Source organism: Sphaeramia orbicularis, chromosome 1 (genome assembly GCF_902148855.1).
Source record: "Sphaeramia orbicularis chromosome 1, fSphaOr1.1, whole genome shotgun sequence".
NCBI classification, from domain to species: domain Eukaryota; kingdom Metazoa; phylum Chordata; class Actinopteri; order Kurtiformes; family Apogonidae; genus Sphaeramia; species Sphaeramia orbicularis.
The window spans coordinates 15,159,110-15,279,687 of NC_043957.1; the positions used below are offsets into that span (position 1 = coordinate 15,159,110).

The following is a 120,578-nucleotide window of genomic DNA, read 5'->3' on the forward strand; positions in this document are numbered from 1 at the left end:
AACCCTCGGCATGTAAATGGTTTTGGATTTTTGGAGGTTAAATTAAATACAACTAATGGTGATATGATTAAATAAATCATCCTGACCACATATTAAACCCTTATATTAAACCTCCAACACAATGGTGCTAAATGTCCAAATGTCTGTAGGTTGATGATGGATTCAGATTTAATGGAATAAATGTCAAAGAAGAAACATCCACGGAGAAAAGTACAAAGTATAAAACCATTTATTGAGGTTTGATGTGATATTTTAGAAATAAACTTTGTGCTGATAGTTTTCATTCCTGACATTAAGTGAAGAACACATTGAAGATTACATCAGTGGTTTTCTTTCAAGCTCCTCCCCCAAAGTGGTGAGTTTCTAAACAGTGCATACGTGATAATAGTATTAATAAGTACCACTTTAACATGGAGGTGCTCTTCATGCACAGAAAGGCAGATCGACGTTTCAGAGATGACGAGGCCTCGGGCGTTTTATGTAATGAGTCTGCTAGAAAACCACTGTTGTCGTGCAGGGCAACCGACGATCAAAGTGCATCAGTGTCCATGGGGCTCATGGGATGGCGCCATCGACACCAGCAAAAATGGCAATAATTGCATATTAAGACGATAGATTATAGAACACAACACAGAAAACAGGACATTTCAAAGACAAACACACACCTCACATCATCAGTTTCAGTCAAGTATATTTCACTGGAATCTGTGTCTTGACGCCAAAGTTTGACACTGAACAGATCCAGTTTCTTCAGTTCTGGGTAACCATGTTTGCAGATGATACTCAACTTAAAATTGCAGAATTTGACTTATATTAAGACTTTAAAAGTGTTGCGGCCAAGTTCTGAACTGATCTGAGAGCTGTTTTAATTTTTAGGAAGACGAGTCCGACAGGATATATTGGTCTGATCCGGCGATAAACAGAAGGTTAATGCAAAGCTCTGGCATTTTACTCATGTTTGAAGATGACTCTCAAACTACAGAAATTTATTTGTATAAAAAAAACTTATAAGAGAACAGTTTATGAATCACTGAGCCTGTTTAAAGGACTCTGAAGGTGTTTAAAATATTAAATAGGAGATCAGAGGATAAAAATCGGATTAGTTATGAGGTCACCTACATGGTTTTTAGGGAATACAACACTCAGCAGTAGTATGTAGTATATATTTATAGTAAATACTTATATTTGTTTTTGAACAGATTCAGTGTTTTTTGGATGCTGCTTAGAGTCATTCTATTTGCAGATGATACTCGACTTAAAACTACAGAATTTAACTTTTTTTAACACAAGAACCTTAAAGTCAGAACTGATGTTTCATAGAAATGACTTTAGATTTTAAGGGGCCAAAGTTTTATTTGTACAAAGACATTATTATATTCAGTTATGATGGACTTTAATCTGCAAACCAGTCATAGAAAGCATATGATATGGAGTCTTTACTTTGCTTCTTCCTGTTTTGACCAGGATGTTCTGGTGAAAGATGAATTTCAATTAGTTGATCCTTGTTAAATAAATAATCAAAAAAATTAATAAACCAATAGCAGTTGAATGTTTTCTCATTAGTTGAGGACGGGGATGATGAATCAGAAAATGATACGGGATTCTCGATCTGTCCACACCTGTTCATACATTTATGCCACAAAAAGACCTTGTGTCTCTTTTTTATGGCATTTCTTTAACTATAACCTTTGGAGTTGCTCTCATTTATCTACACTGTACATCATATATCTTCTAAAATAACATAAAAATGTCAAGTCACATCACCATCATCATCATTCCTCTTCTTCTTATTGCAAATCTTCAGGGAAGTTTTCAGATAGAAGATAAAACAGTACAAGTCTTAGTTTAAGGTTTTACATTAACCGGCAGAAGCCGATCTCATTCATTCCTCTTAAATCATTTATGATTTGTCATGTTACACAAATAGTTTTTCCACAGTTTTATGGACGTTGAAGACACTGAAGTAAAGGTGTTCATCAGATCATTGGCTACAGTGCTGTTCTTCATTTGGAGATTGGAACGTGCTGTTACAACTCAATAAATTTAATTTAACAATTAACGCTAAATTAAAGGTCCATTCTGTCCATTCTTTTCTGTTGCTGGAGAAATGTGGATTTTACAGCTTCTTCTGTTTTGGGCACATCAATGTGAAAAGTTCAACCATGAGTCTGGATCAGAAACAGTTTCTGATGTTAAGTTAAAATGATGTAAAGCAGAAAATTAAGAATTAAAATCTTTGTATCTACATCAGTGAAAAGCTGATGAAATAAAGTGATGTCAGTGTAAATATTAGGTGTTAATGTGATGGAAAAGACAAGTAAAACTGATTTTATTTCGAAGACAACTGCTTGCATAGACGAGATTTAAGGTTTACTAAACTAAAATGGAGGCACAGATGAAGAATAAACCAATCACAGTTATTTCACCCACATTGTTCTCCATTAAACTTCACTAAAACATATTCCACCACTGTGAACCCAGGGAATTCTGGGCTGTTCTAGTCCTGGTTCTGAGGTGGTACAACCTCCAGACCTTCTAAAAACCACTTTGACCTGAGCCTCATTATTCCATCACTATACATCTGCTTTCCCGACGCTACAAGACTATCAGACACAGCACTACGTCTGGCTTTTAAAATATGGCAGTTTAGTTGGTCTTCATTAGCCCCGCCCACAGAACCTGACGTAAGCAGGTCTTGACTCTGAACAAAACCAGGCTAAGAGGCTGGATCTGAACCATGGAAACAACCGACAGCAAGGGTTGGACTTATGGTAGATATCACTGGTTCTGATGTGACCCAGTTTCACTCCAGAACAAAGTGAAGACCATTCTGAATCTGGAATGAAAAGGAGGAAACTCAGATATCGAATGACGTTGCTGCTGTTTGACCTTATTCTGTTTGTCCACAGGTGTCATCAGGTCTGAGAAAACACAGGAACCAATTAAAGAAAATAACGCAATATAAGACACAACATGTGTCCCAGAGGAGGGGGCGTTTTCATCCTTCTGCCCCCCAGTGGCCGTATATCTGGTGATGGAGCTCTACATCTTAAATCATTCTAAAGTCCAACAAAATCCACAGCCTTTGGGATTTTGCAGTGACTGTGGTGTGAGAAAAAATTTGCTTTTCAAAGTGATAAAAAATAAATCATGTCGATCCTCATAATTGGCTATAGGGCTCCCTCGTGGATGGGAATCTGTTCTCAGGTCAGATTAAATGAATAAAAAAAAAAATGTGTCAAACAGGCTCAGTTTCATCCAAAATGTGAACAACATGAATAAAGGTCACCTGACTCCCCCTCCTCCTGCCCTAAGAAGCCAATAAAAAAAATCACAGCAGTGACCCATGTGACCTTAACATGTCTTAAAAAGATGAAGCCAAAACGTGACCATCGCCTTTTCAGGTGAAACCACTAATTCTCCTTTTATTTTTCATCCTATTCAGTAGCCGTGATTCCCAATCTTTGATTCGGGAACCAAAAGGAGCCACAGGCCTTTTATTTTTTTGGGTCCACTGAGTAAAATACATAAAGATATGCAATAAAATGAATCATTATCAGCACTGGGATGTTTAGTTTTGAGCAGATAATTCAGATGTGTTTGTTTGGGATTAGATGTATTTGTCTCAATAGTGAGTTGTTCACTAACGTCATCAGTTTTAGAGGTGATTACTTGTGTTCAATAATCTATACCAGATTTATGAGTTTGGGGATCAGAATTTTGGCATTTATTTAACATAATGTAATAGTATTTAAATCAAATCAATTTTATTTATAGAGTGCCAAATCATAACAAAAGTTATCTCATGACACTTTACATATAGAGCCGGTAGAAACCAGACTCTCAAGCCAATATACGAAACCCAACAGAATCCTCCAGGAGAAAATACTTGTGACTGGTGACAGTGGTGAGGAAAAACTTCCTTTTAACAGGCAGAAACCTCGAGTAGACCCTGACTCCTGGAGGATGGTCGTCTGCCTTGACCAGTTGGGGTAAAAGAGAGAGGGTAAAGGAGGGAAAAAATTTAACAGGTCTCCAGATGAAAAACTCTGTCCTTTAGTTTTGTAAAACCTGTAAAAACCGGTACAAGTGTTTGCTCTGTTTTAGGGACTATGTGATTGTTGAATAATTCGACCATGAGAACATGCAATGATAAACATAACATCCTGAAAGGTGAATCCAAACCATCAGCTCTAACACCACATCAGGAGAGTAAATCTGGGAACGCCACTGGTCAGATCGGACAAGTGCTGATAAAGAATTTAGCAGGTTTTTTCTGCAGCTGAAGATGGAAGTAGATGTTGCTTCCTTCTCTGTTGGACGTTAACTGCAGATTAAACATGACACTTAATGTTAGTCTTTATTATTTGATAAGTGCTGATAAATAAAACAGTCAGCAGTGCAAATGGGAAACCCACTCATCTAATCGAGTGAAAAATAACAAATTTGAACTGTATGTTTTAATCAGTTTCACAGGATGTTGAACTTTTGTGGCTGTAAATTTATGTTTAATGTATTTTCATCTGTGTAAAGATGAAGAGAATGTACAGCAGTGACTTAAAATCTGCTTGGTTGTTTTTTATTTGTTGTGTGATATGAGTTTGATTTATCAATTTTCTATTCAGAGGTTTATCAGTTATAGAGAAAATCTAAGTAAATGACTGGTGTTTTGTTCTAAACATTAAGGACATTGTTTAAGGAATGAAAACTGGAATGAAATACTTTGATGGAGCATTTTTAGAAAGAAACGAAAGACAAAGATGGGATGTGTTTTGGCTTCACTTGTTTTCCGTCATGTCGCAGGTCAACAGACTGGTTTATACTGGTTCCTTAACCATCATCAGGTCATGTGACATATGTCTGTCTTCAGTATCAGGTGGGGGTTTGGTCTAAATGTGACCGTCCCTTATTTAATTCCTAAATTAAAGAGTCATAATGTGAATTTTAAGATACATTTCTTCAAATCGACTCATACCTACCAACCCAAAACCATTGGATCATTGTTCTGTTCACATTCAGATTCATTAAATCCCATTGGGGCTGAAGACGAAACATTGGAAACATGCAGTTTTATAAAATCTAAGATTCAGCTCCTTCATTCCAGTGCATCTAATAAAGCATTCGTCCAGGACCTGAAACATCAGCCTGTGCACAGTGTTTCTTTTCCATTGAGACGTTCTGTCAGAATCCCCCAAGCTTCAGCACAAAGTCTGGTCCTGATATTCAAAGGCCTCCTGCTTTAACAGTAAGAGGTCAGTGAACAACAGCCCCAACAACCAGTCACAGAGCAGCGATTTGTAGCATTAAACCCGCCTCTTCCAGTTGACCACAACGGTCCACAAACCTGAAAAAATATGGAAAAGATGAGATGGGCATCGGTTTGGGATCCTGGATTAGTCACAACATCAATTACACATGTGAACAATGGCGGTCCATGAGGAGGGGCCAGACTCCACCCTCCCTCACCATGGAGGCATGTTTAATGTCTGCATTTGCCTGGTTCCCTTGACACAAAGCCATAGAGGATGTGGATCAAGTTTGCATCGTTGGAGATAAGAAAGGCAGCGTTTTGTTCAACAAGATAAAGTACACAAGTGAAAACCACAAGTAGAAATAAAATGAAAACACAAGTTCACCATTAATGTGAAGCCTCCATCTGCTGACATCAGACGTCACCTCAAACCTGATCTACAGTCAACACAGTGAAGATCATCTAAACATCCTCCTTCATGTAGAAGCTGCAAACTGAGGTTTTTACTTGTGTATTTTATGTTGTAGAATAAAAACCCTCAGTTTGTGTTGAATCACAGACCTTATTTCCCCCATTTACCCATAAATCCACTGACTGTGAGACCAGGGAACTGGAAGAACAAACCATGAACTCATTAGTTCCATCTCCATCACCAGCATGTTGTCTTCTACACTTAAACTATTATATTTGACCATTAACCGATGAGTGCAGACATTCTAGTCTCAGGCTTTGAGGACCAGACCCAACAAAACCTCTGTATCTTCTGCATCACAGTGGAAATCTCCGGTTAAAGCCAACGTTAAAGCCATCTGCTGTTATTGCCTTAATCTGTGAAGGTCTTCCAGAGGACCAAAGGTGCTATCGATCTTTATTCTGTTCGTTACTGGTTTCCAGTTGTCTTTCAGTTATTGCCTAGAGACACCAACGAACAACCGAAGTGCAGTTTAAGTTCTGATATTGGCCTTGTCACGGCATCAGGAACAGTCCACCTCCATCCGCCGATCCACTTTAAGAGAAGCTGTCTTTGTCCGAGTCAGGTGACGGCGGCCGCGAGATCTCGAAGAAGGAGCCCGATGACTTCCTGGATTTGAGGAGGCGGAGCATCTCTGCTAGCTGAGTCTCCAGCGCTGCCATGCGACTGTTCAGAGATCCGATGTCTCCTCGTAGCTCCTGCTTCAGCTCCAGGAACGAGGCCTGGAGGCTCTGTTCGGGGATCGGACAGAACACTCTCTTCTCCTCTGATTGGATGGGGCTCCTCTCCTGCGGCGTCCGGACATCGCCCACGTTGTCCAAGCGGAGGTCGCTCTTCGTGATGCCACTGTCACAGGAATCCGTTTTCTTCAGAGACACCTCATCGTGACACTTAGTTCTATCAGGCAGCGTCTCCATGGACTCAGCCTTGGAGACGCTGCTCCATGACTCCGCCTTCACCACCGACTCCTTGAATCGACCCCAGCCTTTAGCTTTGGGCGGTTCCACTGACTTACAGCCGCTCATGTTGCTGTTTTGTGTGGCAGCGGCGTGCAGCATGCTTCGTCCTGAGGTCCGTACGGACGAACATGTGGATGAGGTGGTAGGTGTGGCGGGGCTCTCTGTTACCATGATGATACTGGTGGAAGCCAGGATTTCCGGCCTGGATGGCTCCGGGTGAGACGCGCCTTTCTCCACGTCACTGCTGCCCTGAATTCCTCGCTCAGCTGCCAGACGAGCCTCTTTCTGCTGACGGAACCGCTGGAAGAGGCGTCGCACTGGGTGGTCGGGGGGGAGGTTCAGAGGAGCCTCGTTCTTCCTCTTCAGCATCTCCTCCTCCTCACGTTTGACATCGCTGATCTTCCGGAAGATAATCTGGTGAAAGACAGAAAATCAGGGAACCAGTCAGACGAGTTTAAGTGAACTATGAACGTCTCAGTGGTTTAAATGGAGATTCATGTTCCTGCTGCATCACATCTATGTTCATTTTGCTGTTGGACACTTTTAAGGTGAATGCATCTGTCCTGTACAAACCACATATCTGTACGTCAAACAGGCTGCCCTACCTGTCTCATATGAAGCAGAGGATGACAGGAATCACAAAAATAATTTTCCAAATACATTAATATTTAAATAAACGCACTACACATGATACAGCAAGTGAGTACTGGGTATAATCTGCATTCAAATGTAGTTTGAAAATATTTTCTGTTGTTTCATGAGCAGTCAAGTCACATGTTTCCTGTTTGGGGCGCTGCCCAAGAACACCACAGTCCCTCATTATAATGGCGCATGCACAGTAGACCGCCTCAACTACAAGAGATAGGAGACCCTAGGGTGTAAAAAATTGAGCCTAAGCACCACCTGCAGGAGTAAATGTTACATCCAAAAAAGAATCAAGACCTTCCTCAGAAATGGAATCAGAATAGGTCAATAAGTAATACTACTGGGCTATGGGTGAACAGCTGGATAGCTCAGTAGTGATTATAACAGGCTTTGGTGCAGCAGGACACAGGATGGATCCCTGGTACGAGTGGTAACAGTCATATGTTTTAATCCTTATGCTGATTTTCAATTTTTTTATGGCCATGCGATCCATCTGCACCACCTTCACCCCTGGTCTAAATGCATTGTCCATATTTTCAGTGGAAAAGACACTTGTCAGGGACATGATTAAACAATAAAGTCATAGAAAAATGTAAATGTTTGAAGGACAGACAGGTGAAATTTACATATAAAAATACATGATTGAAAACAAATATTATGTATTTTTATTTTAATTTAAATTAATATTTTAAAATAATGGTGAATGTACTTTGGTGTACCCTAGTGGTGATATGAGGTTATAGTGCAGCTGAAAACTGACTTGGATACTGTGCCCCACTAAAAAATTATTTATTGAGCTGCCACTGCCTGTTTCAGCTTCACGACGATGCGTTTCACAGAAAATTTAAAGAGTCTGTTTAGATCAAGACAGAGGATTGCAGACTCAGTTCAACACTAATATCAGGGTTTTCAGTCAATGATGAAGAACAAAGTTAGAAGATAAATGTAATTGTAAGAAAAAAAATCTCTCAATGGCCCCGTAGCTTACCGGCCAAATTAAAAGTTTCCTATCTCTTATAATGGGGAAATTTTTCAAAGTCGCACCAAATCCAGAATCAGATCCGGATCCAAATAATTTCACTAACTTTTGTTGACATCATCATAAAGAAGCTGTATACCAAGTTTGAAGTCAATTGGAATTGTAGTTTCGGAGAAGAAGACGATTGAAAGTTTTGTAACGGATGACAGACGACGACAGACGTTAAGTCAAACTAATCAATCAATAAATCGATCAGTAAATTATACAAACTTTGAAATGTTGGACCATTAATATAAGGACGTGGTGACTGATACATGTATCATAAAACTATACAACAGTACATCATCAGTCAGCTTTCACATCTGAGGGACACGTTATTGGACAGAAGAAGAAACACATGTATAACGTAATGTCTGACCTGCAGATCATCATCGTGGGTCACATGATCCACTGGCAGCCAAAAGGCTCACGTCTCTGACATCACCTGGTCCTACTGTTTACATCACTTGTCCACTGACAGTATCAATACAACTCTATTCACAGGGTGTGGCTTCATCTCAGTGGGTGTGGTTTGGTAGCATATGTATCCTCCTTCAGCGTCGTCATAGTAATCCATCATAAACTATTTTGTGACGGTAGTTAAAGTGATACAACAATGAAGGAGGATGAATGTTTACTTCATAATTTCCAGATTAAAATGTTATATTAACGTTTTTTCCAGTGATAATACTGTTTAGACTCAACCCTGAGCATTTTCAGAGACTTCCGTAGCGTCTGATGTCATAACATGATGACACGTACATGATGTAATATTGACCTACTGATTCTGATCTACTAGTCTGTGATCTGCATGATTTTATGTCACATTTAGATTCACTTGGTTTCTTCTGTGATGATGACACAGATCGTATGTGAGTTCAGTTCTTGTCGATGCCCTCAGTCCACAGCGGCCATTGGTAAAAACGCTGTGGTTGCTGATCGATGGCTCTGTCTCTGTTGCTGTCGATGAAAATGCCTCATGTTGTCGACTTCAGATGTGATGAGCCGGAGTCATGACGCATCAGACATGATGGCGTGGCTCATGTGCTGATGGCAGTGTCGACATCCCCCCCAGGGGACTGTACATCAGCGCCGTGGTTCATTTCCTGCTGCCGTGTCAGGTGTGCGGTGTCCAGGTGATGAACATTCTGCTTCTTCTGCAGGTGAACTCAAGGCCGTGTTTCACTGACGTTTGTGGAACGTGGATGCGACCTCTGCCGAAGCCATGTGACCCTGAGCAATGTGCAGCGTGAGGCTTTCCCACCGCCGTGTCATCATTATGTGAAGCCTCGAGCCAATCAGAGAGTAGTGTGAACTGCAGCAGGGAGGACGTGAGGGAACTGCTGATGTGGACCAAAGTGGACCGATGCGGGCTAGGAAACACCACAGACCTGGACAATGGACCGACTACATACATGTTACATATGTCATACGTTTAGTGTTTGATGCTTTTCTTCTTCTCTGGTCATTTTTACGATTAATTTAAGTCCTAATAATCAACTCTTAATAATATGAAAAAATAAATACAGATGAGAAATAAATAAGAATTCAGTATATTTTCTGTATATATCAATAATATATTCTGTAAAAATATTTTCTGTGTTTTCATGATGGTATTCTGATGTATTCTGTGTATTTATATAATGCTATCAGTGTGTTTTCAGCCTGTTTATTTAATTGGTGTATTTTCATGTTATTTTAATCAGTGTGCTCTGACTTACTCTCAGCCTTTTTTTTTAAATTATTGTATCATAAGTGTATTTTGTGGTGTATTTTGAGTCTATTTTCTTTCATATATCAGTGTGTTCAGCATGTTTTAAGTGTATTTTTCTGTGTATTTTAAGTGTATCTTCAGTTTGCTCTGGAGTATATAAGCTGTGTATTTTCATCTGTCCTCAGTGTATTTTGTGTAGTATTTTCATTTATTTTCAGTGTATATTCAGTGCATTCCGAGTCTGTTTTCTGTGTATTTTTCCATGTATTTCCAATGTATCTTCAGTACATTTTTGCATGTATTCTCAGTGTGTTTTTCATTTGTATATTTTCCATGCATGCATTTCCTCAGTGTATCTCGATCTGCGTTCTCCCGCCTCCCCTCGGTCCGTTTCCTTGCCGTGGCTGCAGCCTGTCGACACGGCGGCGGTGGGAGGTGACAGATCCTGGCAGGTCATTTCTCTTGGCATTGTCGTTATTGCACAGCGAAGCAGAACAGGACACGGTGGCTCAACATCGATTTACAGCAGAGGCAGTAAAAGCGGCAGAGAAGAGCTGGTCCTCCATCTGCTCTGAGCATCTCCCTGCTTTTTACCACTTTTATGAACAAAACGTCATTTGGAGTCACGTATAAATATCAGGACTCAGAATACACCGGTGTTGGTTTGGTTTCAGGTCAGTTCTGTAGGTTCTTCGGTTTCACTTCTCGTCCTTTGACATTAACAGGTGCATAAAACCACACATATGTGACATGTTTCCACTTGACGGTAAAAGCAGAAGTATGTTTCTTATTTTTATGTCATCACAGCTGTTTATTTCACCTCAGCTCTTTTTATTCCCACGAGATGGAACAGATTAAGCGGATGAAGCCATCAAGTGGCTGATCTGAGGTGTGTTTACAAATGTCGCTGTCACCTCAGATGTCAATGATCCAGTGAAGCTGTTGATGTATTGATCAGGTTTGGTTCAGTAATTGGTCAGTTTAAACTGACCTCTCAGGGAGCAAGGACTCGTTACCAGCTGACGACAACAGAGGAGCTTCTTCATTACACCTTCATCTTAAACTGAAGCGTCTGTTTTCAGCAACATCAGGCAGGTTTAGACCATTAGTCACCATTAAAACCAGGTCTGGAGAGGATCCAACCACAGTGCACAGACACAGAAACATCCATGACTGGGTCATAAAAATGTTCTCATCACATATGTATGAGGACAAATGTCAAACCATTATTATAATATTATAATATTTATTATTTAAAGGCTGATTTTTGGCAAAACTTAAAGAAACCATGTGTTCATTTGTATTTTTAAGCCACATTTCATGACATCACATTTAAATAAAGGGGGATTCAAGTGTTATTGGTTCAATATTTTTAGACCTGGTTCTGTTCCAGTTTGGACTGAACTGAAACAGGTAAAATATGGAATATTTCTAGTTTGTGTTTAGACTCTGCCTCCTCTGGACTCAGCCAATAAGACAGAGAGACTGATGGTCGAGCAAGCAACAGACTGAATACGAGAAAGAGAGCGGCGATGGTGAGAAAAAATTTTGAAAAATAAAAATAAAATGTAGTTTCAGATTTTTTCAGTGGTTATGTTCTAAAACACATGGATCAACCACATCATTGCCAGCAGCGGTGACAGATTCATCAACTTCACCAACTGTACAGATTGTTTTCTCATTTTGTAAATAACACATAAACATCTGTAACTGTAATGGTTAAACTTTGGTAAAACTTTAACCGTTTTAGTCTCTGACAGAACTGTATGTGAACCACAGCACCGCCCTCAGACCACCACACGATGTATTTAGATGGAGATAGAGTCTTACGGCTTAAAGGTTGACCTCCAAAAATGAACAGAAGAAAAACAGAATGAAAGTAGAAATAAATCCACCGCCACAAACTAAAACTACAGATGATAAAACAGTCACCGTCTTCACCAATAATAAACCCCAGCGGTCTCACCCTCTTCCGGAGGTTGTAGGTCAGAAGCAGGTTCCGGGCAAAGTGGTTGGCGAAGTTGGCGTAGAACTCGAGGACCTTCTGCAGAGCGTCTCGTTTGATGATGTGGAGGTCACAGTAGGTCAACGCTCGGACGTTAGCGCACGACTGAGCCAAGGTCATCTCCTTCCAGAAGACGTCACCGAACACGTCACCTTTACCTGCAGCACACCCACAATACGGACAACCAATCAGAGAATAGAACCACTGAGGTCTGGAATGGTTCAGATCTGGATCAGATATTTGTCCTGAACCTCGAATCCTCAACAACATTCACTCGTTTTCATTCATTTACACTTAAATTCTACAGGGTTTGAGGTTTTAGGTTTAATTTAGATTTACTACAGTATGGAAGTGTTTTACTAATTTTATATGTTAATATGTATTTTAAGCTTCAAAGTCAATAAAATGTAGCAAACTTCATAAAACTGAAATTAACAGGAAAACACTTATTAAAAACAAAACAAAACCCAATAAACAAAAAATATTAATTACAAAAAAACACCCAATAAACACTTATATTGAACATTTTTTCATGTCTTTGTTTTAAAGCAACACTTTTTAAGTTACTTGCCCTCCCCCACACACACTTTTCTCAAGTTTTGTTATGTTATTTCACTTGTGATGTTAAGAAATAAATATTCAGAATTAGGAAGTTTTTACTATTTTTTTTATAGACAAAATGACTCACTACACATACGCACAAAAAGTACCAAAAACAGGTACCATTGTATACCAGTACTGGTTCCCAGGAACTGAGTATCAGTATATCAGTTTAAATGTGAAAGGTACCAATCCCTACTTATAACCTAGACTTTTATTTGGTGCTAGATTTAAAGAATAAAATAAAATGGATTAAAATAGTTTTGGTTTAGTTTGGTTGAATAAAGGTTTCAGTTTTGAACTCTACTGTGTTTGCTCTTCTAAGTTTAAGGATCTGGACCTGGATCTGGATTTGTCCCTAGTCTCAGATATCCCTTTATGGACACTCGTATTCACTCCTGAGGAGACATTGTATGAATCTTTCAGGTCTTGAGCTGAGGAAGTTTGGATTGTGTGTTTCATCCACATGGTTGATAAAATAAAGCCTCTGTCCTGATTATGTCCCAGTTCTACAGGTCGATGGTTCCACAGCAGCTGCAGAGACTCAAAAGGAAAAAAAAAGGTCTGGAACCAGGACGTATGAGACCAGTTTCCATCTGAAAAATGAGTCTGTGTTTGATGAAAACCGTCTCCTCACATCTGAGTTTCATCTCCTCCAGTTCCTCATCAAACGGTGGATGGATTAATGGCAGATCCTCATCCATCACTGTGAACGCAGACGACGCCAAAACAGGAGCTTTTTACAGCGAAATAAGGATGAGAGGCAGAGGCAGGACTTTAAATAGAACTGAGTGTGATGTAAATATTTACCCTGAGAGGAACCGATCCAGTCTGAGGTAAAACCACGACAAAAACCACATGGTCTCAGTTCAGCCCTCGTCCTTTTACGGCTGTTTCAAAGAAGTGGTTTTATCAACACCGGAGCTGGAGTCGATGGGTGCCATTGATCCCAGCATTGATCCCTCATCAGATTTCTGAGCAATGGAACTGGATCTGAATGGGTTTTCATCTGCAACTGGTTTCTGATCTGTGTGAAGTGACGTTATGGTTGATGCTGGATCTGGTCATGAGTCTGAAGGTTTTAGACCAGGGGTGTCAAACTCATTTTAGTTCAGGGGCCACATGAAGCCGAATTTGATCTGAAGTGGGCTGGACCAGAAAAATAAAAACATAATAATATATAAATAATGTCAACTCCAAACTTTCCTCTATGTTTTAGAGCAAAAAAAGTAAAATTATGTGATGAAAATGTTTACATCTACCAACTATCCATTAAAACAATGTGAATAACATGAACAAACTGAAATTTCTTAAGAAAAATAAGTGCAATTTTAACAATATTCAGTCTCAGTTTACCATTTACACATGCAAATTACAACTTACAGATCACAGTGGATCAATACACAAAACAATTAATAACAGGCAGAATATTGGTAAACTTGCACTTCAGACATTTCAAAATGTTCAGGTTATTCGCGTTTTTGTAAAATGATAGTTTATTTTAGTGTAAACACAGTAAAATGACATGAAAATGTTTACATTTACAAAGAGAAAAATTTGGAGTTGTGAGTAGGTTATTATGATAGTATTTTACTGATCGTATTTTACTGATCCGACCCACTTGAGACCCACTGATCCGACCCACTTGAGATCCTCCTCCTGGGCATGTGCAATAACAATAGCAGTTTTAATTGTGTAATAATAGTTTTTATATATTTATTCTTCTTATTCTTCTTTTAACTGTATTTATTGTCTTTTATGCCTTTGAAATTCTTATATGTTTACACTTTATTTTTGCACTGTGGGTGGGAAGTACCACTCCAATTTCATTGTTTGCTTTTTGCACAATGACAATAAAGGCTATTCTATTCTATTCTATTCTATTCTATTCTATTCTATTCTATTCTATTCTATTCTAAATTAGTCTGTGTGTGGAACCTGAACTAAAATGATTAATATCTTCAGTATAATTTTTGCATTTCATATATTCATCCCACAAGCCAGACTGGACCCACTAGCGAACCAGATTTGACCCCATTTGGCCACATGTTTGAGACCTCTGTTTCAGACAAAAGTCTCTTTTCCACCAACATTCACAGGAACTTTCATTACCAGGAATTTATTTCCCTGGTAAATAAATTCCTGGTAGTCTGTGTGGTTTGTGTTTCCACCTTCAAGTTCTAGAAAATGGATTCAGATCAGACATAAACTCAAAGTCCAGCTGAATTTCTTTTGATCATATTCTGTAAATAGTCCAGGTCCAGCCTTGTTATCCAGAGTGTGTTCAGATGGACAGACAGATTATTACAATGACCTTGGAGGAGATGAAAATGGGTCAAATGAACATCGCCGTCATTGTCCACTTCTCGTACTTTCTCTTCTTTTGCGCCGTTTTCCAAATGATCCAAACACAAACCAAGTGAATGTTGTAGAAATAGAATAAACAAGTTCACAGACGCCACTGGGTTAAACATGGAGGGTGAATGGAAGTGTGGAACACTGACAGTGTGTTCTACCAATCAGCGTTCTTCAGCACACAACTCCGCCCCCAATAATTCAAGAATCTGAAAAGTCCCTCCCCCTACTAGGAACTTTCAAAAAGGTCCACTTTGAAAATCCAGAGCAAAGTTAAAGTTCTTTCACTAGAAAAGGGGATAAAGTCGATTCTGGATTGTGTTTTAAACCTGGTCTAAACCACAATTCAACTTTCTGTCTTCATTCTTGTCAAAATATGTTCCAAACATTTAATTAAGGTGGAAAATATTTAGACAGGTTTTAACTCAATTTAAATCACACTGAAAAGTGAGATAAAATCGCAAATCTACTGTTAGTTTATTCTACTTAAGGTTCATTTAATCTTCGTTAGATCCTTGTACATATACCCACGGCACCATCCTTCCATCCTGTGTTCATTTAGTCTGTCTTATGGATTTGGACCAAATAGACAATACGTTGCACCCCCACCAGAACTGTGGGATAGGAGATTTGAAAACAATTTTCAGAGATTGTGAGAAACTACTGACATATTTACGACAACTCACCTTTCAATATCAATATTAGTGAAACCACCTCTGTCCTCATCATGTTTGGTATTATTGACTTCTCTCAAAAAACCTCCACTCTTCTTCATGGTATTTGTCCAGTATGTTAATTCAGAGCGACACCCCCTGGTGAATTGATTGACAAATGCCCATTCGAACAGAACAGACACATAGAAGACCAAGAAAAGCACTCGGAGAGCGCAGACCTCTGCGAAGACAGATCTGTCGTGCCCCCCCCCCCCCCGATCACCACCAAAATATAATCATTTCTTCCTTGTGCCAGTATCAACATTTCTTGATAATTTCATGAAAATCTGTCCATAACTTTAACATAACAGCACACAAACACACAAAGCAAAACAATCACAATACCTCCTGGCAGAGGTAAAAAAATACAGCAATATTTACACTGACTGAAACACACACATCTGTTTTTGTACATAAAAATAAATGAACCCTTAAAGACGGCTGTCACCTCAGTGTCATTTCCCATAATACCCTTGTATATGCTCTGGTCTTGGTTTAGGGTCAGGTGGTCTAGACCAAACCCTGTGGACCACTAGGCCTGAGGAGGTTCATGACATGAAGCTGAACCTGAAAGCAATCTCTACAGTTCATGTCAGTCAAAGTGTTTTATGCAAACAGGAAGTGGCGGTGTGCGCGTTGAAGAGGTTGTTAGTGAACGACATAATGAGCGTGACAGCTGTTCATTCAGCCAAGCACCCCCCACCCCCCCCGTCGCCAAAATCGTGTTGACAAAAAGAAAAACCTCTTCATGCATAAAAACACTGCTTCGCTAATGAGGCCTTGCAGCACTATTCCTCCGATACCACGGAAATAGACCAGTGTGGTCTGTGGTAGTGGAGTCTTTCAGCTCAGGTCGAGGTTGTGTTCCATGTTGTTCCGTGTCGTTCCGTGCTGCAGGTGACGGTGCTGCAGGAGGCGGAGCTCCTCCAGAGCTCAGGTGTGACTCATCTGATGCACAAACACTCTTTCACTTCCTCATTCAGTAAAAACACAGTTTCATTTCAGCTGAAAACATACATTAAGGAGGTGTTGAACCTGCAGATTTCTCTCCACATCTGACTGAAACAGACTCAAAGCAATAACCCTAAAGATTCACTTTAATTTATCCCCTCATTCAGGACTAAAACATCCACTTACTAAAAATGCTATAAAAACTTTATGGATTAATATTTTTTTCTGCCTTTTTTGCATAAATCTCTTAAACAGCTTCAATCCTGCTCAAAACTAACAAACATTCAATCAGTCAAAGGAGTTGAAGCCTTTAAATGTCAGTTTGAAACACCTGTAGTCTCTGTTGTTATTTATGAAAAAAAGAATGAATTATTTTCTATATAACAAATGTTGGGGCTGGAGGAATTTTTTAAAAATCAGTCTTGGATTTGTCAAACAGTAAAAAATATTGACTTTGGTGCATTATTAGTTTTTGTGTAATATCAGATTTAACATTCACTCCCCTCATGAGTCATTAAGGACAAAAATGTCCCACTCAAACCACATTAATTGCAAAGCCATAACAAAATATAATCATGCATTTTGTAATATTCTGGTTTCATTTTTGAGAAAATCATGTTTACCATTCACCACTAAAATCATCCATTTCCTCATTAAAGGTCTGTGCATAAAATACCTGTCATTTCATTAGTTTTTGTGCTTGTGTTTTTGTTCTTAGGATCAATAGGCTGGTAGACGGACTTGTAGTATCTATGGAAACAATCAAACGCTAATGAACACAGTAGATCCAGAATGAGATCAGGCTTTAAAGGAGTTTATCTGTGATGGAGATGAAATCTATATCAGACAGAATCTAAAAATATCTACATGATGTCGACTCCGTTCTGTTTCTGAACTGATGTTTATCGTCCAACTCCAGCGTCTACGTAATGAAGGTCTAAAGGTCCAGGACGTCCACTTCAGTGACATCAGGACAGAATTAGACACAGTCAACCGTATGAGGAACTGAGAGTCAGTTTGAGTTTTTGTTCTGGTTTCACCACCTGAGAAAGACCTAAACTCAGTCACTCTTTATATTTAGAACATTTCTTCCTCTTTCTGTTATTGTCAAACAGACGCCTGAAGCTTCAGGGAGTCCAGTTGGTTCTGGATAGAACCATGAACATAGATCAGAACCTGAAGAACCGATGAACTGAACTCAGACTCATCATCAAAGAGAAGAGTTTAAACAGGAAGTGGAGAGTTGAGTCATTTTCACCATTAAAACACAGATTTATACATATTTAGTTTTTAGTTTCTACAATAACACGTGATTTAATTAAATTATATTTACTGACTACTTATTCAGTTGTTTATATTGTCAATAGAAGCTGATGAAAGAAATTAATTTCATCCTCTGTATTTTGTAAATAACACATGAAATAACAATAAAGAAATCTTAAAATTAATTGTTTTATGTAAATGTTTACTGACTTATACATATTTATTAATTTGTATTTATTTACTGATTTGTGTGCAGATTGACTCATTTGTGTCCATATTTGTGGATTTGTTGGCTTATTTATTGATTCGTGTGTATATTTACTGATTTGTGTCTATTTATTGATTTATGTGTATTTATTGATGTGTGTATAATTATCATCAGTACTAATGTGTTGTATGATTTTATTTACAGCTCAATAAACACGTTTTACAGTGATATTTCCATTTCTCACCTAAAATGGCAACCACCTCATCGTCCTGGATGACCTCCAGTGACCCTGACACCACAAAGCAGAGACTGTCCACACTCTCTCCGGCGTGGAAGATGAGGTCACCTGGGGCGCTGTGGACTGTCTGGAACTCCATGGCCAGAGCTCGCAGGCAGCCATCGCTGGCCAGGCGGAACGCCGGATGTTCCTTAAACACCTTCCTGTTGAGGTGGACACAGATGTCGGCGCGCATGTCCTTTGGACAGATCTGCAGGACCTGAGGAAACAGCAAAGGTGACCTCAGAGAAACCACCAACCAACACAATGAAGAACTGATCCGAGGGCCACAGTCGGTACCTTGTCAGTGTCGATGCCTCGGGACATGGACCATGTGGACACGATGTAGTCCATGACCCGTTCGCTCAGGCCTTTGGGAACCTGGTACAGTTTGAGGAAATCTCTGACACTGTTGAGCATTTCATGGTAGCGGTTGGTGTTGGCGTACATCTGCTGGAAGATGGTGGTGACGTTACCAAAGATGGTGGCGTAGAGCAGAGCTGTGGACATGACCAGACAGATACGATATGATACAACTGAACCTAAGCCTCACATGAAACCCTTCATTCCACATGGGATTATCCTTAATGTCTTTAGAACATGGGCGTAGCTCCACCTCAGTTTTTTATGTGTTTTGTGTGGTTTTTAATATTGTTTTTCATTTCATTTTCACACCACTATTGTGACTTATTGTGACTGTGAAAAGACAAAAGAATTTAATATGACAGCCTTAGAACCTTTTTTAATATTAATAAAATACAGAACATTCAGGTAGAAGGAAGAAAAGTAGATTCAACCCAAATAAAAGGTGAATATGGATGAAAAATCCAAACCAATGATATAATAATCTTTAAAATAGTTTGAGTGTGAACGTGTGCGTAAACACTGGTATGAGAAGATGTGACTTTTTTTCTGTGTTTGTGTGTTTTATAAGTTTCTGGTTCTGCAACTGAACTTCATGGAGAAGCTGATGAAACGACTCAGTTCTTGGATAAAATAAAACTTCTGACAACTTGAGTTTGCCATTGAGGACCTGGTGGGAGTCGGAGCACTGTGATTGGTCGGCTGAACCCGTGTTACTCAGCTCATCAATACAGACTGACTCAGCCTTTCAGGATGTGGATCGATACGAGCCCCGTCTCCACCTGCAATCTGGGCATGCCAACATGCTGCGACCTCCACAGAGATCAGAGTTCAGCCTCTGGACTGGAGCCAGACCAGAACGGACTGGTCCTGGTGGATTCTACGGTCCTGGTGGGTTCTAAGTTTGTTAAATAAAGTCACCGGTTACGGGCTGGTGTCACTGATCCAGATGATGACGGCGTTTTTCCAGGAGTGAACTCTGTGTCTCTGGATACAACCAGACTATGAGACTTTAACGTTGGCTGAACTGAGCCGAAGCTGAAAATGCCCACGTGCTACTATGACGATGTGATTAATGAGCTGAGTCCGGTCTGGCCTCTGAAACCCAGATGGATGTTTCTGCACAGAAAATGGACCAGTTATTTCTGTCCTTCCTCTCGCATCCTCATCCTCACACTCCACTTTATAAACTCTCTCTATGCTAATGACCCGGACTCATCCTGATCCAGAACGCTGGCTGTCATGGCAACCGCATCCGTCTGCAGCCTCCAGCGGCTCCCAGCTGACAGAGGGGGGTTAATCCAGTGCTCAGCCTCGTTCACAGCTCCTCGGCGATCTAAATACCCAGCCTGCACTGCAGTTTCAGTACCGGAGCCCAGAGGGACAAATGGGAAGTGGAACTGGGTCAGAAGTTTACTTTATAGGGATGTTCTGCGACCTTTTGATCTGATTTGAAGGATCCTGTTGCCGCCGATGTTCTGAGACTCAAAGTGTTTTGCGTTAAATCCATGAGGAAGCAGAAATGTACGATGCTGATATGTGAATAAATCCAGTCTTTGTGAAGGTGACGCCAAACAGGCAGAAGATCCTGATATGACACCGAACGACAGCAGCTTCCAATTGACGAGACAAATTGTCAACACTGAAGCTCTTCATCCTTGGGTTCAGAGATGAAAGCTTTTAGCTGCTCTGGAGAAGCTCTGCTGACTGTCACAAACACACTTCACTGTTACAAACTGTCCTGGTCTACTGTGAGTCTGCTGATTGGCTTCAGATACGAACCAGGACCAGGACCATGGGGTCGTCATCCACAGATTGAAGAGTTCAACATCAAGGAAACTGATATTTGAGGTTTCTGATAAAGTTAAGAACTGTGTTAGATTTACACATCTGAAGACGGACTTCAACACCAGACATCTACTTACAGATCTTCAACACCTCTTCTACAAAGGGAAGTCTGTAGGTACAAGTCAGAACTAGAACATTCTTAGAAATGAGGGCTGAGTAATAAAGTCAGACACATTGATATGTATCAGAATAAATGTCACATCATTGTTTCTGAACCGGACCTTTGTCACCAGTTCTGTTCATAATTTTTATGGACAGAATTTCCAAGCGCAGCCAGGGGCCGGAGGGGGTCCGGTTTGGTGACTACAGGATTTCGTCTCTGCTTTTTGCAGATGACGTTGTCCTGTTGGCCTCATCGAACCTGGACCTTCAGCGTGCCCTGGGGCGGTTTGCCGCTGAGTGTGAAGCGAGTGGGATGAGGATCAGCACCTCCAAATCCGAGGCCATGGTTCTCGACCGGAAAAAGGTGGTTTGCCCTCTCCGGGTCGGCGGAGAGTCTTTGTCCCAAGTGGAGGAGTTTAAGTATCTTGGGGTCTTGTTCACGAGTGAGGGAAGGATGGAGTGTGAGATTGACAGACAGGTGCAGCGGCTGCAGTGATGCAGTCGCTGTATCAGTTGGTTGTGGTGAAGAAGGAGATGAGCCGAGAGGCAAAGCTCGCGATTTACCAGTCAATCTACGTTCCTACCCTCACCTATGGTCATGAGCTTTGGGTCATGACCAAAAGGACAAGATCCCGGATACAAGCGGTCAAAATGAGCTTCCTCCGTAGAGTGGCTGGGCGCACCCTTAAGGATAGGGTGAGGAGCTCAGTCACCATGGAGGAGCTCAGAGTAGAGCCGCTGCTCCTCCACATCGAGAGGGGCCAGCTGAGGTGGCTCGGGCATCTGTTTCGGTTGCCTCCTGGACGCCTCCCTGGGGAGGTGTTCCGGGCGTGTCCCACTGGGAGGAGGCCTCAGGGAAGACCCAGGACACGTTGGAGAGACTATATCTCTTGGCTGGCCTGGGAACGCCTTGGGGTCCCCCCGGAAGAGCTGGAGGAGGTGTCTGGGGAGAGGGAAGTCTGGGCATCCCTGCTTAGACTGTTGCCCCCACGACCCGGCCCCAGATAAGCGGCAGATAATGGATGGATGGATCATTGTTTCTTTAAGTTTAAAGGCTGAGTTTTGGTCCTGAGTGAAGGTTGGTCCTTCTGGTCTGAGTCTTAGATGTTCATTGACATGAAAAACTGAGGCCGTGATGGTTCAGAAGAGTTGGAGCCATGATGTCCACCTGCAGATGCTTGATTGGTTTTTGGACAAGTGTTGGCTCGGTTCTTGACTGTGACTTTGACTGTTAATCACCTATTTTTAGTTCATTAGAAAGATCACGACGATGTTTATTATTTGTCTTTTCTCTGAACCTTTTATAAAGTTTGTCTCGTGTCTAAACTGAACCAAACCTTTGACTTGATGCCATCAAAGTCTAAACCAGGGGTGTCAAACATACGGCCCATGGGCAAAAACCAGCCCGCCAAATGGTCCAATCCGTCAGACAGGATGAATATGTGCAATGTAAAAATTACATTGAAAATATAAACAGTCAATGGTGTCAAACTCATTTTAGTTTAGGGGCTACATACAGTAAAACAATAGAATAATAATCTGTAAATAATGACAACTCCAAATTCAAACTCCAAAATTTTAACAAGATTCTACCTGTTACTAAATGTTTAGTGTATTTGTAGATCCACTATGATCTGTAATGCCGTAACGCACATGTATCCAGTCCAACTTTATTCATGAAGCGCTTTAAAAATAACGCAGTTGGCCAAAGTCCTACATACAAATAAAACACATAAATGAGTTGTAAACAATAAAAGCAAACTCAAAACTAAAGCAAACCAGTAAAAAAAAACAAAAACCAAAAACATAAAAACAATAAAAGCCAACATCTCAACCTGAGTTAAAAGCCAAAGAGAAGAAACACATTTTAAGTGGAAAAATTGTACTTATTTTTCTGTAGAAATTTGAGGTTGTTCCGGTTATTCACATTTTTTTGTGAAAGAATAATTTCTAATTTGTAAACAATTTAATTTAAATTGTGCTTATTTTTTCACAAAACAAAGAGAAAAGTTTGGAGTTGTCATGATTCATGAGTTTAAACACTACTGGTCTAAACACTACAGTCCTGTAGGATTCACTGTTGATGGTTTAATATTTTCATATATGTCGTTTTGAGAATGAGTAGAAATTGATCCATTGAGTCCTTCATGTGATGGACCAGAAACACCAATAGAAAACCTAACTTTAACCTGGTGTGAATATGTTTGAACAGTTAATAAAATACAGAACATGGCTGAGAATATCAGTACATAAAATACAATGAGGAAGAGAATGGATGGATGGAAAATACAATGAGCAGCGCCTGAACACCTCACGATTGTAAACTTGACTGATGTTTCTGTTACTGTTCAGACATTTATGTTTGACTGACAGTGATTTAGAGCCTAACACTCTCCTCTTTCTCTTCACTCGAAGAATCGATGGAGGTCGATTCCAACACCAGCGTTTAAATGGAAACAGAAGATTCCTTCAGATGAACCGATGACACACAGACGGACAGACACCTCCACAGTGTGAACCTGAGTCACACGGTGTGAGACCATTGATCAATTATTGACAGACTGTCAGACTGTGGGCGGGGCCTCTCCTTGTTTGTGCACACAGGGATTGTGAGAAATCACATCTAGTCTGAAGGACAAAGACATTCGACATCAGACAGCAAACTCCACTTTCTTCTCTTATTGTCAGATTATTCATGTTCTTACCAAATTCTGTTCAAGTTCAATGATTTGCAAATCTCATTAACCTGTATTTTACTCACAACAGGACACACATCAAATACTTAAACTAAGAAAATTAACCACCTGAGCAAAAAATAAATAAATAAATAAAAATCAGGTAATGTTGAATCTGATGGGAGTTACACATTGGACAAAAGGTTGAAGAACCAGATGAAGGAACACTAACATCTAATAAGGTTAAATATCAACAGGACTGGATATAAAAAGATCATCTTAGAGACAGAGGTTCAACAACATGAGAAAAAAAATGAGTCGAACTGTGGAACAAAGGAAGAATAATGTTCATTCAGACTTCTCATCTCATCTACAGAACATAATATAATCCACAGATTCAGAAAATCTGTATAAATCTCTGACACAAGGGATGAGGCTGAACATCAGTCCTGGATGTGGCTGATCTTCAGGTCCTCAGGCTGCACCGCATTAAAACTACACATGATTCTGTGATTAAATCAGTGCATGGGCTGAGGAACATTTCCACAAACCACTGTCTGAACACAGTTCACCATCACATCCACAAATGCAGGTTAAAGCTCCGTCATGTAAAGAAGCCGTAGGTGAACATGATCCAGAAATGGCACCATCTTCTGTGGACCAAAGCTCATTAAAATGGACTGAGGCAAAGTGTAAAACTGATCTGAGGTCAGACCAATCAGATTGTGAGATTGTGTTGGTAACCATGGACACTGTCCTCTGGATTAAAGACCACGACTTTTACAGAGAACACCTGGAATATTTCCTCCAGAGCATGTTCAACCACAGATGCTTCTTTTCCAACAGCATGGCTTCATAGTAGAAGAGTCCTGGTCCTGAACTGGCCTGATGACGTCCAGACCTTTCACCAAAGAGCAGGACTGTGGATCCTCTAGAATCTACATCAGACCAGAACAGGACAACATTCCTTTAAGGTCCAGTCTGACCCCTTTTTTTTTCTTAAAATGAATGATTTTCTCAATTTAAACATTTAATGTATTCCAACTGTTCTGGAGTTCAGGTTGGAAATGCAGGTTTTGTTTCTTGTCCGTCCTTCAGCTTTGGTTCAGTTTGGGGCTGTTCTTTGACTTGGTTTACCAGTTTACCAGCTGTACTCGTTACTGATGTTAGTTAATTTTCTTTGAGACAATTGATGAGTTCAATAGTTTGATTAGTTAATATGTATTGTTGTTATCTTTCCTGTTCTGAAACTTTTGGTTCCTTGTTTGGAGAACCTCATCTGGATCCAGCTGTCACCTATCATTTTAACTGTGATACAATGTGAGGACGGAAAAGAGTCTAAACATCACGATACATTCATCATATCGATGATGCCTGTTTCATTAGTTTGAATACTGTGAATGAATGATAAAGACTTACATCCGATCATCATCATGGCCACAGCAAAGATCTTCTCGCCATCGGTGTTGGGGGCGATGTTCCCAAAGCCGATGCTGGTCAGGCTGGTCATGGTGAAGTACAGCGAGGTGATGTAGACCGAGTCTTTGCTGGGTCCACCCTCCCAGCGGCCCGAGCCCGAGGTGTTGAAGCGATACGGCGTCCCCACCGTCTCACCCAGCAGGTACAGCCAGCTGTCCATTCTCACGCTGTTGGTGTCCTCATCAATCACCTCGTAGTCCCCAATGCTGTACCAGATGCAGGCCAGCCAATGGGCTGCCAGCCCGAACACGCACACCAGCAGAACTAGAACCGCAGCACCGTACTCTATGTAGTGGTCCAACTTCCTGGCAACACGACCCAGACGCAGCAGACGGACGACCTTCAGGGAACTGAAGAGGCTGCTGATGCCCTGGAGATGAGGAGGAAGAGGAGGAAGAGGAGGAGAAGGAGGAGGAGGAGGAGAAGGAGGTGGAGGAAGAGTTTGACAAATGAAAACATAAAGTGACTTCATAATAAAAATGCCGATGAATTAGTTTTCATCAACGTGGCATGGATAGCTGTCAATGGAACCGAGGATAAACTGGATTTTCCAGATGGGTTTGACCAGTTTCAGATTCAGTGATTGATTGATTGAATGATTGTGGGTTTTTATTACTTTGTCTTCAGTTTTCAGCCAGATCTGTTCTTAAATCATCTCTGTGATCAGACAAAATCCACAGCGTTGAAGGTTAAATCTAAAGTGAACTTCACATCAGTATTGGTGTGAACTGGATGCTTTTATTGATCTTTATTTTATAAAAGGATTTATTGATTAAATGGCATCACACAAACAGACCCTGTTGTCTTCATTGTCCACTGTCCATCCAACCGGTTTGACAGTTTTATCTGCAAACTGTTTCTACGTCCACAAGTGTCCTCTTCATGTACGAACATAATGAAAATGAGAAACTGTTAAAGACTCAAGTAAAGTATGAAGACAAATGAACCGATATTAACTTGAACGTCCAGCGGTTAATGTCATCACATCAACAGGATCGAAACAAAGACAGGATCAAAAACAGTGTCAAGTCCACACTGTAGTGGAATTGACTAAATATTAAACTCCTCAATGGAATAAAATCAAATGAACAAATTGTTTTATCATGTTTTATAAAAAGTCCAACTCTAGAAACAAGGTCTGCAGTAGGAGTTTAACTGCATGTGGATTTATTTTGATCAGTGTTTGTTAAATATGACATTAACGAGATAAAAGTGAAGATGAACAAAAAGAACCGAAAACCTGGACTCTGCGGGTTTAACTCCTGATGTGTGAGATGTGTCTGTTCTGTGACTGAAACATGTATGAAACATGTATGACTGACTCTGCCTCTCACTGTCGCGTTGGACTCGTCTCATCGACCACTCACAGACTGTCCTCAGCGGTGAAACTCCCAGCATGCACTTGTGTCCATTAGCGGCGCGTGCAGCCCGTGAGCTGAGGCCGATGGACTGAATCCATGACACCTCAGTGAACAAACACTGTGGACAGACTCAGACTCAGACTCTTATCTTTGTTTACGGTCACGAAGCCGTTATCTAACGACCGACAAAAAACATCCTTATGTAACGATGATAATGACAAAACATCCTGAGAGGATCTGATGAATGTGAGACAGAATCTTCGGGAAAGATGAAGAGCTGAAATAAAATCAGATCAGAGCAGATTTTCGATAAATGATCCCTTTCTACAGATCATCTTCTACCTGAGATGTTCTGTAGAGAAACAGGATTTAGTTCAATTAGAAGTGGATTATTCTGTCATATTTACACGTAATCCAGGTCAAACTCATGAACAGTTTTATCACTTAACAATAAGTGGAGATAAGAAGTACGGCTTCTGAGAATTTAACACAAATATCTGGACTTTCTACTTCTTACATTTTCTAAACAGACTTAAGTTTTGTTTCATCTGAGATGAATTAAAGATGGTTTATTATTGATGATTAAAGTCCAGGTAGTTACAGTAGATTTATTCCATTTGTTCCAAGGATCTGAACTGAACTTTAAATCTGTTTAAGATCTTTTAGAAAATAACCTGAAATTTAAGGATCACGTCTTATCGACTCTTTAAAGGGCATTTGGATGTTTTACCTGATTTATTTACATATTTTAACAACGTCCTTCCATTTGTCATGTTCTATTTGTCCTGTATTACATATAATGTCTGAAGGGTTATTACTGAATGCTGGTTCACTGTTCTGTTCCTCAGAGTTTTAATCCCAGTCAGATGTTTCCAGTTAAAGGTTAAATAAAGTAAAAATACATTCTAAAAGTCCGAACCAGACCAATCAGACAGTAAATGATTGAATATCATAGAAAAGGCATCTGATTTACATATTGGAGTTAATATTGATTATTTTCACTCTGTTGTTTCTGAATTGAAATGTGAAGGTGATGTAGAATAAACGAGTTTAGACTAAATAAACCCTGTTTGATCGTGGTCCGGAGCCTCGGATGTTTGTGGACTCTGCATTCAGACGCTGTGGATGTTGAACTGTGCTGTGGTCTCCATCTTTAATTTGACACCTCAGCTGGACACATTGCAGCTGCAGGAAGTCAGCTCGGCGGGGTTTGGCTCATCAATAGGAGAATGAGACTCAACTATTTACAGACATTTAATTGGAGGATGTTAACACAGAACCCAGACATAAATGGAGAACTGACCTCGTCAACGTTCTCGAAGGCATTGATGACGTCATATGGCAGACAGGACAGCAGGTCGATGACGAACCAGGTCTTGACGTAGTTCATGCGGATGAGTTTGGGGTCAGAGATGACCTCGCCAGCCGGACCCACGAAGGTGGTGTGGAAGTTGAGGACGATGTCGACCAGGAAGATGACGTCCACGATGCTGTCCACCACCAGCCAGGTCACGTTATTCTGCTTGGTCTTGAAGGACACGTTGTAGGGCACCATGATGGCGGTGTAGAAGGTGAGGATGAGGATGACCCAGTCCCACGTGGTCTTGAACAGGCAGTAATGCAGGATGATGTGTGGTGGTGTTTTGGGTGTTTCCTGTTTGTACTGAGGCAGGATATCGGAGCCGAGCTGCAGAACCTGAAACGAACACAAACATAGGACAGCGCATTATCGTCCAGTGTTTTCTATTTTAGTTGAATTTTAACTATTTTACTAAGATCTGAAAGCTGGTGTTGAACTCAGGCTCATATATACAGTTGTTTAATGTGTCTGTTGAATGAAGCAAAGACAGACATTAAGTGATACCTGTAGTGAATTTTCATTGCTAGCTATCTGAAAAGATCATGTATAATACTAGCAGTTCCATCCAGTAACTTAAGTTATAGCGCATTGTCTAGTATGTGCGAGTCCTAAGTCACTGCTCCATCAGACATGGTCAGACACATGCTGCCTCCTTCATGGGCTGTTCCCGCATCAGTAGTTATGCAGACTTATTGTATTGTACGATTACCTGGGCTATGATGGACTGGTCACTGACCCCGTGAAGCAGAAACTAAGCAAAGATGACACATTATCGGCCGGTGCTGGGTCGCATCCCTCGGACAATGGGGGAGTGCAATGCTTACGGCTACACAAACAATAAGCGTGAATGCGTACTTTCCACTCAATCTCACTCACTGACTCCTGCCTGTTTACTCATACTCCATCACCCAGAATCAACCCAGGTACGTCACCTCTATAGGCTCTACCCCCACTCATAATTCACGTAATAAATAGGACCAGTGTGGTGCATTTATGATGATTTTCTTACTGAATTTGCACCTCTCTTGCTTATAAGTAATACACAAAGCACAATTAACGTCGTAAGCATGACCACTACAGGTACACTTTAAATTAAATGACCACAGGTTTGTTTTAGTCTAAGTAATATTTTATGTCTACAAACAACCATCTGTTTTCCTCAACTTTCACTGAGACCACAAACAACGAACGAATGATTTGACTTTTATCGACCTTGACCTTTGACATTTATCTGATGGACAGATCACATTCTGGAAGGATGACACAAAACTGCTGTAAAAGAGGAAAGAGCCATGAATTATTTTGAAAAAGAAGAATTCAACACCAAAACAGGGCTCTGAAGCTTTTAGATCTGGGTCTTTCCATGAAACTGGGTTAATTTTGGTATCTGGCACTTTGGCAGCTTTTTTAGATCCGATAATAAAATAGAAATTTAGGCATATTTCCCCCCAGGATGTACCTAATGAGGACCTCAAATAAATGCAAAAACAAAAAAAATTATACTCTTGCTGTAATCCATCCAAAAATTAATGAATTTTTAATAAAATATCGAGGCCAAAAATAGGACCAAAATTGGGACAGGAAAAGATACCTAGGTGTCAGTGCATTTGATCTGGCAAACATGGCTTGAAATGGTCTTATAAGCCGCGATAAATAAAGATACTGTGTTAAATTTGATGATCCTAGTGGTTTTTCTAATACAGATGTGGGTTTTTCATGAATCTCAGTCTCATTCCAGGTTATGTGTGTAACCCATCGTGTCCACTCACATTACATGAGAAACCTGCCCATTTAAACACAAATAAATTGTTAGTGATTTTGCAACAGCAGTCTTTTTTTCAATGAAACACTCTGCCTTGCATATTTATGTCGATTCCCTAAATGTACCTGTGAGAATAAAAAGACATTCGAAAAAATAGTGGCATGTCATTTTTGTGTCCTTTTTACCATGTTACATGCAGATTTTTGTATGCACGCATCAAATAAAATTGTGTTATATCTGAAAAATAGCTTCTCTTATCTAAATATTTACCTCCGCCAAGGAGGTTATGTTTTTGCCAGGGTTTGTTTGTTTGTTTGTTTGTCTGTCTGTCTGTTTGTTTGTCTGTCCGTTACTGTGCAACATAACTCAAAAAGTTCTGGACAGATTTGGATGAAATTTTCAGGGTTTGTTGGAAATGGGATAAGGAAGAAATGATTAAATTTTGGTGGTGATCGGGGGTGGGGGGCCCACGAGGGGGGGGGGGGGGGCACTGATCGTTAGTGTGCAACATAACTCAAAAAGTTATGGACAGATTTGGATGAAATTTTCAGGGTTTGTTGGAAATGGGATAAGGAAGAAATGATTAAATTTTGGTGGTTATCGGGGGGGGGGGGGGGGCACTGATCATTACTGTGCAACATAACTCAAAAAGTTCTGGACAGATTTGGATGAAATTTTCAGGGTTTGTTGGAAATGGGATAAGGAAGAAATGATTAAATTTTGGTGGTGATCGGGGGTGGGGGGGGCCCACGGGGGGGGCCACTGATCAGCCTTGGCGGAGGTCTGCGCTCTCCGAGTGCTTCTAGTTATTTTTAAAATAGATTTAAAGTGCTTCCAAACTTGCTTTGAATTTTTGGCCCCTCTTTCCTGTTTTTAGGGACCAGTTTCATAGAAGCACCCAACTTTAGAACATCATCTTGGGCTTTTAACTACTTTCTGATATTTTACAGATGAAACAATGACTTAATTGAGAAAATACAATAACCATCAGATTAAGAGACAGTTTAAAAAGAAATTCCTGAGAATCTTAATATCATCAATCCGATGAAGCCAGACTCTGCTGGTTCTGATCTGAAACATCTCAGCACTGACTAATCTATAATAATAATAATTCACCATTCTAATGGATTATTTGAATATTTGGATGTTGAATATTATCAGGTCTTGGCTAAACCAGTAAAGACTAAAAAACAACAAAGAAATAGAACCAAAGGAAATGCATGATAAAGTCATACATTGAATTAAATATACAGTGAAGATAATCTGGTCTGAAGTCACTAAATAAACCTGTTTCCTTGGGTTCAGAATTAGCTTCAACTAGCAGCTGCAGCCCTTTGATAATGGATTAATTAATTAATGTCCTTGTCATTATCTCCTGCAGTAAATGCAAATATTAGTCTAAGCTAATTACGACAAAGGACTGATCAGTAACACAACGCCTACAAGAGGTTTCCAACAGATCACTAATGGAGACCATGATGAGGTGTTGTAGATTCATTTAACTGGAAGTTTCATGAGCATCTGCTTGTTGTTTTTCACAGTATTCGACTAAATGCAACCCTGTTTGAAGAACTGTCATATTTCAGCCCTAATCGTGGTCTTTTCTAAACCTGAACCATGTTACTGCAGCTCTTTTACTTTTCTCCAAACCTTCCTTTGGTGAAAAAAACATTGAATAGTTTCAGTCCAATTGATGGACAGGCACGATGATCAATATATCAGCCAGATAATGGACCACAGGGTAAAACATTTGTTACATTTATTTATTATTTATCATCTAGAAATATAGAGGAAATCCCAAGTTAAAGAACCAACTAATCACTAATTACCACTATTAATGCTCATTTGTAGATATTAGTAAGGTTAATATAATAGTTTTTTAGATTTTACCTGTTAAACCCTGGTCCATTTGTTTCAGTCTGACAAACCAATGGATTAGCCAACAGCAGAAGCTTCATTCATATTAAAACCAAATTATGATCAGAAAACAGTATAGGTAAATGAAATCAAATTTTATTTATATAGCGCCAAATTATAACAAAGTTATCTCATGACACCTTACATATAGAGAAGGTCTAAACCAGACTCTTAGGTAAGGTTAGTAAGGTTAGAAGGTAAGACAACATTCATTATCACCTCTTCATAATGTGACCTTTACTTTTGTTATTGTTTGTCTCATTCAGTGAGTTTTATTGGTAGAGAAATAATACTTATACTGTTGGATCTGTTTAATCTTAGCTTAGCATTGCTAAGTTGGTGTCACTGGTCTATTGTTTTATTAAATTATTCATGACATATGCGGGTCTCAGTGTTAGGTTTACAGATTTGACCATGAGGAAACGAGGATCTTCACTGTTCCATGTTCCACTTTGTTCAGCAGCTGCTTTCAGACCAACACAAAGTGCATCATTTATAATCCATGAGCCTCAGCATCAGGCTTAGATCATAAAACTAATGCGAAGCTTCCCTGAAGGACCTGAGGTACCGGGGGACTCAGGTGGATCCACCTGGATCCCCAATCTGCTGATGCACTTCACAAAACTCAACCAGCATAATTTCAGCACAAAAAACACTAACTTTGATGAAGTAGGTCTTTAAGAAAAGCTCCTGAACATCCACTGGGTCACAGTTCCAACCTAGAAAAGCACTTGGATCAGTCCCCCCCCACCCCGATCACCACTAAAATTTAATCATTTGTTCCTTGAGCCGGTATCAATATTTCCTGAAAATTTCATCCAAATCCATCCATAAATTTTTGAGTTATCTTGCTAACAGACAGACAGACAAACAAACCCCGATGAAAACATAACCTCCGTCGTTCCTTGGCGGAGCTAAAAAACACTTTAAGTCACTCTAAGTCTTTACAGTCAAACTATGAGCAGACAGGTTGATGAGAACTTGAAGGAAACCAACACTTTAGATGACAAAGTCAAGGGACTCCAGTACACAGACCATGACAACCAAGTGAGTCCGAATCAACAGGAGGAACAGAAATTGTTACACATTATGACTCATCAACTCATTATATGAATAAAATAAATAAATAAATAAACTCATGTAGATCTTGCAGATCTTGTGGACCATGAGCACATGGTGGATCTTACCTCTGCAAGCCTCGAATGCTTGTGGACATTCTCTCCTTTGTGAACGGTCGGAGCAAGCTGTTGAAGAACTCCACGACTGCTAGTCAACGCACGAGTCAGACGCGAAATTTACCCCAACCTGAAGAAAACACAACACACAGCGTCACTACATGGAAAAAAAACAGACAAAACGAATAAGAGACGATTGCACAGATCTGGATTCAGGGTCCGAGGTCTGGGGTTCAGGGTATGAGGATAAGGTTGAAGTTTGGGGCTCTGGATTCAAGGTTTGGGATTTGGGCTTCAGATGTTCACTCTGGGTTAGCCATATATAGGACAAATACAATGTTAGACTATTTCTGAATGTGCTGTGTGTTTGAGGGTTTGTGTCATGGTGACACCTCACTCTTAGATATGAAGTTCATCTGGATCCACTGTGTCTTCCTTTTTGGCGATATCAGCAGTGCTTACATCCTTGGAGATGTCGGCATTGTCTCCTGACCCTGGAGATATCTGCAGGGTCCCCTCAATCTGTAAACATTCTGGCTCTGGAGATGGGGAGGGCATTGTAAAGCAAGTGGACACTAACTGCACAACAACTGGGCGCCAACAAAAGATATCTCCAGTCGAGAGGGGCCATAAAAATTATCATCAAACCACACTCACACCCCATAATGTTTGACATGCAACAATGTCGGACAGTCAATGGTGTGACATTCTCTACTTGTATAAGAACCTAGAATCTTTAATGTTAGTCAGTCGATTTCTGCAACTTCTGTTATATGTACTTGATTCCTTTTAAGTAAACTCACAGGGGTAGGCTTGCAGGAGGTGCTGGAGCCTATCTCAGCTACCTATGGGCGAAGACGGGGTACACCCTGGATGAGTCATCAGTTCATCGCAGAGCCGACATATAGAGACAAACAACCAATCACTCTCACATTCACACCGATGAGCAATTTTAGGTTGACCAATTAACCTATCAGTGCATGTCTTTGGATGGTGGGAGAAAGCTGGAGTAGCTGGAAGAGAACCCGCGCAGACATGGGGAGAGCAAGCAAACTCCACACAGAAAGGTCTCTGGTTGGAATTAAACCAGGACCTTTTTGCTGTGCTATCCATGCATCACCATGTCACCATCAACTCTATCTCTTGTCTCAAAATTTTTTCTATTAGGATCTCAGGGCATCTGGGTTCAGGGTTCAGATGCTGGGGTTTGTGGTCCAGAATTCATGGTTTATGGATCAGGAATTAGGTTTCAGACATCAAGGATCTGGCTCTGGGGGGTTCAGGGTTCAGGTATTGGGTTTAGGATTCAGGTTTCAGTATTCAGGGTTTGTGGTTCAGGTTCAGCTCATACCTTTTGAGGAGTCATCTTCTATTGGCTGTTTGAAGGCTGTGATGTCACTGAAGGTGCAGAGGAACAGAACCACCTTGTCCGCTCGTTCCGATTGGAGCAATTTTCACAAAAAACCAGACGGGCATCCCTGCAACAGAGACCAGAACCCAGGTTCAGTAAATACATCGACCTGCAGTAAGACTCAGGTTTAATAACGCCATCATATCAATGGTTTTTATTTTTATTCCTTCTGGTCCTGAAGGGGGTCCGACCCCCTTCGGTGGTTTTCATGAAGTCTACATTTAATCCAAGTGTGTCCTGTTGGGAGTCAGATCCCTTTAATAAGTTATTATTTAATGGTAGAAATCAGACTGACATTTACACACAAAAGAGTTACGTTAACGTTAAGTCTCACATTTAGGGCTTTTATTTGTGAAAGGTATAACAGAAGTGGAGAATCTGATCATGATTTTGACACCAAGCAGCAGAAAATACATCCTAGGTTTTAAATGTTCAGACATCTCTTGTAGATTAGAAGGAAAATGAGAACGTTGTTGAGTTTTTCGGTCCAACTAATTTGCTGTTTGCATCCTGTGATGACTGTGAACATGTGGATTGCTTTAATAATGATCCAACAAAAAACTTTCTAAAGGTCCAGATGTTACTGAATGTCAACACTGTGGTTAAAACAGCTTCAGTCTGGATCTGAACCGGTCTGGAGGTCTGTGAATCTGGTTCATGCTGAGTTTCTGGGTTTTCGAGGGCTCAGGTCCTCAGATAAACATTTAAAATAAACATCAACCCCTGCTCAGATCTACTCACGGTTTTTCTTGTACATTAGAATCTCGAAGGAGTTCATCTCATAGCTCTCGAAGGTCTGTCGGACCTTCTCGCTCGTCTCTTTGTCCGTCAGTTCTCCATACATGAAACTGTAGGAGATCACAGAAATATAGTCTCTGATTTAACTCTTATTTGCTCATTTATTCTTATTCAACATGATGAAAAACACTGAAACATTATTTGACAAAGTAAAAATAAACCAATATAATTAAAATGATAAATGCTGACAGATGTTTTGAATGTTTTTAATGGTCCATCCTAGTACCGGTGTGGTCGTACCTGCAGGTGCTGCTCTTCTGCATGACCTCGGCCCGATGGTATCCAGACAGTTTACAGAATCCATCGTTACTGTAGACAATGGGCCAGTCCACAATCTGAGCATTTCCCAGCACGAAGTTGGTATCTGACGAGAGGAAGCAGATACAGTATTAGGATGAACGGAGACACATGGACAGAACCAGGTGGATTCATCACATCCATCCACCACTAACCATCCAATCAGAAGGAGTTTCTGACCAATTACTGCTGCTCTTTAAACGTTTAAAACCATTTAACTTTCCCTGCGCGAACCTTTCAGTCTGTTACAGCTAATGATACCAGAACTGAATCCAGTAATCAATCAGACATCGACTCTTACATTAAAGTGATTGAAGCCTCTTTAATGTCAGGATTTTCTGGCATCTATTCTCCTCTCTCTTCTGGCAGTAATGAACATCTCAACCAAACCAAACGGACAAGGTCATCACTGAAAGCATCACCAAACAGATAATGACAACGACAAAGGCAAAAATGAAAGACGAAAACCACATGAAACACGAAAACAACCAAAATCAAATAAGGATGACACATGAAACTGACTTAAAGATAAAAGCTTGTTAACTGCGTTAGAATGTTTATTTTATCCATGACCGTGATCTTTTCCTAATGTGAACCTTGTTGGTTTTGTGTCTAAACAAACTTTTATAGTAATATGATATATACTTGCGCTTTTACCCATGGGGAACTACGGGTTCTAGATTCTCTGATACAGTTCATTCCTTTACTTTCTTGGTAAATCCCACTGGCATTTTAATTTGAATAACCTCTCAGCTGGCATGTCTGTTCTGCACATGAAATTTGACACCATAGCAACATGGGCCTATTGTTTATCTGTTGCTAGGTAACCCGCTTCAATGATGATTCTATGATTCGAGGCATAGCAATGTGATTGTAAGGATGTTGTATTCCAACATTACTAACATCCAGGCCGGTGCACAGATAAACCCCTAGTGGTGGTCAAACACCTGCACTTTTGCCCTGGACGAGAAAAGTACCCTTTCTGCTGGAGCCCAATTGTTTCTTCATTCATCAAGAGTTAAGAATAAAAAATACTCTCTCTGTCATCAATTCCCCCAAATGTGTTTTGATATCTGACGCAGCTGGCATTTATTTGAAATCTTGTGAGAATTCTGCCCCAACCTGCTCTGTGCCCCTCACAAGTCCCCGCCCCACCCTTCCCTTTTCCTCCTCCACATAGTGCTCATGCAGTGCTGAACCAGACCAGGCCAAACTGCTGCAGCCTACTTCTCCTCTGATCCATAGCATCAGACAGACAGGTAATGACAGTGTTTGTGCAACCCCCTGACATTGTTTGGTGTTAAATTAACCATAACATTAGTACCGCTGAAAACATTATCTCGCTACTGGCTCGACGTTTCCTAAAGAACAAAAAAAAAATTGGACCAATGGCCCTGTAGCTTACCCGCCAAATTAAAAGCTTTGGGAAATGTATCCAGATGCCATTTATTATCACCCAGTTCTGTGTATTTATTATATTACAGAAATAGCCCATGTTTTGGTCATATTCCAATCAGATTTGTAAAAAATTCAAATTCCAACTTGATATCATTGATTCTTACTGATTTATTGGATCAATCCACTTCCTATGTCTTATAATAGGAAAATTTTTCAAAGTCGCACCAAATCCAGAATCAGATCGGGATCGAAATAATTGCAATACCTTGTGTTGACGTCATCGTAAAGAAGCTGTATACTAAGTTTGAAGTCAATCAGAACTGTAGTTTCGGAGAAAAAGACGATTGAAATTTTTTCCCCAGAAGAGCCCATGTTAAATTTTCCGTAAGTTCCCGGATCCAGAAGAAGATCCTGATCAGCATGTGGACATTATGTTTTGGTCATCTCCCCATCAGGGGTGGACTGGAGAAATTTCAACTTCATATCATTTATATTTCAGATCCGGATCCAAATAATTTCACTAACTTTTGTTGACATCATCATAAAGAAGCTGTATACCAAGTTTGAAGCCAATCGGAATTGTAGTTTCGGAGAAGAAGACGATTGAAATTTTTTTAACGGATGACAGACAACGACAGACGCCGCCGCTGACAATAGGTTACGGCCTGTCGGCCGGTAAGCTAACAAACAAAAACTCATTAAATCTATGATTTCACAGCCTTGTTCAGCTATTTACTGGTGTTTATCATGTTTAGTGAAGAGATAGGGAAAGAGATACAAGCAAGCAGGCAGGAAGACCAACAGGCAGATAGGCCGAGAATTTAAAGACAGTTTTACTGTTCTACAACTTAGACAAGTTCACTAGCTTTGTTTCATTTAAAATCATAATTATTGAAATGAAGGTAGGTCTTAAGTTGAGCTAAATGACAGTCTGGTGAGGGTTATTGTCGTATATTACTATTGTAATGTTTATGCTTCAACTCTGTCAGAAAACAGTAAAAAAAAAAATGTGTGCACTGTGTTGTCAGCTTTATAGAGATTCTGTAAGTCACTCTTGATTATTATGCCCTTTTTTTTGGCTTAAGCACCTGCCCCCCAAAATGTCTCTGCCTGTGCCTGCTAATATCTCCCAAAATATTGGTCCTATCAACTTGCCGTTTTTGATAGTCTCTTCCTTGACCAAAAATACACAAATATGCCAAACTGCAGCAGTCAACTCTTTCCAGATTTTATGTGATGCCCGAGACACACACACAGAGTCCACTTCCATTTTATAATATAGATAGATGCTATTTTGTTCACACGAACATAAATTTCTCATTCGGTCTGATCGTCCTCCTTTTAAGGTTTGTCCATATTTAACGACCTCACATATTCTTTATTTCTTCACCAAACAACGTGACATCTCTAAACATGGGTTGTTCTTAATCTGTTCTCTGGTCTGAGGATGTGGTTTATGGTTTATTACATTGCCTGAATGAATAAACTAAACACTGAGTCTGTGTGACATTTACAGACACAGGATTCTGATAGATTATTATTTTAGTGACTCACCCAGTGGCGCCCCCATCAGGACCAACACTGCACTGAGCTGTAATGAGCAGTGCAGTCTTTAGGGGGCGCCAGCAGTTCCAACTTCTCTAGTTACATTTAATTAATGGGTGATGTTTGTTCCACTGCTCATAGTCATGTTATCATCAGCCATCTCCTGAAGCGCTTTATCCTCACTAGGGTCATGGGGGTGCTGGAGCCTATCCCATCTACTTAAGGGTGAAGGCGGGGTACACCCTGGACATGCCGCCAGTTCATCAAAGGGCTGACAGATAGAGACAAACAACCAGTCATTCTGACATTCACACCACTCATACTCGTGTTAATTAAACGTTCAGATGGAGGTTTTCAGCCGCTAGCATCACTGACCCAACAACACTGACTGGTAGCGCTGCTAAAACAGAACAACCTGGGTCTACTAGTGATTAAACACCACAAAAAACACAACTACAGGTTCTATTCCATTTCTGTGATTCAGTCCTCTACATCTGATGCTGTAGTGTTTAATTTATGTACATTTACAGACGCTGGCACTTCACATGTACTGAAATACCAGGTCACATGACACCACTGGCTGTAGCTTTAACAATAAATACAATTAAACCAGGGTTTGTTTTTTCTGTAAAATCTGAGATTTGTCTCTGGACATGCTCTAAAATTACAGAGGATGTATTTCACTTTTTGGTTCATTTCTAAAAATTTACAGAATTTCTATTGACAAATCATCTTGATATTATTTTAAGAAAAAATCCTTGTCGTGGACAATGTGTAGAAACATCTAAAACAGGGTTTTTCAATTATCGTATTTCTGAAGTGCATTTAAATGCATCAGACCTGATTATTACAATTATCTGATAACTAATAGTTATCAGATTTTTAAGGTCATGTAAACAGACTCTTTAAAGCTGCGTATGACTTTTGTCACCAATTTTTCATCAATTCTGTGAAACCCAAGTCATAGCCTAAGTATCACTAATCCGTAAGTCTTTCCATGATTACGCACGTGAATCTCTTCCCTCACAGTGAACAATTTCAAAGAGTACTCCACCAAACTACAGCTGAAAGATAAGACACCAAACCACAGCTGAACGATAAAACACCCAACTACAGCTGAAAGAAAAAACACCAAACTACAGCTGAACGATAAAACATGAAACTACAGCTGAACAAGAAAACACCAAACTACAGCTGAAAGAAAAAACACCAAACTACTGCTGAAAGATAAGACACCAAACTACAGCTGAACGATAAAACACCAAACTACAGCTGAAAGAAAAAACACCAAACTACAGCTGAACGATAAAACACCAAACTACAGCTGAACGATAAAACACCAAACTACAGCTGAAAGAAAAACACCAAACTACAGCTGAAAGAAAAAACACCAAACTACAGCTGAAAGATAAGGTTGGCCAGTTTCTGTTCTGCATTTTTTAGGAAAGAAATAACTACATTGCAACAGCATTAATATTATTATATAATTATAACAACATTTAATAAGGAAAATAGAATTAATTATTGAGTCATGATACACTCAATGACATAGTCATCTGTGGCGCAGAATGACTCTGAATGTCTCTGGCAACGCATTTCAGGCATTTTGTCCAAGTAGAATTACCGTTGCGCATGCGCAAATGGGCAGTTGATCCGGTAGACAGGCAGTAGAACCAACCAATAAAGATGGAAGACGCTATCACTGCAACCAGTGTTCCGTGTTGTAAAACCTTTACATTTTAAAGTCAAGACTTTAATATGCATAGCCTAATGTGTAGACCTATTATTATTTTGTATCAAATGTATGGTGCGGTAGGAAGGATTTTCCTGTGGGCGCGCCGGCACAGCAAAACCTTACCAACAGAAACACTGGAACTAGAGGATGATGTTAGGAGACTGGAAAAGCACAATGAACATGCCCTCTCTTCATCCTCTTACTCAGAAACAGATTCTGTATGACAACATTTCCACCGGTGAAGCAGAGGCAGTTATGGTGAGGACAAAATACCGCTTTTATGGTATCAGCAATAAAACCAGTAAATTACTGGTATGGCAACTGAAAAAGGAAGGCAACTCAGAAAGGAAGACACAGAAAAAAATATACATTTTATTAGAACTGAGGAGGGTAGATGGTTAGAAGATCCAACAGATATTAGTTCAAAAATACTATCAAGCATTGTATAAAACCGATCATGGCACTGAAAGTGATGAAATAAAGCAATTTTTGGATAAGTTTCCCCTCCCAAAGATTGAGGCAACAGACATTCATCTTCTTAATGTTGGTTTTTGTTTGGACACAAAAGATGTCCTTCAACATTAAGTCAAAAGATCAAAACAAAAACTGTTGACCCATTTTGTCCAATGTTAAGTACACTGTTGTCCATAAAGCCGCTTTCAGACACATTCCTCTTCTTATTAATATTTCTATCTTACAATGAGACACTGAGTCCCAGTTACACTTCATTCATTCTTCTGGCTGCTTTATCTTCGAGAGGGTCAAAGGGGTGCTGGGTCCCAGACTCTCAGCTACCACTGGGCAAAGGCAAGGTTCACCCTAGACGTGTCATCACAGGGCTGACATATAGAGAACCAACGACACATCACTCACACATTCACACCTATGGGCAGTTTAGATTAACTAATTAATCTATATGTGCATGTCTTTGGATGGTGGGAGGAAGACAGATTACCTGGACAGAACCTACACAAACATGGGGAGAACATGCAAACACAGAAAGGTCCGCCCCTGTTGGCTGGTGTTTGAATCAAATCCAGAACCTTCTTGCTATGAGGCAACAGCGCTAACCACTGCACCACCATGTTGCCCCTGTTACACTTCATCGACAGTGAGTTAGTCACAATCATTTCATTAGAAGAGGTAAGAATATTTTATCCCAAATTTATGGAGAACAGTGTATAGAAATAAAGTCAGTATTAACAGTTAAGTTGTTTTTTAATTATTTTGGGCTGTTCATCCTCTATAAGTGGATCATCCTCTAAGCTATTGGACTTATTTTCACATTTTTGTAACATAATTTAGATGGTTCCAGTGTTTTCTTTAAGTCTGTATATTTGTAGGTTCCATAGCCAGCAAAAAAAAGCAATTTTTTCATATAAATTAAACAGTATCACGATTTTGGACTTATTACCATATTTATTTAGTGGAGATAATAAATTTTAAAAAACACCATTTACTAATTTAAACTATTTACTTAGTAATGTCATTGCCTACAATAATTTTAAATTGTGTTTAAGTCTCATAATAATGTTTTTACTGTTCACACGGTAAATGTCAAATTATTATTATTATAATGCAAGCTTTTATATATGTTTTTATATTATTAGTATATCAGTCAAACAGATTATTTTTAGTTCTAAGTGAAAGTTGAACAAACCTGATGTTGTGTTTTTCAATTATACACAAAACCACTAAAACTTGTATTTTATGATTGTGTACTTATTTTCTGTTTTCACTATTTGCTGCCTTTCATTGAATTAAATCTAAAGTCAACTAGCGCCATTTGATGAACAGGATAGCATTAATGGTTTTGTTTTCTTTTTTATGATCAGATTATTAACTTATCGACAAGTAAAACATTCAAAATGATTACAGTAATTAAATATTTGTTCCACATTATGGTTTTAACTGAAAATGTCACATAGCCAAATGAACCATAAAGAATCAATATTATCACGACTATCATTAAAACACAGACTACATCACAGTAATATTATTTTATCATCTGGAATTATTTCACATTTAGAGTTTTGGTGAATCTTAAATGTGACTGTGTTTGATGAGTATAAATGAGAACACCATCTTTGAAACCAAACCCTGATTCTGACTTTTAACATTAAAACCGTCACAAAGTTTAGACTGAACGTTAAACTCATTAGATCTGACATGGAATCAGATTTTATCCATCAACCATAATCGGATTAAATATTAGTAAATCTATAAAAGGTCAAGTCCAGTCTGATCCCATTGATCAGATAAACCTCTATATTAACGGACCGGAACCAGGACCTGATCATGATGTGGTCCAGTCCTGTGTTTACACATCACTGATCTGCAGGTGAAATTAAACCGGTTCTGGTTCGGCGTGTTGAAATAAACAGCTGGTGCAGCATGGGGCACGTGCAGCCTCCAGACGCCTGATGGGAAACCGAACGGAACCACGGAGGTTGAATAACATCACGGACATACGGCGGAGGCGGACGGACCGGGTTACCTACCGTTGGACCTGCGGACGATGTTCTCCAGGAACGTGTTCTGAGGGGCCACGAGCCCCCGCCGTCCTCCCGCCATCCTGCGTCCTCCCGCAGCGCGAGCAACGCCGCTTCCCGCCGCTCACATATCGGATGCTGCAAGTGCCCCCCCTCCACCCCCCCAGCTCAGCAAGACTGGGATTGGCAGATGGCTGCAGCACGAGCACCGCGGAGGAGGAGGAGGAAGAAGAGGAGGTACAGAGACTTTAGACCAGACCGAGAGAGAAAGAGAGAGAGAGAGAGAGAGAGAGAGAGAGAGAGAGAGACAAAGAGAGAGAGAGAGAGAGACAGGTAGAGACCAGCAGAAGGCGGGGCATCTATGACGTCACTGTTTCCACACGTGAGTCTGGTTTAGTGATGTTCGATACCACTGATTTCCTTTCCGAGTAAAATTCTGGCTGGTATCGGCAATAACGATCCTATTCCGATACTTTGTACAAATACACTTAATGTCTGAAAAAAAAGTGTGTTTTAAATCATAACTTCATAAAGAATACAAGACATGAGAGTAATTATTATTTAATTATTAAGAACTATTATAAAAATGAAAACTTGCATTTGTATGCTGCGTTCCAGGGAACCCGTAACTCGTGCTTTTCCAACCTTCTACAGGTGAAAATGCACTGGAATGTCAGTCAAACCTGTGACTTCCCACCCGTGAACTCGTACCAGATCGATGTACTTCCAGTTCTGAGCTCTGAGGTCACGTAGCCTGTGAAACAACAATGGCGGCCCCAGTGGATTCAATGTTTATGCAAATTGTTTATTAAAACAAGGTATTGCTCTAATGTTTTTTATCTGCTAAAGTTCTGCATAATCAGCAGCTACTCTAGTGTTAGCTAGTTTTCAATCCGTTGAGTGCCAGAGTAAATTAATGCCTAATACGTATCCAAATATACAAATAATGTAACAAAAAGATAAAACACCTTCTCTTGCCTTATGCACCATTTTTACTCCTCTGTTTCCCTCAAAAAACAAAGAGGGAGAACCCCCCCCCCTCCTGTATGTTCCACCATACTGGTTTGTTTACATCTAACTACCACAATTTCTCTGGCAGTTTGGCGTGACTTGCTTGGAATGCTACAAAGTTGTGAGTCTTGGCTTGAAGTCATGACTTACAGGCTCAAAAACCTGCCTGGAAGGCAACATAATTCATGTTACATGAACGTGTTAACATGAAACATGAAAATACTGAACATATGACACTTGAACAAAAGCATCCAACACTGACACTTTCCCTCATTCACAAGTTTTTGTTAAGGATCAATAATATATTTACTGTTTTCCCCTTTAGTCTGTTCCATTTTTTGCTCAGAACCTCTCCTGACTCTGAAAAGACTCTGTGCTGGTGCAGAGGTGGCAGTCATTCCCAGGTATCTTAGAGCTGGGAAGGACTGACTGAGAAGTGTGACACAGTACACAATTACCCAGGTGGAAGAAGAAGTAGTTCCCACAAGTCATGTATCATTTGGACAAGATCCCAATAGTTTAACTACTTTCCACTGTGTTCCTGATATACATTACCACAAATGACTGAAGTATCAAAAGTATTGACATTTAAATGAATGAATGAATGAATGAATGAATGAATTTATTTATTTATTTATTTTGGTTTTACATCAATCATTGTACTCAGTACATCAATCGTAATAAACAAAAAAAACAAAAAAGGAATAGGCTAGAAGCAAAAGCTTTTTTTTTTTGCCTGTCCTTTTCAACTAATACGCTGCTTATATCAACTTAAATGTGTACAGCATTGAGCATTCACACCATAATAATAACAAATAAAAAAATTTTTTAAAAATCAACAACAAAAGCACATCTACCATCTCAATTCGATATTTCTGAATAATTTAAACTTAAAGTACTCTTTTTTTTTTTTTTAACTTCGCCAAAGGAGTGGATAATTTAAGTGCATCATAAGGTCCCATAATTTCACACCCACAATCCCAATTCATCTAGACTTCACATCTGTCCTCATTTTAATCCACTCACATATATGAAAATCTCTGAAATTCGAATTACTCTCTCTTAATTCCAAGAAACCACGACTGGTCTTTGAGACATACTATTTTTATTCTTCATGTTCCATATACCTATTTAGAAACAATTCTTATACATCTTTTTAAATATATATTTATGTTTGTATTTTCCTTTATCTCCTGTTCTAGATTGTTCCACAAAGTCACTCTACAGCTTGTTATGCACATACTTGTCATTGTTGTTCTTACTTCATGTTTTTAAACTTTAGCTCTCCCCTTAGATTGTACCCTCCTTCTCTTTCAGTGATTTGTGACACCAAAGTGATTTGTTCCATTAATTCTATTATTGCCAGAGATGTTGATCTGTCCGTTCTGAATCCATACTGACTTTCTGTAAGTAGATTGTGTTTTTCAATGAATTGATCTAGTCTGTCTGTAAATAGTTTTTCAAGTATTTTGGAGAATTGTGGGAGTAAAGAAGCAGGACTGTAGTTAGTGTAATGATGTCTATCCCCAGTTTTAAACAGCGGTATTAATTTTGCTATTTTCATTTTATCCAGAAATGTATCTGATTGAAAAGACAAGTTGCAGATGTGGGTCAGTGGTTTTGTGATTTCATCAATAACGTTCTTCACTGTTGCCATGTTGATATCATTCCAGTCTGTAGAGGTTTTGTTTTTACAGTTTCTCACTATCTTCCATGATTTCTTTTTCATCACCCGCTCCTACAAAAATTGTGTTTGGGTTTCTATCCCCCAGATCTTCTATACTTCCACATTCTGTTGTCTCTGGCTCCTTTATTTTTGTTGCTAATTCTGGTCCCACATTTATGGAGAATCTGTTAAAACCATTCACCACATTTTCTATATTATTAATGGTCTGGTCCTTTTCACTTAAGTATTCTGGGTAATTTGTGTTTTGGATTCTTGTCTCACAATACCATTTAGAACATTCCATATACCTTTAATGTTACTTTTAATTTTTTCCAATAATTATTATAATATCTTTCTTACATGTCTTCATAATGTTAGTTAATTTATTTTTATATTTTTTATACTTTTCCTCTGTCTCTGTGGTTCTGTGCTTTACAAATTGTCTATATAATCTATTTTTCTTTTTGCAGGCATTTTGCAGCCCCTTAGTGACCCACGGACTATTTGTATGTTTATGTATATTCTTATATTGCTTTATAGGACAATTTTTATTATATAACAAGTTAAATATATTTAGAAATTCCTCATATGCTTTATCAGTATCTTTTTCTTTGTAAATGGTCTCCCAGTTCTGTATCATTAAGTCATTTTTAATGCAATCATAGCTTCCTCTGTTTTTATTCTTGTGTATTTATAATTATTGATATCCTTTTTCCTTCTATAAGTACAGTTATATAAAGCAAAAATAGGCAGGTGGTCACTGATGTCTGTTAGTAAGAGTCCACTTTATGTATTGTTTTCCAAGATGTTGTAAATATATTATCTATTAAAGTGGCACAATGGGAAGTGATCCTACTTGGTTTGGTGACTGTCGGATATAAGCCCATGCTAAACATTGTGTTTATAAATTCTTCTGCCATTTTGTGTTTCTTTGGGTTTAGGAGGTCAATGTTAAAATCACCACAGATGTATAGAACCTTCTGTGTTGTTACCTTTGAGAACATGTCTTCCATCCAGTCTCCAAACACCTCAATATTTGATCCAGGAGATCTGTATATACAACTAATTATTATGCTCTTCATCTTTCCAAAACACATTTTTATTGTAATACACTCAAGTAAGTCATCCACAGCTGCAGTCATTTTTTCCAATTATTTTACATTTCAAACCATTTTCAATGTATATTGCCACTCCCTCCTCCATTTTTTGTTCTTTCTGTTGATATAATTAAATTCATAATAAACATCTAGTTCAAAATCTGCTCCCTTTTCACTGTTGATCCAGGTTTCTGATACAGCTGTTATATATATCTTATGTTCTGATTTCATTATTGCATTATATTGATTTTCTGTATAATAAGGTGTTGTTGATGTTGCTGAGTAGGTATTCTCCAGATCAGTATTATTTTCTGTATCTTGTGCTTTGTGTTCAGTGTAATGGAAGTGTCCAGTTCTCTTGTCCGTTTTTCTGTCATGATTGTGTGTTATGTTTTGTCCCTGAGTTTTGATAATTTCCTCATTATGTTAGGTTCCATCAGAATTTGTCCAATTCTCCAATGTCTCAGATGACCAGGACCTTTGCCTCCTCAGGGCCTCCTTTCAGTTAATAAATACTTTGCAGTTTTGTGTCCATGTATTTTGTATGTTTCCCTGCTTCCTCAGGAGATAGCCTTTCTGGCTATGTCCGCATTTTTTTTGGTCAAATATTCATTTAGATAGATGTCCAATCCTTTTAGTTTTCTCCCTTGTTTTTAATAGTTGAATTTTATACTTTCTGTGGCAATCTTATTATTATGGCTGGTTTTCCTGTGTTGTTTCTCCGTGGGAGAGGGTTACATGCTTCGATGTATTTCTGTTTACCTCAATCCCCTTGGATTGAAGGAATGCTGTCACCTGCTGCTTCACAAGTGTTGACGGTCTCCTCGCTATGGTCCTCTTGTCTCCTCCCAACACTGCCCGGGCATATGACCGGTTTGACCTGAAGCCCAGGTCACAATGATGTCATTCATGTGAGTGTATTGCTCCAGATCAGCCACTCGGTTCTCGAGAAAGACAATCCTTTTTTCTTTCTCTATATTCTGCAGTCGCAGAGCTTGACTTCCTCCACCAGGTCCAGGATGTTCCTCTGCTGCACCCTGACAGTAGAGACCTCCTCACCCAGAAAGTCGAGGGATTACTTGATGTCTTCTATCTCCTCAACCGAAGGGGCTCTCTTCGGGGTCATTGCGTTTTTGCTGTTGTTACGCTGGCGGCTGGTAGCCTAGCTGGTGACTTAGCACTGTAGCGCAACTTTGCTTGCCCAGCCACCGGCTTCGCCGGCTATCATAGTCCCTGTTTCACAAATCGGTGTCGCAGTCCAGGCAGTGATCAAAACCGGTAATCTCTTTCAATCAGTCCAACGTCCTGTAATCCAAAATCAATTGCCAGTAATTGAAATAACTTTCAAAAGTTCAAAAGACTATACACAGAGTAAACAATCAATGATTTGTGAATTGATTCTAGAGTATAAAGATCTTGTTTCAGAGATATTGATGTTTCAGTATCAATCCGCACATCACTTGTCTACTTTCATGCAGGTCCATATGTTCAGATCCTGATCCTCACTGTACAGAGACCAGATGCACTCAGTGGGACCTGGATCACACCTGAGACCCTGAGTCTGGATCAGTTCAGGATCCTTTGTTCATAAAAGACCTGGTCTGAGGTCTGATGGTCTGATTTTCTTGGTCATAACCTACCCTACCGAAGATCAGCCAGTCACAGCTCAGCTCCCACATGAGGCTTAATCCACACCACAGGTCCCATCAGGTCCATCAGATTCATCAGGTCCTACAGGTCCATCAGATCCATTACGTCCTGCAGATTCATCAGACCCAGGTCCTGCAGATCCATCAAGTCCAGCAGATCCATCAGGTCTCTAGATCCATCAGATCCATCAAGTCCTGCAGATCCATCAGGTCTCATTAGATCCATCAAGATCCATCAAGTCCATCAGGTCCATCAAGTTACCTACATCACAATACGATATATTAATTCAATTTTTTTTCATAAAACTGAAAAAGTCCAAACCTTCGGGGTAGTTTGGCATTTGTGACATTTCTTCAGACATTCTCTGGGACTTCATGTTCTTTCAGATCAAAGGTCAAAGTCAGTAAAAACTGCCCATGAGGTTTGGAACTTTTTAATGAATCCTCTGGATGGGACCTGATGTGACGTTCATTTACCACATGGTTGGTGTCAGGATCTGAAGGGTCGACATCATAGCAGATGATTCATATCTTAGTTTAACTGAGGTTCTCTTTGAAATGTGGTCCTCCAAAACTTGAGACCTGGACGAACCTGGATGAATGATGACATCCTATCCCTATCTGATTCTCCCAGTGTGTCCATATGTACAAGAAACACTCCACCTGCTGGTTACTTGGTTTAGAGGATTCTGAAGTCCAGGTGAGTCCAGTTGAGTCTGGGTGAGTTTGGGTCAGTCCAGTTGAGTCTGGGTCAGTCCAGTTGAGTCTGGGTGAGTCCAGTTGAGTCCAGGTGGGTCTGGGCAAGTCCAGTTGAGTTTGGGTAAGTCCAATTGACTCCTGGTAAGTCCAGGTGAGTCTGGGTCAGTGCAGGTGTGTCCAGTTGAGTCTGGGTGACTGCAGTTGAGTCTGGGTGAGTCCGGGTGAGTCCATTGAGTCTGGGTGAGTCCACCTGAGTTTGGATGAGTCCGGGTAAGTCCAGGTGAGTTTGGATGAGTTCAGTTGAGTCTGGGTGCATCCAAGTGAGTCCAGTTGAGTCTGTGTGAGTCCATTTGAATGTGGATGAGTTCAGGTGAGTCTGTATGAGTCAGTTTGAGTGTGGGTGAGTCTGGGTGAGTCCTGTTGAGACTGGATGAGTCCGGGTGAGTCTGTGTGAGTCCATTTGAGTGTGGGTGAGTCTGGGTGAGTCCAGGTGAGTCCAGTTGAGACTGGATGAGTCCAGGTGAGTCTGTGTGAGTCCATTTGAGTGTGGGTGAGTCCAGGTGAGTCTAGGTGAGTCCAGTTGAGTCTGGATGAGTCCAGGTGAGTCCAATTGAGTCTGGGTGAGTCCAGGTAAGTCTGGGTGAGTCCACACTGGGGCATCAATAAAGGGGGGTAAACATGACAAATTCATGGGGCCCAGCACCCTCCTGGTTTCACTGGTTTTATTCTTTCTCCATTAATTGGCTTTTATGGCTTTCATTGACAGCTGTAGTTGTGGTTAATAAATAAACTAAGACATAAAACAACTTTATTAAATGTGCAGTATCTACCAAATTTTTACAGTTTAACTGAGTCAGTAAGTTAGTGTTTAGCATTAACTCACATGTGACCCCTCCTCCTAGGCCTGGGTCCACTTTGGCACCCCCTACAGGAGGTGGTCTGGACCCAACCTGGACTTTGATAAGTGATGGATCATGGATGGATAATCAACACTTCATACTCATGCAGCTCCGCCCATTTTATACAAATATGGTCTCTTCTTGTTCCAAACAGCCAAGGGACCCCAATGGTTGCTGCAAATATTAGAGAAAGTACCTATTTGGAATGAGGGACATACATCATATCACGTGACATATCTCGGAGGCTGCACCATTTTCAACTTCCAAGTTATCAGTTGCTATGGGCAACAGCATAGTACAGACATGCAGGAAAGAGCTGTATGAATCAAGATTTAAGAAAAAAAAACAGAGAAGGCGGCGGCAAAAGCAAGGGGTCTCTGTAGAGAGAATCTCAACGTGACTGCTAAGCAAAGGTATTTGGAGAAGATCAGAGATATTAAGGATAAAGACCCCTACGAGCTACTGGTGTTCACTGGTGTCTGACTGGTGCAGGGATCTGGACTCTGCCACCCTGTACCTACATGTAGTTAGTTTACTATTTCGTTTTTGGCATAAGTTACTGCACAGTGGAAGAATTCAAAAGCCTCAAGGCCTACAAGTCCGATGACTGTGAAAGCACTGTGGTGCTGTCAGAGGTCAGCCTGTGGACAGTGCAATGTTTACGTGTTGTAAACAAGGAGGTAGTAATTTTGAAATACTGTCAACACTGTTTCATTGTCAGTGGACAGTATCATTTATGTTTTGAATGTTTTCCTCTCTACATTCTTGCTCCATGTATCTGTGAAGTGACTGGGGTTGGATTCTAGTTTTAGTGATGGCCTGGTTAGTGTGTTCGCTGGGTTAGTGTGTGGAAATTGTAAATGCATTAAACTAGTTGGAAACCCAAAATAACATACCTCCGGGTCTCTATGCTTGCTGTGTCAATCACAGGAGTAACTGGAACCGTTTTTAACACAGCAGTGTCTCCCAGGCATCTTCTATCGGACAGATTTCACAGACAATTTACAAAAACAATGAACGCACTGCTATGGACTGTTGGTGCATGTAAATTCAAAATGGTGAAATGGGGTGGGGACGCTCGTTGTTACATCATCTCCTCAATCCTAATTAGGGATACATACAGTACATAGCAGTGGCAGCTCATCAAGAGAGGGCACTAGCCCCCCCACCTGTCTCACATAAAGAAGAAGACGATAGAAATTGTCTAAAATAATTTTACAAAAATATTAATGTAATGGGGCGGCCATGGCTCAGGTGGTAGAGCGGGTCATCCAATAACCGGCGGTTATTGGATGACCGCAGTTCGAATCCCACTCTGTCCATGTGCTGTTGTGTCCTTGGGCAAGACACTTCACCCTCCTTGCCTCCAGTGCCACTCACACTGGTGTATGGATGCGTATGAATTGGGTGGTGGTCAGAGGGGCGTAGGCGCGAATTGACAGCCGCGCTTCTGTCAGTCTGCCCCAGGGCAGCTGTAGCTACAGATGAATGAATAGCAAAGAATAAAGAGCAAATGAATAATGGATCAATAATGTAAAGCGCTTTGGGTGTCTAGAAAAGCGCTATGTAAAATCCAATCCATTATTACCTCCGCCAAGGAGGTTATGTTTTTGCCAGGGTTTGTTTGTTTGTCTGTTTGTTTGTTTGTTTGTTTGTTTGTTTGTTTGTCTGTCCGTTAGTGTGCAACATAACTCAAAAAGTTATGGACAGATTTGGATGAAATTTTCAGGGTTTAGTGTAAATGGGGATAAGGAAGAAATGATTAAATTTTGGTGGTGATCGGGGGTGGGGGGGCCCACGGGGGGGGGGGCACTGATCAGCCTGGCAGAGGTTGCGCTCTCCGAGTGATTCTAGTTACCTCGCCAAGGAGGTTATGTTTTTGCCAGGGTTTGTTTGTCTGTTTGTCTGTCCATTAGTGTGCAACATAACTCAAAAAGTATGGACAGATTTTGATGAAATTTTTCAGGGTTTGTTGGAAATGGGATAAGGAAGAACTGATTAAATTTTGGTGGTGATCGGGGGTGGGGGGGCCCATGGGGAGGGCCACTGATCAGCCCTTGGCGGAGGTCTGCTGTGCTTCCAAATCTGTCCATAACTTTTTGAGTTATGTTGCACAATAACAGACAGACAAAACAAACAGACAGACAGACAGACAGACAAACAAACCCTCGGTGGGGGGGCCCACAGGGGGGGCCACTAATCAGCCTTGGCGGAGGTCTGCGGCTCTCCGAGTGCTTCTAGTTATTATTATATTAATAATAAATGAGTTATACATGATACAGCCCATGGGTAGTGTGTATAATCTGCATTCAAATATAGTTCAAAAACGTTTTCAGTCATTTCATGCAAAGTCAAATCATGTGTTTCTGGTTTGAGGTGCAAAAATCTGCACCTAAGGCTCTCTGTTTACCATAATACACTCTTGTTACAAATGGCATGTACACAGTAAACCCCCTCCAGTACAAAAGATAGGAGACCCTGGGGGCACAAAAAATTTTGCCCAAGCACCGCCCACAGGAGTACACATTACATCCTTAAAAGAATCAAGACCTTCCTCAGAAATGGAATCAGCGATTAGGTCTGTAAGTAATATTACTGAGCTGTGACTAAGCGGCATTTAGCACTTTGAGGTTCCGCTGACTCTGTGTCTGGGGATCGGGTTGTCGGGCTCCCTGCCATCGACTGCCACCCAATCCACATAGCACCAAGCCCCTACGATTCCCTCGGTGGGTGGTGAGTGGAGGATGTGCTCCAACTATAGGGGGATCACACTCCTCAGCCTCCCGGGAAAGTCTATTCCAGGGTACTGGAGAGGAGGATCCAACCAATAGTCGAACCTCGGATCCAGGAGGAACAATGCAGTTTTCGTCCCGGTCATGGAACACTGGACCAACTCTATACTCTACATCGGGTACTTGAGGGTTCATGGGAGTTCACTCGACCAGTCCACATGTGTTTTGTGGATCCGGAGAAGGCGTTCGACCGTGTCCCTCGTGGTATCCTGTGGGGGGTGCTTCGGGAGTATGGGGTCCAGGGACCTTCAGCGTGCCTGGGGCAGTTTGCAGCCGAGTGTGAAGCGAGCGGGATGAGGATCAGCACCTCCAAATCTGAGGCCTGGTTCTCGACGGGAAAAAGGTGGTTTACCCTCTCCGGGTCGGTGGGGAGTCTTTGCCCCAAGTGGAAGAGTTTAAGTATCTTGGGGTCTTGTTCACGAGTGAGGGAAGGATGGAGCATGAGATTGACAGACAGGTGCAGCGTCTGCAGTGATGCAGTTGCTGTACCGATCGGTTGTGGTGAAGAAGGAACTGAGCGAGAGGCAAAGCTCTCGATTTACCGGTCAATCTACATTCCTACCCTCACCTATGGTCATGAGCTTTGGGTCATGACCGAAAGGACAAGATCCTGGATACAAATGGTTGAAATGAATTTCCTCCGCAGGGTGGCTGGGTGCACCCTTAGGGATAGGGTGAGGAGCTCAGTCACCAGGGAGGGGCTCGGAGTAGAGCCGCTGCTCCTCCACATCAAGAGGGGCCAGCTGAGGTGGCTCAGGCATCTGTTTCGGATGCCTCCTGGACGCCTCCCTGGGGAGGTGTTCTGGGCATGTCCCACTGGGAGGAGATCTCGGGGAAGACCCAGGATTCGTTGGAGAGACTGTGTCTCTCGGCTGGCCTGGGAATGCCTCAGGGTCCCCCCGGAAGAGCTGGAGGAGGTGTCTGGGGAGAGGGAAGTCTGGGCGTCCCTGCTCAGACTGTTACCCCCGTGACCCGGCCCTGGAAGAAGCGGAAGATAATGGATGGATGGATGGATGGATGGAGGTTCCGCTGAATGAAAAGTACTTTATAAATGCAAATTATTACTATTATTATTTTATTATTATTATTATAAGCAGCAGAGAAGCAAGTAGGGTGTCGACTCCTGGCACGAAGGTGTGGTATCACTGATATGTTTTAGCCTGTAAGCTCATTTTCTTTTTTTTCTTTTTTTTTTATGCCATACAATCTACCCGCACCACCTTCACCCCTGGTCTTCTACATGCATTGTCCATACTATCAGTGAAAGACACTTGTCAGGGACATATCTGACTTTATCAACAGTCAAAGAAAAATGTGTATGTTTGAAGGATAGACGGGTGAAATTTGTATGGAAAATAAATGACTGAAAACACATACTGTGTATTTTTATTATAGTATAAATTCATATTTTAAGATAGTGGTGTATGTACTTTGGTGTACCCTAGTGGTGATATGTGGTTATAGTGCAGCTGAAAACTGACGTGGATACTGTGCCCTACCAAAAGATAATTTTGCCAGCCGCCACTGATACATAGTTGTTTTTGTATTATGGCTGAATGAAAACAGGTCTTTAAATGTGTGTTTGGGGTGAGATGATGGTTTGGTGAAGTTGTCAGTTCTTTGTGCGGTGTCTCCCTCTGCTGGTCATCTACACTCAGTACAGGAAGGCTGAAAACAAGGAGAGGAACAAACAAAATTCACCAAATAATTGACAGTTTATTGAAAGTCCAATAAATCTACAGGGTTGATCACATCTATGTTGTCCTGCTGCAGTTACATCCAGGGTATTCATGATGTTTAACTCATATATTTCATAAAATCTTTGCGTTTCCTCTTAATTTTTAAACCCTTATGGATTCAGTTGGTTATGATTCAGATAAAACGTTGTTTTCTTCCAGTTTTCACTTAATTCTGGTTTTATTTTTTATTTTATTTTACTTTGTTAGTTTTCTGTTCGGCGGAAGGATCTGCAGCCACAGCAGCAGCCGCAGTGCTGCCCGTCGGTGCGTTTAAATCCTTCCGCCGCGTTGGTTAGATCCAGTCGGGTCTGGGGTTGTGAATCGGTGAAAAGTCCGGTAACGTCCGACCCTTCACATCTGACCGGTGTCGGGAAACGGAGCGGATTGTGACCGGCTGCCACGTATTGGTCTGTGGAGTGAAGGCTCATTTTATCTGCAGAATCAAGCGTAAGGTGGCGCAGCGTCTGTGGAGGGAACTGCAGCACCGAGGCTCCGGGTTCCGCTGACATTTTCTACCGACCACCGCGGCTTCGAACGGCGATCTGAGCACCGAAATGCCGGGGATGATGGACAAAGGCTCGGAATACTGGGCAAAGGTCGCTCCAACGGTACCAAGAGTCCGTCCAACGCGTCCAACGGACATTTTTCTGACGAAAGCGGCAGCGACGACGAACACGGTGAGGGTAGCCTCGAACAGCCTCCGGACGCTCCGGTTCTGCGCCTTTTTCTCTGTATGTCCGTGAATTAAAGCTGTGCTCGTTTTCTGTGCATTCCAGATGTGGGGATGCGGGTCGGGGCGGACTACCAGGCCACCATCCCGGACTTCGAGCCCGGTGAGGTTCTGTTGGTTCTACCTGACGGACGGTGGTAGCCTCGGTCTGCGTATGTAACAGTGAAGTTTACACTGAGTAGAAGAACAGAGAGGACCGAGGATACACATGTTTACTGACAAACACAGCCCAACCAAGGCTTCAGGAATGTAATGAAAGTCTAATTAATGAGGTGGATGCTGTTGTTATAGTTTGTTTGTAAAATTGAAATGGAGGGATCATCTGTGTTCTAATAAACCTGAGCTTCAGTAGGTGGTGGTACAGTATTAATCCACATGTTTTAGTCATTTCTATTAGTTTTAATGAACTCATGTCTTTGTGGTGGAATTAGATCAGATTCACTTTCAGATTAACACAATGTGCAGTCCAATACAATTTTAATACAATGCCACAGTGACACCAAACACATGAAATGAACACAAAGTTTAAGAACACAAATGATCTAAACTATAGCTCCGCACTTCTCAGAATGAACGGATCCATATATTTTCCATGATTCTCTGGTTGATTTCTGTTACTTTGCATTTGTGGGTTCCATTATGAGTCTAGTCTTTTTTTGTGGATGTTCATTAGAAAGAACACCAGAAACCAAAGTAGAATTTTGTATGTTTGGAGTTTGTACGACGTCCCATCAACAGAGACAAACCCTCATCTAGTCCACAGCTGAGTCCAAATTAATGAAATGAGACCAAAGAAAAAAAAAAAAAAAATACAAGATGAAAACTGACAGAGATGCAACAAAAGTGGTGTGCAGAGCAACAGCAAAGTGTAAAATGATGAAAACAGATGTGATAGAGTGCAGCACTTCATGACATGTTATTGTACGTCAGGTCTGGAAAGGTTTGTGACAGTCCACACAGTTTGGTGCTCTGTATGTGGTCCTGGTTTGGCTGTGGTCCAGGTGATGATCCCTGATCAGTTTCTATGTGTTCTGTTGGTTCCAGGTTCGACTAAATACACAGATAAAGACAGCGGGGGGGATGCTGGTTGGTCTCCATATCAACACCATCGCTGATTCCAAATGTAAGTGAAGTCTAGGCTTGCAGTCCTCTATCAGGTCCACAGATGGGCTGGAGTAACTGTGTGTTTGTCTCCACAGTGGACGAGTACATCGCCATCGCCAAAGAGAAACACGGATACACCGTGGAGCAGGTCGGTGGAAAGGCTTCACACCGGTTTAGAAGCTGGTTCTGGTTCTGGCCTCAGTCTGTTGCCTGTGTTGGTCCACGTGGTCCAGATCCATGTTATTAACCCCTCTGAATATCCATCCTTCAGACTGTTCAGACACAACATAGACCGACAGAAAATAAAAACAGGCCTGAATTATTCCAATTTTTAACAATTGGTTCCAGATTTATTGTTTAATTACATTGTTTTGATGCTTAGTGACTCCGATTCATTTCACTTTGACTAAAATGTTCATCCATCAGTTTGTAAGAAGATGAAGACTGTTCATTTCCCAGTGTTGAATTATTTTCCAGGATGGGTAACATCTGATTAATCGTTCTTGGGTTTTGTTCTCCAAACTGTGTTCATCAGTTGCCGTCTGTTTATTACCTCGCCAAGGAGGTTATGTTTTTGTCGGCGTCTGTTTGTCTGTCTGTCCGTCTGTCTGTGTGCAACATAACTCAAAAAGTTATGGACGGATTTGGATGCAAATTTCAGGAAATGTTGATATGGCACAAGGAACAAATGATTAAATTTTGGTGGTGATCGGTGGTGGGGGGGCCACGGGGGCCCACTGATCTGCCTTGGCGGAGGTTTGTGCTCTCCGAGGCTTCTAGTTTCCTCTGTAACATCCATGAACGTATGAACATATGTTTCAGGCACTCGGGATGCTCTTCTGGCACAAACACAACATTGAGAAATCTATGGCCGACCTACCGAACTTCACACCGTTTCCAGATGAGTGGACTGTGGAGGACAAGGTTCTGTTCGAACAGGCCTTTAGCTTCCATGGGAAGAGTTTCCACCGCATCCAGCAGATGGTAACACTCCAACCCCCCCAACCCTACCCGTTAGACACCGACATGTTCACTGTTTAATCTGTCAAACATTTGAGCTTCATCTAATGTCTTCAAAACACCAGTATCTCAGCAGTTAAACTTCTAACAATGGAAGAACAGGCTCAAGGCATTTGTTGGCTTCTGAGGATGACTGATTATTATTAGGTCCAGTCATTATACTTGCAAAATTACCCAGAACAAACATGTATTTATTATTTATGTATTTAGGACCAGATGAAGCGAAAGTGAACATCAGTGTCAAAAATTAAAGTTTCACTTATCATTTCTCAATTAGGCTAATTTTTTAGCTTAAGATCTCTATTTTATGGAAGTGTTAAAAAAATTCAGTATCACTCGTAGAAAAAGATATAACTAATTATGTAAAGTTATACTACTGACATATATGTAAACGCACTATTAACTTTAATAATAATATTTTTTTTCTCGCTTGTATAAGTGATATTTTAAGTCTGTGAATCTGTAGGAATTATTCAACAAGAATATAGAAAGGTTATATACAATCCAATTATTTGTAAGATTTGCTCTGCTATTAGCTGTATATATCTCTTCAGTTGGAATATGTATGTTAAATGAAAGTTTATTAGCATATTTGTAGTGTTTTTGTTCCAGCAAAGTCTTTTATTCTGATACTGAACAAGGTACAAACTGCTGGTCCCTGTGTCACAATATATTTGTGTTCATAAAAACTTATCATTTTAGCATTTTATCCAATATTGATCACAACTGTAGTTTAACATCAGAGCTAAAGCCCTATTTTGTTTAGTATCAATTTCTTATGAGAACAGCATGTTCTGTACATTTTGCGTAAGTGTGTAAAAAAAAAAAAAAAAAAAAAAAGATGTTCATTTTGAGTCCCCATGTCATGCAGCAGTAATTTAAGTATTTTTACCCCAAGATTTTATTTCTGTAAATTGTAACGTGTCATGTGAAAGTACTTACTGAGACCTATTCATACATGTATTAAACGTGGAGATAAGTATTTAGTTTACACACAGAGCTTATTGAACATGAAATGTGTCCCAGTGTCACCGCTGGATCTGATTAATATTATTAATTTAACCACTAACAAAAAGACAAACACCTGGGCAGGTTTTAAGGCTGGGCTGTGTGGATCAGGTTCAGTTCTTGGTTTCATGGTTCAGTCGAATTTGAAGGCGCCTTTGCTTTGTGTTTTCAGTTACCGGACAAATCCATCTCCAGTTGGTCAAGTATTACTACTCCTGGAAGAAAACCCGGTCCAGAACCAGTCTGATGGACCGACAGGCCCGGAAACTGGCCAGCCGGAGCAACCAGGACGACAGGTGGGACTGAGAGACATGGACGGACTGGACCCTATCCAGTTCTGTCTCCAATAGGAGTGAACATTATAGAAGCTCAAACATGGCGTCGGTTGAACCTGGTTTCGGACCAGGATCAGCTGGAGTCCAGACCAAACCGGTCGAGTCCAGAGCCTGTCAATCAGTGACTCACATCAATGAAATGTGTAGATTAAACAGATACTATTCATCTAATTACACATCAGGCTCATTTTTAGAATGAATGTGGTTAATGGTTTTGTTGTTTCAGGTTTGTTCACTGATTTGTTGACAATGTCATTGTTTGTTGTTGCCATAGTGATGAGGAGATTGAGGAAGCCAATCCCATTGAAGCCCAATGACAGCGACTATGACCCCAATAAGGAAACCAAGAAAGAGGTACGAACACACCTGAGTCTCTGTTGCCATGGAGATTAGTGTGTAAACAACAGAAACATGACATTAGTGGAGTCTGTACTTATATTACAATCATGTGATCATGTGATCGTAACCCTTGACCTGCCCCCTCTCCCTGTAGAACCAGACGGAGCCACGCCACAGGTGTAAAGATGGGTTTGGGTCGGCGGGAGCACCACACCATGCTGCACCCCGGCACCACCAGCGGTCCCGCTGCCGCCCTCCCAAAGGCATGTACCTGACCCAGGAGGACGTGGTGGCTGTGTCTTGCTCCGCCTCCGCCGCCAACAGCCTCCTGCGACAACTCGACATGGAGCTGGTGTCGCTTAAGAGACAGGTAGGGGGCGCCACCGACATCCGACCATGCCATCTCACATCCTACAACATGAAATCAATAACAGTGAAGCTGCAACAGGTCACATGACAACTGATTCATCGCCATGGATACAGCTTCCTGTCTGTTTTTATACAGATCACATGATCACATGTCATTTCATCTCAGTGACATTCATTTAATAGAAAATTATTCTTTCATTCCAGTTTAGAGGATGATTTTCAGTCAGTTGAACAAATCAGATGGTTTGAGGTTTAAAATTTAAAGTAAAAGATGCAACGAGAGTCTGATTCTGTTATTTAGTTCGGATTTTGTTCATTGTATGGATTTTAATTATTATTAACCCTGAAAGAACTAGAATTATTTTGTGGCGATTTCCAAATGAAATTTTCTTTTTATTTAACCTTTTTTAAGTGATTTACCTCAATTTATAATAATATTATTCTCTACATTTCACATTTTTCAATGTTAATCATATATTTTTACCTCCGCCAAGGAGGTTATGTTTTTGCCAGGGTTTGTTTGTTTGTCTGTTTGTTTGTTTGTTTGTTTGTCTGTCCGTTGGTGTGCAACATAACTCAAAAAGTTATGGACAGATTTGGATGAAATTTTCAGGGTTTGTTGGAAATGGGATAAGGAAGAAATGATTAAATTTTGGTGGTGATCGGGGGTGGGGGGGCCCACGGGGGGGGGGGGGCCACTGATCAGCCTTGGCGGAGGTCTGCGCTCTCCGAGTGCTTCTAGTCTTATATTTAATTCACTGGTAGTTAATAAAGGACTAGATCAGTGGTTCCCGACCTTTTTTGGCTTGTGACCCCATTTTAATATCACAAATTTCTGGCAACCCCAGACATTCAAAAAGGAGACATTTTTTTTGCTCATGTAATAGCATGATTTTGTCCTGTATTGTTAAATGTTAGAATATCAATTTTAATCAAAAGTCTGTTATGTAGGGTGGAATTGCTAGTTCAATGTGTAACCGTCCTCCTTTATCTGGGCTTGGGACCACAAAGTGACCCAAAAGAGACACTCTGGAAGAGTTAGAGTTTTTTTTTTTTTTTCTTAAGTTTGGTTTAGTTAGAAACTAAACCAAACAAAGGCTGTCTGAGTCAAATGCAGTGATTTATTTTAAGTGTGACAGTAAAGAAACATTTATATTTACATGGATCGGAGATGGCTTTGTGCATGCGCGATTCATTAGTGTGGACATGGACTGGTTGGCCTCATCTCTGCTCTGACTGTAGCTTGGACTGCTGTGCGAGGCTACTGTAAGACTGACCACCTGTGAGTGCTTTGGGATGGGGCAGGGGCTTATGGCAGCACCTGCTATTTGCTCGGGACAGTAGCTGCAGAATGATATTGTGCTTTCACATCAGAGTCTCAAAAACACAAGAGAAGGTCACTAGATTTGTTGCTAGTTGCTTTTGACAAAAAAAGTCACCAAGAGGATTTGAGAAGTTGGCAGATTTAGTGAGAAAGTCACCAACTTAACAACACTGGAGTCGTCCTGCTTGGTGCCTGTTCATGTACTGGGCTGAGGTGGAAACAGTGCCCCCTGCTGGTCAGGAGGTAGCTCTGATCGACAGGACTGACCACTGTGTCTCTGTTGGTTCCTCAGGTCCAAAATGCCAAACAGATGAACAGCGGACTCAAACACATGTTGGATTCTGGGATTGATGAGTTCCGGCTGCCTGAGGTACTGAACGGATCCGAACCCTGTGAACCAGCCCGGTCTAGTTACCTCCGCCAAGGAGGTTATGTTTTTGCCAGGGTTTGTTTGTCTGTTTGTTTGTCTGTCCGTTAGTGTGCAACATAACTCAAAAAGTTATGGACAGATTTTGATGAAATTTTCAGGGTTTGTTGGAAATGGGATAAGGAAGAAATGATTAACTTTTGGGGGTGATCGGGGGTGGGGGGGCCCACTGATCAGCCTTGGCGGAGGTCTGCGCTCTCCGAGTGCTTCTAGTTTAATGATCTGTCCCTGGAGGTTCTGACATTGAGCTGAGGTCCAATTCTGCTCAGAACTAGAGACTAAAACACAGCCTCCAGAATGGAAACCCCCAGTCACATAACATCCCGTCTATCTGTACCAAGAACATCAGACATCAGACACATTAGTCACATGAGGACGAGTCTCAAAGTTTGCCAAACTTTAACTAACAAGAATAATAATACATAAAAGCTTAATCATTTGTTATGTATCTTAATTCTGAAACGTATTCTTAGACACAGAAATTAAATGAATCAGGAAGGCAATTTTCATTTCATTTCAAAAGTCACAAACAGACATTTCCTTTGTTTTCCTGTTCAGAAACAGTAGAAACACAGATTAAGAAAGGACTGGATGTTCTGTCTCATTTTTATAAAACAGAAAATAACACATCCTTATGTAAATAAGTTCTATATAAGAAACAAAAAGATTCAATTATTTGTCTAATTACTGAACACTGATTAAAAGTTAACTAGAAGCACTCGGAGAGCGCAGACCTCCGCCAAGGCTGATCAGTGGCCCCCCCTGTGGGCCCCCCCACGCCAAGGAGGTTATGTTTTTGCCAGGGTTTGTTTGTTTGTTTGTCTGTCTGTCTGTTTGTTTGTCTGTCCGTTAGTGTGCAACATAACTCAAAAAGTTACGGACAGATTTTGATGAAATTTTCAGGGTTTGTTGGAAATGGGCCCCCCCACCCCCGATCACCACCAAAATTTAATCATTTCTTCCTTATCCCATTTCCAACAAACCCTGAAAATTTCATCAAAATCGGTCCATAACTTTTTGAGTTATGTTGCACACTAACGGACAGACAAACAGACAGACAGACAAACAAACAAAAACAAACCCTGGCAAAAACATAACCTCCTTGGCGGAGGTAATGAGTGAGAAATGAGAAGTTCACAGTAATTTACTGCCTGTTGGATGTGTTTCTGCTGTAAAGTTGTGTCACACCACTAGAGAGCGATGCTGTTGTTAAATATGGGTTTGTCGTTGTAGTGCAACCAGAAGGTGAACGCCCGCTGGACGACCGACGAGCAGCTTCTGGCCGTTCAAGGTGAGTGGTGATGCTCGTCTGAACCGGTAGAGGTAGATCAGATTAGATTAATTAAAAATTAAAAAAAAAAAAGTGGATCATTGTGGTTAGAAAATCCCACCAATAACATTAAGGGAGTGATATTTTACTTTTTTTAATTGAATTATGCATTTTAAAACATTCCCTGTGGTCTACATAAACTGTAAATGCTGTGCTTGGGTCTGAATTCTTCATTAATTCAACTCCACAGGTCCATCTTCAATCCTATTTCTGAGTGTTGACACCAGAAAGGTGGTTTTGAGCGCTGGCCCTTTAAATGCACATGAGCCACTTCACACCCAACCCCTCCAGGTTGTTGGCTGTGCTGCTCTGTCCCATTCAACGAACAACTGAACATTTTGGGGAATTGGCTCAAAGTTTGGACATATTTTCAGTATGGACTACAACCGCTGCTGCTGACAAACAGTTATGGTGTACTCTGAGAAATGTTCATCAGAAGTCTTGACCTTATATGTGCAAATGTTGGGATGTAACTAGTTATAGACGTAGCAAATTAAGCAGGAATTAATGTTAAAAAGGTTGTAGAAATCTGCTTGATTTTTGCCAAAATTAACATAAAGATAGCTTTGCAGCACCTGGAGGGTTCAAATTCAAACTTTATGAACTATTAAGGGTTCAAATACACAAATAAATGAACCAAAGACTAATAAAAGTAGGTTTAGCAAAATATGATCCCTATAACATCAACATTAGTATAATTTATTAATATTGTTTATTTTCTTGTTCATAATCATAGTATCAGCATGTGCAGTTACTTAAAGGCCAAAGGCTGTGATTTGAAGGATTGAGGTTAAATAAACAATAAATAAATGAAAACCTTGTCATCAGTTCATATTTGGATTTAGTGACACATCAACGTACTGTGGAAAATGTGGAAAACCAGTCAATACATGTGCTATTTTTTGTATCTTTTGTATTTTTGATGCTCATTCTACGTGAGTCATCTGCCAATCTTCCCTGAAAAACCAATCAAATTAACTCCCCATTCTTTCAGGTGTCCGTAAATATGGGAAGGACTTCCAGGCCATTGCAGACGTCATTGGAAACAAGACGGTGGGTCAGGTGAAGAACTTCTTCGTGAACTACCGGCGGCGCTTCAACCTGGAGGAGGTTCTGCAGGAGTGGGAGGCGGAGCAGGGAACCCGGGCCCCCAACGGGGACAAGCGCCACCTCTGGAGAGGATGGGAAGAACAGCTCCACCACTCCGTCAGGGAAGAGCACCGACGAGGAGGACGAAGAGGTGAGACCAACATTAACCATGTAGGACGTGGTGGAGGTTTGTGTAGTTGAACGGGTCCATATGTGGATTAGATCTGGACACCATTGGGCAGACAGTGGTGGAGATACGTTCACTCATAGATGCTGATTTTACAGATATTTCATCACAGTGGAGTCAGCATTGTTGTTTATTTTTTTTAATTCATAAGATAAAAGAACAACACAGAAAAATAAAAATCTGTCAGCACAATGTCCACATTATGAATTAAAAGGAGCAGGAAGAAGAATATATTTCTGCCTCTTTAACAAAGTACCTGTGCATTTACAGTAGTAATTTCAAACAGAACTGTCAAATCTCTTAATACAATATCTGCATCATTTACTGCTGCAATTTATCATTTGCAAATTAAAAACAAAAATATTTTATTTTATTTATTTTGAACATGCAAAGAAACAAAATAAAACAAAACAAATAAACAAAATAAAACATTTAAATGGGCAGAATCTATCTTCACCACATACAAGTCTGAATTTTGCATGGTTGAAAAGGAGTAGGAAGAAGTATAACTTATTTAATCCTACCCCTCAGTGCTTTTACACCTTTATTCCTACTTGATACAAGAATCAAACAATACTATTTCCTAATTTTGGTATCGAACTACAACAAATACATATTGCAGTAAGTGAATTACACACAACAATATGATCATGGGCAGTTCAGTCATACAGACTCAACAATTCAACCATTTTCTTCAATAATTACAGCAGAGTTTATCAGTACAACATAGGCCTATAATGTACACATACTGAACCGAACCGTTTCAGTACACACCTGTTCGGTTCGGTACACAGCTGTACCGAAACAGCACAGTATGTTGAGAAAAGAAAAAGGAATGAAAGACGTCGTTCGATGTGGAACTTTAAATCCGCGCAAGTTCCACATGGACATATGGAACTAGCACACAATGACTCGAAATATGAAATAGCTGCTTCCATAAGGTTAAAAGAAACCCAACAAATATGATATGAACCTGAAGGAAAGAGACTGAAGACCCTCCGCCATCATTACAGTCCTGTTTGGGATCAGTACAGGTTCAGGTGAAGACAACAACGGGGAAAGAGACGTTAATAAGACGGACATTGTTTGGCCAATAGGAACTACGGTAGTTCTAAAACACTGACACTAGCGCTCTCTCTCTCTCTCTCTCTCACTCTCACTCTCACTCTCACTCTCACACTCACACTCACACTCACACTCACACTCACACTCACACTCACACACACACACACACACGCTGTGTAATAGAGGAATAGAATCCAGGAGTTGGAAGTTGCAAAGGAGTTGAAAGGATGTGAAGTTTCACTTTCGTTTCACGCCAGTGTTAGTTATTACGTCAGTTATGGACTGAACGTATAACCCCCCCCGCCTCCTTCAAAAACCCCCCCCGTGTTTTTGACAAATCGCACCCTGCACACACAAGTACGCAAAGTGGCCTAAACAGTTTATCTGTCCTAAAATAAATAATTAGGTTAATTTATTTGTCAATGTGCTCTTCAGATTGTTTTAACAGAATACCAGTTTGCTCTCTTGTTAATGTTGCACTTCATGTGGATTTTTTTTTTTTAATTTTAAAGCAGAATGTGAACTGACAGACATGTGATTAGATTTTTGTTGATTGTTCAAAACTCCCTTTCAGGGAAAAGTGCAATACTAATGTTTAAAATACATTTAGTAATATTTTATTTTCTATTTGATTTATAGCAGCAGAATTATATTATTCCTGTTTTTCTATATTCTATTGTCTCCAAAAATTGGTGGAAGAATGTTCAAAAAATTCATAAATGCATTAAAGACATTTTGAGGGGTTTTCTTTCTTCCCGTACCGAATTGAAAAAAAACCGAACCGCGGATTTCAAAACCGAAAACGTACCGAAACAAACATTTGTGTACCATTACAGGCCTAGTACAACATTATCCATAAACAAACATGCCTCATTGTCATTATTACATATATTCTTGAATTTCAACATTTTTTTTAACCTTGACCTAACAGCCAAGCATTTATAAAGAAAAAGACAAAAAAGCTTAAATGAGCATAAAACATACAAATAATAAACGAAAATGACATTTTCGCCACCATCTTCCCCACAGTTTAATCTGAACATGGAGGTTCAGTGTGTGAAATGTTGTATTCTCAGTAAAACCTTCTAATGCGACACAGACCTTTAACAGAGCGGTCTTTGGCCCCGCCCCCTCTTCTCCACAGGGTCAGGTGGTCTCTTCAGGTGTGTCTCCGGCTGCCTCCTCCTCGTCCTCTGTTCAGACTCCGGTGACGTCCAGCTCATCCTTGTCTTCCTCATCAACTTCCTCGTCCTCATCGTCCCTCCATCAGCCCCCTCCTCTCCTAAGGCCGTCCCTCCCGGCCACGCCCTCCTGCACCGCCAGCCGCCACCCCTCCAGCAGCAGGCGCGCTTCCTGCAGCCTCGGCCCACACTGCAGCAGCCGCCGCCCCTTATCAGGCCCTCCAACCCCATGCCCCCCCGCCTCAACCCCCGGCCCCCTGCTCCTATGAGCCTCTGCAGCAACCCTGGCGGGTCAGGCTCCACCCAGCAGCCATCTGCTCTGACAGCCCACCAATCAGAGACTGGCCTCGTCTTCCTCCCTCCACTAATGGCGCCTCATGCTGCTTAGCTGCATTCAGGTCCTGTGGGAAATAACAGCTTTCACTTGACATTGTTCTGTTCAGATTCTTTTACGTCTAGACCCAGATGATCAGATTAGAACTTTGATCTGGATCAGACCTGATGGTAGGAAAATGAGGATTGTCCACGTAGAATCTGGATTCAAACCATAGTTAATTTTGTGTTGTGTCATATTATATTTCTATTGTGTCATATTTATGTATTTATTTATATGTTTTAATTTCAGTGATAAACTAGATGAAGTTGACATTAGGTCACACCATAATAATCATCTAATGGTTTTCAACATCAAACAGATGTTACGTTCAAACTGAGTTGTAATTTGCTGTGTTTTATCTGAGATGTTACAGCAAAAGACACCTAGTGACTGAAATCACACAGTAACAGATGAGGAATCCATTATTTTTAAGAAACTGCACATCATATGACAGATATGAGGAGTTTATTCAGCTCCTGAGACTCATTTGAGGAAATGCAGTATTCACCAGTTTGCACCAGTGAACCAGTCCAAAGTAGTTCCAGAGAGTTTCATCCAATCAAACCCTCATTCTGAGAACCAATGCTACCCCAGTACAAAAAATTTCCTTTAGTAAGATTCAGATTTTACAGAAGAAGAACGAGAGAATCAGAGGTGAGCAGTTAAGTGCAAGTGCATTTTTTCCCATGGAATTTGAACAAAGCTTGCAGCTCATTGTTGGCATCTGCTTAGAAATGTGTGTCTGTTTATGGGGATGGGCGGGGTCCAGTCTTAAAGTCCTCTGTGGTGTTACAGAACGTTTATTAAACCAGATTCATGTGAGTCACCATTTATTTAAAGCAAATACATGGTGTCCCACAGGGTTCAGTACTTGCTCCATTACTGGTCTCCTTTAATTGGACAAGCAAACGTGAAGACCTGCCAATTTAGTCGTCATATAAGCTACCTTGTAAATATTAAGAAATGGATGATGCATGATTTAATGGCTGAATAAATGCCAGAATCAGGTGGTGTCATTGTTTTAATTTTAAATTGGTTTTAGCATCATGTTTAATTAGACGTCTTACTCTTTCACTCAGCCTGTCCTGACTCTGAAACCTCCTTTGTTTCTGGTTTTGTATGTGTGAAAAGCCCTTTATCCTTTAATCTGTTCAACACTAAACCGCGACCATATGACTTGCTGTGATTAAACATGGCAGCATTCTCCATGGCAACCCCTCGACGTCATGTTGTTTGTTCGTGGGATGGTGGTGACGCTGTTGTTGTGTACAGTAGCGTTAGATATGTACAGTTTGGTATCATTTGTAACCTGATGAAGCTGTTTGGTCCCGTGTCTGACTCATCATTAAACGTCCGTTAGGTTTGGTTTGATCGTTGATTTGACACTGAAGCTTCACCCTGTGTTTTCTGTCGCCTCATTGTCGTCGCTGTTTGCCGTCATCGCTCTGTTCTTTGTTATTTATTCTGGTTCTTCTTCCTGGTGCTAGCAGTCTGGACTTGATGTAAAAACTACATGTGTAAGTGCTCTTAATGCTTTTCTGAACAAACATGTATAACAGCGTTAAATGTACCTGCAGATTCAGTAGAAGCTGTAGGATATCGATGTTAGGACGAAGCTGTGTTCATTAAAATACATTTGGATCATGTGGCTGCCTCCTTCTGCTTTACTTTAACAACATGCATTTACCACCATTAAAAACAGTCTGGAAAGTTACACAGTGGAAATGAAAATACAGGGTGTCCCATAACGTCTCCATACATAGGAAAAAAAAAAGTTTCTTGACATAAACCATTTTTATTTATATAATATGCTCTATATGACTGCCATTTTGTCGGGAACAAATTGATCCAAAACACTTCCTGTTTTTTGAACTTGACAATAAGTTTTGCCACAGTGTCGTGTGTGATACTCGTCCCATGTTTTCTGTTAAATGTGCTTGCACCCATACGACTGCTTGCTGAACTGGCCATCAGGATGATTTCAATTCGTGCTCTGTATTCAAATGCATTCTTTGGTTATCTGAAATATAAAGAAATACATGTTAGAACCATATATGTATGGAATGTATTATGTCTCCTATGTATGGAGACTTATGGGACACCCTGGTAACTTCTTTTACTGCGGTATTTCCATGTGGGTGTCAGATCATCCTCCTGAAGTTCAATAAAGTCTTTAAAACATCTTTAAAAATGTGAAATATTGATGCAACTAGAAAAGACCTGTTTCATTAAAAATAAGTATATTTCAAAGGTTATTTGAATGTGCCCTCAGACAGTGTTAGATTTAGTTTACTTAAGTAAACACATTTACCACTTCTCTGGATGTTCACATTTTACTGAATCTTCAATCATTTTCAATTATTTTATTCACATTAAGAAACAGGAAGAAAACTCACATAGTTTAGTTCAGTGACAATATATAATACCTAGTATTGTACTATTCAATTATATACAGTACATACCTTGTAATATACAGCATATATGTAAACAATATTAAAAAACTACATTTCAGATTATTTTAGAGAACTGTTTATGTGTTTCTATACTGCACACATATATCCTGTTTATTCATTGTTATAAATAACAACACACACACACACACACACACACACACACACACACTGCAACCCTGTAAAACCCCAGAGTTAAAGGACATAGTACTGTACAGTCATACATTCACTGTGTTCTATGTTTAACTTAAACAACAAACATATTTAGATTTACATTTATAGTGTTGTGATTGTGATGTAGTGTGTACTTGGCAGCCGTTTGTCAGTCTGATAATGTGGTGTAGTTGTGTATTGTGTGTAGTTGTTGGTGTATGTTGTGTAGTTGTAGTGTAGTGTGTGTATAGTTGTTGTGTAGTGTGTGTATTGTAGTGTAGTTTGTGTATTGTTTGTGTAGTTGTTGTGTACGATTGTGTAGTTGTCATGTAGTGTGATGTTGTGTAGTTGTGTATTATTGTGTAGGTGTATAGTGTTATGTATGTTGTGTAGTGGTGTGAAGTGTTATGTATAGTTGGTAGTCGTGTAGTGTTGGTAGTTGTGTATTGTGTGTGTGGTTATGGTAGTGTTGTGTACTGTTGTGTAGTGCTGTGTATGTTGTGTAGCTGTGTATTGTTGTGTATTGTCGTGTAGTTGTTGTGTATTGTTGTGTAGTGTGTAGTGTTGTGTACTGTTGTGTCGTTGTAGTTGTTGTACATTGTTGTGTAGTTGTGTAGTGTTGTGTACTGTTGTGTAGTGTGTAGTTGTGTACATTGTTGTGTAGTTGTGTAGTGTTGTGTATTGTTGTGTAGTTGTGTACTTTCAGCAGGTTTCGGTCTGATCTGAACCTTCAGTCATTTCCTGTCGCTGCCGTTGCTCCTCTTCTTCCTCTTCTTCTTCCTCCTCCTCCGAATCCGGATCGATTCTGACCTGGATCGGCTCCGGGTCGACCCAGACCGGTGGACCGAAGGACAGACCGGCAGACGGTTTCGGTCGGACTGAAGGTAAGAGACACGAGGACTGTGTCTGCGCGTTTCACACAAAACTGAAGTAAAACGGATTCGGTTCTAGAGGGTGGATCTGGTTTCGGATCTTGGTCCCTGAGCTCACAGATCTGGAAGTTCGAACTGTGTCACAGGTGGATCCGAACGGGAACAGGTTAGACTGGATTTTATGATCGGGATCAGGGGATTCCCCGACAGACCCGGATCCGGTTCTTCACCACCGTTCGGATATCAGCCCTGTCCAGTTCATTATATATTATTATTATTATTATTATTATTATTATTATTATTATTATATATTGGAAATGAAAGCGGCTTCATTTCCTGGGTTAATCAGACCAGTAGAACCAGTAGAGTCGAGACTGGAACCAGTTCACCCCTGATCCATCAGTTTAATTCTAATGATGAACTCATGTCTCTGTTCAGTTATTGTCAGTATTTATTACTTTACATGTCGATGTAATTAAATTATGTCTGAGACAAAAAAACAAGAGGAAACTGAACCTTAAATTAAATAAGATGAATGTCAATAAATTAAACACAGAATAAATTAATGATAGGAATAATCTGAGTTTTACTGGTAATACAGTACATCTACACCAGCAGCTTTAATTCAGTGAAGTTCAGTGAAGATTTTCATAAAATTAGATTTTAATGAAGTATGAAGTTAATAGTAACTGTTAATAATACTGTAACATCATAAAACTGTCATATTTCATGCGTCATTTCATCATTTTATCATCAGTCTGGTGCCACTGTGATAACTATTTTATTTCATAAAATCATGTGTTAATAATTTTCAATCAGTGTTTTCAGTTCTCTAATTTCTGTGACAAATCATCAGTAAATAATAGCCTTAAAAAGAACCATTTGACTGATTTACATTAAATCATATTATGTACCCATTTCAAATGGTATTCACTTGATTTTATGTGAAAAATGACTGTAAATATGAAATAATGTCTGTAACTCAGGTCTTGATGTTTGGTTGTTGGTGAAGTTCAGTGTTTTAATCCTCAGAGTGCAGAAGGTATTTTCTGGAGTTTTACAATGTGTTTAATGAACCCTTTTAAGGTACTTCAACTAAGATAAAACCTAAGTGTTTTATATCCAAATGTTCAAGACAATCTCAGCTTTATGAAACTGGGGCCTACAGTGGTGTAAAGAAGTGTTTTCTCATGTTTGTTGCATGTTTGTCACACTTAAATGTTTCACATCATCTCACAAATTTAAATATTAGACAAAGATACCACAAGTAAACACAAGTTTCTGCCAAACCTGTTCTCAATCCAGAAATCACTTAAATCAGACCTGCCTGACAAAGTTAAGTTGACTTTAGTTTATTTATTTATTCATTCTCATTACTATATATATATGTATATATGTATATATATATATAAACAGTACCAAAACCAAACTCATTCAGATCAACACCACCCATCAGCTCCACTCCTCCCACATCTCGTCCATAACATCTCCGGCTACAACATCCCCCTCTGTCCCACTGTCACTAACCTGGGAGTTGTATTTGACCCTCAGCTTACGTTTAACAACACAATTAGCCAATCTGCAAAAATTCCTTTTTCCACCTCTGCAACATCGCCCAAACTCCGCCCCTCCCTCTCCCTCCCTGCTGCAGAGAAGCTTGTCCACGCCCTTGTCTCCTCCAGGTTGGACTACTGTAATGCACTTTTCATCGGGATCCCTGGCAGAGCCCCCAGAGGCTCCAGCACATCCCAAACAGTGCTGCCAGGATTCTGATGAGGGGGCGTAAACATGAGCACATCACTCCTGCCCTTCACTCACTACACTGGCTCCCCGTTCACCTAGACCAGGGGTCAGCAACCCTGATCCTCAAGAGCCAGTATCCTGCATGTTTTAGATGTATCCCTCTTCCAACACACCTGATTCAAATGATAAGCCTATCATTCAAGCTCTGCAGAAGCCTGATAATGACCGTTAGGTGTGCTGGAAGAGGGAAAGAACCTAAAACATGCAGGATAGTGGCTCTCGAGGACCAGGTTGCTGACCCCTGACCTAGACATCGAATATAAGATCCTCCTTCAACCCATCACTGTCTCCACGGTGAAGCCCCACTTACCTCACTGAACTCCCTCACCCCCCACACCACCTCCAGAACCTGGTCAGGCCAATCACACCGTCTGTGCCCCCCTAGGACAAAGCTCAAAACTATGGGTGACAGGGCTTTTGCTGCTGCTGCTCCCCGTTTGTGGAATGCCCTGCCTGACCACCTCCATGCCCCACAGACTGAGGACGCTTTTAAAAAAGGTCTGAAGACCTTTTTATTCAGGAAAGCAGTTTCCATGATCTCCCAACATCTGTGCATGCTTCAGCTGTTTTAATTGTCTTTATTTTTAAACTGTTGTTTTTATTTTTAAACTGTTTTTATCTGTCGTACTTATTTTCTATTTTTATTCTCTGTATTTATTGCCTGTAGCACTTTGAGATTTTTAGATAAAAATGTAAAGTGCATTACAAAACAAAACATTTTATATAAATTAAAAAAAAAAAAAAAAAAAAAAAAAAAAAATATATATATATATATATATATATATATATATATATATATATAGATATATATATATATATATATATATATAATATATGAACACACACACACCTGTACGCCCTCCCGTGCTGCAACACGCATCGGACACGCATCGGACAAACGCCGGACAAAGACGCACAGAGCGTCCATTATAGTAGGATATATATCGGCTAAAATTTATTTAGGGGGTCAAATGAGTGGCCATTTTTGTAAAAAAAAAAAAAGTTGTAGGCAATGCATAGAACTGTGTTGAAATAATGCTAATCCATGTGTGCACAGGACTACTGATATTATTTGACAGTGGAAACTATTTTTTCAGAAATACTGGATTTTGAATAGCACGTGTATGTGAAAACTTTTGCTGGTGGACGGATGTGACATTACCCATGATAATCGGGTCAGTACCAGTACTTCATTAGTAATAAACTTATATGCTTACTATTGCTAATTATCCTCTTATTCATAAATGTTAGTATTGTGGATCTAAAACAATAACAGATTAACAAAAACACAAATGTGGCAGTGGACGGATGTGACATGGTGTTACAGATCCCATCATACTGATGCTCGGCAGCCATGTCACTGTTTCCAGAAATGATCCCTGTGCAAAAACTAGGATCATAATTATTTATTGTATAGTTTATCATCATACTGAAGAGTAAATACTAATATAGAATTGTTGTTTCTTTATAAAAATGCTTATTACTAGAAAACTGTTGATTTAAAAAAGTGACGTGTGACATTCTTAATGTATGTATTCGTGTAACATAGGCAGGATGGCTCAGCACCATACTCCATATTGCAACCTGTAAAAATAAACATGTGATATGTAGTATATAATCTTGTAAGAAAAATTGGGGAATCTAAAAGAATAGAATATTTGTTTTTCAGGTAAATTCAGTTAAAATATAACTTGGCCATTTGTGACATGAACAATTTAACATTAATTGTGATGAAATTGGACATTTTTGACCTGAAAACATAGTTCATATGACCATCAACATGTTGAACAGAACTGAAATCCTGTAAATTTGCATAACTTGCATTTACCAACACAAAGTTCCTTCGGGGATTCACTTATATGATTTCTTATGCACAAAGACATAAATAAGACCTCTAAGCAATTTCTAGCCTATATATATATATATATATATATATATATATATATATATATATAAATATAATAATAATAATAATAATAATAATAATAATATATAAATTATGAACAGAACCGGTGACAAAGGGCAGCCCTGCCGGAGTCCCCCATGCACCTGGAACAAGTCTGACTTACTGCCGGCAATGCGAACCAGGCTCCTAGTTCAGTCATACAAGGACCGGACTGCCCTTAACAAAGGGCCCCGGACCCCATTCTCCCGAAGCACCCCCCATAGGATACCATGGCGGACACGGTCGAACGCCTTCTCCAAATCCACAAAACACATGTGGACCAGTTGGCGAACTCCCATGAACCCTCGAGCACCCGATGGAGAGTACAGAGCTGGTCCAGTTGTTCCGCGACCGGGACGAAAACCACATTGTTCCTCCTGGATCCGAGGTTCGACTATCAGTCGGATCCTCCTCTCCAGTACCCTGGAATAGACTTTCCCCGGGAGGCTGAGGAGTGTGATCCCCCTGTGGTTGGAGCACATCCTCCGGTCCCCCTTCTTAAAAAGGGGGACCACCACCCCGGTCTGCCAATCCAGAGGTACTGTTCCCGACTGCCATGCGATGTTACAGAGACGTGTCATCCAAGACAGTCCCTGCACATCCAGAGACTTGAGGTGCGCAGTGGAATCTCATCCACCCCCGGTACTCTGCCACCGAGGAGCTTGCCGACCACCTCGGTGACTTCAGCTTGGGTGATGAACGAGTCCACATCTGAGACCTCAGCCTCTGCTTCCTCCATGGAAGATTTGACAGTGGGATTGAGGAGATCCTCGAAGTATTCCTTCCACCATTCAACAACATCCCCAGTTGAGGTCAGCAGCTCCCCACTTCCACTGTAAACAGTGTTGGTGGCGCACTGCTTTCCCCTCCTGAGGTGCCGGACGGTTTGCCAGAATTTCCTCAAGGCCGACCAATAGTCCTTCTCCATGGCCTCCCCAAACTCCACCCAGACCCAAGTTTTTGCCTCCACAACCGCTCGGGCTGTGGCACGCTTGGCCCGCTGGAGTCCCACGAGCCAACAAGGCTCGATAAGACTCCTTCTTCAGCTTGATGGCATTCCCTTACTTCCGGGGTCTACCACTGGGTTCAGGGATTGCCGCCACGACCGGCACTGGAGACCTTGCGGCCACAGCTCCGAGCAGCTGCTTCGACAGTGGAGGTGGAGAACATGGTCCACTCGGACTCAATGTCCCCAGCCTCCCCTGGGATCTGGGAGAAGCTCTCCCGGAGGTGGGAGTTGAAGACCGTGCTGACATCGGGCTCTGCCAGATGTTCCCAGCAGACCCTCACAACACGTTTGGGCCTGCCAAGTCGGTCCGGTTTCCTCCTTTGCCAGCGGATCCAACTCACCACCAGGTGGTGATTGGTTGACAGCTCTGCCCTTCTCTTCACCCGAGTGTCCAAAACATGCGGCCAGAGGTCTGATGACACGACAACAAAGTCGATCATCGACCTCCGGCCTAGGGTGTCCTGGTGCCAAATGCATTTATGCACATCCCTGTGTTCGAACATAGTGTTTGTTATGGACAAACTGTGGCTAGCACAGAAGTCCAATAACAAAACACCACTCAGGTTCAGATCGGGGAGGCCGTTCCTCCTCATCACCCCCCTCCAGGTCTCACTGTTGTTGCCCACGAGGGCATTGAAGCCACCCAGGAGAACAATGGAGTCCCCAGTCAGAGCACCATCCAGCACCCCTCCCAGGGACTCCAAGAAGGCCAGATACTCTGCACTGCTGTTCGGCCCGTAGGCCAAGACAACAGTGAGGCACCTGTCCCCAACCCGAAGGTGCAGGGGCGTGACCCCCTCATTCACTGGGGTGAACTCCAACACATGGCGGCTGAGCTGAGGGGCTATGAGCAAGCCCATATATATCTATATCTATATATTTATATATCTGTCTATATCTATATCTATGTATCTATCTATCTATCTATCTATCTATCTATAAATAAATAAATAAATAAATAAATAAATTATATATATATATATATATATATATATATATATATATATATATATATATATATATATATATGTATATATATATATATATATATATCACAGTAGAGATTGAAATCCAGTAGGATTCGTCATCCTACTAGGACAGATAGGAATTTTAGTTTGTCCTAGGACAAACTGAAATCCTATCTGTCCTAGGGTTAGGGTTAGGGTTGGGTTAGGGGGGGTTGGGGGGGGGTTAGGGGGTTAGGGTTAGGGTTAATCTTCAAATCCTAATTTCTTGTAGGATTTCAGTTTGTCCTAGGACAAACTAAAATTCCTATCTGTCCTAGTAGGATTACGAATCCTACTGGATTTCAATCTCTACTGTGACATTATATATATATATATATATATATATATATATATATATATATATATATATATATACACTACCAGTCAAAAGTGTGGACTCACCTCCTCATTTAAATGGCATGAGATGGACCACAGATGGCCAACAAGTGCTCAGCGTCACTGGGAACTCCTTCAAGACTTTTGGAAAACATTTCAGGTGACTGCCTCATGAAGCTCACAGAGAGAATGCCAAGAATGTGCAAAAGCAGTAATACAAGCAAAATGTGGCTATTTTGAAGAATCTAAAATATAAAACATGCTTTGAATTATGTCACACATTTTTAAACTACGTAATTCCAAATCTGTTCATTCGTTTTGATGCCTTCATCGCGAATCTACAATGTAAATAGTCAAGAAAATGAAGGAAAACCAGGTGAGTCCAAACTTTTGACTGGTAGTGTAATAATATCAGGGAGTATAAACCTTTTTAAGGGTTTGTCCCATATTTGATCTTTTCAATTTCTCCATTCTGTTCCACAAAATTTACCAGATGCGCGCGCACACACGCATGCATGCATACACAGACATACATACACACTTTTCTTTAAAAATGTTATACCCCATGATATGATCAAATTGTAATAGTTAATAATGCTAATAACTAGCCAACAGTTAGCTAGATAGTCAGTTAACTTTGAATACACTGTCAATAATGTTATGTCCTGTTGCACTAAATAGATAAGATTGTACGTGGTATATGCAAGAATTTCAACAAAATGAACTATTCACCAAAGAAAACTGATCTCTGATTACCTTTCAACATGTGTCCTAGAAAGGAAGCAAGGAAGTTTGGACAACTGAAGAAAGTCAATGTCACACCACTGCCATCTTGTGGTCAATTATGGGAAATCAAAAAATCCTTAACTGAAAAAAATTACTATATTCAAGTAGGGCTGCACGATTTTGGCAAAAAAAAAATCCCGATTTTTTCCTCTAAAAACTCGATTTTCGATTTCGATTTTTGGGTATAACTAGAAAAGGCAACAGCAGTCAACATGTCGTTTTCGTGAGCAGCCCACAATGCAAGCCACTGCTCTGACCTCAAAGCTGTGATGGGATCACGTGATGAACCTACAGTTTTGTTTTGTTTTTTCTCTTCATTAAATCTTTGAAATGAAGTAGAGTATACAAACAATGTATACAACAAGAAAATAACATAAGTTTGTCAGGGGGAATACACTTTAAGAAAATGTCCAAATCAGAGCAAATACTGATAGTTGTTACAGCCTTTTTGTTTCCACATTTATCTAACAGCTTTAAATAAATTTCAACATCTTACAAAACATAAATAATATTTGGTTTTGTGTTACAGAACTTACATTTGTGAATGAAAAATTTAGCAAGTAAGAGGACTAAATTAATTATTAAAAAAAAAAAAAAAAAGTTTTTTTTTTCTTTCTTTTCTGGGTATCTGGCCCACAGAAGTGATACCAGTGTCAGTCAGTGACAGGCATCAGTCGTGCGTGTGCGTGGACCAGGTTAATATGAGTGTTCCCCATGCGGTTCTATTTAAACTGGGGGATCCGTGCGTGGAATAGACCGACCCAGGACACACTGGAGGGATTCTATCCCTGGAGCTGGTGGATGTGTGTGGGCACAGGGCTGTCTGGGCTCCTCTGCTGAGGCTGATGACCCCGAGACCCGGACCCGGTTCGGAAGAAGACAGTACGGTACTGATCCGGGAAAACGGAAGATGAGTGATCCGCTTGCAGTTATATTTCAATTGCGGGATCCGTGCGTGAAGCCACGGCTTACATTGGTATAAGTACTGCGGGTTCATGAACAGATTTAATGTCCGGTCATTACACGGACTTCTGTGAAAGACCGCTGTCACAAGAAGAGCCTACGGGAGCCCGCGGGCACGCGGAGGCGCGCGGCCCGGAGGCATGAGAGAGATGAAATCGATTTTACGATTTCCCTTTTTAAAAAATTGTCCTAATTAAAAAATCCGATTTCGATTTAAAATCGATTAATCGTGCATCCCTATATTCAAGAGTTACATGTCATAAATGTCATACATATTTCATGTCCTACCATTGTCTGTGTTTGCAAACATGTGCTTCCATTTCGTTTGGAGATAGTTTGAAAGGCTAAGTAGCAGCAGACAGGACTACAGATTATTTTAACCATCAAGTTAAATTGACAAATACATGGAGAGAGAGAGAGAGAAAGAAAGAGAGAGAGAGAGATTTTATCAAGTTATATCTAATAAATTAAATTTAAATACAGTGATATTAATATATTATTACATTATTGGCTCAGTTATTACATTTGCAAATAATTTTTTTTTTTACCAGGCCAATAATGTAATAACCTACCGATAATGTAATAAGTTATTACATTATTTGTCAGTTATTACGTTACTGGCCTATTACATTTTAAAAATGGCAAATTTATTACGTTATGGGTCGTTATTACGTTATGGGTTGTTATTACATTATTGGCTTCTACATAATACCTGTTTTCGGGGGCAGTAGGTAGTTAATGATAAGGTGAGTGGAGCTCACTTTGACTTTGACCTTCTCACAGCTTTATCTACAGAGCTATATAACCCATGTCGTCCGTCCTCCTCATATAGGTCTGTCGCATTACTTTTAGAAGTACACCCCCCCACCCTGGGCATGGGGGGGCACCAGGCCAGTAGGTTCATGATGCCATTAGTGGGGCATGGTTCAAAAAAGGTTGAGAAACCCTGACCTGAAGTAATAAACTTTATGTTGCACACTCCAATACAGTAGGTGGTGGTATGCACCTTATAACGCTGTTTGTATTCCGTTAATGAAATGAGAGAAGAATAAGAAGATGTGAATTAGACCAAAAGATCCTCAAAAGAGAGACATCATACTGCAATCCAAAGAAATTTAGGAACAAATGAGAAACAAAGTAATTGAGATGTATCAGTCTGGAAAAAGGTTATAAAGCCATTTCTAAAGCTTTGGGACTCAAGTGAACCACAGTGAGAGCCATTATCCACAAATGGCCAAAACGTGGAACAGTGGTGAACCTTCCCAGGAGTGGCCGGTCCACCAAACTTACCCCAAGAGCACAGTGACGACTCATCCAAGAGGTCACAAAACACCCCACAACAACATCCAAAGAACTGCAGGCCTCAGTTAAGGTCAGTGCTCATGACTCCACCATACCAAAGAGACTAAAGGGCGAAATTGGCCTGTATTGCAGAGTTCCAAGATGGTAACCACTGCTGAGCAAGAATAACATAAAGACTAATCTCAGAATTTGCCACAAGACATCTTGACGATCCCCAAGACTTTTGGGAAAATACCCTATAGACTGACAAGAAAAAGGTTGAACTTTTTGGAAAGTGTGTGTCCCATTACATCTGCTGTAAAAGTAACAGCATTTCAGACAAGGAACATCACACCAATAATCAAATATGGTGGTGGAAGTGTGATGGTCTGGGGCTGTTTTGCTGCTTCAGGGACCTGGAAGATTTGCTGTGGTAAATGGAGCCTTTAATTTTGCTGTCTACCAAAAACTCCTGAAGGAGAATGTCCGGCCATCTGTTCATAACCTAAAGCTGAAGCGTACTTGGGTTCTGCAGCAGGACAGTGATCCAAAACACACCTGCAAGTCCACCCCAGACTGGCCTAAGAAAAACAAAATGAAGAATTTGGAGTGGCCTTGTCAAAGTCCTGACCTGAATCCGAATGAGATGCTGTGGCATGACTTTAAAAAGGCGGTTCATGCTAGAAAACCCTCCAATGTGGCCGAATTACAATTCTGCAAAGATGAGTGGGCCAAAATTCCTCCACAGTGCTGTAAAAGACTCATTGCCAGTTATTGGAAACTCCTGATTGCTGTTGTTGCTGCTAAGGGTGGCCCAACCAGTTTTTGGATTTAGAGGGCAATCACTTTTTCCACACAGGGCCATGCAGGTTTGACATTTTTGTCCCTTAATAATAAACACCTTCAATTAAAAACTGCATTTTGTGTTTACATGCGTTATCTTTGTCTAATATTAAATTTTGTTAGAAATTTTCTTGTGATCGGACAAGTGGAAATGAGGAAAGATGGTTTTTTTACCTGCTGATGGTTTCGGCTGTTGCTTCAGCCTTCATCAGAGCTTTCAAACGCTAACTGGTGTGGTCTTGAAAAGTTTCCTGGACCAGTCAGCTGTTTTTAGACATTAAAGTTCATTAAAATGATTCAGTGAAAAATATAATGTAATACAGTGTTTGTTGGTAATGACAATGAACTTATCTGTTCAGTGACTCATGGCTGCAGCAGATCCAAGGCCAACAGGACCTGATGAGTCCAGATTCAGATCTGAGGAGTCCAGGATTGGGTCTGAGGAGCCCAGGATCAGGTCTGACGGGTCCAGGTTTGGGTCTGAGGAGTCCAGGATCAGGTCTGACGGGTCCAGGATCAGGTCTGAGGAGTCCAGGATCAGGTCTGATGGCTCCAGGTTCGGGTCTGAAGGGTCCAGGTTCAGGTCTGTGGGCCTTGTGCGCTCCTGGGAGTCAGAGCTGGCGACCATCCAACACTCTCTGAAGTTCGTGCTGAAGCTGAAGGAGGAGTTTGTGTGTCCGATCTGCAGAGGAGTCGTACTTAACCCACAGCAGAACTCCTGTGGTCACATTTACTGCTTCCATTGTGTCCAGGACTTGCTGTAAGAACCTGGTCCACCTTCAGATCCTAAGCTATGCTGCCTTAAAACACTCACAGTAACAAAATCCACCTTAAAAACTGTCAATACCAACTTAACCTTAAACACAGTCACAGTTTGTGCGGCCTATGTGTCTTCATTGTTATAACTTCATCCATGTTCTTACCGTCTGTTACAGGCTGAGCTCGTCTCCTTCCAGTCCAGTTTGTCCAGTAGATGGCGCCGTCATCACACCTGCTGAGGTAAACATTCCCAGTATACACCTGTAGCACCCCCTCAGGACAAAGCCTACACCAACACTGCTGGACTTTTGCATGTTTATTTTATTGTTTGACATTTGAGTGATGTCGGTGTTTCTCTGCAGGTTTTCCAGGATAACTGCTGCAAAAGAGAAATCTCCAGTTTGGAGGTTTATTGTACCAACGCTCCGTCCTGCAGCTCCATCATGACTTTACACAACCTGCAGGTAACATTATATGGTCCAACAACAGGTCTATGGTCCGACAACAGAGCTATGGTCCAACAACAGGTCTATGGTCCAACAACAGGTCTGTGGTTCCGACAACAGAGCTATGGTCCACAACAAGTCTATGGTCCAACAACAGGTCTAATGTCCAACAACAGACCTGTGGTCCAACAACAGACCTGTGGTCCAACAACAGATTTGTGGTCCAACAACAGACCTGTGGTCCTACAACAGGTCTATGGTCCAACAACAGACCTGTGGTCCAACAACAGGCCTATGGTCCAACAGGTCTATGGTCTGACAACATACTTGTGGTCCAACACCAGGGCTGTGGTCCAACAACAGACCTGTGGTCCAGCAGGTCTATGGTCCAACAGCAGACCTGTGGTCCAACAACAGGTCTATGGTCCAACAGGCCTGTGGTCCAACAGCAGGTCTATGGTCCAATAGGTCTGTGGTCCAACAACAGGCCTATGGTCCAACAGGTCTGTGGTCTGACAATAGACTTGTGGTCCAACACCAGGTCTATGGTACAACAACAGACCTGTGGTCCAACAGGTCTATGGTCCAACAGCAGACCTGTGGTCCAACAACAGGTCTATGGTCCAATAGGTCTGTGGTCCAACAGCAGGTCTATGGTCCAATAGTAGATCTGTGGTCCAACAGGTCTGTGGTCCCACTAGTACATCAGGTGTGGTTGATCAGCAATGATCAATAAATTCAATAAAAAATTAATTGTTCAATCATGAGGGATAGATGACCTTAGATAACCTGACTGAATGACATGCATGACTCAGATTTGATTGAAATGTTAAAGAAATGACAGAAAAAACATGATGTCAAGTCTTGACATCATTAATCACCAGTATGAGAACATCACAGAACATACATCAAAACAGATACATGTGAGTTATACTGAAGAGTAAAACTTTAAACTGACCTGAGCTGATGGTTGGAGGTAGAACAATGTGATGTCCGTCGAAACCAGATGTTTGATTTATGATGTAAACGTCTGTGGTTAACATCTCCATGTCCCATGTGATGGTGTTTCAGGAGCACCTGAGGTCGTGTCCATACGAGCAGGTGCCCTGCACCAACCCAGGCTGCAGGGCGGCGCTACAGAGGAGATACCTGCACCATCACATGACCATCTGTCCACAGCGTATGGAGGCGTGTCCACACTGTCAGCAGCCGCAGCCGCTGAGCCTCATGGAGGTACCAACACGTCCACCACAACTCAGCACATGACAACATTGGAGCCGAGGTCTGGGATTCAATTTAATTCAGTTCAATTCAGTTAAATTCAATAAACTTGACTTGTCCCTGGGGGCAAATTCAAGGGATATAAGCAGCACGATTACACACCACATACAACCAAATAAATGTTAAAAATAAAGTAAAAAAAAAAAAAAATAATACAACATATAATAAATAAGAAGAACAATAATGTACAATAAATAACATATGAATGTATGAATAAAGTGGTAAAGTGGATCAAGTGCAGACAGAATGTAAACATGAGTCGTGCATTACAGGAATATTTACATTTACAGTTGTTATTGCAGCGAACAAATGAAAGGGTCAGAAGTCACTACAGGCTCAGCTCTGGGTTTTCACTGAAGGTGCTTTTTCTACTTCTGAGGTCAATCACCACGGTAACAGACACCAAACACCTGAGCTGATCTGGAACAAATGATGTTCAAGATAACACTGAATCACTGACTTCTGATCAGGTTGACTAGAGGGCCCTATGTACCTCAATGAGTGGAGTAATAAAAAAGAAACCACGGACTTAAAAAATGTTAGCGGGATTTACAGACCTTCTAAACCAGGGTTGGGCAATCCTGGTCCTCGAGGGCCGGTATCCTGCATGTTTTAGATGTTTCCCTCTTCCAACACATCTGGTTCACATGATAAGCCTATCATCAAGCTCTGCAGAAGACTGATAATGACCTTCAGGTGTGCTGGGAGATGGAAACATCTAAACATGCAGGATACCGGCCCTCGATGACCAGGATTACCCACCCCTGTTCTAAACCCTGAATGTTAAGAAGAGAACCCAAATCTTTAGCAGTTTCTTAACTCACACTGTAGAGAGTGAAAATGATAGGTTTGTTCTGAGGTCTGGAGAAGAGCATGGTCTCATTACATCTAAACACAGCAGGGTCATCCTCAGCAGATCAGAGGGGTTCATGGGTGGGTTTCAAAACACTTAGGGCTGAACCCTCTAAGTATTTTCCATATATGGAAGACGATGAGCCAAAACCAGGTGTTCAGGACATGATCAGAGTCTTGTAGAGATGGGTCTAGTTGCAGGGTTAAAACTGGTTTGATCCAAACTGTCTGAACTGAGTATTTGTATTTATCCAGGTTATTTCAAATAAAAACATGTCTACGTCAGCGAGAAGATAAATTCAACTGGTTTTACACAAGTAATAAGCAACATGAGAATGTGATGAAACTCTAATGTTGGTTGCAAATAGACTGACGGAGCAGTTTCCTGCTGATCAGAGGGGACAACACTATCATCCATCATTAAATCCAGTCTATGAGGAGTCTGAGTTGCTGATGAAGCATCCTTCAGTGCTTCAGGTGGTGTTTTTTGGATTCTGCTGATGTTCAGACTCTATTGTGTTCTGTAGGATCACATCCAGAGGTCCTGTTCACAGGTGAAGGTGGACTGTCCCAACAGCTGCTCCATGAAGATCCTCAGACACATGGTGAGGCCATCATCTCCTCAAACATACAGCAAGTATGAATAGAAACCACAGCAGCTGGTTTTATTAACAAAGATGAACAATGGGAGACATGAGCTATTAGGACACAAAACACGTTCCACAAACAATAAAGTGGTTCTATGTAGTAGTTATATTCCAGACAACACACACACACACACACACACTCACACACACAGACACACTTAGGACCAAAACCAACAAACGAATTAACCCTATGGGTCCACAGACTGTATCAGTCACCGAATAAAGTATAAAGTTTACACACATCTGTATTGTGGTATCAAGTTTCCATCTTCAAACTAAAACTCATGGACACTGATTTTGACATTCGCTCAAATAACACTATGTCTTATGCTCTTCACATGCTGTGTCACCTGATAGTTAACATTATAGCTCTGTTAGCTTAACTTAGTTTCTAGATGGAAAACAGCCTCAGTAAAACCACAAATCACCTCTGTTTTCTGTAGACCGATGCCACATGACATCAGGGGTCATGTGATGTATGTTTATGTGGCCATATTGGAAGACAACCCAGAGGCTAGAAAGAGGAGTGCCAGGCTTATTAGACAGATAATTGTGCTTAATAATTGTAGTCATGGATAACTTTTGTGCAGTAATAGGCTGCTCAAACAGAGTGGGACATGATGAAAAGAAGTCTTTCTACAGGACCCCTTCTGTTTGAACCAACCAGGGAGAAAAATATAAGGAACTCAGTGCCCAGAGACAGAGTACCAAGTATGGCAGTAGACCTATGGTCACCTGTTGGCTGTATATTGCGTATAACCATTAAAAGTGGTGAACAATTGGGATGGTACAGGTTATTCACGGCTTGATACATATTGCAGTTCTTGGGTTGCGGTTCAGGCGCGAGGGCTGGCTTGGGCCGGACTTGGAGGCTGAGCTGTGAGCTCAGGCTCCGAGCGCACAGGCTCCAAATGGTTCTGGGTGTGGCACGTGGCTCCGGCCTGCGTCTGGTGTTCAGGCTTGAGAGGACACTGGCACCAGCCGGCCTCTGCGTCCGAGCAGTGCCGTAACCGTGACTCAAGAGCCACAACAGGTGACCATGGGTCTACTCTTTGTAGTGGAAGTGATATGTTATTAATTTGAGGTGTTCCTGCTCCCACTCAGCACGTGTCTTTTTAAGGGTCAAACCCATTACACAGCCAGTTACTCAGCATACAGTTGCCTTTCAGCAGGGCTCAGGGTTTGAAAACAGTCTACCATATATAAATGATAAACTGTCACTAATAACCCGTTTAAGCGGTCTATATGGTTTGTGTTGTCAGTAGCTGCGCAAAAGATCTGTTTGGAATCCAGCAAACAAGGTCAGAACTGTCACAGTTTAGTCTGAACCATGGAATAACAAATGGCAACTTAGCAAAGATAATAACATCGCATGATAAATTTATACCTTCATGAGTCATAAACAAACTCACCTGTGTAGAAGGAACTGCCATTTCAACATCAAACTCAATTCTTTTCGTTTAGAGCTGTGTCCAGTGGAGAAAACAATGCTTCTCTTTTTATCACTTCTTCTCTTTCTCTCTGACAGTTGTTTCTTACTGGTTTCATCCTTAACTTGTCCTTGGGAAATCAAATCTTTAATTGTTTTTACCTCCGCCAGGAGGTATTGTGATTGCTTTGCTTTGTGTGTTTGCGTGCATGTTTGTTTGTTAGCAAGAAAACTCAAAAAGTTATGGACGGATTCTCATGAAATTTTCAGGAAATGTTGATACTGGCACAAGGAAAAATTATTACATTTTGGTGGTGATCGGGGGGGGGGGGGCACTGACCTGTCTGCCTTGGCAGAGGTCTGTGCTCTCCGAGTGCTTTTCTTGTCTGTAAATGTATTTAAAGACAACAAAAGAAAACTGGTTTTATTACTCACAACTTAAGTATTCGGGTGAAAACAGCCCACAATCATTAAAATCACCAGGTAAGTAAAAATACAAGTAATTACCTACAAAATTAAGAACCTGTAAAATAATGTGCAGATGTAGATTCAGGTTACAGTTCGATCTGGAGCAGGTTTTTCTCTTCAGTAGGATCATTACTGTGTACAGAGTGAGTCCTTTACAGCTGTGTAATAAAAGCAGATGTGCTGATGTTTCCAGGTGACAGAACATAGCGACTCATGCCCAGAGGTTCACATCGAATGTTCCTACAGGAGGTTCGGCTGCTTTGTCCAGGTGAGCCAACGAAGCCAGAACCAGAACAACCAAAACCAGAACAGTCACAGTATCATCGTGAATCCTCAAACAGCATCTGACTGGACTTTGATGGATCTGGCACATCCAAGGACACATCTGTGGAAATATTTAAATAAGATGGTGTCCATATGTCTTGAACCGTGGGTTTAATGTGTAGAGAAAATGCAACTTCATGTGGCTGGTGGACTATCTACAACGGCGTATTAGAGCCACATAAGAAAATAAAATTCTCATGTTGTTGTTTGTTTCACAAAGACAAGGTGAAAGCAATGGATCGTCTCAAAGAAGAAGGATTTATTTTGGCACATACAGGGTAAACAGGCATACTGACAGCATGCTGGCATCCGAATACCAGTTGCATCTAGTGAACGGTGTTTTTCAAGGTTTCCTCGGAGTTGTTACACGTATGTGTTTACGTGAATGGTAGATAAGTCCATGGCTCAGCTGGCACCACGGTATCCTTGAAAAGCCTTGGCACAATAAGATTGTTTCTAACAGCTTGTGTGAATTTTATACAGAGTAAAAGTGTGTCCAAAGTTCACATATAGTATAATATGGCTAAATAATGACATAAAAGTAAAAGTAAAAGTAAAGATCCACACTCGTCACTAAGAGAATAAAGTCATAAAATATCAAGATAAAACCCGTAATTTTATGAGAATAAAGTCGGATACAAAAAGAGTCATAATTTTACAAGAAAGAATTTGTATTATTATGAGAATAATGTCACCATATTTTGAGAATGAACCCATAATATTACGAGAATAATGTCGTAATTTAAATACAGGCCAGAAAAATATCATAATTTAACCACCGATAGCCCTGCAGCCGACCACTTCCAGTCAGTTCCTTCTGATAAAAGAGGCAGTTGGCTCCAAATCCGTTTGGTTCTTACGACGAAACAAACCCAAACATGTGCAAACCCACTTCAAAGTCCTTACACTAATAATAATGTGTTGATGGTGGGCGGGGCTAATAGGCTCAGTATTTCGCCATGCGTAAACCCCAAATGAAAGTGTAACCTTACAGAATGTTCCAAGTTCCTCATTGATATTTTTCCCACCTGTTTTTAAATGACAACATTATTCTCGTAATATTATGGCTTTATTCCTGAAATATGACATTATTCTCATAATATTACAACTTCATTCTTATAAAATTATGACCGTCTTTGTATTTGACTTTAGTCTCATAAAATTACGGATTTTATCTCAATATTTTGCAACTTTATTTGCATAGTGACAAGTGTTTTTATTTTCTTATGTGGCCCTAATATGCCGTCATAACAATCCATCATGTCTTATATCTAAGTTTATTCTTAAACACCTTCAAAACCTGAGTTTAGAAGATAATGGAACAATATAAAGCTAAACAAGACAAGGTGTAAAACAATACCCACCACAGTTAAAGAGGATTTAAGCGTGCATCCATTTTTGTGGTGATGTGGTTTTTCAGGGGAAACAAGGCAGAGTGAAGCTCCGGGAAGAGGCTGCTGTCAATCATCCCATGCTGTTGGTTCTGAGGAGTAACGTCGACCTAGAACATCAGGTAGCGAAATGACCACATTAGAGACAGGTGTAAAACTATTCATACATGAAACTGCATCACATGGTCACGTTCCTCATGTTTCCCATGGTTCTGACCCATATGATGCTTGTCCTGCCGCCGTAGCCCTTTATACTCTGTGGTATTTTTGCTGATGTTTCCATCTGTCATTTCTGTTTCTGGATTAATTCAGTAATCGATACAGGATCCTCATCAACACACAAGACACATTGAACCACATCAGTCAGTAGGTGTTTCCACTATATTCACATTAACCTTTTATCTACAGGAGACCATGGGGTGAGAAAACAGCATGACATTACAACAGCAGACACACAAGCTAAGGCTCATAAGGTGTAGGTGAGGGTTCAACACAATGTTGTATGAAGCAAAATGTCATCAAAGGTCATGTCAACACAGGGGGTCAGGGGGAACAGGGCCCACAGGCTGATATATCATCATAGGGTTTTGATTACAAACTTGTATAGGAGACAGATGTTCTGAGCACGAGACACAAGACGACCAGGACCAAAGACCTGACAATGAGATCAGCAGGAATGACCTGATCCAAGGCAGTGGATCCTTGTGTTAATCCTCCTCATCCAGCCCACATTCAGTTTGTACATCAGAGGGAATGAACTCTGACAATCCACAGTTCATTATGTATTCTACTTGGATTGTTGATGTCCTGTTGCCCTCAGGTGGAGCTTCTCCAGCAGGAGGCACTGTTGAAGCAGCAGGAGGTTCATGCAGACAGTGTTCTGCTCACTGGTCTGCAGAACCAGACCCGACCTCTGCTGCAGAAAAGCAACAGCCACGAACACAATGTGACGACCGTCCAGGTCAGGAAACAGCCTGGACTGACTCCCAGGGTTACAGCACAGTTCAAGTGGTTTTCTGTTGGCCTTTTTAGATTTTATACTTACCTTTGTTGTATTGTATATTTAGTTGGACATTGCTCAAGTTAAAACAGAAGAATAACCTTCATTTGTAAAGTATGTAATAAGAAAACGATCTGTCTACATTGACATAATCTGTTTATTCACTAAATTTACAAAAAATGTATATATAATGTAGAAGTGAAACATCCATTATCAGACCACATGACTGAGCCCTGAAACCCTCTGGTTTCATCTGATCTGACTCAGACCAAGAAGTTTCATTCAGCCTCAGTTCAGTTGTTGTTGACTGTTATTCATCTTCTTTCACACATGAACCCGTCAGGTTCAAGGTCCTTCCTTGTGTTTCTCTATGGTCAGAGGGCTCTGAGCAGGCAGGAGGATGTTCTGTCCACCATCCAACTGGATGTCCAGCAGGTGTCCCGGACACTCGGTCCTGGTCTGGAAGAGTTGGAGCAACTCAGGAGTTCTCTGGATGCTGTGATCCAGGAGGTTTCTGCAGCCGAGGCCCTCAGAGAACAACTGGGTAATAAAGCTGAAACTCAAACTCCATATGATGATTTTTTTTAAAGATCATTATCTTGCATTTTAATCCACGAACAGTTTAATAATTTGTATTTAGAAAACTAGACCTCTAGTTTTGAGTGCAAACCAAAATTCACAGTGAGATGAGCTGAAAAACTGGCAACTCGACTTTTTACAATTTAGAACATATCTATAGTTTGTGAAGTTTATGTCATGCACCTGTTCAGCTTTTAAGGCTTTCCTCAGAATGCGTGAAGATCTCAAAAACTAAAACCAAAAAAAAAGAAACACCCAACATCAACTCGTCAGTTCATCTAAGTAAAAACTAGGGATGCACGATATATCGGTATCAATATCGGTATCGGCCGATGTTAGTCATTTTTTAACATATCGGTATCGGGCCGATGAGTAAAACTGGGCCGATGATAACACCCGATGTTTATTTACATCTAGTTGCAGCTTGTGTGTGTGTGGGGAGGGGGAGTGGGGGCTGGCCATGCGGAATTTGTTTGGGCATGTGACAGCAGCGCCGCTCAGATTTGTGGGGCATTAAACTGAAGCGGAGAGAAGCAATGTCAGCGGTGTGGACGTTCTTCACAGTGTCAAAAGAAGATACTCGAAAGCAGTATGCAATACTTGCAAGGGCGAGGTAATGCGAGGTGGATGTCGCGTCAAATCATTCAAACACTACCGATTTGATCAGTCATTTAAAAAACCGCCATCCAGAAGTTCACAAACAGTGGCAGGAAGCTAACACTGCTAACATTAGCCAGCAGGCAAAGACAAAAACTGCAGGAGCCACAGTTGGGAGCCCAATACAGCAATCGTTCGACCAAACCAGGAAATTTGCCAAAGACAGTGCAAAAGCCAGATCAAATAACGAATAAGGTGATGGAGATGATTGCTCTCGACGACCAGCCGTTTTCCATAGTGGAAGATCGGGGTTTTCGCCAGCTGATCGAGCATATTGAACCCCGCTACAGCCTGCCAAGTCGGCGCTATTTTCCGACGTTTCCCTCCCTGCTTTGCACGAAGTGGTGGCCACGCATATTTTCAAGTTGCTGGATAACGTGACCGACATCAGCTTCACTACGGATATATGGAGTTCGGACGTAAGTCACATGAGTATGTTGAGCCTGACAGCTCAGTGGATAGATGACAACTTTGAAATGAAGAGAGCTGTTTTGCATGCACAAGAGTTTACAGGATCGCATACAGCGGCTGCCATCGCTAGTGCATTTGACTGTATGTTTGCTCAATGGAAAATACAGAAAGACAATGTGCACGTCGTGCTTCGCAATAATGCACGAAATATGCAGAAGGCAATGGACGAGTGCGGTGTTAAAAGCCTGGGCTGCATGGCTCATACACTGCAGCTAGCAGTGCATGATGGCGTGTTAAGCCAGCGAAGCCTCTCTGACTGTGTGGCTATTGGGAGGAAAATAGTCGGACATTTTTGCCATTCTCAACTTGCCACCTCTCGGCTGAGAGACATACAGCAAGAGTTAGGCATGAAAACCAAGATGTTACAACAAGATGTCACAACCAGATGGAATAGTACGTTTTATATGTTGAAAAGTTTGTTGGAGCAGAAGCGGGCACTTGGTGTGTATGGAGCTGATCATGAGCTGCCTACCTGTTTCACCGTACATCAGTGGGGCCTCATTGAAAACATGACCGTGCTTCTCACTCCATTTGAACAATTAACAAGAGAGATAAGCTCACATTTGGCTACCACTGCGGACGTGATTCCTTCTGTTGTGGCACTGAAAACGTTTGCTGGGCAAAGCCGCTGACACAGACCATGGGATTGGAACAGCAAAGAACACTCTACTGGAAGCTGTGAACGAGCGATTTGGAAGCACTTTCTCTGAGCCACTTTACTGCTTGGCAACGATACTTGATCCGAGGTACAAAGATCGTTATTTTGACACAGTAACAAAGCAAACGGTGGTGATTATGCTCCAGAAGGAAGTGGACAGAATTACGCACAGCGACAGAGCTACGGAGACACCGGACATAAAAGAACCGCAAGAGAAAAAGGTCAGAAGAAGTGACGAGGGTGAGACGCTGCTTGACATGCATGATGAAATTCTGGAGGAAAACTCAATCATGGAACAGCAGGCAGGCCTAACAAGCCACACAAGTGTGCAGGTATAGTATTATCAGACTCAGTCTTTTATTCAAATAACCAAACCTGTTAAAATAATTTGTATAATGATTTTTTTATTTTAATCAGTGTGCTGTAAATTCAATGCAGTTACTGAAATAATAGATTTACTTAAATGAACAAACTGATTGCTATAAATACCTCTTTTAGTCATGCTTTACTACCCTCTTGATCTTGAACTTAAGCATTGGTCATCTGCTCAGAGTTCAACAAGGGGAGGAAGATCATGTTGTAATGTCCAGATTGCTGGTAATTTCTCAGACATACATAATTATACAATTGTTTTCATTCTTGTAGGTGCATGGCTATCTGAGTGAGCCTCCCACTCCCAGAAATGAGAGTCCTCCAGGGCTTTAGATTACCTTAATTTGGGCACATCAGATGCTGGAATCGGCGGAGGGGGTGGGTGCGGGATTAGATTTTTCAACAGTAATTCCTGTTTTCTCAGACTATTTCAGATATATTCAAGAGTATGAAGGCATGGATTCCACAAGTCTAATTTCCAGAAGTATTGATCAGCATATGGCCAGCTGATTTTAATTCCAAAATCACAGGACTGCATGCAGGCAGATAATTCATATGTCATATGTTTCACTGCGTTTGTTATGTGAGCGGCCTGAACTTATAGGTCGCCCACGAGGCATGGTTGTTGAGAGAAAACCTTTGGCGTACAACGTACGAGTCAATCTCCAAGCTCTCATCACCTCTCATTGGCCGAAACGGGTGATTTAGACCAATCAAACGGCGCAAATATGTCATACCTGCTGCCAGACAATAGTCTGGTCTTGTCTGTCTTTATGTTTTGTGTGTCACTTCCTGTTTATTTTGTTAAGTTTTCCCTCATGTGTCTTGTCTGTCGTCTTTACTTCCTGTTCCCCGCTCATCCTGACCTCTGTCCTGATTACCTGTCTCCGCCCTAATTTGCTTCACCTGTGTCTAGTTGTCTTCCCTCCCTTTTGTGTATTTAAACCCTGTCTTTTCCCCTTGTCAGTCGCCAGTTTGTAACTCCAGTAGTTCAGACCAGCGTACTTGACCTCGTTTGCTTGCCTGTTTTTGACCTGTTTTGGATTCCTCGGTTTCTCGTCTTCTGCCTGATCCCTGTCGGTTTTTGTCTGCCTCATCTGATCTGGTTTGACCTTCTCGCCCTGACTAACTACCGGTATGTGAGTTTGCCTAGTCTTATGTCCTGTTGCTCGATTGTTAGCCTGCCTGTGTATGACCTGTTTCCGTCCCTGACCTCCCTTTGCTTTTCCCCAGTCGGGGAAAAGACTCCTAACACCGCTCGGGGAGACGGGCTGCTGCCCTCGATCCGGAGGACGAATCTGAGGAGAAAATCCCCAACCATTATCCTCAAGATTCTGTCACTCATTATATTTTTTCACCTGTGTGTGAACAATAAACCTTTTGGAACTAACTTTTGTTGTCGGAGTTCTGCATTTGGATTCTGTGTTTGTGCTAACGTTATCACAAAATATGACTTCTGCGGGAAGCATGAATACTTGTGCTTTCCTGTTCGGTACATATGTGTTGTTGTCAATGTTTCTCTGTCGTTATGAACAAGCCTTGTATATTATAACCGATGTGTTTTACGGGAGGAAAAAAGCAGGGGCGAGTGAGTCAATACTTTCGTTTACACTCTGCTCTGGCCTTTTTTTATTTTTAATTTGGGGACACTAATTTGGGGACATTTAATTTGGGCACACCGTTAGTCAGCCCAGCCAAGGTGTAATCTAAAGGCCTGTCCTCTGCAGTATTGGAAAAACAACATGTCTCGCTTTCCCGCCCTGGCCAGAGCAGCACGCAAGTACCTTTCGGCACCATGTACAAGTGTGGACAGTGAACGTCTCTTCTCTGCTGCGTCACATATTGTTGATGATAAGAGAAACAGGATCCAGTGTGAGAAAGCAGAAATGCTTCTCTTTGTCAAAAAAAACTTGCCTTTGCTGATGAAGTAGGCCTTGGCTACAACCTACAGTGATAGGTGGAAACACAGTTTAAATGTGGGACATTTACTTTGAGTACATTGTGGCTACTTTAAGTTATGACATGTACAGAGACTACCATGCCTTTTCGGTTATAGTTATGTCACTTTTCTAATATTTTGATTTATAAATGTTATAGATGGGAATTGATTTAAACTGATTTGCACTATATAGTGATTTTTTTGTTTGCCTGATGAAAACATTATTTCAGTTTACTCTAATGTTTACTTGAGGATTGCAATGCGATGTGCGCTGGCAGTCAGGCCATGTTTTGATATTTTTCCTTCAAACTTTTTCACAGGTTTAAATGAAGTTGACTGGAGTTTAACATGTTTTCAATTTAATTATTGCATTGTTGCCAGGGACACTGGCATGTTTTATAAGTTAACTTAGTAATTATTTTATTATGATTTCTGATTATTATGATTATGATCAAAAGTTTCTCACATAACCTTTTGGGGGTTGAGGAAGTTAAGCTGTATTTATTTGTTACACACTTGCTGCAAGTTGCAAAAGTTACAATAAAGTAACAATGTTTGTTACTTTTGTTTTATGGTGGCCCTGTATCCTCCTTATTTGAAAGTAAAACAAGTTTTGAAATTAAATATATTCAAAAATTCAGTTTGCATGATTTCAGTATTTAGACAGTTTGATCATCTTAGTTTTTTTTTTAAACAGATATCGATATCGGTAAGTATCGGTTATCGACCATAACAGCAATATTAATATCGGCCAGAATTTTCATATCGGTGCATCCCTAGTAAAAACCACTACTTATGCATTCACAAAATGAACTTCAACTACACTGAAAGACTTGAAAATGAAACAAGTCACTATCATTTCTACACAGTAAGTTATCTGAGATGTGTCTGGAGGTACTTGGTTCTGCTCCTGTTGAAAACATCTTCTGGAAATTGAGGTAGAACAGCAGGTGACTGAGGTTTTCAATCAGCCTATCCCAACAACAGAAGCTCCACTAAAGGCGGCCTTACACTGTGCGAGTTTAGAGACGATTTCTCACTCGTGCGACTCTTTCTGGGATCGGGCCCGATGTGCCTCTAATCGTGTGTCGTGCTTCGGGCAGTGTACATGGGGTAAAGAGAAGCGATTAGCACCTCACGACCACCTCACGACCAGCAATCGTGTGTTCGCAAGGAAACAGAGCTGTTTGAAATCCTGCTCGCTCCTCGTGAGTGTATCGTACTGTCAAAGCAGTGCCACGAACCGAGGTGCCTCAAATTCTCACACTGTGCATGCGCAAACACAGACGCGTACAAGCTAACAGATGGCTGGCTGTTGTCCTAGTGCAGTAGCTGTTGCAGCTTACCTCTAGTTCCTGCTGTAGGATTGACAGCCCATACTGTCCACGTCTGGCCAACCAATGCCTGCACCAAACACATCGTTGTCTTTTCTTCTTTTCTGATTCCCCGCAGATAATGGCACATATTACCAAAGCAGCTCGTTGTTTTTTGTTTAGCACTACCATTTCATGACTCAGGCCAATACACAATCGTCTATGCACTTTTACGGATTCCTTGGTATTTTAACGTTGTATTTCCGGATACAAAACTCAAACGTGTCGTGCGTCCTGTGGTGTATGGTCCTACAGTGGTGAGCAGTCAGGTTGCATACGAGCGTCAGTCCGTGCAGTGTGAGAACAGGAATCGTGAGTCTGACTGTACGACTGATTCGCACAGTTTGAGATGGAGCTGCGTGCAACGATCGAAATAATCGCACAGGGTATGGCCGCCTTAAGGAGAGCAGAACATGTGAACTAAACCAGATCACTTCCTTTTCTTGCTCCAGGATACATGGAGGAGAACCTGAAGCGTCACTCTGGCCTCCTGGAGCTTCATGTTGCTCAGCTCGGCCACAACAAGCAACGCCTGCAGGAACTTGGAGCCACGTCCTACAACGGCAAACTCATCTGGAAGATCCAGGACTTCAGGAAAAAGAGCGACGCAGAGGTCAAAGGTCAGAGCCCATGCATCACCAGTATGCCGTTCTACACTGGACGTTGTGGCTACAAAATGGCGGTGAAAGCATACCTGAACGGAGACGTGGACGGCCGAGGGACTCACCTGTCCCTGTACGTCGTCCTGATGCTGGGAGACTTTGACGCTCTGCTACCGTGGCCTTTCAGACAGTATGTGTCTCTGTCTGTTATGGATCAGAGTGGATCAGGGAACCACCGGACCCTCAGCTTCAGACCCGACCCCGCCTCCAAAAGCTTCCATCGACCCCCGTCGGAGTCCATCAGCAACGTCGCTGTGGGATTCTCCTGCTTCATCCTCCTGAGTTGAACTGGAATCGCCTCCAAACGCTGTGGTACCTTAAAGACGACACATTGTTTGTCAAAGTGAAGGTGGACATGGCCGGCTTAGACCTGTGACAGCTTTAGGGTTCACTTAGTGACATCTGCTGGTAGCATAAAGAATTACATAGATCATTACTGATTAATTTTAACCAATAAAAACCCAGTGTTATAGAATAAAATCAACTTCAGTCCATGATCATCTTGTCATGTGACGAAACTGAGCTGGGTGGATTTTATGGATGTTGTGATAAAATCAAATTACGATTCTTTTCTGTCAGATTAAAATTAATTAAATTTAATTAATAATTAATTAATAATAATAATTAATTAAAATTAATATTACAATATTTTATTGTTGCTGCTCAATGTTTCTGTGAAAAACATGACTCAGGATTTTAACTGTGTAGCACAAATAAAGTCTGATTATTTTTTTTATAAAAAACTCTTGATAAAACTTGTATTTACTTTGTCATGACAGACTTTTACAAATGGAAACATAAAATATGTTCATATTATAGGATGGGTTGGTCTGATTAAGATGTTGAATAGATGAATCTGAATCAAAGAACAAACCCTTTCCACTGTGTTGTGGGAAGATGCTTGCTGAGGCAAGTTTAGATTGTGGTGATGTTTTACACAGACATACTTCTGATGAACTGGACGTGCTAATCACTCAGCTCTAAAACTTATTACTGGTGACAATCACTCATCATTGTGAATTGTTTGCCAAAATTTGAGGGTTTTCTCTTTGTCTGAGGAGTGACAAACATTGGATTTTAGATATTTATTAAGGACTCACTGATTATTAACCTCCAAATGGCACCTCGCTACTCCCTTTTAATACAGGCCCCATAGAACACACATAAATGATGTCATTCTGCTTTCATTGTGCTTTTACTGATCCTGGAAAATTCAATTCAGTTTTATTTATAGAGCCCTATATTACAACAAGGTTGCCTCACAGAGCTTTACAGAATTAACTGAATATGAAAACAAACAACTGGTCAAATAAACAGTAGATGAAGAAAATCGATTAATGTCCGGGCATCCCCTGTCCTTAGACCCTCCTTCTCAGCAAGGAAAAACTCCAAAAACCCAGTGGGAAAACAGAAACCTTGGGGAGAACCACAGTGAAGGGGAGATCCACTCCCATGGACGGACAGGACGTACCAGGACTGACGGACATCCATTTGCAGCTGTAGTACCAGTGTGTGAAGATGGAGTAGGGTGGGGGCACATGAGAGGGTCCAACTAGTAGTCCAGGGGTGTCCAATCCTGGTCCTCGAGACCATGATCCTGCATGTTTTAGATGTATCCCTCTTCCAACACACCTGATTCAAATGATAAGCCTATCACCAAGCTCCGCAGAAGCCTGACAATGACCGTCAGGTGCAATGGAAGAGGGAAACATCTAAAACATGCAGCCCCAGGCAGCTACAACTGAGACAGTGGCCACTCCCCCAGGGATGTAGTTGAACTCAGTCAGCAGCTGCAATATGGAACATCAGCTGAAAAGGCAATTCATCTTTAATTTCACTACTGTTTAATAATTACTAATCTTGTTTCAAATGCTTCATATTTTGATTAGTTTGAATGGTTTTGTTGAATTGTCTGCTATTGTTTGTTTCTGCTTTTATAACTGTTGAATACCTGTGTTCTGAGGGTAATTCCTTCTAAATTCTATTTGTTAGATTTTTACTGTTTTTTACTGTTGCGTTTTCCTGAGGAGGAAACTCCAGAGGTTAAACACCTACTGATCTGATCTGAGTTCATCTGCTGAGGTTTCCCTTTATATAGTCAGACAGACAGGAAGGAGATTCCTCTGCACTTTGACATGATGTCTGCACACTCATGTTGAATAAGGACATTATGGATAATTTTAGCAGGTTCAGAAAATGTTTAACTGAGTCTTTGTTTCCACAATCTCTGAACATCATATATGTCATGCGGCTTCAATATCTGGATGAAGTTGGATTAAATTCTCTTTAATGTAGATGGAGATTAGTTGTATTAATTAGTTAAAAAAAAAAACGAAAACGCTGATTTGCACCTCAGTATTTCAGTGTGCATTCAGGTCTCCTCTGCCAATCAGAGAGCAGCTTTATTTTCTCATTTGTCGGAAGATTCCAACTCAAGTCCAGTTCTTTCAAAGAAGACGATGAACACCAGAGGGCTGAAGACAAAGAACGGCAGCAACTGCTGTGATGTCACAGCAGTTTAGTCTGGAAGGAGACAGTCAAACACAGACCTCTGACCAGATTCTGGGCCAGATTCATCTACAAAACACATTCAGCATAACAACACTCACCTCAGCGTGTTCAGCTGACAGAGTGGCTCTGCCAAAAACTCAGACAGGACTTCAACGCCTCGGTCCTGGAGGGCATTTAAGCCCTGATCCAGTTCTCTGAGGTGGGCGGGGTTTAACCTCAGACTGGAAACCAGTTCAGAGCAGCTGATTTCTGAGACCCAACATTTATCAAGACTGTAAAGAAAAAACATTTGTAACCTTGTGATTTCTGATGAAACAGCTGTCATTTACATCAGCATTCACATGTAAACCTCACAGACGTTATAGTGGACCTGTTCTGAACATTTCCACTTTCTTACGTTTATTCTTCGACTAGAATGAAACAGTTATGTGTTCATCGCTGGGACAGTCCACATCTCCTTCCTGTTCCTGTGATGTTTATGTACAATTGTGTGGATGACCCATTCACACAGCAGCATGTCTTAGCCTTGAATGATTAGATTGTTTAAATAATTGTCCTTATGGCATTTAATGACATTATCACATTTTCACTCATGCATAATACGAAGTGAATGGATGGAGGTATACATCTCATTATACAATCTAGAACTCAACTCTTTAATTTGTTCAAGTTTTTACACTTAATAAACGTCTAATATATGTTTTCAACTGCCCAAAAAGACCAGAACAGATGAACAAAATAGTACCTTCTCAAATAGCAAATTCATCACTATCACCATCACTAACTCATTAAACGTCAATCCTTTCCTCACTGACAAACATATCCAACAGGAAACATAAAAAAAACTAATAAATAATAATAATAATAATAATAATAATAATAACAATAATAACAATAACAATGATAATAATGATAGATTGGATTTCTATAGCACTTTTCAAGGCACCCAAAGTGCTTTACATTAGTGATCCTTTATTCATTTACTCACACATTCTTACTCACCACTCACTTCTGTTCTTTGGTGCAGAAGACTGTGAAGACTGTGACCGTGTGTGACAATATATTGACATATCTAGAGATGGTAAATAATGAAGTATGAATACTTCATTACTGTACTTGAGTAGATTTTTTAGGTATCTGTACTTGAGTATTTATTTTTCTGGAAACTTTTTACTTTTACTCCCTACATTTTTGCTTAAATATCTGTACTTTATACTCCTTACATTCTCAGAATAGGCTTGTTACTTTTTCAAACTAAACGGATGTGACACTACGTAAAATACATTGCTTCAGAGGGAAAATCAGTGTGGAGAAGAGAAGGGAGCACAGGCTGTGACCAGGGTCCGTACTAGAGTCCTGCACGGGTCCACTTTTTCCAAACTTTTCCACATATACCCGCAAAACTGAGTACCGCAACCTCACCTGTGATTAAATGCATTGTACATACTGTAACTCACCTTTAAAGGCTTTATTTTTGGCTAAAACACAGGCCATCAATAAATCTCTAGTATGTGGTGCTCCCTGATGTCTTTAGCCAGATATAAACAGAAGTGAAGCTCACTTCAAAATAAAAATAAACCAGCTGTGGATCAACCATGGTCAAATTAGATGATTATCATCATTAAATGTCCTGCAAATTATTTTCATCCATGACTCTTCTTGATTTATGTTTTCACTTTCTTGCACCCACCCACATTTCCTTAAATTTTATCTGTGCCCGTTTAAGTGAAAATTCTTATAATTTATTTATTTTTTTTTAACCTGTTCCTGCATGTTTTTGCAGGTTACCTGCCTTTGTGGGACTCTGATCAGTACCATTCATTGTGGAATTAGAAAATGGAAATTTCTATTATCCTGGTTTAAAAGTATTGTTTTGTTCATGGCAAAAAAATGCAGTTTTACTTTTAACTTTGGTACCATATTACAATTGAGAAGTTGTACTTTTTTACTTTTACTTAAGTAAAAGAGTTGAATCAGTACTTCTACTTTTGCGAGATATTTTTTCACACAAGTAGCTGTACATCTACTAAGTACAGAATGTGAGTACTTTTGCCACCTCTGGACATATCTCGCATAATGTCAAAACTATTCGAATGCTGATAATTTTAGTATATTTTCCACAATGTTATGGTAGAAATATTACAAATATCTTGTATAAATCCTGAATAGTTAGTGACTCTTACCTTTACTTAAGTTTACCTGAGTTTCTGCAGCTGACGTCAGGATGCTTCAGAAGCTGCAGAGATGAACCACTGCCTCCTCTCCGATGCTGTTGAAGCTCAAGTCCAGATATTTCAAGGGAGACGGTTTTGAGTACAGAGCATCGGCCAGACTTTTACACCCAACCTCCGTAAAACCACAGCGGTATTGTCATACCTGCTGCAGACAATAGTCTGGTTTTGTCTGTCTTTTATGTTTTGTGTGTGTCACTTCCTGTTTTATTTTGTTAAGTTTTCCCTCATGTGTCTTGTCTGTCGTCTTTACTTCCTGTTCCCCGCTCATCCTGACCTCTGTCCTGATTACCTGTCTCCGCCCTGATTTGCTTCCCTGTGTCTAGTTGTCTTCCCTCCCTTTTGTGTATTTAAACCCTGTCTTTTCCCCTTGTCAGTCGCCACAGTTTGTAACTCCAGTAGTTCAGACCAGCGTACTTGACCTCGTTTGCTTGCCTGTTTTTTGACCTGTTTTGGAATTCCTCGGTTTCTCGTCTTCTGCTGATCCCTGTCGGTTTTTGTCTGCCTCATCTGATCTGGTTTTGACCTTCTCGCCCTGACTAACTACCGGTATGTGAGTTTGCCTAGTCCTTATGTCCTGTTGCTCGATTGTTAGCCTGCCTGTGTATGACCTGTTTCCGTCCCTGACCTCCCTTTGCTTTTCCCCAGTCGGGGAAAAGACCTCCAAACACCGCTCGGGGAGACGGGCTGCTGCCCTCGATCCGGAGGATGAATCTGAGGAGAAAATCCCCAACCATTATCCTCAAGATTCTGTCACTCATTATATTTTTTCACCTGTGTGTGAACAATAAACCTTTTGGAACTAACTTTTGTTGTCGGAGTTCTGCATTTGGATTCCTGTGTTTGTACTACGTTATCACAGTACAAACTGGCCAAAATATGAATCCAGCAGAACTCACACAGGTCAAGGAGGCTATTCAGTCCCAGGGGCACAGGCTGGGGGACATGAGAAGGCGCTACACTCCTTGGTGGATAGGATGACACAGTTAGCCACACAGGTTTCCCAGCTCACCCGTACCCAGGCTGTGGTTGCAGCTGTGTCAGGCGAGAGTCAGGCCGCCAGCCCGCATGTTCGAGACTCGGCTGAGCCGGACATTCCGGCGCCATCTAAGTATTCTGGTAACCCCGACACCTGTCGAGACTTTTTAAACAGCTTCAGTTAATTTTTGATTCTCAGCTATTCGTTTTGCTAAAGACTCTGTAAGAATTGCCTATGTGGCTAGCCTGCTGGAGGGTCCTCCTCTCAGTTACTTCAATGCTCTGTTTGAAACAAGGTTCACCTGCTGTTCAGTCTTTTCGGCACTGGTATCCGAACTTAAGAGGGTATACGATCACCCGGTTCGGAGCCAGTTCGCTGGTCACCAGATTTTGAGGCTCAGACAGGGAGAAAAGTCTATCAGGCAGTATGTGAGCGCTTTTCGTTCGTTAGCAGTAGAATCAGGGTGGAATAACCAGGCCCTGATTACTGCATTTTTATCCGCCTTAATCGCTCTGTTGGCCGTGAGATGGCGCTCCGTCAACAACTTCACTCCCTAGACGACGTCATAACCGAGGCCATCCGGGTTGCTGACCAGGAGTCTGTTTGGCAATCAATGGAACCAGAGGTCAACTCTCCGTCCAGTAGGGGACCTGGTCGTGAGACGCTACGCCTTCCGGTGACAGAGACTGTGGGTAACCGGGAGGAACCTATGCAGTGGGGACGGACTCATATATCAGCAGAAGAACATCGCCGACGCATGACTGAGGTCTTTGCCTATACTGCGGCCAAAGTGGACACAGAGTCAGTAACTGTACTCTTAGACCTGATGCCAAGACAGGGGAGGGTCGCTGTTGAGCAGAACTGTGTGTTTATCCACTGTCACTCGCCCGTTTTCCTGTGGTCCTCTCTGTGTTCTAACTCTCTGTCTCTCCAGCACCCCGTCCTGATCGATTCCGGGGTCCGACGCTAACCTTATGGACCAGAACCTGGTTATTAACTGGGACTCATCACAACTCCGATTCAGCGCCCGCTGGAAGCTCGAGCCCTGGCGATCACGTGATCTGCCGCATTACTCATTGCACTGAACCTGTTGCTGTGCAGTTCCTGGATGGGCACTCTGAAGCATTAGCTTTCATGTTTATAATTCTGACTCTCAGCCATTAATTTGGGTTACCCTTGGTTACAGACTCACGAACCATTTATTGATTGGGGCACAGGGGAGGTTATTTCGTGGAGTAAAGATTGTGAGACTCGTTGCAAGTTTGTTGAATTGCCTGTTAGTCCTCCCAAATCATCACAGATTTCTGTAGCTCCAGTTAGTGTTCCTTGGAGGAAAATAAGGATTTTCCTGCGCTAGAGAAGGTTCCGTCGTGTTACCACGGACTTAAAGGAGGTTTTCAGTAAGTCTAAAGCTACGGCTCTGCCTCCTCATCGTCCTTATGACTGCTGCATAGATTTACGTCCTGGTACGTCTCCTCCTAAAGGGAGGTTATATTCTCTGTCTGGACCAGAAAACTTAGCCATGAAAAAGTACATTGACGAGTCCCTGGCTGCAGGGTTAATTAGGCCCTCTTCGTCGCCTGCAGGAGCAGGTTTTTTCTTTGTGGATAAAAAGGACAAGTCACTTAGGCCATGCATTGACTACTGGGGGCTCAATGATATTACAGTCCGCAACAGATACCCTTTGCCACTAATGTCCTCAGCCTTCGAACTATTGCATGGTGCTAAGATCTTTTCCAAGTTAGACCTCCGTAACGCCTACCATTTAGTCAGAATCAGGGAAGGTGATGAATGGAAGACAGCTTTTAACACCCCTAGTGGCCACTACGAATACCTGGTGATGCCTTTTGGTCTGACCAACGCCCCTGCTGTCTTCCAGGCCCTTGTCAATGATGTGCTCAGAGACATGTTGAATGTTTTTGTGTTTGTCTATTTGGACGACATTTTGATTTTTTCCCCAGACGAGGAAACGCACATTCAGCATGTGCGACAGGTGCTCCAAAGGCTCCTCACTAACCAACTGTTCGTCAAGGCAGAGAAATGCGAATTCCATCAGCCTTCGGTGTCATTTTGGGCTTCATCATTTCTGAAGGAAGCGTTCAGATGGATCCTGAAAAGGTTAGTGCTGTCAGGGAGTGGCCAACTCCAACGTCCCGGAAGGACGTTCAAAGATTTCTAGGATTTGCTAACTTCTACAGGAAGTTTATCCGGGGGTTTAGCAGCCTGGCTGCCCCCCTGCATGCTCTCACTTCTTCTAAGTCTGTGTTCAGGTGGAATACTGAAGCAGATAAGGCCTTCAACCGCCTTAAGGGGGCGTTCTCCTCGGCTCCCATCCTGTCCGTCCCCGACCCGACTCTACAGTTTGTGGTGGAAGTCGACGCCTCCGACTTGGGTGTGGGGGCGGTGATATCGCAACGCTCTCCTTCTGACAACAGGCTACACCCTTGTGCCTTTCTGTCTAAGAGACTGTCGCCTGCTGAATGGAACTATGATATTGGAAACCGTGAGTTGCTGGCCATTAAAGTGGCGTTGGAGGAGTGGCGCCATTGGTTGGAGGGGACGGACGTGCCATTTCTCATCTGGACGGACCATAAAAACTGGAGTACCTGCGCTCAGCGAAGCGCCTTAACTCTCGTCAGGCCAGGTGGGCTCTGGTTTTCACTCGCTTTAATTTCACTCTTTCCTACCGTCCGGGCTCTAAGAATGGGAAGCCTGATGCTCTCTCCAGAGTGTTTTCCCCTGACACGTTTCTCTGAACCTGAGACTATTCTGCCCAGTTCCTGTATGGTGGGGGCTTTCAGTAGAGTGTGGATAAGTTGGTTTTGGAGGCCCTTAATGATTGTGAAATTCCGGATGGCGTCCGCCCAGACCGCCTTTTTGTTCCTCCGTTCTCAGGTGATCCAGTGGGGCCATGCTTCTAAGATGGCGTGCCATCCTGGAGTGAAGAGGACTCTGTTTGTGCTGAAACAGCGTTCTGGTGGACAGCGATGGAAAAGGACGTCGCTGAATATGTGGCTGCCTGCCCTGTGTGTGTGGTCAGCAAGGTCTCTAATAAGGCTCAGATGGGGAGTTGCGTCCGTTGCCTGTCCCCAAGAGGCCCTGGTAGACATCGCCTTGGACTTTGTGACTGGTTTACCTTCATCTAATGGTAACACGGTTGTACTTACGGTGGTGGATAGGTTCCTCTAAAATGGTGCATTTTATTCCCCTACCTAAACTGCCTCGGCTAAGGAAACAGCGGAGGCGCTGTTAAACCATGTTTTCCGCCTGCATGGTTCCCCAGAGACGTGGTCTCCGATAGGGGGCCCCAGTTTACTGCCAGTTTTTGGAAGGCTTTTTGTTCTCTTGTGGTGCTTCTGTCAGTCTGTCTTCAGTTTCCACCCTCAGACCAACGGCCAAACGGAGGAGACTTAATCAGGTCCTGGAGGTAGGACTCCGTGTGCTGGCCTCCCAGAACCCCGCCTCATGGAGCCGCCAGTTGTTATGGGTGGAGTTCGCCCACAATTCTTGCCAGTGCATCTTCAGGTTTATCACCCTTTCATGTGGTGTATGGTTACCAGCCGCCATTGTTTCCCTCGCTGGAGAAGGAGGTGGGCGTGCCTTCGGCCTTGGCTCTCATCCATAGATGCAAGAGGACCTGGACTCGAGCTAGACACGCCCTGCTGAAGGCGTCGGGCCGTTACAAGACCCCGGTGACTCCGGAGAAGCCCCGCTCCCGTTTACCATCCGGACCAGAGGGTTTGGCTGTCGGCCTAAGCATCTTCCTCTGCGGATCGAGAGTCGCAAGTTGGCACCCAGGTTCGTAGGCCCATTTCCTATCTCAAAAATATTAATCCTGTTTCTGTACGTTTGAAGTTACCAAGATCTATGAGGATTCATCCCACGTTTCACGTCAGTCAAATCAAACCGGTTGAAAAGAAAGCCATCTGGTTCCGCCCACCCAACCCCCACCTCCTCCACGGATGATTGACGGGGATCCATCTTACACGGTCCGGCGGTTGATGGCAGCTCGTCGCGGGGAAGAGGTTTCCAATACCTTGTGGATTGGAGAGGGTTATGGTCCCTGAGGAGCGTTCCTGGGTGCCTGCGTTCCCGTAGTCTGGACCCTGACCTGATCCGACAGTTCCATCGCAGTCATCCTGATGTCCCTGGTCGGTCTGGTGCGTCCCCTAGGAGGGGGGTTACTGTCATACCTGCTGCCAGACATAGTCTGGTTTTTGTCTGTCTTTTATGTTTTGTGTGTCACTTCCTGTTGTATTTTGTTAAGTTTTCCTCATGTGTCCTTGTCGGTCGTCTTTACTTCCGTTCCCCCGCTCATCCTGACCTCTGTCTGATTACCTGTCTCCGCCCATGATTTGCTTCACCCTGTGTCTAGTTGTCTTCCCTCCCTTTTGTGTATTTTAACCCCTGTCTTTTCCCCTTGTCAGTCGCAGTTTGTAACTCCAGTAGTTCAGACCAGGTACTTGACATCGTTTGTTCGTCTTGCTTGCCTGTTTTTTGACTGTTTTGGATTCCTCGGTTTCTCGTCTTCTGCCTGATCCCTGTCGGTTTTGTCTGCCTCATCTGATCTGGTTTTGACCTTCTCGCCCTGACTACGGTACGTGAGTTTGCATAGTCCTTATGTCCTGTGCTCGATTGTTAGCCTGCCTGTGTATGACCTGTTTCCGTCCATGACCCTCCCTTTGCTTTTCCCCAGTCGGGGGAAAAGACTCCAAAACACCGCTCGGGGAGACGGGCTGCTGCCCTCGATCCGGAGGACGAATCTGAGGAGAAAATCCCCAACCATTATCCTCAAGATTCTGTCACTTATTATATTTTTTCACCTGTGTGTTGTGAACAATAAACCTTTTGGAACTAACTTTTGTTGTCGGAGTTCTGCATTTGGATTCTGTGTTTGTACTAACGTTATCACAGGTATAATCTGCATACAGAACAACACCAGCTGAGACCAGAGAGTCTGATGATTTATACACGTCACAGAGACTGCAGACGGCGTCACAGATTTTGTTGAGCGTAATCGTGATTCACACTTGTATTCGCAGAAGTAAAAATTTGATTAAAAACAAAAAAAAAACCTGAACACACCAGTTTCTGGCAAAGGTTTGCTGAGCTGGTATAACTCTAGGCAACCAACCTCCTCCCACTGCCCAAAGACATGCCCTTAATAGGTTAATTGCACATAGGATTTGACAGTGAATGGTTGGGCATCTCTATCTGTCAGTCTCTGAGCTGGTGGACACATCCAGGGGTGTACCTCTGCCTTTGTTCATTGGCCAGCTTTGATAGCTCCACCCCCTGGGACCCTCTTGAGGATAAACTGGTTCAGAAAATGAATGAGTGTTACATATATTACAATACTCCATCTGAGGACAAAGCCATTCTTCTCAGGCTACAGAGGCTGCATTACAGAACCAGTAGGACATAAATCAGGGGTTCAATCTGTAAATCACGTAAAGATACCTCTAGTAGTCATGACAATTGGGTATTACAAAAAAACAAAGAGTATGTTGAGAAGCAGCATCTCATGACCCAGAAAATGGCGCCATCTTCTCTGGACCCGAAGCATTAAAATGACTGAGGTAAAGTATAAACTGATCTGAGGTCAGACAAATCAAATGCAAGATGGTGTTTGACACTATCCTCCTAAAGAGGACAGGGATTATCTGGCTGTTGTTAGCATTAAGGTCCAAAGCCTGCATCTATGATGGTATGGGGTTGCATTAGTGTCTATGGGATGAGCAGCTTGAACATCTGGAAAGAACCATTGATGTGAAAGGAATCTACAGGGTTTAGATCAACATATGCTCCATCAAGACCACGACTTTTACAGAGAACACCTGTAATATTTCCTCCAGACCATGTTCAACCACACACTGCTTTTATTCCAACAGCATGGCTTCATAGTAGAAGAGTGCTGGTCCTGAACTGGCCTGATGAAGTCCAAACCTTTCACCAAGTCCAGGACTGTGGATCCTCTAGTATCTACATCAGACCAGACCGGGACAACATTCCTCTAAGTCCATCATCTGGTCTCCTCAGGTCCAGATGTTTACACACTGATATTAAAGAAGAGGAGACGATCCACAGTGGAAACATGGACCTGGAAACACTTTACGGAGATCAGGTGATGCCATCAAACTCTCAATATCTTATTTATTCTTAAAATGTGTTTATCTCCTTGGTTTAAACTTTTAACACATTTGTATGTCCTATTGTGAATAAATAATTGTTTATGAGATTGGTAAACAACTGCAGTTATTAATTTACATTTTAAAAATCAGGCCCAACTTTTAATAATTGGAGTTGTAAATCTGATGACCATCTCAACCCAGTTCCTCCAGTTTGCAGTTTCGATTCTTCAGCAGAGCACAGATCTCCATCAGTCTATCATCACCCAGCTTCCATTTTCCTCCCAGATTCAACTCCACCAGTTGGGAGGTGTTGATGCCAGTGTTAAGGCCAGAGCTGCTGCACCGTCCTTCTGTAGCTTTAAAAAAGCCTTTGGAATAAAGCAAATAAACACTAAATGTTTGAGGCATTTTGTTCTATCAGATGGAACATACATTAACACAGAGGACCAAGGTGCATGTTTCATAGAATTTCGGAGGTGATGTGCCATAATCATAATGTCCATCTTCCTACATCAACTCATTGGACAGTCTGACAGTTCTTGAACTGGAATTAAAGTGTGAAACAAATTCAATGATGCCATCACTTGGGCAATCTGTCAAAGATGGAACCTTTAATTAAAGGTAAAATGGCTCAGAGTCACAAATTGAAGTAAGGGGAAGACATCCAAGAGTAAAGATCAGTAGATGGGTCAATATAATTGAGAGACTTTTGAGTTCCCTTTACAGGGTAACATAGTTGACAAGTATAGTTGACATTTTTGCTGTTTTCAGGCCCTAAAATCAACATAACCATAACACCACATCGCATTTTTACAGATTCTTTTAAATATCATATATACAATTGAGTAAAATTGAAATGAAACGTTATTTATAGAAATATTGTCATAAGACTGTTGAAATAAAACAGCAATAAATACACACTTGATTCACACACTACTTTCTATTAAATAACTAAGAAAAGGAGAAGAAAGAACATATTGAAGTCTTGCCAGTGTTTTCTTCAGAAGGAAATGACATCATGTGGAACAGGTCATGTGATTTGGAATTAACACACTTCCTTGAGAGGTGTTTTTGTAATGGGTATCTTAGTTGAAAGTGATTTCTCAGACACAGATACAATTTGTTATTTTCCATATAAAATTTAATATACTGCCAAAAAAGAAATATCTGTGTGATTATCTCAACTTCATAAAAACAATCAATCAAAACAATTTTTGAATAAGCTTATTTTATTATTGTTTAGCTAATTATAAGGTGGTATTAAATTCAGCCGGTTCACTGACATTTTAATATATCTAGTCATTTATTAATCATTTATTAATAAGTGATTGTTTTCATAATTAAATAATTATGGAATTTTTAGAGACATGATCATAATCAACATAAAAAAACCGTTTGTTTTTTTTTTTGTGTTTTTACTTTTAATAAATATACAGTATGCACAAGATATATCCCATGGACTTCAAAAATCCTTCAATTATATATTGACCAAGATGATGGAGATGGGGTTTGTCTTTGTCTCTGTTTAACTTTAAATACTGAATATTTAGTGATTCTTAAAGTCTTGCCTTTGTTAAGTGTACCTGAGTCTCTGCAGCTGACAGTCAGGATGCGTCAGGAAGCTGCAGAGATGAACCACACAGCCTCGTCTCCAATGCTGTTGAAGCTCAGATCTAAGTCTTTCAGGTGAAATGGGTTTGACTCTAGAGCATTGGCCAAACTTTGACAGCCAGCTTCAGTGAAACTGCAGTGATATAACCTGCAGACACAATGACACCGGGTAAGTCTGCGACTGATAAATCATTTGGATAAATAAAGAGCATTAAAATGTTAACGTGGTGGAAAATAGAGGACTCAAATGCTCAGTGCTGAAGGGAGAAAAGCGGATTTATTAACATAAATCACAACTTAAACATAGAATCAACAAAATCTGAGCCAGAGCCCAAGTGGGAAAATGTCTGGGTTATGGAACGGGTGGAAATGAAGTGAAATGGAGCAGCGTTGCGCGGCTGCAGCACCAAGCCTTAAATAGACCCCTGGTGATGTGCTGCAGCCACGCAACGCTCTGCAGGCGGGTCGATTGTACAGTAAGTGATGAAGGTGATGATGTGGAGAGGGAGACCGTGACAGGACAGACCGTGACAGGACTCCCTCCCAAGGGACGGCTCCTAATGTCCCCAAGATGAAACAACCCTTCCACAGGGACAAGTGCCCCCACGAGGTCCAGAGCCCCCATGAGAACCGCCAGACATGAAAAAACTGGCGGGACGGATGGAACCAGACTTTGGGGATTCTGACATGAGCTAATGACACAAGCTAAGACATGAGCTAACGACATAAGCTAAAGACATGATGGTAACGACACAAGCTTACGGCATGAGCAAACGGCATGGGAAATGATAGAGGACAAAGGCTCCACAACAGAGAACTTAAAGAACGCAGGAGAAAAGAAGCCAAAACATGAAGCACACCATAGGATAAGAGATAACGTGACATGAAATAGAAACCTCACGAACAGGAAACAAATGACAAAACTTAAAGACAAAGGACCATAGGGAACAGGGCAGAGAAAAAAAGATGGGGGACTGAGTGAACATATGAACAAAGAACCAACAGGACAAAAATAACCAAAGGTCCAGAACATGGAGGCTGAAGAAATGCAAGGAACCTTAAACACACCTAGACTGCAAAAATGCACATGAGAAATACACACATGAGACCTACACACACACACACACACACACCAACACACTAGACCTACACCCCCTGGTGATGTGCTGCAGCCCGCACAACACTCCGCCGGTGAGTCAGATTATGAGTGATGAAGGTGATGATGTGGAGAGGGAGGAGCCGGCAGTCCCACCGGCACAGACCGAGACATAAAATCTCATTTCAGTGTCCCCAGAGACTTTGAGGACAGCTCCTGTCCAGTATCATTATATTTATTCCTGCTGAGATCCAGCTCTCTTAGATGTTAAGACAATTTCATGGCATCTTTTTGGTGATATACAACTACTTCAATTTTCTTACACTGGACTACTGGTTCATAGTAGTTGGGACATGATGGTGGGACAAGCACATAAAGCTATTGTTATCACAGGAGGTCAAATGAAATGAAACTAGGGAGGGATGATATGTTAAAAAAAAAAAAAAAAGTAATAAAATCTGAGGAATTCATAGTCTGAGGTCAGGGTTAAACTTTTTTGTGTTTATGTGCTTGTGAAATTCCACTGTAGACCTACATTCATTAGACCTCTCAGTTTAAATGTCTCTCACCTCTTCTTATCAGTCACGTGTTGTGTTCATCAGTAAATACAGAAAACCACCTGATTACCTGAGTCTCTGGAGTTTACATTTGGGGCTTTTCAGGCCATCACAGAGCAGAATTATTCCTGAGTCTTGTAGTTCATTTGTGCTCAGATCCAACTCAAGTAAAGCAGAAGACTTCTGGCTCAGAACTGATGAAATATATCCACAGCACCTGGTAGTGAGCTTACAGTTATAGAGCCTAAATAGGAAAACAAAAGGACTACAGATTTTGGAAACTAGACTCTGTCCTGACCTTACTTACCTTACTTACCTTAGACCTTACTTACAAGGCTGTCTTTGATACTTTGAGCACTGGCAGCATCCTCTCAAGAACATCATCTGATCTGTGGAATGTCTTCAGATCAAACACATCCAGGTTTTCATTGGAAATGAGCAGCGCAAAGGCCAGAGCTGACCAGTGTTCAAGTAAGATTTTACGAACATGTCCTGAACGCAAGTACATTTGGACTTGGTGTACCGAGACTGGTCACCCAGCTCATTTAGGCAGTGGAATAGATTTGTACTCTTGTCAGGGTCAGTCAGGTTCTTGATCCTGAGGTGAATGTATCTGATTACCTCCTGGTTGTGCAGCTGAGGTCTTCCTCTAAATCCTAACTCTTCCCGGAGAAGGTCTTCATTTCTATCCTGTGAAAGACCAAACAGAAAACGCAAAAAACAAGTCCACTGACCATAACTGCTGGACAAGGCCTTATCCACAGCTTTCATATAGAGTTCATGATTTCTTCTTCTCCAATAGAGTAGAATCCTGTCCTCATCCTCGTGTCTCTACAAACAGAATTAGTCCTTTTTCTATAAATGTCTCTAAAATGTACAGAGCAGCAGAAACTCCTGAAGCACTCAAATGAACAAAAGAGTAAATCTTCCGTTTGTGAAGACCAGACTCTTTTCTTATGATCTGAGTACAAACCCCTGAACAAACCGCAGCTTGTTCCACATCTATTTTACAACTTTCAGATCTTTCTCGTAGAAGATTATGTTTCCTTTCTGTAGTTGCTCAAATGCCAGCCTTCCTAACTTCATGATCATCTCTTTGTCTGGTTCACCTTTCTGATAATGCTTGTCATGCTTCAATTTCATCAGGATGATCAGGAAGTGTGTGTACATTTCAGTGATGGTCTTGGGCAGCAGAGGGTTTTTACTTTTTGTGATGAGAGTCTCCAAACCATGGCTGAGATCCAACAGAAAAGTGGGATGTGGCACATGATGTACAGACTCCTCATTGGCTTGACAAGAGGTGGTCTAAGATCTTCTGGGCCATTTTCTCGTCCTTGGTTTTCTTTTGAAAATACTTTGCCTTTTGCTCATCACTGAAGCCTCGAACCTCCGTCACCCTGTTGAACTTAAGGTTTATCCTACCAGCAGCAGCTGGTTGACTTGTGATCCAGACTGAAGCCTTGGGAAGAAGTTTCCCTCCTATTAGGTTGTCCGCAGGATGTTTATGTTCATGCACTCTTTAACATCCTTGCATGTTTCACTATTGTTAAAGTCCAGATGGAACTTGCTCTCATCTAAGCCGTCAAAGATAAACAAAACAGTGGATTTCTCCAAGTCTGAAATTTCCAACTCCTTAACTTTCCTAAAATAGTTTCCTAATAAATCCACTAGTCTCCAAAGTATGCCTTCTTCTAGATTCAGGTCTCTGAATGTGAATGGAAATATGAACTGAATATCTTGGTTTGCTTCTCCTGCTGCCCAGTCATAAGTGAATTTCTGCACAGCTACAGTTTTTCCAATTCCAGCAATCCCTTTGGTTAGAACCTTCTGTGGACACTTCTCATTTGGTAAAGCTTTAAATATGTCATTAAGTTGTACTATGTCCTCCTCACTACTGGACCTTTTACATTCAAGTTCAATGACTTCATGCTCAGTATTCACCTCTCCACTGCCTCCTTCTGTGATGTAAAGCTATGTGTAGATTTTATTCAATGGGGTTGAATTGTCATCATTTGTGCCTTGAAACAAATCTGTTGTTGTACTTTTAAGATACAACTTCAAATCAGTTTGGCACTTCTGGAGGTTTCCTGATTTATTTTAAATTATATCATTTATTTTCACAGCATGTTCTTCATGGATATTGAAACAGGAAAATATACATACAAGTGAGGTGGATGTCACCATTCATGCTGTCAAAAAGCTATAAATGTATTTGTATAAAAAGTGCTGGCATAAATTCTGTTATACACTTAACATTTTCTGTTCTTGTCATATTTGATAACAGTACCTGTGAGATTAGGTGAAATGTAGTTTGTTTCATCAGTGGTGGCAGCAGACTGGACTGAAACCGAAACATGCAACAACTGTCAGGATCTGGGCCTGTGTGACTCTTTGCTCCTCCCTTGTGGTCATGGTCTGCCTGTGTGACCCTCAGCTCCTCCTTTGTTATAATCATTATCTTCATCAGACTCACCTGCTGGCGCTGCGTGGCTGCAGCCAATTACCATTGGCCTATTTAAGGATTAGGTTTGCAGCCATGCAGCGCTGGTCCATTTCTCCTCACTCCTTTCCATAGCCCGGACATTTATCCATATTCATCCACGGACTCTGACCCCTGGTTTTGTATGGTTTTTTTTTTTTTTTGGACTCTGTTTTCTGATTTAGTTTTTGTGTTAGGTTTTTGTTGTGTTGTTTTCGGTTTTGTTAAATAAACTTGTTATTTTTTTTTCCCCCCTTAGTACCGAGCATTTGAGTCCTTTCTTTTCCCCATCGTGACAGAATGGACCAGCCATACCTGGACTCAGCCGGTACTGAAGGGACCAGTCTTTTCGTATCTCCGTGTTTTAGTTTTTCATTCCTGGTTTCGTTTGTCTTTCCTTAGTTCTCCTCTGTACCGTCGCTCCGCGCTTCCCTGCCCCATATCCGGCTTTTCTGTGACTTACCCTTGTCCTCAGCTCCGGCGGTTCGGTCTCCTCCGTGCCGGTTGGTTCGGGAGGTCCCGGAGCCGTCGGGTGCACACCCCGGTTTGTTCTCCCGGTGTATCTCTGTCCCCTGTCTGTTTCCTGCCTTGTTTTACCGGCGTTCCCATGTCATGTGGGGCCCCGGACCATGTTGAATCCGGGCTCTCCTCCCGTGTTGTTTTTTCCGGTGCGTCTCTGTCTCTCGTCTGTTTCCTGCCTCGTGTTTCTAGCGTCCTGTTCCATGTGGGGACCTGGGCCTTCGTGGGGTCCGGGTTCTTCTCTTGTGTCTTTTCCTTCGTGTGTCTAATGATTTCAGTGAAGTTCATTAGTTCTGATCTGTCTGTCCATGTTAGTTTGTTTGTTCTGCTTGTTTTATTCGTTCCTCCCTGTCTCTCTCTGTGTGTGCCGTTCTCTGTGTGTGGTTCTCTGTGTGTGGTTCTCTGAGCCTATTTCTCTGAGTGTATTTCTGTGTGTATTTGTCTTTCTGTGTATTTTTCAGTCTGTTTCTTAGTCTGTGTGAATTCCCTAGTTTCTGTGTGTGTGTATTTCTCAGTGGGTGCGAATTTTTTTTGTCAATGTGTGTTACTGCAGTCCATGTGCGTTATATGTTCCCCGTGTTTTTTTTTTCAGTCTGTCTTCAGTCTCTTTATTCTCTGTCTGCCAGTTTCGGTCTGCAGTTTGTCTGCAGTTTCTCCTTAGTTCAGTTCTTTTCCTTTAGCTCTGTTTCTTGCAGTTCATGTTCTTCAGTTCCATTTTATCGTTCTCATCAGTTCAGTACTGTAGATTGTCCCTCTGCCTGTCTGTGTCTCTGTCTGTCTGTCCGTGTTTCTCTGCTTGGCCTAGTTCCCTTTTCCTTAGTACTACCTGGAGTCTAGTACGCCGTCTGGTAGTTTCCCCTCCTTGAATTCCGGTTCCGGCCGCACAGCGTTTTTTGAAGTCTGATTCAGTTTGTCCGCTGCATTCCTGAAATCTGTTTCTGTCTGTTCGTGCAGCGTTTTTTTAAAGCCTGTTCCTGTCTGTTCCTTAAGTCCGGTTCCGTCCGCGCAGCGTTCCTGTTTCCCCGTCTCGGCCTCGCTCTTTGTGTCAGTCCGTCTCGGTCTCCCTGTCCGTTCCCCTGTCAGTCTCGGTCTCCCTGTCCGTTCCCCTGTCTGTCTCGGTCTCCCTGTCCGTTCCCCTGTCTGTCTCGGTCTCCCTGTCCGTTCCCCTGTCTGTCCCGGTCTCAGTCAGCCTGAGTCATGGGTCCAGCCATAGTCCAATTCCAGTCGATGTCTGTAGTCCAGCTAGAGTCCTGTCTGCCACAGCCCTGGAGGTCCACGAACCAGAGGATTTTTCTTTGTCCTGTTTTGGAGGGGTTCTCACGTCCTGGTCGGGAGGTTTCACCATGGTCTGGTCCGGAGGGGCTACTTCATCCTGGTCTGGAGGTTTTCCACGTCCTGGTCCGGAGGTCTGTCCTGAGGTGCTTCGGCCGTCTTCCCGGAGGCTCTTCACGCCGTTTCACCGGGAGGTGCTTCAGCCTCTTCGCCCGAAGGCTCTTCACGCCGTTTCACCGGGAGGTGCATCAGCCTGTTCGCCCTGAGGTTCTTCAGCAGTCTGTCCGGAGGCTCTTCATGCCTTCCCATCGGGAGGTGCTTCAGCCGGTCTCCCCTGTGGTTCTTCATGCCCCTTTTCGCCAGGATCCCCTCTACAATCCAGGATGCCCTGGTCTCCGTGGGGGCTTTTTTCGTATCTTTGGGGATGTCAGGATGCCGTCCCTTGAGGGGGGGGTCCTGTCAGGATCTGGGCCTGTGTGACTCTTTGCTCCTCCCTTGTGGTCATGGTCTGCCTGTGTGACCCTCAGCTCCTCCTTTGTTATAATCATTATCTTCATCAGACTCACCTGCTGGCGCTGCGTGGCTGCAGCCAATTACCATTGGCCTATTTAAGGATTAGGTTTGCAGCTATGTAGCGCTGGTCCATTTCTCCTCACTCCTTTCCATAGCCCAGATATTTATCCATATTCATCCACGGACTCTGACCCCAGGTTTTGTATTTTTTTTTTTTTTTTTTTTTTGGACTCTGTTTTCTGATTTAGTTTTTGTGTTAGGTTTTTGTTGTGTTGTTTTCAGATTTTGTTAAATAAACTTGTTTTTTTTTTTTTTTCCCTTCAGTACCGAGCATTTGAGTCCTTTCTTTTCCCCATTGTGACAACAACTTTTCAGAAATGCAAGAAGCAGCTAAACATTAGGTAGTTTCAAAAGAAGGGCACATATGAGTCTACATGAGTTATACATTGATCCTCCATAACATCATGACACTGATGGGAGAAGGGTTAATAATATTGATTATTTCACTCCTGTGGTACCTTTCACTGGGTTGGATACATTAGACACCAAGTGAACATTTAGTCCCTGAAGCCGAATGTGTTGGTAGCAGCAAAATGATCAACATAAGGGCCTCTTTACACAGCATGGAGATCGTCGGGTGACCACTGAGCAATCAAAAATTGGCCCAATCTCTCAACAATCTCCTAAACCTCAAAAAAGCCATTTCAGTGTAAATGTTTGGGAGATCCTTGTGCGCTTGTTGTGCTTTTGGCCCCCTACTTTAAAATGTCTGGTCAGTCGGATCATGCAGGGGGGGGTCATTGAGATAGTTGTACCCATTCCCTCATTTACCATCTCTACCTTCGGAGTGGAAAAATTTGGCATTCATTGAAAAATTGCTGAGAGATTATTGGGAGATTGATGAGATCGTTGAGCGCGCCTTGAGCATTTGTTGAGAGATCATTTCCCTTGGTGATCATTGAGGAGACCATGGTGACCGTGGAGATCACTGGAAGATCACTAAGAGATCATTGAGAGATCTTGGTGATTGTTGGACACTCAATGAAAGATCATTGAGAGATCTGGCCATTTTTTCATCACTCAGTGATCTCTCAACGATCACTAACCCTGTGTAAAGGGGGTTTAAGGAACTGAGTGACATCGGTCAATATTGTAACAGTGAGGATCAGGGTCATTGAGTATCTGTGGGAGGTGATAGTCAAATAAGTCCAATCCACAGAGGTCCACCTCTCTACTCTCTACATTACTCTCTACGATTTAATGTGTCCATTTAAATGGTAAAAGGAGTGCACTTACATAGCGCATTTTATTAGGGCTGGGTAAAAAAATTGATTTAATCGATCTTAGATTGATTTTGTTTAAATTTTGCGTAATCGATTAATAGTGGATGAGATCGATTTTTCAGAGCAGGACCAGGAGTACGCGGAAGCGCGGCCGGCTCCGTCTTGTGAACTCCTGGGGAAGACTTGGTCTCACTTGCGACGGCTCTGGCACGGAAAAGACGGGGAGGAAGGGTGGGGAAAACCCCTCCACTGGAGGTCCTCCCGGCCTCAAACTCGAACCTGCAGTGTGAAGGAACTGGCCACCCGGAGGCTCTCCAAGGCGAGTTGCGGAAGCTGGTGGTTCTTGGAATATTAACTTGGATCCATACTATCACCTATGGCTGAGAATGGAGTTAGAGGAATAGTAAAGCGACAATGTCTGACCGCTACGCTACCCCCCCCCCCCACCCCCCCCCCCCCCCCCCCCGGCAAGTGAGTAGAAGCCACTGGCCATAAAACAGAATAAAGATGAAAGAAGTCCGTTCTGAGTCACTGTGGTAACATGGGAATGTTTCTGTCCCGTTCATTATTTCAGAGCAGATTCAGCTACTTACTGCTGAAATGTCATATTTATTTCCTTTCTAATATCAATATTGATCCCAGTATTGATGTGTTGCATGACTGCGGTAGTCAAATAATCAGGTTACAACTCAAAATTGTACTTTGATATCACTAAATTAATCTGGATCAATCAATCAGTGAATTATGGGACAATGTTCTCTCCTGTTCTTTGGTTAAGTATGGTCCAGCGCAGGAATGGCCAATACATTGACTGGTAGATCATGTGGCATTCATAAAAAATGCTTTAGATGTTGGTCTATCACAGGGGTCCTGAACTGGGGGACTCCCTTTCACAAAAACAAAACACCATTTGTCTAATTCTGTTATAGTCATTAGACTTTTTAACAGGCACAGTGAGGCTGCCTTGGTAGTGCTATCAGGGTCCTAAAGTCTGCAGATTGTTAGTACCTGTGTGTACATGTACTTGAGGATAGTTCAGTTCTGAAGCTCCAGACCCTGGATAATTAACTATTCACTGACTTATATCCGTTCACTCCACAAACAGGACATGACATTTTGTTCATGGTCTTCGTGAGCTCATCTCAGGACACATTCAGGTTTGACAGGTTACCCCACCCCCCACTCTCACCCCACACCTGTTGTCACACACTCATGATATTTTTGAACTGATCATAAAAACTGACTCTACTCAGGAAAAATGAAGAGAAAGGTGAAGAAAGTAAAATCACAATTAATCAGACACCAGTCATTTCTTCATGATTATTCAGTCAAAATTTGTGATTCTAATGTACAGTTAATACTGAACAGTATTGAATATTAACAGTATAACAGTATATGAATATTGTAGGCCTGTAAAGGTACACATACCGAACTGAACCATTTCGGTACGCACCTTTTCGGTTCGGTACACAGCTGTACTGAAATAGCACAGTATGATGAAAAAAAGAAAAAGGAACGAAAGATGTCGTTCGATGCGGAACTTTAAATCCACGCAAGTTCCACATGGACATATTGAACATTGCACATTGACCCAAAATACAAAATAGCTGCTGATATAAGGTATTAAAAAAAAAACCAACAAATATGATGTCAACCTGGAAGGAGGAGAATGAAGACCCTCCTCCATCATTACATCATTGGGATCACTTTGGGTTCCCTATGAAAGGCAACAATGAGGAAAGAGACGGTGATAAGACAAACGTTGTTTGCCGCCTATGTCTGGTAGTTCACTTGCTCTCTCTCTCTCTCTCACACACACACACACACACACACACACCACACACACACACACACACACACACACACACACACACACACACACACCAGTGGTGGCTGCTCATCTTTCAGAGAGGGGAAGCTCATTGTTGGCTTACATCAAAAAAAATTGTCAAGTTATTTAAACATAAATTCGGCCCTCCGTTCCTATTTAAGAAAATGGTCAGTGACCTTATCGTACCAAGTAGGTGTCTTTTCCAGGGACTTGATAGCTAGTTCACTCCGACCTAGCCAACAGTATGACTGATTTAACTATCTACAAAACGATATTAAACTCAAACAAGAAATGATTAAATTATGTTACTGAAACACGAAAACGTTGAAATTATGTTAAATTGAAACAAGGAAGTACAATGAGTGTATTTTATTTACAGTGCAAGAAATGAACAAGTAATTTCGTAGTGGTTTCTCCCTCGATTTTGTCATGCGTCGATGGTTATGTTGATTTTTTTTAGGTGTTTTGGTCTCTTCCTGTTTTATTTTGGTGATGGTGGTCACTTTCCTGTTTTTTGTCTGCATGCTGTTAGTCTTGTCTTTGTCTTGCCTAATCCCTTTATTGCCTGCACCTTGGTGTTCCCCATGTGATTGCCCACACCTGTTTGTGATCCCTACCTTCCCTATATATTCTTCCCTTCTCCCTTTGTCTGTTGTCAGTGCGTCGTTTACTGTGATCTTGTGAAGAGTTCTCTGTTAAGTATCTAGTCTTTGAATCTTGAACTCCGTGTTATCTACCTAAGGCTTTTAGTTTGTTTAAAGTACGTTGTACTTCTCCTTTTGTTATTAGTAATTTTTAGAGCACGTTGTGCTTTCTCTTTTTGTTAATCCTTTTGTACTTTGAGAACTTTTGTTAAATAAATCTTTTTTTTGACCACTGACAATTGCGTCTCGTGCATTTGGGTCCACACCAAGAGTCGAGTCGTAACAGATTTCACAAGCAGAATGCGCGATGGTATTAAACTGAACTCAGTCAAGTGAAGGAGTAGATCTCAAAATAGCTGTCAAACGGGATTCAGCCTTTCAACTGATCCTCCAATCAGCACGTGGAAGCCCAGTGTCCAGCCCAGTTGAGGTCCACCCACAGCTCCATTCACTCCCAAAGACGCTGAGCTTCCGGGGGCAGGACAACATTGTGGCATTCATCCAATTACTGTCCAGTTTTGAGGCAATGAAAAAAACTGTTACATGAAGTCCCATTGAAGTGCATGGATGCTGAGCGTCTACGGGCAAATGCATTGACCATAGATCGTATAAGAAAACAGCACAACGGGAATGTATGAGAAGTGAACAACATTGAGTCCATTGATCTGTGATAAAGCTGATTCTGAACGAACTTGTCTTTGAGATGAACGTGTTCTAACACATTTGTAGTCGATATGTCAACACAACCGTACATATTTGACCATTTACTTTTTGTAATTTTAGGGGAAGCTGAGCTTCCCTTGCAGTCTATGAGAAATTGCTTCTGACACACACACACACACACACACACACACACACACACACACACACTGTATAATAGAGGAACAGAACCCGGGAGTTGGACGTTTAAAGTATGTAAAGTTTCACTTTTGTTTCACGCCAGCGTGGCCCATGTATATAACTGCCCCCCCTGTGATTTTGACAAATCACACCCTGCGCGCGCACACACATACACACACACACACACACCCACACACACACACACACACACACACACACACATACACAAAGTGGCCTAAACAGTTTGTTTGCTGTCCTAAAATAAATAATTTGGTTAGTTTTGTTGTCGGTGTTGCTCTTAAGTTTGTTAAAACAGAATATCGAACCATGGCTTTCAAAACCATAAACGTACCGAACTGAAAATTTTGTGTACCCTTACAGGCCTAGAATATTGTTGTCTTAATAGCTGAAACAGTTACTTCAGATAGAACTTTATGTAAAAGCTACATGAATAAACTTTAATGAATAAAATCCTCTATGTTAGTGTTTCTCTTGACCTCATATGAATATTTAGTAACTTTTGATACTCACCACACTGTGATGCTGTTGACGATTCAGCAGCTGACAAAGGGCTTTCCATTATGTTCTTGTCAAACCAAAAACAATGTGCACAGAAAGTGACAGAGCAGAAATAAGTTATTTTTTTTGTGAACAACTTCAAAGAATTTCAGGAGAAAACTTTGCAGGACTCATGAACGGGGCTACATGACACAGTTTAGTTCCTGCTTTTCTGCTTCTAGTCAGACAGCAGGAAGTGCTTGCCAGCTACATGACATTATCGCTAAATTTGCATGACTGTCAGTTTGCATGCAGTTGTAATGGACACTGTAGGAGAGAGGAATAACACCCTAGGAGGGACAAAAAAATGAGTGAAAAAAACACCGTAAATACGTTTAGAACAACAAATGACATTTCTTCTCTTGATTCTTGTTTTTTTTTTGTTTTGTTTTGTTTTGTTTTGGCATTGAAAAAAGCTATCATGTCCAAAAGTAACTTTATGACTAATGCTATTGTGGCAGTGAGCGGGGAAATCAAATTACCGAGTTGTCCGACAACGCCACCCAGAGGAATTTCACCGCTGGGAAAATTATGCAAATAATAAAAGTTAAATAGCAAGGTCACACAGGTTCGTAATGGTCAACCCGGGAGAGGTAATGTTTAGTTAAAGAAAGATTTTTATTTAACAAAATAATTAAACAGTTAACAAAAAACCTAAAATGTCGCACCCACCAGGCCTTCAGCCAGCACTCAGGCTGAGGAAAACAAAAGAAGGGAGGACAGGGCTGAGAACTTACCACAGCGGCAGGAAACCAAAAATAAGGGGAAGGGTCCACCACCACACCTGTGACATAACACACACACATAAAAAAAGAAAAGAAAAAAACAGGGAAACCGTGAAATCGCCACCACCAGATTGGAGTGCCGCTCAGGTTCCCAGCTCCTGTACCACAAAGAAAAAAACAGCCATTAATGAGACAGCCTGAGTGCCTAGGTCACTGGTGGCCGACAGTGAACAGTTAAAACTCACTCACATGCACACGGACACACACACACACACACACACACACACACACACACACACACACACACACACACACACACACACACACATCCATCCAATATCTGAGTGATTAACTCAAAATATTCAAAACCAAGAAAAATACAATTTCCTTAAACTAATTTCAACAAATAGACATGAACAGAGGGAATTATGAAGTAAATCTAAACAATAAAGAAAAT

General features: G+C 41.4%; 3 protein-coding genes and 1 pseudogene across 3 annotated transcripts; 2 read left to right on the top strand and 2 right to left on the bottom strand.

The window, feature by feature from the left end:
- Window positions 1-3,904: 3,904 nt before the first annotated feature.
- kcnh1b (potassium voltage-gated channel, subfamily H (eag-related), member 1b) lies at window positions 3,905-42,284 on the bottom strand. The gene is given in 13 exon segments (XM_030156769.1): window positions 3,905-7,096; window positions 12,026-12,222; window positions 18,399-18,651; window positions 18,732-18,931; window positions 24,839-25,268; window positions 27,563-27,955; window positions 32,486-32,592; window positions 32,595-32,603; window positions 33,825-33,913; window positions 33,915-33,951; window positions 34,626-34,732; window positions 34,923-35,046; window positions 42,159-42,284. Coding segments are annotated over 13 exon segments (2,856 nt in total). The 5' UTR covers window positions 42,232-42,284; the 3' UTR covers window positions 3,905-6,259.
- An 11,725-nt stretch (window positions 42,285-54,009) lies between these two features.
- On the top strand, window positions 54,010-67,231 carry LOC115435519 (REST corepressor 3). The gene is given in 20 exon segments (XM_075353528.1): window positions 54,010-54,286; window positions 54,289-54,378; window positions 54,478-54,534; window positions 55,476-55,531; window positions 55,533-55,554; window positions 55,631-55,683; window positions 56,358-56,519; window positions 57,736-57,754; window positions 57,757-57,859; window positions 58,173-58,209; window positions 58,211-58,252; window positions 58,392-58,408; window positions 58,410-58,461; window positions 58,464-58,607; window positions 60,223-60,300; window positions 61,591-61,648; window positions 62,682-62,848; window positions 62,850-62,927; window positions 65,173-65,335; window positions 65,338-67,231. Coding segments are annotated over 20 exon segments (1,689 nt in total). The 5' UTR covers window positions 54,010-54,255; the 3' UTR covers window positions 65,598-67,231.
- Window positions 67,232-68,808: 1,577 nt separating this feature from the next.
- On the top strand, window positions 68,809-95,360 carry traf5 (Tnf receptor-associated factor 5). The gene is given in 13 exon segments (XM_030157623.1): window positions 68,809-69,072; window positions 79,393-79,793; window positions 79,969-80,032; window positions 80,155-80,256; window positions 81,310-81,471; window positions 82,899-82,976; window positions 85,109-85,183; window positions 86,660-86,752; window positions 87,451-87,591; window positions 88,009-88,174; window positions 94,132-94,625; window positions 94,627-94,653; window positions 94,655-95,360. Coding segments are annotated over 12 exon segments (1,860 nt in total). The 5' UTR covers window positions 68,809-69,072; window positions 79,393-79,398; the 3' UTR covers window positions 94,718-95,360.
- A 1,249-nt stretch (window positions 95,361-96,609) lies between these two features.
- Window positions 96,610-113,800, bottom strand: LOC115417377 (NACHT, LRR and PYD domains-containing protein 3-like; annotated as a pseudogene).
- Between the last annotated feature and the right edge of the window lie 6,778 nt (window positions 113,801-120,578).